Here is a 123546-nt window from a genome sequence, read left to right as displayed (position 1 = left end):
CAAAAGTAAAAAACCAATGTTCGGAAATTCTCTGCATTCAAATAATTTCGTATAAATGACCAGCTACTATTTCACAATTAGTTGGCCCCCTTATTGATATGAACATCATTTTGGCTACAAAGTCGAGAGTATAAATATGCGAGCCGTGTAAATATGGAGAAGCTTGCAACCCATTATATGCTGCCCACATATCACTCCTGAAAATACAACCAGAAATTATCAATTCAAGTATAATTGGAACCAATGTTGAAGTGTCGCGATTTTTTTTCAACAATACACTCTGAGCCTATTAGATTAGGATTATATAGGTAATATAAGACACAAATATCCCCTAATTAGAGAGGACGAGTGTAAATGCCGTAATTTCTTACTATGTAAAACTAAGACGAATTTGAATTTCTATTTAGAAACAAATACATTTACACTAATCATAAGTATAAAAAATTTAAATTTCAACTTTAATGTTTTTGAAATTTAAGATTTTTATTTTCTAGAGAAAAGCAAATATATTGTTGATATTGCGATGACGGGGGATATTGTTGATATTGCGAGGACGGGAGGGATGCGAGGACGGGGGATTTTTGTTATTTTTTTTATTTCATGATTAAATATGTGACGATGCTAGTGATGCAGAAGGGACGCAGAGAGTGATGCTGATATGGTGACGCTGGTGGCTGGACAGAGGTAGTGTGGGGACAGCGATGTGAGTGGGAGGGCGGGGATTTCGTATGATAATTATGTGTGTGTTCTTACTATTCTTAGGTGATATGTGTGATGTAACGCAGGTATGATAAAGCGCGGTAGGAACATCAGACTTTTCAATAATAACAAATGTATCATATAAAGTAAAGTAATCTTAATATTATCTTAATGCAAATAAAATACTTACAATAAATATTTCTCTAAAATCTCTTAAAACTTTTCCTCATATAATCTCTAAAAATTCTTAAAACTCTTTTTCTCATATAATCTTCTTTATAATTCTTAAAACTCTTTTAATAATATAATCTTTAATCATAAAATCTCATAAAACTCTTATCTCCTTCAAACCATCTCCTACTTCATCTTTCTTCTCCTCCTCCTTCTCCTCATCTCATGTCCTCTTTTTTTTTGAGCTTTTATATATATTTTTTTATTTACGGTCACTCATTCATCATTTATTTATATGGCAATTAGTCTCTGCGTACGACTCCGGGTATATTTGGTATGTCTCTGTGTACGACTTTTCTAAGTAGTTGTTTGTAACTTTTCTACCTCGTCACAATATTTATATTGAATAAACAATGAGATTTACATCATGTTATCTTTTTTCTGTTTTACTGTTTTTTACTTATGTTTGCGGCCAAACTCTTCTTTGTCGCTGCCCCTTAGAGCTGGTCTCGTCTATGCTGCAAAGAAAGTAATGGTTCCTGTCGATCATTTTAAAAATTGTTCACATGTTCTGAATTAAACTTTACACCCTTTTTAGAGTTGTTATTAACAACTTCCAGCTTATTGATAAATTTGGAAAATTTTTAAAATTGGTCAACAATTACCTCTAGAAGCCGAAGTGTTTAACCGAATTTTGTCCTCCATTTTGGTCAGGTTTTGTAAACTGAAGATGAAGGAGTAGTTCTCTCCAAGCAATCGAGAATGACCTGATTGTGTTTATTGTTTAATACGCAGAATTCTGAAAAAGTTTGACTTTTCTGAATTTTGAAACTGATAAGGAACTGGTTTAGAGAATAATGTTTTTACAATGCTCCTTTACTCTACATCAGAAAGATGAGGGTCTAGAACGGCTAGTGGAACCAAGATCTCATCTCGGTACCAAGAGTGCTTTTCATTGATATCAGTCTTCTCTTAAACGCATCTAAAACTCTCTTAGAACCAGAATCATTTTTCTCAATGACTACAACTATCGAGCACCTTTTTTTAAATTTCACGAAAAATTAAAATCGTCCGTTAATTTTATCTTTCATTTGAATTTTGTAACTCAATATAAATTTCACTGAGAAATGAAATAATTGATACTAGATTAGTACACAAAATTGAATTTTCAAGGTAAAAATAAGTTAGCCCAAAAACGACTTGTAGACATTGTCAGGATCTTAAAAGTTTCAAAATTAACTGCTTTCAAGATAAAACGTAATCTTGAAATATATGGACAACCTTTGAAAGACAGCGTAAAGTAAGAGTAAAGTAAGAACTCCTGAGCTGATTTGAAAAATCAGAAACAAGATTGCTTACAAACCAGAGAGATCAATTAGAAAAATGGCTAAGGAGCTCAAGGTTTCTAAAGAACATTGTTTGAAAGAACGCTTTCCAGGAATCGGTTCCTTTTGGAACGTGTTCTTCCAAACACTGCTAAAGACACTATCAGAAATATTGTCAATTTTGACCTGAAAGCTAAGTCAAGAGCCAGAACAAGAAATCAACTCCTGACAGAGAGAAAGAAGACCCTCAGACACGACAAACGAAAGAAAATTCTGTGTTTTTTGAAAAAATCCTGGTCAATTTTTTCTGATGAATTTTAATCAAAGAAATGACTGTTACATCTCAACCAAACCTTCTAGATATGTCTCAGAACATATCAGGAGTGTAAGGCAATCAAAACATCTAAGTCAGCTAATTGTGGTTTTTTTTATTACTTAGAACTGACTGGGTGATAAGAGAATAACAAATTACAACACTGGTTGCTGAGGAAAACTCAACTTCTGTAGTCATAAAAATTCCCTCAAAAATGTTCATTTATTTCAGTTAGCTGTTTATGTTTCAATCTTCTCCGTTGCGTTTTTACTCAATTACCTGGGTATATTCTTCGTCTTTTTCCCCCCGGGTCAAATTAAAACATGTCCTTTAGTCTCTTAAAAGTTTCTTACCTGTATGATATAAGTCCATATTAAGGCTAGTCTACTTTAGAATATCTTGGATATCTTTTTTTAAAGCTATTCAGAAAACCTTCTCTTTTTTCAATAAAATTTTGGGTACTGATATAATTCTTTTTAAATCTCAAAATAATGCTGGAATTTTCACAAAACTTTTTTTTAACATGCAAACAGTTTTAAACTTTTAAGAATAAAGGAACATGATCAAATTACCAATGGTTAAAAGTTGGTTATAAACCTTCGCAACCTTGGGAAATATTGCCTCGTCGGTAAGTAATCCTCTGTCATTTCTCTCCCTCTTAATTCAGTAGCATCAAACAATTACAGCAGATTCTGCTTAGATAAGGCTTCAAGTACCAATTGGCTAATTACCCTGCTTACTTTGCCAAATATAATAGCTCATCACATTTACTTTTAAATAAAAAATAAAAATTCAGAAACAGTATTTTATTCAGTTGTGCAGTTTACCGAATGTTTGGTTATTTAAAAAACTTTACATATGAAAAAATGAGGGGTATCCATAAGTAATCTATTATTCATAGTGTGGAATACTTGTTTCAGGCTAGCTCAGAGCGTGAGTGCATAATAGGAGGGAGAAAAGTTATAAACAACTAAAAGGCGTTACATACAGAGACTTATTCACCCTGCCATATAAGTAAACGATAACAAGATAAAACGTAATGAAGAAAAAATTAAAAAACCGCATTAAGAAAAGACGTACAAGCTGAGACTTACTTACCTGTTAAGTAAATTATTGATAAGTAGATATAGCAATAAAACAGATAAGAATGGAGAACTATAAAAGCTCCTCTTCTTATATAAATGAAGAGAAAAATTCAGAGATTTAAAGAAAGATTTTTTAAGAAGAATTTTTAGAGAAAGACTATTTAAAGAGTTTTTATTATTGAAGAACTTGAAACTGTTGATAAAACAGGAGAAGTAAAGAAATAAATAGAAATCAGAAGGAAACTTGATTGAAGAAAAGTAAGCAGAAATTTCGCCGTTTTTAATAAAAAAGCACTACAAGTAGAGTAAGAGACCATTTTTTGTATTTTGTAACTTAATGAATAAAAGAGTGCTAACAATTACACACTAATGGAACGTTTATTGAAATATGTTATATAATAAAATATACTGAGGACGGCAAACACAACTTTAACCTTTTAGAATAAACCTTACCCATTCCTAACCAAACTATCCACAAACCTTGCCCTTTCCCAATCAAGTAATCCCTAGACCATTAACCTCGATCCTGACCTTCCAAATACCCCTTCTACATAAATCTAGAGCCCAAACCTTTCCTTATCCCTCGCCATCATCATACTCCACTACAAATACATACATATAAATAAGATAATAAAATAAAAACACCGCCCTCACAATACAGACATGTTTTATTGCACAATTTAGTATCTGTGACCTATATGAGAAATAATTACTGGTGAATTATATTGCCAAAAATTAGATAGGTTGCACAACCCCTGATATATAGATACCAAATAGGCTATTAAGAAAACTTAACAAATTCATGTCCCAAATAAAATATTACGCATTTTTGCAAACTCTCAAGAAGCACTCAATATTAGTTTTTTATTACACCTTCGGTGTAGCTAGTTCCCATTTCAACGAAGCTTAAAAAAAAAATGAAACACTTTGAATTAACTTTGTATAGTTTTAGTCTTAGAAATTAAATAGCGTTATACATTTATTATTTTAGTTAAATGAGGGTTAAATAAAAAAGTTACCCAATAAGATTACGGCATGTAAGTGGTTGTACCTTTTAGTCCGAAGAAATTTTGGTAAACAAAGACAGGACGCTGCTTACTTACTACTCATCAATCTATTATAAAAAAAGACATTTAAAAAGAATGAAGCTGAGAGATTTCATGAAGATATCTACAATACTGTTTATCTCAAAATTGTTATTTTTAAACTCTGTTGAGTGCAAAAATGGTATAAACTATATAAATAAAGTTTCTAAAATTAACAACGCTATAAAGGTCATTTTAAAAATTATGGAAGTCTGATTAGGAGTCTTCAGTGTGAATTATGATTTTTATATTATTAGATCAAGTTTGATAACTTTTTTGGTGTAAAAAAAAAAAATGAATGAATGATTACTAATCAAAATATCCTATAGTTTATATACCAAATTTTAATCTATTATAACTAGTCAAAGTATAGAGTCAATTTTATCACAGTTATCATCAAATAAATTAACTCTGGTTGATCTCTTGTTGTTGTTCTTTTTCTCAGACTTTCAATATGTTACTTGTGGATCTGTTCTAAAGTTGTTCAATCAACGACAAGGTGTTCGACTTCATTCTCATGATGTTAAATATGGTGGTGGTGGTAGTAGTGGTCAACAGGTAAAAAATTTTTTTAAAGTGTTGTTTTAAATTTTTTGGTCTTATATAAATAAAATCTCTTAATTCTGAGGTTTGTAACCAATCAGCACATTTTTTTATTTTCAACATTCTTATGTGAGCAATTGGTCAAATTTTTAATAAAAAAAAAAAAAAAAATCTTTTGTTTTAGTCTGTTACAGGATCAAAGTCTTCTGATGATCACAATAGCTACTGGCAAGTTCGTGGAAAACATCAAGATAGCTGTAAGCAAGGGTAGGTTGTTCAAATTTTTATTCCAACTTTGATTAATGATTAGTTGATGAAAGTATTTTAATTCTATTATTTTTTGTTTGACAAAATATTCCTAAAAGTTTAAGTAGATCTTTTAATTTAAAATAGACATGTAGTCAAATGTGGAGACACAATACGATTGCAACATTTAGCAACTAAGCGAAATTTACACAGCCATTTGTTTCAAAGTCCAATATCTCATAATCAAGAAGTAAGTGCATTTGGAGAAGATGGGCAAGGAGATACTGGTAAGGTTTCAGCTCTTCAAGTGCTATGAATTTAAATTTTTAAAGTTTCTATTTTAATTTTTAAAGTTTCTATTTTAATTTTGTTGAACTTGCATGGATTTTTCAAGAAGATAAACATAATAAACAAATCAATTAGTATGAAGTTAACTGCAAATATTGAAGTCACTTTCTTCTAATTTTTCATTTTTTATGTTAGATGAGCAAAATATTTTTAATTGTCTGCTGATCAATTGAAGATTAACATTTTATAATATTTTTTGCATTTGCTGCATTTTTTATTTGCAAAACTTGTTCTTAGTCCTTTTTTTCTTAGCGTGTTTTTTTTATTAAAAATCATTCAAAAATTTCTGTACATCAAAATAGTTAATAATCATAAAAGCTTCTGATTAAATTTTATTTTAAATTAGTATTGCTATTTAGTTTATATTTTCTCCCTTCTTCATTAAAGCTGAAGATACAAAGACTTAGATGTTTTCAAAAAAATGAATATTTTTGCAATATAGTTTTGTAAAACTTTTTGTTTAGGAGATAATTGGGAAGTCAAATGTAGTGGAAAAAATTGGGGCAGAAATGATAAAGTTCGTTTTAAACATAGTGATACTGGAAGGTAAGTTTTCTATTTTCCATATAATTATAACTTCCCATTTAATTTTATGATATTTTTAACTATAACTGTTAGTAATAGTTTTGTTTACAATCTTTAAATTGTATAAAATAAATTCACAGATAAGATAATATGTCTTCATGTGGAAAAATCAAACTTGTTAAACTTTTTCAGTTAGATTTTCTTCTTTTTTATCATTATTTTAATAGCTTTCTGCATGCATCTGCTGATCAATATGGTCGTCCAATATCTGGACAGCATGAAATTTGTGCTTATCGATCTGAAGACCCAAGTAACCAATGGATTGCTCAAGTATTTTTTTTCTTGTTTTGGAAAAGTTTAGTTTATATTTAAAAAATTTTATTAAAGTAAAAGTTTAGGGTTAATAATTAGAAAAATGAAGAAGTTTAAAGAGCTTGTCATTGCTTTAGGAAGCATACCCAGAACTTAGTGAATTATAGTTGTTTTCTGTGTTTAGGTATCTCATATTCAACATTTAGATTTCAGTCTGTAACATTTTAATATAAAGGTGTTTTGTATGTGGTAATGCTATGGATTATTAAAAGACTATCGTTTGTAGCGTTTTCAATTAACTGTCTTTAACTTAAAGTTAAACCAAGCATTAAATTAGCTTAACTTTTGCTCACATTTTGGCATCAACTTAATTTATTTTCTGTATGCAGCAAATATTCAATCGTCTGTTACAAAAATTAGTTCTATGATCTGAAAATCCTATCCATAATGAATATAGATCACATCTGCAGTACAATGTCTCACATTTTCATTTCATTTACACTCATTTCTATTCAAAATAACATTTTATGTTTAATAATTTACTAAATTTAAGGATTTTCTATATCCTCATTCCTTACCATTAAGTTATTGGAGTTATAAATACACATATTGCACCAATAGAATTAACCAAATATGGTGAGTTAATCATTTTAAATGCCTTATTATGTCATTTTTCATATAAAAAGTTTATGTTATTACAAAAAAAACAGCATTGTTTTTGTATTTGGTCAGTAATAATTTTTTGTTACAATAAATTTCCAAGCTTTTTATATATAAAAAAAAGACTTTTTCATGGTTTTGTTAACAGTCCTTAGAAGATTTACTCTCAATGAATTTTAACCAAGTAAATGCAACTTATCTAAAGAGTTTACCCTAAATGTACTTTCTTTTATAATATATATAACATCCTGTCAACATATTATGCACTGCACAACTAACAACCTTTCAAAATAAAATTCAGTTATTTGGTAGTGTGCATTTGGATGTCATACAGTACTGCAGTAAAGTTTTGCCCCTCTCCTAAATAGTATTCTTCCGTCCATGCAATAGTTTACTATGGGCCCTATATAATAAAACGCCTAAGTTGATAAACCTTGACTACTTATCATAATTACAGTAAAAAGACCTTAGCTTGTAGGGCCTAAAAATGGAACTTCATATATATTCTTTAACAACCTATGGCATTGTTTTAGTTGATCTATAGGTCTCTGCAAATTTTAAACACTCAGAGCTTAACTTTTTTTTAGGAAGGGATTTACTTGAAGGAACGCTTGTAGATTATATATCAAAAAGGTTCTTTAGTACCATTCCTGCTTTGAGCACTATCTTCCATTCTGCTGTTGGTTGACTTTAATTTTGGACGTTTCAATTGAAGTTTTAGAAGATTGGAGTATACATGTGAAAAATAGATAAATTTTCAATTCCTATTTCTAAATTTAATTTATAATCTTTTTGCTGATAAACTTGTTTAGTAGAATAATATGAGGTTTGATATAAATTTTTTCTGCTGTTTATTGTGGGTTTTTTTTATCTTTGTGTATTTTTCTGACTTAGGATTTTATTGAAAGTATTTAGGTATATTTGTGAATTTGTTATTAATGCCTCAATAAATAAATAAAAAAAAAACACTTTTTGTTTTCTTTTTCTTAAGTAAGTGTTCAAATTTATTTATTTTTTTAATCAACTTACTTGATTGTCTGTAATAAATATTTATATTGGATATTCACATGATTATAAAAACTACATAACTATTGTTATTCAATTTTTTCAACATTTCATTACATAAAATATAGCTATAAAAAAGCTATAAAAAGGATAAATATAAAAAAGATTAACCTAAAGCTCTAAAGAATATTTTATATAGCAGGAAATAAAAAATAGACAAAGTGAATGTAAAATTATTTTAAATGAATTTTTTTAGTTAATAATGTTTTGCCCATGTAGGCATGTATGCATTTTCCATATTTGGATAGTTTTTTGATAGACAACGAATTTAGAAATTTTATATATGTAATTTGATGTTAAAAATCTTTTATTTGCAGCAATATTTAAAACTTAATGTGAAAGAAAATTGTAAATGACGGAGGAGGTGGAGCAGGCGAAGAGTGCTGCATTGCAAAAAGCATCAAAATATGTGGCAGGACTTTTAGTAGTAGGGTTTTTAACTTGATTTTTTGATTTTTTGAAAGTTTTGATGTTTTATATTAACTATAAAACAAAGAAAACTTGAAAGTTATTTCAAATTATGAGTATTTTAATTTTTAAGCAGATTTATAAACAAATTTATAAATGACTTATTTTCAAAAATATATACATATATAAGTTATATAGAATTTTTAAACTTTTGTGGTACAGAGTACTTTCTAGCATAAGTTGAGTCCAAACTGCACACGTTAGTCCAAACTGCACAGTGTTAATACAGTAACAATATACAGGCAACATTACAGTTTAGTTATTATTCAAAATGGAGTGTGCAAAGTTAACTCCAGGAGAAGGAAAATCAGTATTTGAGATTTAAAACCTGAACCTAACGAGAGAAGTCCAGGATATAAAAAATTGTTTCTTTCGGTTTTTTTGGTTTTCTTTGTTTCCCTTTTATTAACTTGAAACTTTTTAAAACTTTCTAAGCTTTTGAGATGAATTGTTTGATGAATTAAAACTATCTATTTTAACTATCTATTTTTAAAAAAATGTGTTTAATTAATGTAAACAGTTTTACAGCCATAATAAAAATAAATAAATAAATAAATAATAATAATAATAATAAAAAAACTGAGTTTAACTTTTATGTCTTATTTACTTTCATCAACCATTATCAGCTACCAATAAATTTGTAGTGCAGTTAAAAGAAAATTAATTGTACTGTGTGGTTCTTCAAAATGGTTATTCTTTTCTGTTCTTAAGTAGCACAAGTGTCTGTTAACACCTCAAACAATTCAAAACAATCTCCATAATAAAAAAAAACCCTTGCAGTTTTTTATTATTATGAGATTGTTACAAATACAGAAGCATATTTTATAGGTGTCGCAGGATATTCAGAAAATTCAGAATCATATTTCATAGCCATTGCAGGATATACTTCTTTTTATACAGACAAAAAAAACAACTTGAAAATCATTTTAAAATTGACTTTGTATATAGAAGCTTTGATTTTGTATGGTTTTTTTTTATCATTTTTGAATTCTACACCCTAAAAATGTTATATACAAAGTTTTTTTTATTATTGAACAAATGATACATAAGTTAAAGCTAATTGCAATATGCAGTTGCTTAAAAAATAAATCCATAAAAAAAAGTCAAGAAAGATATTGGAACAGAGTATCAATATCTCTGAAAAAACCTAAAGGTTTGAAACTAAAATTTTGAGTAATCTAAGTTGAACAATAATATTTTTTCAAACTTATGTAACAACTTTAATTACTTTAATTGGTATCAATTATTTTAGACACCGGATCAATTGGATAAAGTTGAACAAATCAGAAGGAAGATACTAAGAAACAAGGTGCAATTTTATGTTCTTGATGATCAAGATAAACTACAATTTGTCTTAGTATTTACTATTTTTCATCAAATATTTTTTAGCCTGGTGTTTCTTTATGAATGAAACTTAAATTTAAATAAGTGCTACTTAGAACTGTATTATCCATACCTATCTTTCTAGGCTGCAGTAGATTCTCGTCTTAAAACAGCAGTTCAATCACAGATAGATGGTATTCGATCAGGCTTAAATGAGTTGAAAAGGTGCGTATAATAAGAGTATAGTATTGCTGAAATCATTAAAAGAAGAATTGTTAATTTGTTTATAAATAAATATAAGCTCAAGTTTTATATAAAGTTTTCATGGTGGCCACAATCTTGGAATGTCCTGGATTTTTACAAGTGTCCTGGAATGTCCTGAAATGTCCTGGAAAATTAAATTTTTTTCAAAAATGTCCTGAAATCAAGTTAAAAAATTACTAATAACATTGAAGTAATATAAAATTTTTTTTGCAAAAAAATATAAATATATATATATATTTATGTATATATATATATATATATATATATATATATATATATATATATATATATATATATATATATATATATACAGCCAAATTAATTTAAACTCTAATAATATAATAATCTATTCTATAATTCAATCAATATGAATAAATTTAATGTAAAGATAATTGATAATATTCATGTAATATGATATAAAATGTCCTGGAAAATGCAACAAAATGTCCTGGAATGTCCTGGAAATGTCCTGAAATTTAACTTTTAAAATTTTGTGGCTACCATGAGTTGTACTCTGACTTGTCTTATATCTGTATACTTGAATAAATGATAAACATTCATCAATAAACAATTTTATAATGAAATTCTTCAGTCAAAATTTTGTTTAAATTTAAGTTTAATTTAAAATTGTTTTTAGTGCTCAAGAAGATATTGCATTTGTTAAGAAGTCGTAAGTCACTTTGAACCATCTTATATAATTTTATATAACTGTTTCATTTTGATAAAGTTAAATAAAAATTTAATAAAACAAAAAATGTAACAATGCATTTTACTGAATTCTATTTAATCGCTGGCTGACTAATCAACAATTGACAGTCAGGTTCAACCTTATTTTGATAATTCTTCAAATTTAGACTTGAAGAAGTATCAGGTATCTTCACGGAGTGCGAACCATTGCATGATAAGCTCATGAAAGTGAAAGTTGCTCATGAAAGACATGCCAAGGTTCCCCAGAGACTTATTACTTTTTTTTATTGGCACATATGATAAAAAAGCTACAAAAAAAAAAAAAGAAATAAATGATTGTTTTTTTTTTTTTTTTTTTTTTATATTATTATTATTATATACTAAGAAAGACTTTGAAAATGTATAACTTTTGTTTTATGATGAAGCATGATGAACGATTTTGTTTAAAATACTAATTAAAAGTTACAAATTGAAAATCTCAAAGATGATTGAAAATATTGTTCAAATTACAATAATGCGGTTTTCAAAAGCCTGATTTCAGTGTAAAAGTCCAACAGTTTGCAATTTAATCTAAAAGTAGCTCCAAATATTGTTGAATCTCCTTTATGATCTTTTTTTTTTTGCTCTAGGGACATTTCATATTAAATAATCAGAGACTTGTAATTTCATATTCCACAAATTCTAAAAATACAGGTCATCAAAATTAAGTAGTTCAAAAGTCATGAACTTATAAACTTTGAAGTAATTTATGGCTTTAATGCTTCTGCATAGCATTTTTCCCTCCCATTAAAGTTTACATGTATCAATATGATTTCTGAAATTAATTGGTAAAGTTTGCAAAGTGGCAGTTCTGGTGCAGATATAATTTTTTTTTATGGTTGTACGCAAAAAATCAGAGTAAAAAGAATATTAAACTATTTTTTGTTTATATAAAAAAAGGAAAGTAAGGTTTTGTTGTTTAAGTTATGGCTATTATTTTTATATGACCTTGTTAATCTTTTAAAAGTGGTAGCCTTTTGAAAGTAAATACACATTAAATCTTATTATACTAATTTTCCCATGTTCCTACTTCTATATTTGTTACCAAAATTTCCCAATGTTCTTACTTCAGTATTTATTACCAAAATTAAAAAATCCTCATTAGACGACTTCTTACTTTTTCATTAAGAAAAAACTTATTCTAACAACATGGGTTACAGTTTTGAAAAAAATCAAATCAAAATACTTTTGTTATAATTGAAAAATGTTATCATGTAACTAAATTATTTTCAGAGTATTATTACCATTTGTCTGTTTAACTTTGATTTATAATTTAAAGTTGTTAAAAGGCTTCTTAAAGTAATTATATCACCAGTAACCTTACTATGCAGTTACATATTTATATTTTATTCACTAAATAATTTGCACAAAATGATTTTATTGTTTTATTTAAATTAGTTTTAACATTTTTAATAATGTTGTTAGGAAAGTATTTAACAGAGAACTTAATTCAAGTTTTTTAGAAAGTGCTTATTTAAACTTGAGAAAATATTTAAATCTTCCAATAATGTTGGTGCTCACATAACATGTAAAATATGTTTTACTTTGACTTTCTTGTCATTAGTTAATTTTCACTAGACTGATGTCTAAAGCCTCTAAAGACAGACTTTAAGTATCTTGTATCAAAAACCAAAACTTGTTTTATAAACAATTTGAATTAAGTTTTTCTTATTTAAGTTTTTTTTTTCTCAGCTAGCTAAGACTAACAGCCATCTTGGTCTGATCTTCAATGTCCCTGAAACAATAAAGTTTACTGAAAATCTCATAAAGGAGGGAAAACTGTTACAAGCTCATAAAAAGTTTGTATAAAAAGCTACAATATTAAAAAAGTTTTTTTTTTTCTTATTTTCTTCACTTTAATTTTTTTTTTGCTTTTTTTTCTCATTATTTTCTTTAGCATAATGGAATTAGAGGCAACAAGAGATGAATTGTTGCTTGAGGTGTACAATATATATAAAGAAGAAGGCAGTAAAGAAAGCTACACGGAATCGGTAAAAAAAACTTAATCACAATAGTTAAGTTTTTAAAGGTTACATACTAAGGTTACTGACTATTTACTTTAGTTTACTTAAGTACTTGAATATATATGTCATGTATTACTTTCCAATAAAACTTTATGTATAATAACTGAGAACCATCTGATTTAGATTTTCACAAAAGTCACCAACCAAAACAAAACAAAACAAAACAAAATAAAAAACAAAAAAATTGTAATCATTAAAAGTGTTTAAGTATTTTCAGTTTTAAATTTATTTGCAGTATATTTACATTTTATTATTTACAAATTTTTAATCAAGTTTCTCAGAGTTCATACATTTAGTTAAGTCTTGAGCAGTTTTTACTGCTCTTTAAGTACATGCATAGCCGGGGTGAATTTTAATGGTTTAAGTACTGGTTTTTTAGTCTTAAACAATTCCGTCCTGCAGAATGAAGAGATGGTTAAAAGTTAGGAATTTCAATTTTAGGAAATTAACTTTTATATAATAAAGATATACTTTATAAAGCAGTTTTTAGTTGCCCTGCCCTTCAAAGTTTTGTAGTGTAAAGTAGGAAATATTTTTGTCAAATGAGAATGTAAGGTTTTGTGGATTTAAATGTGATATCAAACAGTTTGTGATCTTTTTCTGTTTTGTAAATTATTTCTCATTATTTGTGATACTTCTTAACTGATGTTGAACAGACTGCTTTGAAAAAGTTGGAAATTTGTCCCTCATGTCTGCCAGTTCCAAGCAAATTATTTTAAAACAATTAATCTTAAACTTTTCAAAATCATAAGTTTTATTGATGCATTTATGGCATACTAATTAAACTGCTCAGATTGTCTATACTGATATATTGTTTTTCAATTGCAATATTCAAATCAGTCCAGTTTCTATTTTCTTTGTTTATTCTCTGAGTTGACATCCTAAAAAATAGTAACTTTGTATTATCAATTTTAGTAGTTTTAACATTGTAGTTTACCTTCAAGGAATATTGTTCTCTATTTGAGGATAATTGTGAAATACTTAAATGATCTGAGAAATTTTAACTAAGTATGTTAGAAAAAAAATTTTCCTTTTAAGTTATCTATAAATTAACTTCAATAAAAGACAGTTATCATATAAAAGACAGTATCATATAAAAGACAACACCCTATTATATACTATACAAAACTCTGTTAAAGTTATTTTACCTTCTTTTATTTCAAAATAAAAGAATAAAAAGTGTTTTATAAGTTAAAATGATAACAGTAGTTTGTAACTATAAATTTATGTAAGAAAAAAAGAAATAAATGAAATAAAAAAGTGCTCTAGAGTTTTTTTTCTGGGATGGTTTTATCCTGATGAGATTGTTATCCTGATGAGATTGTTATCCTGATGAGATTGTTATCCTGATGAGAGATTATTATTCTGATGAGTTTGTTATCCTGATGAGTTTGTTATCCTGATGAGATTGTGCTAGATGCTTTAATGATAGTAAGAAAGATTGGCTAATTCTTATAAATACATTCTATGCCTCATGATTTAATGACTTAAAGTCCTGTTTCAGTTTGTAAATGACATTGTTAAATTGTTATCCTTTGTTTTTACATTATGAATGATTTGATAGAACTTGAAGAACTTAAATATGTGATTTGTGTGTGTTGCTTTTAGCCACTCTATGCTTATTTTAGTGAAGTTGAGAATTTATCGGTAAGTGCACATTTCTTTCATGCAACTCTTCCTTTCATTTTGATATGCTATGGTCTTCTACTTAATGATCCTCTTATATATTTTGACTTTTTCTAAATTAAAAACTATTCATAAACAGCTTGATTCTTTGATTTTTTGAAAATATCAAACCACACACTCATGTAAGTTCAGAACTAAGATGTTGAAACTAATAACCTCTTCATATTTATTTTTAAAAGGTTGCTATGAAGAAGCAAGTATCAATGATAATAAGCAGGACATTAGCTGCTGCCCGTCACACACCAACAGAGCTTGTAAATTCTCTGAGAATAGTTGAAAGAGAAGAAAGGTAGTTATTCATATTATTGCTATTACTTATTATGCTTTTTTGTGTTGGTAAAATTCTTCAAGTTACAGATAATTATTTCAAGGTCTGATAGTCGTTGTCTTAGTCAAGAAAAGTTAACAGGATTTATGCCTCCTGGGCGGCCCAAATGTTGGAAGGATCATTGCCGAGCAGTTATCAAGAAAAGTATTGACAACAGGTATCACAATTTGTTTTCTTTAAAAAAGCATTTTTAAAAGTTTTTTAACTCTATAAGTTTTCTATTATAAAAGTTTCTGAAAGCCTGATAAAGTTAAGTAGGGCTTGTAAAATGACAATCTTTTGAAAAAAGCAGATTAAATAAGAGTGACATTGAAAATTAATTAGACAAATATTTATAAAATGTGGTACTATTTGATTAATCTGCATCCTGACACACATTTTGATTGTATTATATATATATTTTTTTATAAAACCATTATCTAATATTTTAGGTTTGACAGCAATCAGTTAGAGTTAACTGATAAGACTGATAAAATGTGGCTGGTTCGTCATCTTGAGCGTATGCGTGCACTTATACTTGATGACCTTATTACAGTTAAGGTTTGCCTGATAATTTTTTACCTTATTGTATACAGATTTAAGGTTAATAAAGTAGTATTGTGTAAATATAAAACCATTTATGATTTAATTATTTTGCTTATATATCACTTTTTAATAGGCTGTTTGTTAATTGTTTAGAAAAACTATTTTGTTTTATGAGAGCTGTTTAAAGTTGTTTGTCAGTTTGCTTGTATAAACTTATATTGTAATAATGGTTACATTAGTACAGTTTATTAAAGAAATTTTTGTAACAGGTTGTATAAAAAGTTTGTAGTAAGCTATAATAACTAAACTTACAGAGAATTTAAAAATGATAAACACTTATTTTGAGTTTAAATTTTGTTAATAAAGTTATTTTAAAGCTTACTTAATTTAGTTCATTATGAAATATGATTAATTATAGCACCTTGTGCGCCCATGTTTTCCACCCAATCATCAGATCTTTAAGCTCTATATCTACAACTACCATGAGTCTATGTCAAGAATGGTAATTTTTAAAATTGTTTTTATTCCACGTTGCTGGATATCTTTTGCATTGTTTATGCTTTAGAAATAGTATTAGAATCAATATTATTAATTTCTTTATCTTACTGATGTTTTAATTACATTTTTTGATTTAACTTTTTATTATCTATGTTTTAAATATTATAAGGTATTTTTTAAAATTTTAAAAATGCTGTAAAAGTATTTTAAGTTCACAAAATCTCCATCCCTTTAATGGTTTTTCTTAGAAGTAAGTATAATATAATCACTCAGTCTATTAATTTTCACAAGGAATTTCTTTTTTTTTCTTCTTTTTTTGTAGTTAGAAGGTTTTGCATTAAATCAAAACCCTTCACGACCAAATGAATGTGTTACACTACTTCAGTGGATTGCTGAGTATTAGTGAGAACCCTATTTTTTTTTTTGGTTGTTTTTTTTTTAATCTTTTACATTTCTTTTGTGTGTGTGTGTGATAAAGTGTGACCAAAAGTATGGATACCTTGCAAGTTTATCAGTATGATACTTATTGAAAATATTATTGGAAGTTTTATTTCAATATTTGGTTAACATTTAAAGTTGGAATTTTAGTGGACCAGAACTACTTGGTCATGAGGAGTTGAAAGATTTTGTTAATGAGTTGAAATTGAATGAAAAAGAGGAAAATGAGCAGTACAAACTAGAAGATCTATTAAGTAAAGGTGTTATAGATGGCTTAACGGATTTGTAAGTTTTTTTTTTTTTGCATGTTTTTCATTCTTAATTTTCCACAGCGTTTGTTCTTCTTGTGGTCATCTAATTGATGATTAAATATTTCATTTTAGTTACATGCCAGATGTTACAAAAAGACATTCTTTTACAAAACTGTTAGGTGTTTTTAAAAAATATATGTTCCATGCATTTGGAATAAATATTTTGCTTTGTTTTGCAGATATGTGAAGACTACTGCATCCAACATAAAAAGCTGCTTAGAAAAAATGTGTCTTTCCGAAAGCCAGGTATACTTAGCAGTTTATTTTTTTAATTTTAAAGAATTTATAGTTTTTCTGAAATGGTAAATATATGTTAACATATTTTTTTTTTAAACAAGTTGCTTCATATAGTTATACAACTATTCGAAATATTATTGTCTTTTTACAAAGTTTGAATGTGTTCTAAAATTTATTCTAAATTTATTTTAAGTAATTATGGATATTTAAGTTAACATTCAGGGAGAAATATTTAGAACTATGATATAAAGAAACCTCTAAATATAATAGTTTTAATAATTACTAAAAAAACTTTAATAACTATTTCCTAGATTTCTTATGGTATCAAATCATCATCATTAGTATTTTCTGATTTAAAAGATTACATCATTGCTTTGGATAGGTTGCTGTCATTTTATTTTACTTAATAGATTTGTAGTAGTTTTACAAGTTGTTACTTCTCTTTCTTCTTTGTAAAACTTTTTTTATCAACTTTCAGTTGTCCTTACTGTTTATTACAAATGCTGAACATTTGTTTAATAAAGAATGTCCGAGTAAAAATATCTCTTGTTCATCCACATACTGAAAACTGTAAACACTGAAATAGAATATTTTTTAAAGATTCTCTACTCAACTTTTATTGCTGAGGTTAATTTAACTCAGAAAACTCAATTACATTTCCAAATAAAAGCATACTGAAACACTCCTACATGGATCTTATCATTTAGTTTCAGAATATTCAGGAATACTCAAGAGTGGATGTTTTTCCTAAAGAAAAACTCAGAGAAAAAGAATTCAATTATTACAGAGATTTGACAAAATAATGGAAACACTTTCAAAACCAAACAAATTCATTCTAAGGGCTAGGACTCCCTTTTTGAGGTAATTACAGATTAAATTAGGTGAGGTATTGATTCTTACAATCTTTGAATGTGTTCTAATGGAATTTTTTTCTATTCTTCTATCAAAATTATTTCTAGTTTTTTTAGTGGTTTTGGTGTTGGATATTGACTTCTTACATTAATTTCTAATGTGCACCACATGTGTTCAATTATATTAAGATCAGGCAATTATGGTGGCCAGATAAGTTGAGTTTCTTCCTCACAATGTTCATCATACCATTTTGAGATTTCTTTATTGGTGCGGATTGGGGATTGTCATCCTGGAATTTTGAATTGCCTTCCAAGAACAGTTCATCATTGGATGAATTTGATCCAATAAAATAGTGAAATAGTCATGACTATTTGTTCTGTCATGACTATTTGTTCTGCCATGAACTATTAGGCCAGCTGATTTCCACAATATTGCTCCTCTGCGTTTCACAGTAGGAACAAGGCAGTTGAGTTCACATTCTTCTTTAGACTGCCCCTAGACGTAAATTTGATCAGTGGTCAGAAATATTGTAAATGACAATTCATCTAAGAATATTATATTCTTCCACTGCTCTATAGACCAGTTCTGGTGGTTTTTACACCGCTCTAAATGTTTTCTAACATTTGTTGTTGAGAGGAAAGGTTTCCCCTGTATATCAATGCAAATACCAATATTACTTATAATTTACTTACAAAATTTAGTTTCACAAATATTTAGTTTCACAAATCAAAAAATTTGCTCAAATCAAAAACCTGCTCATTTTTTTTTTAATTTAAAAAGATATTGGTAAACTATTAAAAATAGTTAATCAATATTTTTTTAAATTAAAAAAAAAAAAAGAGCAAATTTCTTGATTTGTGAAGCTAAATCTGTGAAACTAAATCTGGGAAACTGAATCTGGGAAACTGAATCTGGGAAACTAAATCTGGGAAACTAAATCTGGGAAACTGAATCTGGGAAACTAAATCTGTGAAACTAAATCTGGGAAACTAAATCTGGGAAACTAAATCTGTGAAACTAAATCTGGGAAACTGAATCTGGGAAACTGAATCTGGGAAACTAAATCTGTGAAACTAAATCTGGGAAACTAAATCTGTGAAACTAAATCTGGGAAACTAAATCTGGGAAACTGAATCTGGGAAACTGAATCCAATTTTAAAAGAGGCCAATAATTTCAATTTCAGGAGTAGGGGGAGGGGGATGAGGGAGGATGAGGGAGGGGAAGAGGGTTATCCCAAGCAGTCCTCCTGAATAGTTTAATTTCTTATTCTTTACTACAAAGTCTAAATAAAATTTATTCTGTTTGTAATTGATATTGTTAAACTGAGTCTTAATTTTTTCTGAGAAAAACAACTGTTTGCTTTTGTTTAAAAGTGAATTTAAGCAAGATGTATAAATATGTAGACTTGTTTATTATAATAACTGATGTGTAGTAATTTTTTTTTTTTCATATTTAATTTTTTTATAAATTAGGACTGGAACCAAGACAAACTTCCAGAAACTGATGGTGACGGCTCATTTCAAACATCATTACCAATTATTCTTTTTCAAATGCTTGATCAAAATGTTAGTCCTTATTTTAGTTTTGTTTAATTTATGAGACTGTTTTTATTATAAAACTGTTTTGTTTCCCAATGTGTTTTTAAATTTTATTCCTTTGTTTTTTTTTTTTTTTTTTGAACCTTGTTCTTGCTAGCAGTTCATGAAATAATATGTTATAATTATGATAATTCTTTATGTTTTTCTAATTCATTAGTTTTTAAAATTCATCAAACAATATTTTGCTCATGCAATGATTGAACATTTCTTGCCCTTCAGTAGAAATTTCATTTTAATAAAGTTGAAATTTGGTCAACCACTCAAGAAAAGTTTAATACGAACTGTAATGTTATAAGACTTTGGAACTCTACTCTCAAATTTGAAAATAAAGAAAATTGCTTGCTGACATGTTAGTTCTTTTTTAAGCATCAGCATTTGGTTTTGCAAGGAATAAAGAATCAAGAATCATAGTAAAGTTCAAACATTTTTAAAGATTCTCTGAAGTTCATTTTAATGGAATTTTTTATGCATTGAAAACAGAAAAATTTTTATGATTCATACATAAAATTGTTTTTTTTTTTAAAATAAGTCTTACAGATTTAATTGAATAATACAATTGTGAAATATCTTTAAAAATTTAAACAAAATAATAGAAGATATGTGGCTTATCTTGAAATTTTTAATGAAATCTTATAACTTTGTATATCTAAATTTATAAATTATTTTAATTTTAGTTTATCTAAAATGACTGATATAAAAAACTCTACTTTTTTATTAATGGAAAAGCAAAATGGTGATGGTTAATCTCTTCACTGCCAGCTCAGAAAAAATTTTGTTCTTTGTCAGGCAAGATACTCCTCATTAATTGAATTACACACTAATAAAGAAACCTTTAGATTGCTATGTAATATCAATTTTAGTAATAATACAAATATTAAAATAGATTTGATTTGAAGAATGCAGAAGTAAATTTTAATGATGCAAATATGGTTTTATAAGTTATTCTCTTCAATTGCCAAATTTTAATATACATAAATATTTTTGAATCTCTTTAAATATTTTTATTTTTGAATTGTCATTCATGAAAGCCTCATTAAATGTTTCTTTTATATAATAAATTTTGCTTTTATTCTTTTTACATTCAGCTTCAAGTTGGTGCATTTATCAAGAGGAATGTTAAGCTTAAGGTAGAATTTGTTCTTACATCATCAGTTTTCCTAGTTAGGTTGATAAAATTCATTTGTTAAGATGTTTTAAATAACTTTGAAACTCATTTTATTATAAGTTAACTGAAAACTTTAGAACAAAACAGCTAAATGGTGCAACCTGAATACACCAGCTGTAATACTTGCTGCAGAAGCTAAATACCTTTGTTGAGAACTATAAACCAAAAGCTGTTTAAGTTTATTTTCCAAAATTTTAATTCGATTTGTTTAATGTTTTCAGAGATACTAAAAAATACTTGTGAAATCTAGCATGTTTAAACTTACTGGTGTTTGTTACAAATTTTATGTACCCATGTTTTTATCAAGTTCAAGAAAGTTGTCATGTTAAAAATTAGAACGTCAATAACCTAAGTTCTGATTCTTTTTGTTTTATTGTTAAATGACTGAGTATTTTTTATAGCCAAACTTTAAGTTTTGTTATAAAAAATGCTTACAATTTTTAACAGGTACACCATCATCTCAGATAGTGTTTTTCAAACTTAATAACAAATGATTGTGATAAATGTTAGCATTAGGACCAGTAGTTTTTTTTTATGTTAATTACATAAAAATCCAGTCAGACTTTGTAAAATGTCCTCGAAATGTTTAATTTTGTTTGCCCATCACTGATCATTTTTCAATCATTTGCTAATATTTAAATCTAGATAATTTATCTTAAGATAATTGATTTTGATCTTAAGATTCTTGATTTTGATTTTTAGATTCTTGATGTATGTGCATCTTCGCTCAAAGATTTTGCTGTAATTTACAAAAGTATGTAAATAAAAGAATTGTGCTAAAATGTTCATGTTTTGCAATCATTGATTACTTTTGTTAACTATCATCCTTAAAAGTTTATTAATCATTATCCTGTATTTGAATTTACATTAAGTTACCTTTTTAGACTTTTTATGTTACTGTGTTGTTATTTTTTATTGGTTTTTCCTGTGAACAGTCAATTTAAGTTAAATTTCCATCTAAGAGCTTATTTGACCATTTGTTTGCTTTTTACATAAGTTATTGAAGCTTGTATTGTTTTTTGTTCCAGAGGCTGTCCTTGAGTTCAAAAATAAATATTATGAAAACAGAACAGCAGTGAGATACTTTGAGCCTTACATGGTGTGTTTTTTTTTACTGCTAGTGAGCCAAGTGTATAAACAGTTTAAAATTTCTCTGAATTTAAAAGCCAAATGAAAGGTTTGCAGCAACAATGAGTTAACTCATTATTTCTTGAATTCTGGCTAATATGAAAAAACGTTTTCAAAATTGGGTTTTGAATAAATAATTTTTAAAGTTTGTCCGTTTATATAGTGCTATATAAGAAACATTTTTTAGCTCGTTGTTGTTCCAAAAAAAAAAAGGAAGTTACTTTAGTTTTATTAGAACATGGTGTTATCTCAAAAGGCTAATTTTGGGTTAGCTCCTTGTTGCAGCACACTTCTCAATTGTTGTGTTATAGCAGTCTTTTTTAATTTTATGAAGGTCTCGATTTGTAACAATTGCTTAATCATTGCTGAATTTTCTGAACAAATGAAGGTTAGTTTTTTTTTATCATTTGTTTGAAATAAATGAGATTTTAGAAGTGAGTCATAACTGCACAATTGTTTATTTTATAGAATCAGCAACGTGCAGAGCTGGGAGAGGAAACATTCAGTGATAGTCGCCTGGTTGCTTTTAACTCTACAATAAATGCTTATAGAACTCTATCATTTGAGATCTGCGATATTTTATTAGACAGTGTTTTTGTGGACTTATCTGTATATTTTCAAGATTTATTTACAAGAAAATGGTAACTAATTATTTGATTGATAAACTAAGTTACTAGCTGGAATAGTGATCTTAATAATATCAATGTTGTTAACTTAAAAGTTTGTCCTTTGATTTTAAAAATTTTAGTTTTGTTTCGTGGTTTTAGGCTTGGATCATCTGTGGTTATAGCCACGGTGATAGCTACAATAGAAGATTATTCCAACGACTATATTCATCTAAAACCATCGTGAGTTTTTTAATGTTTTTTTTTTTTAACTAATCACAGTGCATTGATGTAATAAAAAAGAAACTGATTCTGCGTTCTAGACATTTTCATGGAATTTTACTTACACTTTTCTTGATTGTTAGAGCATTTAGTTACATCATGAAGCAAGCAGAAGACAGAGTTGTTTTGGAGTATACGCGTGCTGTGTTATCGAGGTAAACTTCAAGAATCGTATAAGTTTTCAAATTTATGAGGAGCTTTTTGTTATCAACATCAAGAGGTGTCTAATCCAGAGCTTTTAAGTGTTAATAATTTTGAAAATTTTGTTTGAACTTAAAAGGTTCTTAGGGTTTAAAATTTGTTTCTTATTCGCAATCGATAAATCCTTTTCAATTTTCAGTAAATAAATATAGAGAAAAGCATTAAATGAAATGTTACTTTTGAAGAGTCTTGGTTCCTTACATTAGACGAATAACTTTTCGGAACTTGGACGAACGCAAAGATGGTGCCTCTCAAATCAAAGAAGAAGCCAAAAAAATATCGGAAGCTATAAGCCGGATATCAAAAGTTGAAATGTCTGAAGATTCCCCTTGTTCAATTTTGAACTTGATAGCTGAAGTCTTGCGTTTAAAAAGTACAGATATCGTGTCGCTAGAAGTTTCTGTAAGTTTTTCAGAACTTTATATTACCATTAGAGATATTGGTGTGCGTCATTTTCCTTTTTTTAAAAGTAGGTTTAATTTCAGCGCTCTTTTTTTTTATTTGTAGGGTCTTGCGACAAAATATTCAGATTTTAGAGCTGATCATGCTCTAGCTTTGCTCGCTGTTCGAGGAGATATGGGAAGAACAGAGTGTTTGCAGGTATTTTTGTAACAGTTTATTGTTTCTGTCCTTTTAGGACCAACGAAGTGATTATGTTTTTATTGAACTCTTAGTTTTTACTTAAATGTTTGGTCTTCAGCAGCAACTTTTAGGGTTATCGCTAAGATTAAACTTAATAGTAGGTATTTGAAATGAAAGATACAATTAATGATATTTATATATTTCATTTGAAATGTTGAATGTTTTCTAACTCTTTTTATTATTATCAGCTAATCAGTGATTTGAAGATCAGGGAAATAAACGAATCTCCAATATCAAAAGACAGTATATTTGGACGAGTTGTACCAGCAGGTTCTGTTCTAGAATCCCTAGAGTCCAAATTTAAAAAGACTTAAAAAATGTAAATATTTTTATTATAATGGAATTGTGAACTTTTTTTTTATACAAAAATTAATTTGTTTGATTTCCCGCGGGGATTAAAGGTTGATTTATTGAATATAATCCATGGAATTCCTGATATAAAAAAATTTCCAGCTGGCTTATATTATTTGTTGTACTGTTTTGAATGCTTCATAAAAGGGATACTAGAGATGACGAAAAATTGGCCGGTGAAGAAACGTCCTATAGCCAAATTTTAACACGTTCACCGCCATATCAGCCGCCGTTGGTCGACATTAAGGATTCTAATTCAGCCGCGTTGATTACTGGTGGCCGACACGACATGCTTGACTTCAGCTTGTCATTGTGCCCGTCGCGTATGCGCCATCTATAATATTTTACCATTGGCGTCACGTTGACCACCGAGACATCAAAAAACGCAAAAAATCACCTTAAAATTATCTCAAAACAAATCAAATAATTGTATTTCGACCCGTTATACTAAATTAAAACTGAAAGTGTGAAGACAATTTCGGGACATTTTACGAAAATCCTTGGAAAATATTTTTTTCGAAGCTAATGATATTCTTTGTTGAAATAGCGTGAATATTTATTCCGCAAATTTCTTTTTTTTCTCGGAAAAGGTTAAAAAAAAAAATAGGCGTTACCATTTGTTTTATTTCAAAACAAATTTCCTCTTTGATCACTCGAACTCATAATATTAAACTATGCTGAAACGGGGAATGGAATGAAACAAAAAAAAAAAAAGAAAAGTTAGATTTTTTGAATATTTCGAAGACAGCCAACAATCTAACTGTAAGACAAACCGAAACCCGGTCCGACTAAGAAGGGTATGTAACCTCAGGCCTAACATATGACAATTAAAAATCCGGACAAACTTTGAAAATGAATATCTCTTGAACAGAGTTATCAATTTTATTAATTTAAAAATCATGATAAGAAGAAACTTATACTTTACAAGATAAAATAAGTTATTCTTTTATCAGCCCATTTCGGCAAATACAGTCAACTGTTGTGAAAAAACTTGCCCCATGCCTATGTACGCAATTTTGGTCGATATTTTTCATACTAAACTCGATTCGATTTCTTAGTTGGCGGAGATTTTCAGCTTACCAATTATCTTCATTCACCAATCTTTAAATTTCAGTCCAAAAATCATCGACCTGACGCAAGACGTTGTATATGAATGAGATGATGATGTAATGGATTAGGGAAGGTCTGAGCTCTAGGTTTATGTGGAAGGGGTATTTGGAAGGTTGGGATCGAGGTTGATGGTCTGGGGATTACTTGTTTAGGAAAGGGCGAGGTTTGGGGATAGTTTGGTTAGGAATGGGCAAAGTTTAGTTGTTAAAGGGTTAAGGTTACGTTTGGCGTCCTTACTATTCTGTCATATAATAAAACTCAACAGTTGTTCTATTACTGTGTAATGGTTATCACTCTTTTATTCATTAAATTGTAAAATACAAATAATGCCCTCTAACTCTACTTGTAGTTTTCAATACTGTTTTTATCAATAACTCCTCTTTAGCTCTTCTAGCTTTAAACAAATATCTTTCTTCTTTCTTTTCTTTATTAAAAATGGTGAAACTTCTCTTCAATCAGTTTTTCTTATGCCTTCTATTTATTTCTATACTTCTTCTGTTTTAACAACAATTTCAAATTCTTTAACCGTCTTTTTTTTAAAAAAAATCTTTCATAAAAATCTTTCTTTAAAACTCTGACTTCTTCTCTTCATTTATGTAAGATTACCTTTTCCTCCTTCTTTTTCGCTTATTGAATAAGATGTCCTTCTCACTCTTATTCAATAAGATGTCCTTCTCACTCTTATTCATTCCGAAGTCCTTTTGCTCCTTCTTTTCATGAGAAGTCCTTCTCTCTCTCTCGTTTTGTTTATTAAGAAGTCCTTTGTAACTCTATTTTTTAGCTTTTATTGTTCTTCATTATTATTTGTTTCGTTGCTACATCTATTTATCATTAATTTACTTGACAGGTAAATAAGTGTACAACTTTTCTTAATCGCTAATTTTTAATTTTTTTTTCATTAAGTTTTATCGCGCTATCATTTATTTATATGACAGGGTAAATAAGTCTCTGTATATACATTTTTTCGCTGCTTTTAACTTTTCTGCCTCCTCACAGTATTCAATAATTTCGCTTTTTAGGTAATCTTGCACTGTTTGAATAGTGTGCGCAAGCTAGATCCAGGCCAGTTCACAATTTCGTCGTTTTTTGTGAACCTCGTTAATGAACTTCTTTAACTTAACCAGATATTTGGAAATGTACATCCCCTTGTCGACTGCTTGGCCCGAAGGAGCAATGTAATACTTTGAGAGTCCTAAGACAAGGCTATCCAAACTACTAACTGTTGCTCATACTTGCTTTTTCTTTTGAGCTTGACCTCATTAGGCAATGCGTCGGTATCAGAAGTATTATATCCTGCGTTGGCAGAAAAATCGGTGTTGCTTAAAGGAAAATATGACTCGTTGTTAATGATCACAACTTTTTTCCAAAAAAGTGCAACCAACCTTTGGCGCTCAGGATGCACAGCCGCTTTTTGAGCCAATGTTCTTTTTAGCGCTTTAGTTTTTTTACTATAATGAATGCTCATCTTTTTGTTGATAACTTTGGATATATACTGCTGCTAAACACTGAATCTCTTGGCTAGACTACGCTGTAAAACACCATTCATCTTACCAATCAATTTTTCACGCGTTTTATCAGTTTCTTAGGCATTTTTCCGATCACTTCCAGCCTTCCATTCTGGTCCTATATTGTTCCCCTATTCGTTGCAGTATATTGCATTTGATCTATTTTTGGACGTTTTCCATACAAAAATGATTAACAATAAACGTTTTGTCCTTTTTTGGATGCAAATCCAAAAAAGCAAAAGTTTGTTTTCGGAATGCCTCTTTATTATTCAAGCTTTTAGACATGTTTGTTTAAGTTCTGAAAAAATTAAAACTTTGGGATATTGTAGAGGGTCACATTTGCAACATAATAGCTAGGAATATAAAATTATAAAACATTGTTAGACATATTGAAGCTACAAAGTTCGTCCGTATTTTTAGTTGTCACATGTTATTACCAAATGTGGACCTGCTAAGGTTTAGATTCTGTGATTAATGAACTTTTTAAAAAATTCCTTAGGGTTAGCTGTAAGATTCTTACGGATTTCACCAAATGAATAAAGTGTAGAATTTACAAAATTGATCAAGTCTGACCGGCATCTTGTTGCATTGATTTTTTTTCCTTGTTCCATTTTTGAAACTTTTATCTTGTATTTTAATTCAATTCCTTTACTTATTTAAATATTTTTAGATACTTAAAATAAATGTTTTGAAAACAGAAAAAATTCAAATTTTTTTTTCATTCTTTGTAAACACAACTTTCTTTATTGATTGACAGCGCTACTTATTTTAGATTTAGGTTTGAATGATTTATTTTTTTTAAATTTTAAATTATAACAAACTATTTGTACCACATAACAATAATAGGCACCAAAAATTAATCCCGTTTCAATAAAATCAGAAAATTTGCAATATCTCTATAGAAAAATTCTTTAAAAATCATTTGCAATAAAAATGCCGACAAGTCTTCAGCAAAAAATTTAACCTGATTGTCTGGAATTGAAATTTATGGAAGAAGTCTTGCTAGTTCAAAAGTCTTGCTAGTTCAAAGGCTCGCAAGTTCAAAATGCTTTTCAAGATGAGTGGTTTAAAATAGTCATCTCGATAAACAATTGGGGGTGGGGGTGGGGGTGGGGGTGGAGGTGTGAATGGGTGGGTAGGGGTGGGGGTAAGAGTGGTATAATAACAAACATATTACGGATGATTAAAACGTTAGTGATTTTGCTATCTTTCGTTTTCTTAGTTAAATTATTTTTTAATTTTGCAGCTAGATACACAAAAAGATCTGTACCAAAAAACTCTTTTATCGTCCTTTATTTACTGGTGCATGTTAATAGGTGCGCAATAATTTTTACAAACGATAAGTAATTTTAGATTCTGCACTTCGTTGTCAAACGTTTCCCTCGCATAATTTTTTTTTCCAGCAGTTTAATTAATTCAGTAGAAGATTCTTTAAATGCTCTTTATTCAATAATCACAAATAATTACTTATTTCACTTTATAACATTACAAAAACAACCTAAAATTAAATTCTTTAATTATTAGAAACAGTTTACAAAGGTTGACTTGGTCCAACTTCAACCGAAACGTCAAACACGTTGGCGTGGTCAATCGTACCTTTAATCACACCAGACGTCTTATTTAGACAACTGCGAGCGTCCATAAACCAAAAGTAGTGACCTTGAACTCTATCTGGAAAGTTAGCACCAAGCATTCCCTCAACGATTATTGGAACCTCGAAGAATACCTTTTCCTTTTTCATAATACCAACCATGCTGACAACAACCTTCGAATGCGGAGGAACAACAACTTGAACAGATGACGTTGAAGTCTTTTCCACACTGCTGGTTCCTGATTTTCCTGTTGATACCGTTACTGAAAATTCTCCTCCCATTTTGAAAACTCCTTCAACTCCGAACTCACTTGACATTTTTACTCCTGTTTCTGTGCTTGTTGACCAGCTTGTAGAATCGCTCCATTTGCCTTCAACACTTACAGTTAAAGTAATTGGCGAGTCCCCTCGGTTTACTGCAGTATTGTTTCCAAGAACGGCATCCTTGGGAGGAGACAAATCTTGCGACGTAATTTGTGTATCACCAGTCCTTTTGTAGCAAGGATGACCATACTGTTCAGTGATTGCTGGGCTAACTCCGTTAAAATAAGTTTGATTGTTTAGAGCGATGCCATCAGGTGTTTTCCCATACACTTTTGAAAAAGCATTTCGAACAGTTTCTGGGCTACTGTCCAGCCAAGTTAGATCACTAAAGGTTAGAAGTTCTTGAACCATTTCGGAAGCTTTCTTCTCCTAACTTTGTGCAATTTCTTTGTAAATGAAAAACCTTTTTTTTTTTGAAACTCTTATACAACAGTAGTTTTATTGATAAGTTATTAATGGATGCAACAGGATATGCGTCAGAGGAGTTAAATAAAAGAATTATATTGAACAGCCAGAAAAACAGGAGATGCATAATTACAGAGTTAGCATGATAATGCAAACTTTCGTTACCGCATTGTAAACTTAAAAAAAAAAAAAAATTTGTAATTCCTTCTTTTAGAGACGCAAATGTTATGTCACTCCACACCAGAGAGAGAGAGAGAGAGAGAGAGAGTTAGGTAACTTTTGAAATACTATAAAGTTTTCTTTTTGTTTTGAGTGCTAATCTTCTTATAAGTGGTTTGCTTACTTTTAGAACATGGAAGGTATAAAATAATTTCGTTCTAAATTTAAAAATGTTTCATTTGAAAATTAGACCCTATGTAATTTATGATGTTACTTTTTATTTAACGATCAACCAATTTTATTAAGATTTAAATAAGATGAACAAAAAAAGTTTACGCAATGAAATAAAGAAAACTTTGTCTTTCCATTGTCGATCTATTTGTCACAAACAATAGAACGAGTTTCTCTAATACCATTAAAGTTTGTGATCTGCGCAGCTAAGTACAAACGTCAGATTCATGAGTAAATTTCCTTTCTTACGCATGTCTTTTATCTTTTCTGGATTTTTTTTTTTTGAGAGTTCTATTAGTAATTTTCCTTTCTTACGTATGTCTTATTCTTTTCTGAATTGTTATTTTGTTAATTTTATAAGTAATTTTCCATTCTTACGCATGTCTATATCTTTTCTGGATTGTTTCTCTGATATTTTTATAAGTTATTTTCCTATCTTACGCATGTCTTTATCTTTTCTGGATTATTTTTTTAAGAGTTCTATAAGTAATTTTCCTTTCTTACGCATGTCTTTTGATAGTTTTAGAATATTGAATTAACAGGATTGCGTCATTTTGTTGCCATTTTTTAACGTTCTGAGCAATAATGAAAACGTTAGATAGTTTACAAAACTAAAGTCATTCTTTTTGAAAACGATCCAATCTAATTATAAATATCTAAATATTGGATATCTAAATACTTCTAATTGTTTTGTGTCAATGCTTCTAGTTTTGTTATTTAAAATTTGTCATCTAAGCATCAAACAAAACTTATAATCTAAACTTTGCATCAAAATAAAAAAACTCCTGGTCCACCATGTAAAAACCTAAGAAACACCTTCAGTTTGCCATTATAACCATTTAGGGTTTGGACCATCTTTCAACTCTGAGGCCATTTGATAACCATTCAGCAGTGGAGCATCTTTAAAATATGAGGTTTTTGTACCAGTTAATATGTTAAGCTCTGCTGAAAATATATTTAGTTTGTTCGCTACAGAAAAAAATAAAATAGATATACAGTAAATATCTATGCATTTCTCTATATATACATAGATGTATGCTATCAATAAAAAAATGCATTTAACTGTATATGAGGAAGCCAGCCGCTAATGGTGGTGGCCTTCAAAACATTGCTGGATTTTCAAAGATTGCAAGAGTATTTTCAAGTTTCTCGTTAACTCGTTAACGTTTCCGAATGGCAAATCAGCTCTTTTATTAAATTTAAAATTTAAAACTTTAAAGTTTATTTTTTTTTACATATCTACCACCTCATTCAGTTTACAAAATTATCAAAGGTCTTGTTTACCACAGCATAGTCGGCACGCCTTTTGTCGATCCCAATCTTTGGATTATCTTTAACTTTTTCAAAAAAAGCCTTTTAAAATACTCCTTTTTCAAAACAACCCTTTTTTCTACTCTTTAATTGCTCTTGCTTTTCTAATCGGCCTGTCATCAGAAAAACAAGAGCAAGTAAATTATCCGCCTTCTTAAATTCAATATGACCTTAAACAAGAGTTTCTTACTATTAAAGTTCAGTGTATCATACTAAAATAACTTTTATTATCTCATTATGTGGATTTTATGGCTGAAAAAACTAGAAAGCAGTTTTAAAACTCAGGTTGAAATTTACTTATTATCCGAACCCCTTCAAGTTTAAGTTGATGCGGCGTTAAGAGATTTTATTTCTTTATCAACTTTATTGTGGAAAATTCAACTAAAGTTTTAGGTGCAACTGAAACAGCAGAGGTACCATTGAAAAAAGGATCGCAATTTTCCAAACCGAATACACTTCAAATGTTTCTAGTTCTAATTCCTCAACTAGGTAGATCTTCTTTTCACAAAAAGTAAATGGACTACTAACAAAAATACAACGCTGTTTGTATGGCTAAAAATATTTTACGTAGGTTTTGATAGATTACTCCAAAGTTTATTTTTATCGAACACGTCAGCGGTAACTCATTCTTTCAAGTTTTATAACACTTTGAGTTTAATGCCTTTAAAATGTGGAAATGAAAGAAAAGGAAGATGAAAAATTGTTCTGATGAAAAGTTGTAGGCTTATCTAGAAGTATAAAGTAGAATCACACCAAACCATTAGAACTCTCTGCCATGAAACTCATAATCATAAAACTAAACATTTTATGTCATATTTTTTTCTTTATCTTCAACTCAATTTCTTGTAAAAGAAACTATATTTTCCAAGATGCTTGCATTTCTCAAAGTGCACTTGTTGTTTTGACGAAGCCATTGTAGAAGAAGTATCAATATTCCAATATATGTTACAATTTTACATGCAGATTTGCATCATCATTGATACTTTCAATGTAAGTTGATGATGGCATATTTTCTATAATAACAAGATAACAAATAAAACCCACAGCCTATTTTCTGAAAATATTTTGGGTTCTGTCGACTCATTCACTGAACAAATCTAATCATGTTTTTTGATAACCTCTGTTTCATGTAATAATGAATGAGAAAAAGTCTTTTTGTAGGAAGCTTTCTCGACGGTGTAAGTGAAGTAAGTAAGGAAGGCTTTTAAAAACATTTATTTGCATTAAATTTACCCAAATTTTATGTATAATATTTAAAAAAAGACGTTTTGTATGATAATAATGCTTATCTTTTTTTCTTAACTACTTTAGTTATAAAATTATAATAATAACATAAAATTATAATATTAACCTAAAATTATAACATAAAATTTAAAAAAAAACTCTAACGTTACTTTTAGAAAATAATAAAAACGATTTACTGACAACTTATCGATATTGTAAGCAATATTCCCTTATTATAGCACTATGAGGTAGATGAAAGTTAATTAACAACCAGACTGAAATGCAAAATGCATATTTTTTTTTTTAAAAAAAGTTAATTTTCTTGTTAATTCTTGTTAATTGTAGCTTATTCTAGTTTAACTCTTCAGAACATGTTTAAATATCTTTACAACTTCCAGATTTGGGAAACGGCCTCTGAATCTTGATTTTTGAGTTTTTTATGCTGCAGATTGGCCACCTTTTGCCATCGCCAACTTTCATGAGGACACTAGAATTACTACGATAGTAAGAGCTCTTGATGATGTAGCAAAAGGCCTTAGTAGTAAAGGGAGAGCAGGCACTTCAAATTGAAATTAATCGTAGTAGGGAAGTATCTTACCGACTCTGGGTGGTTGGATTTCAACTTGGTCATTATCAGAAACTAAATTTGAACAAAGATTTTCAACCCTATTGAATTTTTGTTAGATGTAAAACAGTTCATCCACATTTTCTTGTATCAAAAGGAAAGATTTTGTATCTGACAATATTCCCCAGAGTTTATTGTCATATAAATAAATGATAAAGTGAAAAAAAGAAAAGTTAAAAACAACTGAGAAAAGACGTAAACACAAAGACCCGTCATGTAAACAATAACAATAACGATAACCGGGAAAAGAGATTAGTCAAAAACAACGACCGGGAAAAGACACGGATAATTATTCATCTTGCCATATAAAAAAATGGCGAATAAATATTACAACCGAAAACAACCAAAAACTGAAAAAATCTCAAAAAAAGAAAAAAAAAGGTTTAACGTACAGAAGGAGAGAAGACGGCGGAGAAGACGGAGTTTAACAGAGAGGTAAAATAGAGAAGAGCTTAAAAAGAATTAAAAATATAAATTTTAATAGCGCTTTTACCATAACACACTTATAGAATGTTTATTGAGATATACTGTATAATAGGAAATACTGAGGACGCTAAGCACAACCTTAACACATCAGCGATTAAAACTTGCCAAGTCTAAACCAAATAAACCCCAGACCTTGCCCCATCATAACCAAACAATCTCCAGACCCTCAAACTCAATCTCAACCTCCACATACACTCCTTTCATATAACCCTCGTATCCATACCTCCTTAACCTTACCACCCCTCATACTACTAACACACTCTATCAAATGAATTCGCGCACTACACTAAAGAAAATTAAGAAAGAGACGTCAATATTCTTAGAGTCTTCTGTCAAAGAAAAAGAAATAAATCGTAAAAGACTACTAGGTTGTGACACGAAAACGGGTGACAGTTAATAGAGTCATAAATTTTGCCTAGTAGAGCTTCTTTAGTACGATTTTTACGGGCTTTATTAGTACAGAATTAACGTCAAGCTATGAAACCTCCCTCCCCCCCCTTTTCTTATAAGAAAAGGGTGGGGGGAGGGAGGTTTCATAGAAATCAAAGAAATCCGAAAAATAAGTTGCATAACAAAACGTGTTACGTATAGAGCAAAACCCTAATAAAAGTCAAATAAACTGTTTTGCAAACATTTGCACGCGAACTTATTATTCAGCAACAAGATTAATATTCAGCAACTATTGTTGTCGGCTTGAAAACACACCCTCTAATCTTATCATGTCTTCTTCGATCCAAACCTAAAAAACAGCATTCGAATTGGATTCGGAAAAAATTTTCCTTTTTATTTGAATTTCTTTTTAAAATGTCCTAAAAGAAAAAAGAAAGAACCAATTAATCATGTACTTTTATAAAAAAAACAAAACGGTGCTAGTGACGTTCTGTAATTAACCAAATGCTCCAGTCGTGACCTACCGATTTTTGTATTTCATATAAAAAAAAATATTAAAGTTTATTTTGAGTAGCAAGAATCGATAAAAATGAAAATAGCTTTTCATTGACCTAAAAATACATAACAAAGACAATGATTTTTTCACATTTCACTCCTCTCGCTGTTTGCTTTTTCAATTATAATTAGAAACTTTTCTCGGTTTTTATCATCATTCCTTATTTTTACAACCATCCTCACATCATCTTTTAAAATCAAGTCAAGTTTATTGCAGTCGGTATCAATTTAAAAACACGCAAAGCAGGTAACTTAACTACACAGAGAAACCGTTGATAAATTGGACATAAACTTTACTTAGCCGAAACGGCAAACAAAACAGACCTTAACTTTATGACTGTAAAAAGAATGTTTAAAAAAAATCAATATCAAATGCTGTAAAACTGTATTTCCTGAAATCAGCTTCTCATATTTTGAACTTACATGCTTAAAATGAGTTTAAACTTTCTAGCAACTTTGTTTAAAATAACTTATTGGGCCTAAAATGAAGTCCAAACTTTTCTGGCAGTAAACAAGAAATAAAGGGAAGTAACGAAAACTTCCTTTTCTCGCCAGTTTTTGCTTGCTTAAAAAAGGAACATTTTTGCAAAACGCTCTTGTGCCTAGCTAGTAGTGCTCTTGTTTCGAGTAGAAGTGCTCTAGAGATAAACTGTGACTGTTTTTTTTTTACGCGTTTGCATTAAAAACAAACATTTGTATCAAGAATAGACTGAAAGAAATGGCACTAGATCTCACGCAAGATAAAAGGAAAACACAATTCGCAGTATTTTCTCACCCAAATAATTACTTACAACTGATATTTACCTATAAATCACATGCCATCTTCTAATTGAATGTTCCACTTAGAAAACATCCCTGTCTCGCTCTCTAAAAAAGATAAACAAACTGTAAAACAAAGAAAAGTCTGTGATACTCTAACTTTTTAGTCAGAGATATTTTTCCTCCTTCTGTAAAATTTCGGCTAAAGTTTGAAAGAGATGATATTTCATTCCGAACAATTGTTTCAACGATAACAAAAAAAACTTCGTATTTTCCCCGCAATTTTAATATTATAATGCAGACTTTTCTCGTCCGGCTTAATAACTATCCAAAATCAGAAACAGAAGACTGAAGTAAACTGCACTATTGAAATGACCCAAAGCAAGTCCACTGCGCAGTTAGTTTCAAGTAACACAGTCGGCATTTATTCAGCGCAAAGTTTCAGATGTGTAAAGCGAACTGCTGAAGGTTTTACTATTCCTTTCACTACTAGTTATATAAGATGTAGATTATTTTTGCCTTAAGAAGTACCGATTTACCCCAAAACCAAATTAGACCGTAGGAATCTAATGTGCAGTCCTTATAAGATGTTAAAAAAAGAAAACACAGAAGTATATTCGTCATCAGGTTTAACATATAGTTAAATGAAAAACTGGCCTAGAAGTTTATTTTTTCGAAAAAACTTTGTCTGTATGCGTTCAAGTTAAAAAGTTAAGTTTTGAAGTGTTTATTTAGAAAACATAATCTTCTAGACCGTGATCAGAATTCCAGTTAAGTTTACCTTTTCGCGCAAACGCTGCAATTGCAAAACTCACATTCATCTGACAGTATTTTTAGCTTTTATTGTTTGAACTCGGTTGACGCATATCCGGCTGCATCTGTTAACAGTTTGTCAATCAAATCATTTTTACACTTGAGCAATAAAAAAGTATAAAAGGCATGTTGCTATTAAAAAAACAGTTTGCATAAAGTTTGAAAAACGAACTTCTCAGCGATGGGTAAAGAACTTCTAACCTTTAGTGATCTAAGATGGCTGGACAGTAGTCCAGACACTGTTCGAAGTGCTTTTACAAGAGAGTATGGGACAACACCTGATGGCATTGCTCTAAACAGTGAAGGTTACTTTGGTTACCACAGTCCGCCAATCACTGAACAGTATGGTCGTCCATGCTACAAACAGACTGGCGAAACAAAAATTACGTTGCAAGAATTAGGTCCTTCTACGGATGCTGTTCTCGGAAACTCTACTGCCGTAAACAGAGGTGACTCGTCAATCGATTTGACCGTAAGCGTTGAAGGCAAATGGAGCGATTCTACAAGCTGGTCAACAAGCACAGAAACAGGAGTAAAAATGTCAAGTGAGTTTGAAGTTGAAGGAGTTTTCAAAATGGGAGGAGAATTTTCAGTAACGGCTAAAGCAGAAAGTTCGGGATCCAGCAGTGTGGAAAAGACTTCAAAATCAGAAGTTAAAGTGACAGTTCCTCCGCACTCGAAGGTCGTTGTTAGCATGGTTGGTATTATGAAAAAGGAAAAGGTATTCTTTGAAGTTCCAGTCACCGTTGATGGAAGTTTCGGTGCTAACTTCCCTTCAACAGTTCAAGGTCACTACTTTTGGTTTATGGACGCTCGCAGTTGTCTAAATAAAACGTCTGGTGTCATCAAAGGTACGATTGACCACGCCAACGTGTTTGACGTTTCGGTTGAAGTCGGACCAAGTGAGCCTTTGTAAACCGTATTTTGTAATTTTAGAAAATGCTTTAAAGCTGATTTTGTAACTTTATTAAGAGAAAACAGATAATAACAAACGCATAAAGAAAGGTTTAGTTTTGTTTTCAGTAAGATGAGAAACAGAATGTTTAAGAGTTTTTAAAGCTTTGTAGAAAATCCTTATATGGTCCCTGAACATACAAGTTATGAAGATAGACAATTTTCTTTTTTCTTTTTTCTTTGTTATTTCCCATAATAATGTCTGAAAAAGTTGAAAGCGACTCGTACTTACTGTTTTTTTTTCAGTTTTAATCCAGCTCAGGTCAACAGTGAAATGCAAAATTTTATGATCAGCTTTTATTCAGAGAAGCCAAATTTTATTTAAAATGAACTTTTAAAATAATTTTCGCCTGCAAAAGTAGGGTTCTGACGCTTTTGTTTAATTCAAATACAACAACCCCATAACAGTTTGAACTCCTTGGTTGATCAGATATGAAAAAAAACTATTTCAATAAGTTGTAACTTATTTGTGATTGGGATTTTTGTTTTTAAGCAATTAAATAGGGTTTCTGTTTCTTAAAAGCTGCTACAATTACTTAGCGACTGGAATAGCAAGTTGATTTACTTAATAATCGCCTATTGTTTGAGCATGAACAACAAAACCTTAATCGGCGTTTCGCGAATTAACAGACTTTTTTAACGTAGTTCCTCCCCTCCCTCCCTCCCTTGCGCAATAAAAGTTTTTGGCTGCGCTGAGTTCATAATGTCAGTAAATGATTCGTATCAGCCACCTTTTTTCACATTTGAACATACGAAACGTAATTATTAAGAACTTTTACCTTTGCATAATAATAACGTAAAATATCAATCAAATTTATGTTGACATGGCTTAGCAGTAGTGAGAAACGGCACCTTGAAAATCGGTCATTATTTTGTCGCCTTCTTCTCTCGTTTTTCACCCTAAAGTCTTGTTGCATTATGTTTGACGCACAATCTGTCCTAATATTTGTTGTTTTCTATGCGTCGAATTTGCAATTAAAAAAGGAGGCATTAAGAATTTTTTTTGCACTAGAGAAACTATTCAAGGTAACGAATTCTCTCATAAACAAAACAAGATCTGTGATGAACTCTAAGTGATGTCAGCAAGTTACCGAGAAAACCTAAATAATGTTTCGTATCTTTAAAATCGCATAGAGTGCTAAAACACGGGATTTCTTTGTTTACTTTCGTTTGTAAATGAATGTTTTTTTACAGAACCTTTGAAGAAAGTTCTCGAAAATGTCTCACCATATCAAAGATGGTTGCGCTAATCTCTAGTAAGCGTTTGTTTTGTTATAACTTGATTCGACCTGAGTTCTCTTTCAGGAACAAACAATTTACGTCCATTCGACACTTTTTCCGTGAAATCCAATTTTTAACAAGCTGTTAAAAGAATTATTTTACCAACGTTGTTTCGGTTTTAATCAATTTTGAATAGTTGCAATTAACTATTAACTAACGCCATTTAAATCCTTATTCAAGTAAAGTCGAATGATAATTAACAAAGTACATTCCGTAAAAGCAATTAATTGTAAATCGTGTTGAATTACTATTTTAATAATGATTAATAACGATTTCTATTTAATAACATGTAATCGCAAATATTACTCTGTTAATCATTGTAGCGCGCGATGCATAAACTATCCGAAAAATTTCCTTTCTTAACTTGTTAAATAATCATATGGTTTAATGCTTGTGTATAAAAAGTTATGAAATACTTGTTGTATTTCAAACAAATTTATACATAGTGAGGAGAAATGCAGCAGAACGAGGAGTATTTTAAAACCTTTCAAAAATTTTTTTTAAACACCACAAAAAAAAATTAAAATTGCAAATCTTTTCGAAAGAGAGGAAACAGCTTGAAAAACAATCGATGTTAACTTAAAATCCTTAAAAACAGGTCAGTCTTTTTTAGACAAAGAACGCTCTGGTCGTCCGACTTCTTGGTCTAGAGAAAAGAAACCCATATATTCATTCGTCAGTAAAAAAAATAAGAAAACTCGGTACAGAAAACGCGAAAAGAATCCCAGATTCACTATTGAACAAATAATAAAAGCAAAAAACAGAAGAAGACATTTTAACCAGCTCTTTAATACAAAATCCCTTCTGGTTATTGATTATAAAAAATACATTCGCTTTGCTGGTGCTACCATTCCTGGAAAACCTAGATACTGCTCAAGCATCATCAAGGAACATGTCCAGTAAGTGTTCTTTTTAAAGAAAATAAGAAATTCCCAAAAAAATTGTCCACAAAGTCAGCCGTTGTTTCTGACCATGTTATGTCCTAGCAATTGTTTTGTATTTCAAAAGTTGTAACAATCAATACATCCAATCCTTATTAATGAATTTACATTACAAAGGACTTCTTCCATATATTCAAAAGTATCATGATGACTTTAACTATTTGATTTGGACAAATTAAGCAAGCTCTCCTTACATTAAAGATTCTTCAGATTGGATTGACAAAGGTGTCAATTGTTTTAAAAATGAATTCAACTTATCAAATGTGCCCCAAGCATGACCAATTGAAAAAACTTATGGATATTTCGTTCCTAAGGTATACAAGAAAGGTAGGCAAGCTTCAACGGAGTAAGCCTTGATTAATCGCGTCAAGTTAAAACTAAAAGAAACAGATTTGAATTGTTATCAATAACAGGTGATGGAGTTTTTACATAAAAGAAATAACGCACAATATAGTAAAGAAAGTACGAATTCTAAGTAATACTTGCTATATTTACACAATTTTGCAACTTTACCTAACGTTTATAAGAATGATCAGCGAAAACCTTTTAAAATTTAAAGTATTTTATCAAATTTAATTTCCTGATGTGGATGCGCTTTACAGAAAAAATGTTAAAATTGAACTTAAAAAAAAGTGACTGGATTTTGCTGCATTTACAAAAAAATTTTGGTATAATATAAATATTGTTGTTTTGAAAAGAAAAGTGACGAATCGCAATTAATTTCTTCGTCTACAAGTTTTTTACATGTTTATGAATTAAAATGTAAACTTTTTTAAACGATTATGAACGCAAAAAATATGTATAGGAAAAAAAAAACAAAAAGAGCTCTTGCTTTTCACAAAGAAAGCTTGGTAAGAAAGGGAAGTTTGGTTTAGTCACTCTTTTACAGTTCAAATAGATAAAAGTTACCTTAAATCTATCAAAACTTTGAATGGATAACCAAAGAGTTATCAATAGATTTTGTTAAAACAAGAAGTGCTCTAGCTCTATATCTAATAGATTCTTGTCGCTTGATAATTCCACTTTGTTCAAGATATTTTTGTTAAAGATAAAAATTGGCGTAGATATATATATATATATATATATATATATATATATATATATATATATATATATATATATATATATATGTATATATATATATATATATATATATATATATATATATATATATATATATATATATATACACTGGTGGCCAAAAGTCTTGGAACAACATAATTTATGTTTCACTAAATATTTTAAATAAAATAAATAAAAAAATAAATAAGTTCTATTATTTTTTTAAACAACATTCTCTTTAAAAATATACCTCAAACCTTCAAAATTTATTCTTTAGATCAAAAATAATTTTTTTTGGTCGTTAAATGTTTTGTTCCAAGACTTTTGGCCACCACTGTATATATATATATATATATATATATATATATATATATATATATATATATATGTATATATATATATATATATATATATATATATATATATATATATATATATATATATATATATTAGACGCAAAATTTATTTTAAAAGTTCTATCTGTCATCGGCGATTAAAAATGTCAGCATTTTAGCGCTGTAACAAGTTGTTGACAAAAGCTTTATCAAAACCGAAGAAAATCAACTTTATGAGCCGTTTTTAACTTTATCAGACTATATTAATGAAAATAACTATGAAAAAATAAAACCGCCTATCTTCATAATTTGTTTGTTTCATGGACTCTATATAGATTTTCTGCCCAGTTTTAAAAATCCTTAAACATTCTGTTTCTCTTCTTATTGAAAACAAGACTAAACCTTTCTTTATGCGTTTGTTATTATCTATTTTCTCTTAATAAAGTTACAAAATTAGCTTTAAAGCATTTTCTAAAATTACAAAATACGGTTTACAAAGGCTCACTTGGTCCGACTTCAACCGAAACGTCAAACACGTTGGCGTGGTCAATCGTACCTTTGATGACACCAGACGTCTTATTTAGACAACTGCGAGCGTCCATAAACCAAAAGTAGTGACCTTGAACTGTTGAAGGAAAGTTAGCACCGAAACTTCCATCAACGGTGACTGGAACCTCGAAGAATACCTTTTCCTTTTTCATAATACCAACCATGCTAACAACAACCTTCGATCGCGGAGGAACAGTTACTTGAACAGATGAAGTTGAAGTCTTTTCCACACTGCTGGATCCAGACTTTCCTACTGATACCGTAAGTGAAAACTCTCCTCCCATTTTGAAAGCTCCTTCAACTCCAAACTCACTTGACATTTTTACTCCTGTTTCTGTGCTTGTTGACCAGCTTGTAGAATCGCTCCATTTGCCTTCAACGCTTACGGTCAAAGTAATCGGCGAGTCACCTCGATTTCTGGCAATAGAGTTTCCGAGAACAGCATCCGTAGGAGGAGCTAAGTCTTGCAACGTAATTTTTGTTTCGCCAGTCTGTTTGTAGCATGGACGACCATACTGTTCAGTGATTGGCGGACTGTGGTAACCAAAGTAACCTTCACTGTTTAGAGCAATGCCATCAGGTGTTGTCCCATACTGTCTCGTAAAAGCACTTCGAACAGTGTCTGGACTACTGTCCAGCCATGTTAGATCACTAAAGGTTAGAAGCTCTTTACCCATCGCTGAAAAGTTTGTTCTTCAAACTTTGTGCAATGTGTTTCTAAATAGCAACATGCCTTTTATACTTTTTTTATGCTGAAATATAAGAGCAATTTGATTGACAAACTGTTATTAGATGCAGCCGGATATGCGTCAACCGAGTTCAAACAAATAAAAGTTAAAAATACCACCCAGACGAATGTGTAATTTGCACTTGCAGCGTTTTCGTGAAAAGGTAATCTTAGCTGTTAGTCTTATCATGGTCTATAAGTTCATGATTTTTCTAAACAAACACTCTAAAACAAACCTTTTTAACTTGAACGCATACGGACATAATTTGTCAGAAAAAAGAAAGTTATAGGCCAGTATTTCATTTAACTATAAATTATAAATATAAGTTTGATGATGAATATACTTTTGTATATATTATTAAATATAAGTTTGATGATGAATATACTTCTGTGTTTTCTTTCTTTAACTTCTTTTAAGGATTGCACATGAAGACTGGTACGGTCTAATCTGGTTTTGGGGAATATCGGTACTTCTTAAGGCAAAAATAAACTACATCTTATATAACTTGTAGTGAACAGTATAGTAAACCCTGGAGCAATTTGCCTTACACAACTGACATTTTTCGCAAACTTCAGACCTTTGTTTCTGATTATGATTATTACCATGCCAGAAAAGACGAATATTCTGCGTTATAATTTTAAAATAGGGGGGAAAAGTAAGAAGTTTTTCTGTTATTGTTGAAACTATTGGTAGAGATGAAACATCTTCTCTTTTAAGCTTTTGATTAGCTTTTACAGTAGAAAAAATTACCCCAGACTAAAAAATAGAGTTTTAGAAGCGAAAACTTTTGTTATTCGTAGTGTGTTTGCCTTGTTTAGAGAGCGAAACAGGGATGTTTTCTAAGTAGAACATTCAACTAGAAGATGGCATGTGATCTTTAGGTAAACATCAGTTGTAAATAACTATTTGGACGAGAAAATAATGCGAATTGTATTTTCCTTTTATCTTGCGTGAGATCTTGTGCCATTTCTTTCAGTCTAATCTTGATACAAATGTTTGTTTTTAATGCAAACACGTAAAAAAAAAAAGAAACAGTTGGAGCTTATCTCTAGTGTACTTTTAGCCAAGTACAAGTGAGTTCGCAAAAATTAACCTCCTTCATACAAGCAAATACAGATTAGACTGGGAGGTTTTTGTTGCTACTCTGAAGTTCTATTTTTTTGCCTGAAAAAGGCGGGAACTAATTTTTTGTGCTTTAAGATATCTGAGTGTTGAATAAGTTTACTACAAATTTGAGAATAATTTTCTGCATCTTTGTTCAAAAAATGCTAAGCTGAATTCGGGAAATGCTGTTTTAAGCATATGATATTATTATTTCTTTAATCTTCTTTTTATATTCATATAATTAAGGTCTACTTTTTTTGTCGTATCGGCTAACTAAAGTCTCCGTCAAATATGTCAACGTTTTCCTGGGGTAATAAATTGACCTGTTCTGACTTGTAAATCAATACAGACCTCAAAAAGTTTGACTAGGTTTTAAACGACTGTGCAACGGTTGATTTAAAATACAAAAAATGATGAATAAATAAAAAAGTTCCTAATTACGATAATAATAAAGTAAACAGCGTGAGGAAACGTAAAAAAAATCAGCCTGAAACGCTATTTTTATATCGATTTGTTCTTGCTTCTCAAGATATACTTTGATATTATTATACTTTGATCTTTAAAAGAATACTTTTAAAAAAACCTAAAAAAAGAAAAAAAAAGGAAAAAACAGAAAACTTATTTGAATTTCGCTCAATTATTTCCGAGCCCAAATCTAATATTGAGGTTTGAATCCAACATGGTATGATATATTTTAGAGGGCGTGTATGCATACCGTCAATAATAACGGTTGTTCAATAATAAATACTCATGCAAATGTTTGCAAAACACTTTATTTAAGGCTTTATACTATTGTCGCGGTTTTTACTTAACACGTAAAATGTTTTGTTATGTAACTTATTTTTCAAACTACTTACATGTTAAAAGAAAAGGAAGTTTTAAAGGTTGACGGTATATCACTTCTGCCCTTATCCAATCAGAAATTAATCGCCATTTTCTATCAGGCGAGGTTAGATGCTCTTTTAGTTAAAAAAAATACAAGCCTTAGTGTTCACGTACCTTTGTTTGATTGGATATCTTGTTTTCAGTAAAGAACGTTACGGTTGCCATATACTCAAATAACATTCCTAATTTAGATCTCCACAATAACTATTTCTTTGTTTCCAATATAAGTGGAGTTTTTGTAGTAAATTTATTTTAGTTTCACATTAACTCAGTTGTAAAATAAAATCTTGAAACAAGAATTGGAACATCTAAAGGTTTATTGCTGGGAAAGGATTTTAAATCTATGGTTGATTTGTTTGCATGTAAACTGTGTTCCAGGTTTTTAATCGTGTAAATGTAACCCAGTTTTTGGTTATTGTTTGGGAGGCCTCTTACATTATCTTTCGGCTGTTCTCAGCGTATTTGTTTAATGTAGGGACATGACGTTTTTTTGCTAAAGCTAACTAAATTCGTTAAGCAAAGTAAAAAGTTAAAAAATAATAAAACGGAAACAACATAATTATTAGCTATATAAAATGGTTCTGGAGAAATTACTTTTAGCTAGTATAATACCTGTTTTTTCTATTTCTGTTTCCTGTTCATTGAAATGACAGGTAACTTTTTTGATGGTAACATTTTGTAATTGTTTGAATTACTTTGTCAGGCAAAGGATAGGTGAATTAACACACTTCAACTTTTTAACTCAAGGTGAATTGATTCTTCACTTAGTTCGATGTAGAACTCAAAACCAACAATCCGTTTTTAAGAAATAGAACAGCTTGATCTTACAACATGTGACGTCAAAGACGTTCTAAAGTATAGATTACCGCTCAAGAACTTTACACTGCTTTGTCTGTAGAAGATTTGTAGTTGTTTATTAAACAACTTAAATAGGAGTAGTATTTTCCTTGGGGAAATATTGATCTGGAGAAATCCAAATGCAAAACTTAAAGTGCTTAAAACATTGTTCTTTAAAAAGTAAAACTTAACATCATCAACAACCATCAATGTTACATTTTGAAAAAATAATTTACTTTTCATCTTTTCTTTATTTTAGAAAATGAATTTTAGAGTAGCATAATAGACTTAATGTTTTCCATATCTTCAGAAATATTTGATGCATCTATGGCCATATAGATGCATCAAATACTTCTGACAATCGCCACATACGGAGACATTTTATGTAAAAGTCTTGAAAAATTCATGGCATTTCAAATTTTACTTGAAACACGATGATTCATGGCTAATCATGGATTGTTCACAAAAAAACCTTGACCCATGATCGATAAATTTTTTGGTTGTTTGAATGTTCAAAATAAATTAGGTCACAGGTTAAAAAAGAATCCATTTTTAAAACTAAATGAATCTCTTTTTGACGAAAGATATCTTTCATTAGCTAAGTTTCTTGAACATTTTCCTTTAAGAAAAGACTCAATAGAAATAAGGGCAGAGCATTGTAATGCCAATTCAAAATGAAAAATATTTGTATCTTGGCAAGCTTACAAGTGACTTAAAATAACTCCACATTCATTTAAAGAAGCAGGAGAGCTTCTGTTAGAAAATTGAGTGAAATATGTATTCTCAGAAAATCTTTGTCAGGATGGCTTCGAAAATTCTTTTGGCAGACAACAAGCAATTGGTAGGCGGCGTGACAATTCATCTGTACAAGATGTAGGATATAATAATAATATCATAAAATCCTAGTTTTAAAAATGACCGATTACTGTTAATTCTCATTCCCATTGCAAGTTCAGTGAGATTAGTAGTTCTCCATTGTTAAAACGTATGTGATTTGTGAAGGGAAATAGTGTTTTTGAAAATTTTGTTTACAACTTTATTATTAAATGTTTTTGTGAGAATTTGTTTGTTAAATAAACAATCTAACATTATGGGAAACCTGTCCAAACAGACTTTAAAATCCACACTTGGTATTTAAGTCTCGAAGACCAAAACAACTGATTAACGTCATTTATTAGTACACAATTTTTTTTAACAAATGTCTTGTTTATTAACTGGATTTGAGCAATAATCAAGCAACTTCAGTTCTGTAAAGAGATGAAAATATAGAAAATTTGTATTAGAGATGAAAATATAGAAAAATTTTTGTACGCTATTTATGCTATGGTAGTACTGTCTTGTTTGAGCAACCTTGACTTTTCAAAAAGTATAACTTCCTTTGTTATTTCCCCTTTTTAATCGAAAATTATTTTCATAAACTTTAGTAGCAAAAGGTATATTATAGCATAATTACAAAGTTTATAAAAAATCATTCTGGTTTTTTTTTCCTGATACCCTTAATTATAAAAACTTGCGCTCAAAACGGCACCAAAAATCTGATTAGATTTAATAGTATTTTATTGTTGTTTTGCATACAAAACTGTTTTTGGATAAATGGTCATAGGAAAATGATAATCGTTTTTGGAGTCCAAATATAAACTTAGCGAATTGCAAGTAATTTTAATTATCCCTACCAAACGCAGTATAAAACCTTTAATGAGTGACTTAAAGTTCCATCTTATTGTATAAATACAGCCCTAGATTTTCAAAAGTAAGTCTATATGGGCCTCAAAGGAATTGTAATTAGATAAGAATATTGTTTAGGTGCGCGTTACCTAACCTACAAATAAGTTTGTCGAACAACCTTGTGAGTTTGTTGATGAATTAACCAATGAGAAAGAGCATCCTTTTTTCCACTAAACTAACGGGGACGAAATTTGAAAAACTTGATATAACATTAGCCATCTCAAGAAAATATTTTAACAAAATTTATTATTGAAACCGTAATCTAATCAGGGATTGTAGCGGGCAGATCGGGTTAGGGGCAGAATTTTTTAACAATATTTTTGTATTTTAAACTTTATTTTAAAAGTTTGGAAATTAGTTTGGAGGAAGGGGGCAAGGGCCTTCGATTAAAACCTCCCCTCCCCTCTGTCAACGCAACTCCTGGTAATTAAACTTCTCTTGACACTTAGGCTGACCTGTTATTTAAAAGAGAAACGATATTTGGAGCAAACTGTCTGGGGAGAAGGAATATTTTTTCTTATAGTGTCATCACCCAGAAAACATTTTGCGAATAAGTAAAATTGCTACTTTGAGAAATCGTATTCTTTACTGTTTTTTTAAATTAAAAAGAAAGCTCTAATACACTATAATACAACTATATTTTTTCATACTCTTTTTTTTGAAGGATGTACCTTAGTTAGCCAAACAAACGACTAATAAAATGCATAAAATACGTGGAATAAATCAAAAATTTAACAAAGCGATTGTTTTTGTTTTTATAAGTAGAGCAAAGTTCTTTATCTCCAAAAAATTAAATCTTTAATTTTAAAAAATAATAATTTATAAGTCATTGTTTCCTTTACGAAGGATTTTTAATTTTATTTTTCCAATTTTTACTTTTCTATTAAGTCTCTTTTTTTTATATATTTTATAATTATGCTAAAATATCAGTTTTGCTATTTAAGTTTATAAAAATGCTTTCCAGTTACTATGAAAATGTATGCACACGTGTAAATTATTTTAAGATTTGCTCTTAAAACTTAGAGCTAATCTCTTTATCCAACGTTGGATCGATTTCACAACATAACCTTTAAAAACATGTTTTTACGACACAGCTCTCCATTTTAAGTTTCAGCAAATCAGTGGAAACAATTTTCGTCGAATATTGGCCGGTTTTTACACGAAAAATATTTTCACACTTCATGATAAACTGTTGCATTGTTTTATTTGTTTTCCACAATTCTCAACTGTCACGTGCATCATTTACGGTCTAAGTATCATCAGAATTTGGGTTTACATGCGAGTAAATTAGTTATACACTGTTTATTAAACTGACTGTAGTAACTTTTGCTAAAGCGATATTTACTATAATGTTTATGAATAATATACTCATTTAGGTACTGCAAACATTTCACTTCTCTTGCAGAAAAAACGTTGACAGAATTAGATTTTAAAGAATATTCAGAAGGGATATTTTTTTTAGAGAGGTGAAAAAGAAAATGATTTGCAACTCCAATCATATGAATATTTACTCAAGTTACATCTCTACCTAATTTTTCAGGTAAAACATTTTTAGACAACAATCCATAAAAATTGGAATAAATTTTCCAAATATCATCATTAAGCATATAATTTGTAGTTCTTATATCTTTTTAAAGTCATGATAGTACCTAATCGCAATGAGAATCAGAATTTGGCTAAAAAAAGGAGAGCTAGAAAATTAATTTGGTGATGACAAATCAAAATGGCTGCTTTATCATCGACGGTAAAACTTACGTCAAAACTGAGTTAAAACAGATCCAAGATCGCCAATTTTAAGATTCAAACAAGCAATTTAGTGCTTACCACAAGTTTAAGTTTCAGAAGTGGGACAAGTTTTGCTACTTTTTTAAAGTCCCTAACGGTCCTACCACCTTATGGCCAGACCTTGCCTCATGTCATTACGCTAAACACACGATTAATTGGATGAATGTGGAAGATTTAGTTTTCGTCCCGAAAGAGCTTAACCCTCCAAACTGCCCTCAATGGTGACCGATCGAGAATTTCTGTGCGAATATCAAAGGATACATGTCTAAGAAGTCAGGAAATTAAAACTGCCGACGCTTTGTTGAAATTATGGGAGAAAGAGAGTGAACAAGTTTCAGATTTTCCTGTGCGCAAGGTGATGAGCTGTATCAAGAAAAAGACTCAGGCATACCTCCGAACTATGAACTTATTTATACCAAGGTCATTCATGATTTTTAAAACATATTTACAGCACTGGCTTGATCATTTCCCCACGGCCAGCCATGGCTTTATGTTAAATGATGCAATGACCCTTCATTTAAGGCGAGCAATGACCAGCCAAATTATAATTTTTAAGCTTCCATTTGTAATAAAGGCTTCCAAAATGATGACTACAATATCATGGTGCTTGACGCAAACTTAAAACATTTTAAATATCAATACAAACAGTTGGAGTTTTAGAATCAGCATTTTTACGATCTTTTTCACGTTCATTTTTGATATCATTCATTGATGTTATGTGCTTATTTTAACTATCTGTTTGCTGATTGCTCGAATTTACACCGTTGCTATACTGATAGTATGTCTCTTATTTCCTTCAAAGATTTTTGAAATTCTATATAAAATTAGTGATTGAAGATATAACAACACAAATGTTCTTTAGCTGTTGTATAGCCATTTTTATTACAATTTTTATATTTTATTAAAATATATAAAAACTTTATCAAAAGATAATGAAATTTTATGTATTTTATAAAGATCAAAGGTTTACCTATATTGAGTGATCCTTCTATATATTCTTTAGTTATCTTTTTCCTGCAATAATTGTAATAATCCTACAATAATGCCTCGGTTCTTGGGAAAAGTTCTAAATGGTTTTGTACTATTTGTTTAGCATCTTGTTGTAAGATTTTTTTAATTACATTTCCCCTATTCTGATTGCACCAGCGTTAAACAGTAGTCCTTTCCGGCAATCTATAGTTGCAAAAGTATTATACCACAATATAAGCGACTGAAAATTCGTATACAGGTAAAATATTGTTGTATATGTAAAATACAAGAATGACCTTGGTTAGCTATGGTAGTAAAGATAGTAATTTCATGGCAATTGTCGTAAGTAGGGTGCATTTTTACTGTCTTTAGGTAATAGGATTAAAACTTGGAATTCCTCAAGTGCCGTGGTTTCAATATTCTACAGTTATTTTCTTAGAAATGAAATCTGTCTACATCAGGCAAAACACTTATATTTCTTAAAATGTCTTTTTTTGTCAAGAACTGTAATTTTAGTATTTATTCTATATTTTGTTAGATTTTAAAATTAAAAAATGATGATTTTTATTTTGCTATGTTAAAATATCGCTTCATAGAAATTTTAGGCACTGTAAACTTTGTATATTTTTAAATCTATATTTAAAAACAATGTTAAAAATAACATTTTATAACATTTGTTTTATTTTTCTGTGGAATAATTTTAAATCAAACCGATTTTAGTTTTGTTTTTCTGAATTACCAGTATGTAAAAAAATCGCCTAAACCAGAATCCTGAAAATATATTATAACAATGTATTTGCAAAGTGGGTTTTAAATTTAATGTTTAAAAAAAAGAAAATACTGTAACCAGTTTTTTTCAATATTTTATTACATTCTTATAACATGTGAAAGCAATATCCACAAGTTTATTTGCCCACAAGTCTCTTAGCAAGGCTAAAACTGATTGCTTCTCTTAGCAAGGCTGAAACTGATTGTGGAAAACTGTCACTAGATTTTGGCTTTTCTCTCCTTCAAGAAGAGATTAAAGGGTCAAAGCTTATAAGAAGTAGATGTAACATGTCTTCCATATTTTCTTTTCTGGAAAATTTTCTTGCATGGAACTCTCTGTAGTTTCGAATGTCTTTATTTCTTTGCTCCTTTATTTCTGACAGTGTATTGATAGGAAGGATGGCTTCTTTTATAATTAGGCTTCCATGCATCAAACTTTTGTGTACACTTTGCGGCATGTAGTACCTAGAGTATTCTTGAATGTGCTAATCAGCAGTTTTCATGGTAAAATTTTCAAAAGCTGGTATATTTATTGCAAACCCAGAGCTAATGGTACGGAGAATTGTACCTAATCTTTCCATTAGAGGTTAATTTACTCCTGTAGCTTGCGGGGCTAGATCTGGGTTGTAAATAAAAGTACGAGCCAATAGATTCTTTGTAAATTTATTATTAACAATGAGAGCTAACGTAGGCTCTGCTATCATTTATATGGGAGCCTTACTTTCAGTGAAAATACATTTTTTTAATTATGTAGCTCCTCTTGGTGAACTGGTAGGTGATAAAACCATATGAATAACTTTTACAGTATCCCTTTTACCCTCATGCCTTAAATTAACTGGTGTAGCTAAAGAAAGCTCATCAGATGTCCTACCTTCAACGAGATCTTTCAAATATTTTAACTGTTTTTCAAAACTCACTTTAGGCCCTTCTTTAGTGTCACTACTATTAAAGTTATTTGCTTCTTCAACAAATTTCATCACTGTTTTAAAATATCTTTCTTTCCGCCATATTTCAAAAATGTCTCGTTTTCTCACAAGACACGCCATCGAACCTACGAAAATTAAAAAAAATATAGAAAGAGCACGTTCGAGCACACAAGAGTAACTTTTTCTGAGAGATAAATAAATAAAGTAACAATAAAAAAATAGTTTAGCAACAATCCCAAACAATCCCAAAAGTTCTACTATACTAAAGTCTTTACAAATTCTTATTTTAGTGCTAATCTATCATCATCTTTTCAAAAAAATATTTTTTTTTTATTAACAAGGATACAACTATTGTTTTATAATATTGTAAATATATACCTGTTCGCTCGACTTCCATTTCAAAAAAATAACAAAATAACAGTTTTAGGTACACTTAAATTCACTTTGAAAGATGGGCGCTGTTAAATTGCCTAAAACTACTGAGCGTATTCTCGGTAAAGAAGTACAACTTTCGGGTTCAAATGCTCACTTCGAGGTGGGAGTTGAGTTCTAAGAACGATTTATTTTGTTTACCTGGTCATCTAGGTATTCAAAGAGTGTCATTACAACCGATGATTTGAAGATGAATTTTATACCTTTCGCAACCATAGATTATGAAAAAGGACCACCGTGCGTTGGTATAATTAAGTATTTGTTTAATTTGTGAAAGTGAAAAATTCTCTATAATTAAAAGATGTTTTTTTTTCCTTAGTTTCACCAGCAGCTGCACGACGTCGTTTTTCTCAGGATTATCGGATGTTTTTGAATGGAAATTCTTTTTAACGTCATCATCACAGGTCCAGAAGTTATCATATAGTACTAGAAGAACAGAAAGACTTTTCTGGTACTTGTTTTCCTTTCAAATTTTACAAGCATTTATTAGCTTTACGTTTCTCAGCTAACTCACCATGGGGTGAACTGCGAGAAGGCGTAATTCCAAGTTGCTCAAAAGATATAAATGTTAACTTAAAATTTCTATTACTTTTCTTGTTTGATAACTCAAGATGCATATACAATAAATGAGTTTGTAAATTTAATCAAAAGGAACCTAGCAACAGCCAGATTCTGTTTTTTCAAATTTATATTGAACTAAATGTTCCACAAACCATCACAAAAAATTATCCAATACATTATAATCTTTAAGTTAACTCAAGAAACCGCCTTATTATTACTTTAGAACACTCCGTAATCAATATTTTCTGTTGCAATTTTTAATACAACTCTGTGCGATAAAATAACTCCGTACAGCTCTGTTATTTAGTTAATCTGATTTGTTGATCGGAGATGAAACAATATTTTCAAATTTACTTATTGAGGAGGTGTCGTAAAGCATGCAACACTCTGTTAAAAGTTTCATATACTTTCATTATAATTAAAATAGAAAAACGTAATGCTAAATTATTCAAAAACATTAAAACAACAATTTTTTTCAAAAATTCGGGATTAAGCAGCATAATTCTAATGTCGTGTTATGTTGAGGAATGAAGTGTGATAAATGGTTTATTGGAGGTTTAAAGATTTATGGGTTTTAGTGTGAAATAGAAAGAATAGGGTGGTTGGGGAATAGGCTGAGGGTCTGGGAAATATTTGATAAGAAAAGGCAACGGTTAATTTTTTAATTTTAGGATGGTGTTTTCTGCTCAGTGTATTCTATTATACAATAACTCAATATAAAGTTTCATTAATGTTTAGTTGTAGTTTTTTTTTAGATTTATTTTATTCGTTAGGTTAGTTAAATTGTAAATCTTTTTTTACTTTCCATGCAGTGTCTAACACAATGTTTTAATCAATTACTATATTACTCTTCTTTTTATTCGAGTATCTTTATTTCTTTTTCTTTATTAGAAACGAACAAACATCCGCTTACTTTTCTTTAATCAATTTATATCCTCACTTTCATTTCATGAAAAATTTCCTCTTCTTTTCTTTTTCGTTCACCTCACATCAAAACATTTTATTTATCCAAAAAACCTTTAACCACAAAAGCTCTCTTTGTCTAAAAACTGATTTCCTAAAAACTCTTGTTTTTGGTTGTTTTATTTACTCATCATTTATTTACAAGACAGGCCTCCGTGAGTAGGTCTTGTAAGTCTCATAAGTCTCCTTGAGTACTTCTTTTCCCAATGATTGTTTTTAATTTTTCTTTATTACGCTTTATCTTTTTATCATTTATTTGCATGACAGGTTTAATAAATCTCCATATGTGCGTCTTTTCCTGATCTTATTTTTAAAGGTAATTCACCCTCATCACAAAATGCCAAAGTATTTACATAAAATTTCTCACAATACTTCATAACTAGATATGTACATGCATATCGTAAACGTCTACATTATATGGCACAATAAAGTATATTGTTTATTCATATGTATATCAAATGTGTTTGTTTCTTCTATACACTATCATTTAATTAGGCACATATTGTCATATTACAAGTAAAATGAAATTAAACTCAATTGTGGAAGCACTACAATCAATTCTGGATTTATTGGAACCCGCGGGCCAATGATTGGGAGCCATCGGGTAACCTTGAAGACTCATAACCATGAAGATCCATTGGTAACCACGAAGACTTATTTGATAAATAAAAAGCAATTGGTGTGCAATATTACTCAAGAATAAAAAATCATAGGATATTTGGTTATACCATCGGGTCTCATAGAAATCCTTGGGATTTGAGTTGAATTTTATGAGCTACCCATTAAACTTTCATGGAATATTTCCAAAACGGTATCCACCAAATAGTATAAACTTCTTAACATCTTAACTTTATAAGAACTCATACCATCAAAACTAAAACTGTTACAGTAATTTTAAATTGAGGTAATTAAAAATGAAAAGTAATAAAATGTTCTTTCACTAGTGGTCCCAAAAACAACCCTAAAAACAATAAAAAATTCTGTTTACATGAAAAATTAATGAATTAAGGAAACTAGCATAATTACTCTATTCTATTATTAGTAAAAGTATTAATTAACTTACTGTAAAGAAGATAAAATAAAAACCTTGCTTTTATTCGTCTTTTTTAAGCCTAGAGGCTTAAAAAAGACGAATAAAAGCAAGGTTTTTATTTTATCTTCTTTACAATTTCAAACTGCTGCTTTATGATAAAAATTCCATCTTATGTTGCTTCAACTAGTAAACAAAACACTTGCAAATGTAATAAAGAAAATGAAAATGCAACGCTAGCAGTGTGACTATAATTAATAATATGCTTGATTTTGTTTAAAAGAGTTAGTAGATTTGCTCCCAAATTACTTGATTGTCTGTAATAAATATTTATATTGGATATTCACATGATTATAAAAACTATATAACTATTGTTATTCAATTTTTTCAACATTTCATTACATAAAATATAGCTATAAAAAAGCTATAAAAAGGATAAATATAAAAAAGATTAACCTAAAGCTCTAAAGAATATTTTATATAGCAGGAGAAAAAAAATAGATAAAGTGAATGTAAAGTTATTTTAAATGAATTTTTTTAGTTAATAATGTTTTGCCCATGTAGGCATGTATGCATTTTCCATATTTGGATAGTTTTTTGATAGACAATGAATTTAGAAATTTTATATATGTAATTTGATGTTAAAAATCTTTTATTTGCAGCAATATTTAAAACTTAATGTGAAAGAAAATTGTAAATGACGGAGGAGGTGGAGCAGGCGAAGAGTGCTGCATTGCAAAAAGCATCAAAATATGTGGCAGGACTTTTAGTAGTAGGGTTTTTAACTTGATTTTTTGATTTTTTGAAAGTTTTGATGTTTTATATTAACTATAAAACAAAGAAAACTTGAAAGTTATTTCAAATTATGAGTATTTTAATTTTCAAGCAGATTTATAAACAAATTTATAAATAACTTATTTTCAAAAATATATATATACATATATAAGTTATATAGAATTTTTAAACTTTTGTGGTACAGAGTACTTTCTAGCATAAGTTGAGTCCAAACTGCACACGACACTACAGTGTTAATACAGTAACAATATACAGGCAACATTACAGTTTAGTTATTATTCAAAATGGAGTGTGCAAAGTTAACTCCAAGAGAAGGAAAATCAGTATTTGAGATTTAAAACCTGAACCTAACAAGAGAAGTCCAGGATATGAAAAAATGTTTCTTTTGGTTTTTTTGGTTTTCTTTGTTTCCCTTTTACTAACTTGAAACTTTTTAAAACTTTATCAGCTTTTGAGATGAATTGTTTAATGAATTAAAACTATCTATTTTAACTATCTATTTTTAAAAAAATGTGTTTAATTAATGTAAACAGTTTTACAGCCATAAAAAAAAAATAATAATAATAATAAAAAAAAAACTGGGTTTAACTTTTATGTCTTATTTACTTTCATCAAACATTATCAGCTACCAATAAATTTGTAGTGCAGTAAATAGAAAATTAATTGTACTGTGTGATTCTTCAAAATGGTTATTCTTTTCTGTTCTTAAGTAGCACAAGTGTCTGTTAACACCTCAAACAATTCATAACAATCTCCATAATAAAAAAAAACCCTTGCAGTTTTTTTATTATTATGGAGATTGTTACAAATACAGAAGCATATTTTATAGGTGGTGCAGGATATTCAGAAAAATCAGAATCATATTTTGTAGCGATTGCAGGATACACTTCTTTTTATACAGACAAAAAACTTGAAAATAATTTTAAAATTGACTTTGTATATAGAAGCTTTAATTTTGTATGGTTTTTTTTTTATCATTTCTGATTTCTACACACTAAAAATGTTATATACAAAGTTTTTTTCATTATTGAACAAATGATACATAAGTTAAAGTTAATTGCAATATGCAGTTGCTTAAAAAACAAATCCATAAAAAAAAGTCAATAAAAATATTGGAACAGAGTATCAAAATCTCTGAAAAAACCTAAGGGTTTGAAACTAAAATTTTGAGTAATCTAAGTTGAACAATAATATTCTTTCAAACTTATGTAACAACTTTAATTACTTTAATTGGTATCAATTATTTTAGACACCAGATCAATTGGATAAAGTTGAACAAATCAGAAGGAAGATACTAAGAAACAAGGTGCAATTTTATGTTCTTGATGATCAAGATAAACTACAATTTGTCTTAGTATTTACTACTTTTCATCAAATATTTTTTAGCCTGGTGTTTCTTTATGAATGAAACTTAAATTTAAATAAGTGCTACTTAGAACTGTATTATCCATACCTATCTTTCTAGGCTGCAGTAGATTCTCGTCTTAAAACAGCAGTTCAATCACAGATAGATGGTATTCGATCAGGCTTAAATGAGTTGAAAAGGTGCGTGTAATAAGAGTATAGTATTGCTGAAATCATTAAAAGAAGAATTGTTAATTTGTTTATAAATAAATATAAGCTCAAGTTTTATATAAAGTTTTCATGGTGGCCACAATCCTGGAATGTCCTGGATTTATACAAGTGTCCTGGAATGTCCTGAAATGTCCTGGAAAATTAAATTTTTTTCTAAAATGTCCTGAAATCAAGTTAAAAAATTACTAATAATATTGAAGTAATATAAAATTTTTTTGCAAAAAAATATATATATATATATATTTATCTATTACATTTTCTTCCCTCATTTATCATTTTCTCTGCCACGGGAACCAAAAATTGCTTCCAAGGAATTTTATTCTTTGTGGCCCCGTTATGTTTTATCCAAGCATTTACAAGCGACATCATAAGTAAGCGATAAAACACTTTCTTCCACCATTTATTCGATTTACGATCCAGTTCGTATAGTCCTATCATTTGGTCCGCTAAATCCACCCCTTCCATAATTTCGCGATGAAACGCAATCATCTCTTTGTAAGAAACATTACATTTTAAGCCGTCTTTCAAAGTTTTCGTCACTTCTGTAACATCAGCTTTATCAAAATTACTCAACTTAAGGACTTCTTTTGTGTCTTGCCATTTTACAAATAGCAGTCCATCTTTACTGGACTGGATTACATATTCGCCTCTTTTCAGCTTTTTATTAATTTTAGGTAAATATTTTCTATTTTTGTTGCACGTTCCTAAAGCGTCATCAACAAATAAAAATATATTTAGCTGCATTTAAAGCAAATTTTACTAGATCAGTTATGTAATTTAGTGGTACATATATGTACCGAGAGTCTCTTAAAGTATATGATTATGATAAAATTTTTATTCATATTTTAGTCAACTAAAAGTCGTTTTAGTCGATTTTAAAAATGTATATGTCGATTTTCTCGACTTTGAAAAATACAATTATCGATTTAGTCGACAGTCGAATAATTTCAAAGTTATGACAACACTAAAAATAGGTGACAGTTAATGGAGTCATAAATTTTGTCTAGTAGAGCTTGTCTAGTACGAACTTTACGAGCTCTATTAGTACAGAATTTACGTCAAGCTATGAATCCTCCCCCCCCCCCCCCCTTCTTATAAAATCAAAGAAATCCGAAAAATAAGTTTCATAACAAAAAGTATTACGTATAAAGCAAAACCCTAATAAAAGTCTAAAACCTCAAATAAACTGTTTTACAAACGTTTGCAAGAATATTTATCATTCAGCAACTATTATTGACCGCTTGAAAACACACACTCTAATCTTATCATGCTTTGTTCAATCCAAACCTAAAAAACAGCATTCGAATGGGATTCGGAAAAAACGTAGCGAAATTAAGTTAATTTCCTTTTTATTTTAGTTTCATTTTAAAATGTCCTAAAAGAAAAAAGAAAGTACCAGTTAAACATGTACTTTTATAAAAAAAACAAAACGGTTCGAGTGACGTTCTGTAATTAACCAAATGTTCCACTCGTGACCTACCGATTTTTGTATTTCATATATAAAAGAATGTTAAATTTTATTTTGCGTAGGAAGAATCGATAAAAATGAAAATAGCTTTTCATTGACCAACAGATACATAACAAAGACAATGATTTTTTCTTATTTCATTCCTCTCGCTGTTTGCTTTTTCAATTATAATTAAAAGCTTTTCTCGGTTTTTATGATCATTCCTTGTTTTTACATCCATCCTCACATCATCTTTTAAAATCAAGTCAAGTTAATTGCAGTCGGTATCAATTTAAAAACGCGCGAAGCAGGTAATTTTACTACACAGAGAAACCGTTGATAAATTGGACATAAACTTTACTTAGCCGAAACGGCAAACATTTAAAAGAAAAAAAAGATTTAAAAAAAAAAAAATTAATATCATATGCTGTAAAATTGTATTTCCAGAATTCAGCTTCGCATATTTTGAACTTACTTGCTTAAAATGAGTTTCAACTTTCTAGCAACTTTGTTTAAGATAACTTATTACGCCTAAAATGAAGCCCAAATTTTTCTTGCAGTATTTAAAAAATACAGGGAAGTAAGAAAAACCTCCTTTTCTCGCCAGTTTTTGCTTGCTTGAAAAAGGAACATTTTTGCAAAACGCTCTTGTGCATAGCTAGAAGTGCACTTGTTTCGAGTAGAAGTGCTCTAGAGATAAACTGTGACTGTTTTTTATTTACGCGTTTGCATTAAAAACAAACATTTGTATCAAGATTAGACTGAAAGGAATGGCACTAGATCTCACGCAAGATAAAAGGAAAATAATTATTTACAATTGATGTTTACCTATGGATCACATTTAATCTTCTAGTAAAATGTTCCACTTAGAAAACATCCCTGTTTCGCTCTCTAAAAAAGATAAAAAAGCTGTAAAACAACGAAGAGTCTCTGATACTCTAACTTTTTAGTCAGAGATATTTTTCCTCCTTCTGTAAAAACTCGACTAAAGTTTGAAAGAGATGATATTTCATTCCGAACAATTGTTTCAACGATAACATAAAAAACTTCTCATTTTCCCTGCAATTTTAATATTATAACGCAGACTTTTCTCCTTTGGCTTAATAATAATTCACAATCAGAAACAGTAGACTGAAGCAAACTGGAATATTGAAATTTATGTATATTTCAGGGGAACAACAGCAGCAAAAACATAAATATATATAGCAACAATTTAATATGTGTACATTGAATACAATACAAATAAGTCTTTTTAATGGTTAATTTTAAGCTTCTTAAGACAATAGGCACGTAAAAAACATAAAGCATTGAGTGTTTCATCATTTAACCCTGACCTTAGTTTAGTGACAAATAGACCTCTTGCAGAAAATGACCTTTCAGCCTCCACACTTATTACTTGGATTGACTTCAAAGCCGTGTACAACAATCAAATCTGTTTGTTCTTTTTTTTATTAGCTCAAATACTGCCATTTCTTTGAGCATTAGTTTGGAAGTTGATTCTATTTTTTGTTTCTTTGGTGAAACTCCTTTGACTGTCTCTCTAATGGAGAACTCGAGCTCTTCTGACAAGGAAGTAAATTGCTGTACTTGTTCCTGACTACTTTCATTATCTGACAAGTTTTCCTCATCTATAAACTCACTTCTCTTTTGCTCAAACAAACGATAAAATAAACTTGATGCAGTAGTAGCAATTGCATTTCTCTTTGGGATGGAATTTTCGAAAATGTCATGAGTTGCATAAATTAATGACATCAGGATTATTCAGATATTTAACTAAATTTACTAATATAGCATTCCTCCTCTCAGTGACTCTTTTAGTAAATGAGTCAACTAGTTCTTAACTAAAGGTGTTTTTCTGGCTTTTTAGATGCTTGAAAATGAACTTCAGAATGCCATCAGATGAGAGGTAGTTCGAATCTCTTCTGCAAAGTGCTTCAGCACCAACCTTGATTGGTTCTAAAGCATCTACTAGATTTTGTAAGGTGATAAATTCAGACTCAGAAATCATAATATCGCTTGATAACTCAATCAGTGACATTTAAATACATTTCTTAAGGGTAACAAATCTTGAAATCATATCTAGTAAGTTGTTCCAACGTGTCTTAGAGTCTAAGATTAGCTGCAGCTCCTTTCCAAACTCAGACTGGACATGCTTTTGCAGAATCATGTCATTTTTAACTGGAGACTTTTGAAACAATCTGACACATTTTCTGACCTTGTTGATGAGTTCTGTGACATCCTCCCTGATCATCGGAAGAGCCGATGCACCTGCTTCTGATGAAAATTTTAAACCTCCTTCCTCATCGCTGTCATCATCTTCTTGGTCCTCTTCTAGAATAGTGACTTGCTCAGGTGTCCCATTGTTTTCTTTCCTAGATTGTCTATATAGAACATCACAGACAGCCAAGTAAATTCCATGTGCGAGGCAGAGCTGATGGTCTGGTAAAATTGAGCTACCAAATTTTTTCATTACAGAAGCTCCGTCTGTGGTTACTGCAACAATATCACAGGAAAAACTTAGCCCAAATTCTTTCAGTTTCTCGTCAAAAATTACACAAAATTTCTCTGCTGGCATAGACTCATGTACCCTGATCATTCCAAGGTTCCAATAATCACCTTCCATATGAACATTTATGTTCATATATCTTCTGTTTCTGGATGAAGTATACTCATCAAGGGTTAAGCTAAATTTGTGACTAACAAGCTTCTTTTCAACAAATTACTGCTGATACGTTTTCTTGATATCTTCATAATGTTTTATCAGCGGAACCCTAATCGATTTAGCATCCTTGGGCAATTTGTATCCTTGTGTCTCTAGAGCTGTTCTCAAGCGTTGACTAGTTGAGAAAACACGAAAGGGCAGCCCATCACATGAAGTAAGCTCAGCCAAAGCAACATCAACAGATTCCTTTGTCTTAAAAAACGAATCAATAGCTTTGAAGACTTCGAATTTCCTCTCAGGAGTAACAACTGCATCAAATGTGATATTGTGCTTTAGTGGTTCCTCATGGAGCTTGTGGTTCCTCCTTTGCACTTAATTTCTTGGTCGCAGAGCTTGCACTGGGCCAATTCAAGTTCTTTTGAGTGCAAAAAGTGCTTCCAAACTGGTGTGTTATCCTTGTGGGCTTCAGAAAACGACATTTTCGTTTTTGTGAAAATTTGTTTCACTTTTTTACTTCACAAATTGCAGTAACTTACTGTTAAAGTTCAAGTGGAAGAAAATTGAAAGTTTTCATTTATTTTCTTGAGCAACTTCACATACAGAAAAGTGATTTAGAATTGCCAAATAACCAAGTAAATATTGTACAAAAGATATACAGTATAATCTCACTAATTCGAATCTCTTTAGTTCGAAAATCTCCATAATTCGATTAAATGTAAAGTCACCGTGAAATGCGCAAAAGAAAAGTCAACTTTCTATAATTCGAAAATCTCTCTAATTTGAATTTTTATTTTTCCCCATAAAGTTCAAATTCGAGAGGTTGTACTGTATATACAAAAACCGGTTTTGAAAATGACATTTTCGGTTTTCGATTTCCAAAAATTTTACGGTCTCCGGAAACCGGAAACCAGTTTTCCTTTCCCTAATATCCATCATCAGGTTTAACATATAGTTAAATGAAAAACTGGCCTAAAAGTTTATTTTTTCGGTAAAACTATGTCCGTATGCAATCAAATTAAAAGTTAAGTTTTCAAGTGTTTATTAAGAAAACATAAAATCTTCTAGACCGTGATCAGAATTCCAGTTAAGTTTACCTTTTCGCGCAAACGCTGCAATTGCAAAACTCACATTCTTCTGGTGGTATTTAAACTTTTACTGTTTGAACTCGGTTGACGCATATCTGGCTGTATCTTTTAACAGTTTATCAATCAAATTGCTCTTATATTTCAGCATAAAAAAGTATAGAAGGCACGTCGCTATTGAAAAAACACGTTGCACAAAGTTTGAAGAACAAACTTCTCAACGATGGGTAAAGAACTTTTAACCTTTAGTGATCTAACATGGCTGGACAGTAGTCCAGACACTGTTTGAACTGCTTTTACGAGACAATATGGGACAACACCTAATGGCATTGCTCTAAACAGTGAAGGTTACTTTGGTTACCACAGTCCGCCAATCACTGAACAGTATGGTCGTCCATGCTACAAACAGACTGGCGAAACAAAAATTACGTCGCAAAACTTAGCTCCTCCTACGGATGCTGTTCTCGGAAACTCTACTGCCGTAAACAGAGGTGACTCATCAATCGATTTGACCGTAAGCGTTGAAGACAAATGGAACGATTCTACAAGCTGGGCAACAAGCACAGAAACAGGAGTAAAAATGTCAAGTGAGTTTGAAGTTGAAGGAGTTTTCAAAATGGGAGGAGAATTTTCAGTAACGGCTAAAGCAGAAGGTTCAGGATCCAGCAGTGTGGAAAAGACTTCAAAATCAGAAGTTAAAGTGACAGTTCCTCCGCACTCGAAGGTTGTTGTTAGCATGGTTGGTATTATGAAAAAGGAAAAGGTATTCTTCGAGGTTCCAGTAACCGTTGATGGAAGTTTCGGTGCTAATTTCCCTTCAACAGTTTAAGGTCACTACTTTTGGTTTATGGACGCTCGCAGTTATCTAAATAAGACGTCTGGTGTCATTAAAGGTATGATTGACCACGCCAATGTGTTTGACGATTTGGTTGAAGTCGGACCTTTGTAAACCGTATTTTGTAATTTTAGAAAATGCTTTAAAGCTGATTTTCTAACCTTGTTAGGAGAAAAGAGAAAATAACAAATGCATAAAGAAAGGTTTAATGTTGTTTTCAGTAAGAAGAGAAGCAGAATGTTTAAGAGTTTTTAAAACTGTGAAGAAAATCCTTTTAGAGTCCGTGAAATAAACCAATTATGAAAATAGACAGTTTTATTTTTTCATTTTTCATTGTTATTTCCCATTAAATTTCTGAAAAAGTTAAATGCGATTTGTACTAACTGTTTTTTTTTCAGTTTTAATCAAGCTCAGGTCAACAGTCAAATGCTAACTTTTACTATCACCGTTTTTTCAGAGAAGCCGCATTTTATTTAATATGAACTTTTAAAATAAATTTCGCGTGCAAAAGTAAGGTTCTGACGCTTTTGTTTAATTCAAATACAACAACCCATAACAGTTTGAACTCATTGGTTGATCAGATATGATAAAAAGCTCTTTGCAAATAAAAAAAGTCTTTCAAAACGTTTTAAATTTTTTGTTTTTAATCAATTAAATAGGGTTTCTGTTTCTTAAATGCTGCTATAACTAGTTAGCTACTGGAATAGCAAGTTGATTTACTAAATAATCGCCTATTGTTTGAGCATGAACATTGAAACCTAAACTGGCGTTTTACGAATTAACTGACTTTGTTAACAAAATTCCTCCCCCACCTCCCACTTCCCACCCCACCTCCTTGCGCAATATAAGTTATTGGCAGCGCTGAGTCCAAAAATGTTAGTAAATGAGTTGTATAAGCCGCTTTTTTTTCACATTTGAACGCACGAAACGTAATTTGTAAGCACTAGTGAAGCTATTCAAGGTATCGAATTCTCATAAACAAAACAAGATCTGTGATGAACTTCTAAGTAATGTCAGTAAGTTACCGAGAAAACCTAATTAATGTTTTATATCTTGAAAATCTAAATAATGTTTTGTATCTTTAAAATCGCATAGAGTGCTAAAACACGGGATTTCTTTGTTTACTTTCGTTTGTAAATGAATGTTTTTTTACAGAACCTTTGAAGAAAGTTCTCGAAAATGTCTCACCATATCAAAGATGGTTGCGCTAATCTCTAGTAAGCGTTTGTTTTGTTATAATTTGATCCGACCTGAGTTCTCTTTCAGGAACAAACAATTTACGTCCATTCGACACTTTTTCCGTGAAATCCAAATATAAACAAGCTGTTAAAAGGATTCTTTTACCAACGGTGTTTCGGTTTTAATCAACTTTGAATTACTGCAATTAACTGTTAACTAACGCCATTTAATCCTTATTCAAGTAACGTCGAATGATAATTACTAAAGTATATTCCGTAAAAGCAATTAATTGAAATTCTTGTTGAAATGCTACTTTAATAATGAATTTTATTTAATCATTTATTCAATCACAAAAATTACTCTGTTAATAATTGTAGTGCATGATGCATAAATTATCTGAAAAGTTTTAAATTTCCTTTTCTAACTTATTAAAAAATCATATGGTTTAATGCGTGTGTATAATAAAAAATTATGAAATATTTGTTTTATTTAAAACAAATTTATACAAAATGAGCAGAACGGAGAGTATTTTCAAAAACCTATGAAACTTTTTATTAAAACACCACAAAAAATATTGAAATCGCAAATCTTTTCGAAAGAGAGAAAACAGCTTGAAATACAATCTATGATAACTTAAAATTCGTGAAACAGGTTAGTCTTTTTTAGGTAAAAAACGCACTGATCATCCGACTTCTTGGACCAGAGAAAAGAAAGCCATAAATTCAGTCGTCAGTAAAAAAAATGAATACTCAATACAGACAACGCGAAAAGAATCCAAGATTCACAATTGAACAACTATTAAAAGAAAAAAAATTGAAGAAAACTTGTTAACCAGCTTTTTAATACAAAATCGCTTCTTGTCATTGATTATAAAAATTACATTTGCTATGCTGGTGCTACCATTCCTGGAAAATCTAGATACTGCTCAAGCATCAAAGGAACATGTCTAGTAAGTGTTCTTTTAAATGAAAACAAGAAATTTCAAAAAAAGTTATTAACAAATTCATCCGTTTATGAACGTGGTTTGTCCTAGCAATTGTTTTGTATATTAATGTTTGTAACAATCAATACTTCAATCTTTATTAATGAATGTATATTAAAAAGGATGCATATTAATCATGATGATTTAACTATTTATTTTGGCCAATTTTAGCAAGCTCTGCTTACATTGAAGAATTTCCAGATTGGATGAAGAAAGGTGTCAATTGTATTAAAAAAGAATTCAACCCATCAAATGTGCCCCAAGCATGAACAATTGAAAAACTTTGGGGACATTTCGTACCTAAGGTTTACGGGGAAGGTAGGCAAGCTTCAACAGAGCAAGCCTTGATTAATCGCGTCAAGTTAAAACTCAAAGAAACTGGTTTGAATTTAGATCAATAACAGGTGATGGAGTTTTTACATAAAAGAAGTAACGCACAATATAGTAAAGAAAGTACAAAGTCTAAATAATACTTGCTATATTTACACAATTTTGCAACTTCACCTAATGTTTATTAGAATGTTCAGCGAAAACCTTTTAAAATTTAAACTAATTTATCAAATCTAATTTCCTGATGCGGATGCGCTTCACAGAAAAAATGTTAAAATTGAACCTAAAAAAAAGTGACTGGATTTTGCTGCATTTACAAAAAAAGTTTGGTATAATATAAATATTGTTGTTTTAAAAAGAAAAAGACGAATCGCATTTAGTTTCTTCCTGAACAAGTTTTTTACATGTATATGAATTAAAATGTAAACTTTTTAAAACAATTATGAACGTAAAAAATAAGTAAAGGAAAAAAACACAAAAGGCATAATATATATATAACATATATAAAATAGCATTATATATATATATATATATATATATATATATATATATATATATATATATATATATATATATATATAGCACGCAAAATTTATTTTAAAAGTTCTATTTCTCATCGGCAATTAAGCGCTGTAACAAGCTGTTGACATAAGCTTGATTAAAACTGAAGAAAATCAACTTTACCAGCCGTTTTCCACTTTATCAGACTATATTACTGAAAAAAACAATGAAAAAAGATAATACAAGACCAACTATCTTTATAACTTCTTTGTTTCAAGGAGTCTTTTTATATCTCTATACGGATTTTCTGCACAGTTTTAAAATCCTTAAACATTCTGCTTCTCTTCTTACTGAAAACAACATTAAACCTTTCTTTATGCGTTTGTCATTATCTATTTTCTCCTAATAAAATTACAAAATCAGCTGAAAGGCATTTTCTAAAATTACAAAAAAACGGTTTACAATGGCTCACTTGGTCCGACTTCAACCGAAACGTCAAACACGTTGGCGTGGTCAATCGTACCTTTAATGACACCAGACGTCTTATTTAGACAACTGCGAGCGTCCATAAACCAAAAGTAGTGACCTTGAACTGTTGGAAAGAAGTAAGCACCGAAACTTCCATCAACGGTTACTGGAACCTCGAAGAATACCTTTTCCTTTTTCATAATACCAACCATGCTAACAACGACCTTCGAGTGCGGAGGAACTGTTACTTGAACAGATGAAGTTGAAGTCTTTTCCACACTGCTGGATCCCGAACTTTCTGCTTTAGCCGCTACTGAAAATTTTCCTCCCATTTTGAAAACTCCTTCAACTTCAAACTCACTTGACATTTTTAATCCCGTCTCCGTGCTTGTTGACCAGCTTGTAGAATCGCTCCATTTGCCTTCAACGCTTACGGTCAAATCGATTGACGAGTCACCTTGATTTACGGCAATAGAGTTTCCGAGAACAGCATCCGTAGAAGGACCTAATTCTTGCAACGTAATTTTTGTTTCGCCAGTTTGTTTGTAGCATGGGCGGTCATACTGTTCAGTGATTGGGGGACTGCTGTAACGAAAGTAACCTTCACTGTTTAGAGCAATGCCACCCGGTGTTTTGCCAAATTGTCTCGCAAAAGCACTTCGAACAGTGTCTGGACTACTGTCCAGCCATGTTAGATCACTAAAGGTTAAAAGTTCTTTACCCATCGCTGAAAAGTTTTTACTTCAAACTTTGTGCAACGTGTTTATATTATTGTTGAAACAAATGGTTGTTGATAAAACATCATCTCTTTTAAACTTTTGTTGAGTTTTTACAGTAGCAAATAAAAATAACCTAGACTAAAAGTTAGAGTTTCAGAAGCGATACTTTTTGTTATTTGTAGTTTGTTTGCCTTGTTTAGAGAGCGAAACAGGGATGTTTTCTAAGTGGAATATTCAACTAGAAGCTGGCATGTGATCTTTAGGTAAACATCAGCGGTAAATAATTATTTGGGCGAGAAAATACTGCAAATTGTATATTCCTTTTATCTTGCGTGATATCTAGTGCCATTCTCTTCAGCCTAATCTTGATACAAATGTTTGTTTTCAATGCAAACACGTTAAAAAAAAAACTTCTTGCCCTGTACAAGGGAGTTTCCCAAAAGTCAACCTCCTTCATACAGGCAAAAAAATATTAGACAGGGAGATTTTTGTTGCTACTCTGAATTTCTAATTTGTTTCCTGGAAAAGGCGGAACCTAATTTTTTGCGTTTAAGATATCTGAGTGCTTATTAAGTTTTCTATAAAGTTGAAACTCATTTTCTGCATCTGTTTTCAAAAAATGCTAAGCTGAATTCGGGAAATGCTGTTTTAAGCATATGATATTATTATTTTTTTAATCTTCTTTTTATATTCTTACAATTAAGGACTGCTTTGTTTGTTGTATCGGTTAACTAATTTCTCAGTCCAATATATCAGCGGTTTCCTGGGGTAACAGAATGACCTGTTTTGATTTATAAATCAATGCAGACCTCAAAAAGTTTGACTAGGTTTTAAACGACTATGCAACGATTGATTTAAGATACAAAAAATGATGAAAAAATAAAAAAGTTCCTAAATACGATAATAATAAAGCAAACAGCGAGAGAAAACGTAAAAAAATCAGCTTGAAAATTTTTTTATCGATTTGTTGTTGCTTCTCAAGATATACTTTGATATTATTTTTTTTTGATCTTTAAAAGAATACTTTTAAAGAAACCTAAAAAAAGAAAAAAAAAGGAAAAAATAGAAAACTTATTTGAATTTCGCTCCATTATTTCCGAACCCAAATCTAATATTTAGGTTTGAATCCAACATGGTATGATATATTTTAGAGGGCGTGTATGCATACCGTCAAAAATAACGGTTGTTCAATAATAAATACTAATACAAATGTTTGCAAAACACTTTATTTAAGGCTTTATACTTTTATAGAGGTTTTTACTTTGTAAGTAAAGTGTTTTGTCATTTAACTTATTTTTCGGATTACTTACATGTTTTGAAAAAGGATGGTTTCAAATCTTGACAGTATATCACTTTTGCCCTATCCAATCAGAAATCGCCATTTTCTATCAGGCGAGATTAGATGATCGTTTAGTTAAAAAAAAAATACGAGCCTTAGTGTTCACGCACCTCTGCTTGATTGGATATCTCGTTTTCATTAAAGAACGTTACTGGTGCAATAAACTCAACTAACATTCCTAAATTAGTTCTCCACAATAACTATTTCGTTATCTCCAACATCAGTGGAGTTTTTGTGGTACATTTATTTTAGTTTCACATTAACTCAGTTGTAAAAAAAAATCTTGAACAAGAAATTGAACATCTAAAGGTTTGTTGCTGCGAACGTAATTTAAACCTATGGTTGATTTGGTTGCATGTAAACTGTGTTCTAGGATTTTAATGGTGTAAATGTAACCATGTTTTTGGAAATAGTTTGGTAGGCCTTTTACTATATCTTACGGCTGTTCTCAACGTATCTGTTTAATGTAGAGATATGGCGATTTTTTGCTAAAGCTTGCAAAATTCGAGTTGTAAAGCCAAATGTTAAAAAAGAAAAGCTTGGTCTTACAACATGTGTGACGTCAAAGACTTTCTTAAGCATTGATTCACCCTCAAGAACATGATACTGTTTTGTCTGTAGAAGATTTTAGCTGTTTATTGCACAACTTAAATAGGAGTAGTATTTTCTTTGGGGATCTAATGACCTGGAATAATTCCAATACAAAAATTAAGAGCTTAAAACATATAACTCATTAAAAAGCAAAAGTTAATATTATTACAATCATCAATGTTTTATCTTGAAGAAATACTTTAGTTTCCTTCTTTTCTTTGTTTTAGGAAACCAATTTTAGAGAAGGAAATTGAATTGACATTTTCCATATTGTCAGAAATATTTTATGTAGCCTTGATTTATAAATTTTCCATACGGCCAAATACTAATTGAAATACCATGTGTTGTTTTTACAATTTCGTTATGGAAACCTCTTTTTTTTATTGAATTGATTATTGAAATTTGACATTGTTTTAATTAGCAAATAATCACTATGCAAACCATGACGCATGATTTTTATGGAGCAACGTACAATCTAGTGATTGTGAGTTTTCTTGATTTATGAAACGCCATTATGGAATGAGATCAATAAATGAAAATCAATGAAAATGTTGTCAAATACCACAAACCTTTGAAAAACAATGGCAATAATCCACAAAACTGCATCATCTCAAGTATCAAAAAGAATCATCGATACAATAAAGTTACCATATGCGTTAAGTTGGCTCTCAAACTACAGTCAGCAGCCAATCAAAGATAAAGTGATACATAAAACATGATATCAGATAAATGCGTTTACACACAGTCACTACTATAAAAAATGTTTAAAAACCAACACCACATTCGCAAATGTCAACATGCAGCCAAAAACAATTATTATATCTAAAACTCAATTAAGCCTAATAGTTTTGTGAAGATCCAGGCATTTTGTTTTAACTATAGCATTTATAAAAGAAATACATAATTTGCTGAAAACATATGCAAGTATAATGCTATTGTGAACATGTTTTTGTCTTATAAAAAGGTGGAGGATAAAACTTTTGTTTCTGTGCTTTACAAATAATTCAAGTTTTTATTCAATCTTATAATGTATTTTTTTTCCCCTCTTGTTAATCTTCTTACTCTTGTTACTCTTCCCCTCTTGTTATATTTACTTAAAAAGTCCAGCAATTAATTGCGGCTAGTTTTAAAAAAAATGATCATGAGTAACAATTAAAATTACTCAGATTATGTAGCTTAACATCGCAAAACACAAGACGACGCATATTAAACGGGTTTAAATCAGTTTACATTAGGTTGGCTTTACTAACAGTGAAATCATTGAGCGCAAACATCGCATATGCGCAAGGTTTTAGAGAACTAGAGTAAACGCGAATCAACGTAGATAAGAGCTATAATTTTTAAATGAGTTAAAATCGAGTTTAAATATTTTTCTCTCACAGACTCAAACAAGCTAATTTTATATACACTTTATTAAAACTAGTAAAAACGAATTTTGCAAAACAATACATCAAAATATTAAAACATTATAAAGCATGTAACCTACCATTCCAATTTCAATACAAAAAAATAATAATTTAGATATTAAAAAGAGAGTTATACAACAAATAAAAAAATAAATAAATAAAACACTGCAAGAAAAAATAAATTTTTGTTTCAACTCCAAAACCAATGAAACTTTTTAGATTAAATAATCAAATCATATTAGATAAGAAATTAATGCTATAGCATTGTTCTTAACAACCTCGGTACTTCTATAAGGATTTTATTCCACATTTAGAATTTGAACAAAACTCTGAAACAGGCTTAACATTTTAGAAAAGTTGAATTTCAAAAAAAGTAGACTCATGGAAGGCATGGGAGCTTTAAATATTCAAAACCCTATTGATGAAAACAATAAATTTTAAAATGTGAAACGGAAAAAAGTCCGTCTATTTATAAGAAGTCTTTTCCGTTTCATAACTGTTTGTTTTCATCAAAAGGGTTTTGATTACTTTTATTTGCTGGGAGTCTTCTTTTGCAATTATTGTACTTTGGTATTTATTGTAAAAAGTTATTTCCAAGTTTAAAAATAAAGGAGACGGCTACAGAATGTCACCAAATAAGAGAGAAATGATTTTAAAAAAATGCATTAACCTCCAACATTCTTGAACTGTTTCCCTAACTTAAGTCCCTTCATTTCTCCATTCCTATCCCCATACTCTATCACATGAAAAAAAAAGTGAGGGATAAAAAGTTCAAGTACTCGGAGTATCCCAGGCCCGTTGCTTGTCAGCCTTATTTCTACCACACAGAAATAAGGCTGTCAAGCAATGAAAACGCATTGGAATCAACTTCTAAGCAGCTTAGTGCTGCTTTTTTACTCTCCCCTGGGGCCCTAACCTTAACCCTTAACCCTTACCCTAACCCTAACTTTTGTAAAGAATTTACTATCGCAGTGTTGCTGAAATTTTTTGCATCACTTTTTATTTTTAGGTTGTGTGAAACGCTATTAATCGCGCTGCCCAGGACAAACCATTTCATTCGCCCTTCCTTGTTGGTTGCCCTGTTTCTAGCAGTAATGCTGAAAACAAGCAGCTTTTTTATGATACTAAATGTTTTACAATAAAAAATACGCGTCTAGCTTTAAAGTTCCTCGTTTGTAAAAAATAATAATTTAAATACAAAAAATGAAAGAAAAATATTTCTACATAAACTTCTATTTAAAGTAGAAACTGAAATATCAATACAATTCATTCATAACTCCAAATAATAAACGTTAACTTTATTGCAGCCATCATTTATCTCATTGTCGTATTGTGGATTGACTAATGAAAGAGTTCTTGTCATTTTATCGCTACTTTTTTGAGATGAGTTTATATTTTCAGTAACCTCATAAAGGTGTTCATCAATTACATTTTCATAAATTCCTTCTTTTGCTAATTTTGTATTAATAAAACCTTGATAGGAGTTGTTAGAGTTTACAATTCTAATTTACTGATAATTTTTTAAGAACTTGGTTCATTTCTTGCTCTCTCTTCTTTTCCTATTTATAAATTCATATCGAGTAAATGGTAAGCATTGATGAAAGAAAATAAACAAAATGGTTTGAAAAAATAACAACAACAACAACAAAAAACATAAACTAAACAGCTAAAATGTATTATAAGTGAAACATACTCTTTCTTACGGTTTGTTCTTTGAAAGCTTAAATCTTTTTCCTAGAAAACATGTTTAGTCAAATGAGTCTTGAAAGAAATCAAAACTCGCGAAACTGAAAACAGATGTAAACTAATAACGAATTGAAAAAGTGTTCAATGCAGTTTTTATTTTAAGACTTGAGAATTGGGTAAAACGCTTTCTATAAGGAGCTTGAATGGTGTGAAATGGTTTCATGCCAGCGGTAATAATTTACAAGCATTTCATTTACGCAGCTTTATACTTTCGTTTTTTTCTTCTACTTCATATTTAAAGCTTAATGAGCTTCATTTAAGATATTTTATTTTTATTAAAATGTTTAGTTTTTATGTTCCTTAGCATCAAAAAACATAATTTTGTAATACTATTCGTTTAAATAAAGACTGGACGTTTGGAATTATCCTTCAAAATTATTTTAAACAATTCTTATTAAGTTCTGGATAGTTTTTAGAAAGTTTTTTTGTTTTCTTTCTTTCCACTAAATATTTATTATCCCTTCAACTAAGATAAGTTTCTGCTCTTTAAACTTGATTCTCTTACAGACTTTTCGCGTAAAGAGCAGTATCCTCAGCAAAACTGCAAATGCAGTTAGTCAATATCTCTAGCTCGACCAAAAGACAGTTCAGAGGCAATTGCTAGGATACTTACAAGCTCATCAGATGTCCTACCTTCAACGAGATCTTTCAAATTTTTTAATTGTTTTTCAAAATTCACATTAGGCCCTTCTTTAGTGTCACTACTATTAAGTTAATTGCTCCTTCAACAAATTTCACTGTTTTAAAACATCTTTCTTTCCGCCATATTTCAAAAATGTCTCGTTTTCTCACAAGACACGCCATCGAACCTACGAAAATTAAAAAAATATAGAAAGAGCACGTTTGAGCACACAAGAGTAACTTTTTCTGAGAGATAAATAAATAAAGTAACAATAAAAAAACAGTTTAGCAACAATCCCAAACAATCCCAAAAGTTCTACTCTATTAAAATCTTTACAAATTCTTATTTTAGTGCTAATCTATCATCATTTTTACAATAAAATAATTTTTTTTATCAACAAAGATACAACTCGATGGCTCCGCGCAAAATCGGACTATCTGCAATCTCCGCCCAAAACAAAATTGATCTATCCGCAATCTCAGCCTAAAACAAAATTGGGCTATCTGCATTTTCCGCCAGCTTTATTTTTGAACTATCTGCATTCTCCTGGCGTTCAAAGTTTTTATTGCATGAAATTATGCGCCTTGTCAAAATGTGATTTCACTACTAATGGCAGATCTGATAATAAAAGTTGTTAATAAGAAGACAGTAATTGCATTATTTTCCATCTATTCCTGAGATGTATATCTGTTTAAGTTTTAACACATAGATTGGTATGTTAATGCAAATGAAAAATTTACAATATTTTTAGAAAATCATTTTAGCAGCTAGAATAAGAACAGTCTGCATCTACTTTAATCTCAAGTCTGAACTTAGTAAGCGTATACACATCATGAATTGATCAAAGTGTAGCAGATCGCAAAACCAATTTTATGTATTCAAATTTAATTTGAAATTAAAATGCTGCTGGATTAAGAAAACGTTTTACAGTTTTACGAGGCTTATTCGAAACATTGTTTGGTGTTTTTCAAGTTTGTCTATTTTCAACAGAAAAAAAAAAGTAGTGTTACTGTGTTATCTATATTATATAGGTTTACTATATAGCATATAGCAGTCAGTCATGTTTTGGTTAAATGAGAAAATAACAAGTTGGTTTGTTTAGCTTCAAAAGTTAATTAATTCAAGACTATAATTTAAATTCAAGTAATTAATATTGTCTATTACAAATGTGATGAGTTATATTGGATATACTGTAAAAATAATAAAAACCTGAAATTCAGTCCAATGAGCATGTTAAGGATATGTTTATTTAAAACAGTAGTTATTTGTTATTTTGTAATTATTCTTTTATAGAAAAAATACAGCTATTTTTGATAGTATCATAGTTATTACTATCATAGTAAAAAAATTACAACACTTATATATCATTACAAACACTTATATTTCATTACATCCCAAAGTCTTGGATATGTAAAAATTATCAAATATAATTGGACCAAAATTTTTTGATCATCACTGCAGTTGAGGTGACATCTGGTTAAACCAATGTTTAATGTTTTAGAGCTCAAATCCAACTGAACCTTAGGTTCAGTTGGATTTTGATCCTAATTATTGATAAACCAAATTTAAGAAAAGTTGGAACCATAATGTTTAATACTCACGCATGAGTTTTTAACTAGTTTGCGTTCAGGTAAGTAGCATCTCCAAAAAAGAATGGTTTTAAGTAGATAACAGAGAAAACTCCACATAGTTTGATTGGTCAATGAACAAAAATAGATTAATAACATTAATTTTGTTAATTACGATCTAGTTTACTATATATATATATAATATATATATATATATATATATATATATATATATATATATATATATATATATATATATATATATATATATATATATATATATATATATATATATATATATATTAGCAAAAATACTTATCTAATTTTTTCTTTGACAGCTTGTTTTACCATTAGTAGGTTCATCAGGAAGTCTGATGAACCTAGTGATGGTGAAAGATAAATTTATAAATATATAAGGTTAATATATAACATGTTAACTAATGATTAATTTGTTAACCTTCCTGATTACTTATTGATAGTGAAAGAAATTGTGGAAAAAAAAATTAGATAAGTGTTTTTACTAATTTATTACTGCTCTGCTCTTTAAGAACATTGAGCACTCTATTTATAGAATACACTACCATAGTTTATATATATATATATATATATATATATATATATATATATATATATATATATATATATATATATATATATATATATATATATATATATATATATATATATATATATATATATATATATATATATATATACAGCCTGTCTGCTAATATTTTAAATTGGATTTCCCTTGCTTTTTCCTGATATTTACCTATATATTGTTTAGAAAAATGCTCTTCAACTGCAAAAATATAAACAATAATACAACCCACATTAAATATATCAATAGAAGTTCATAAAACTATCTGCCAAATAAACTTTTAGATAACGTGTACTATATACAACTTATTTAAGTTATATAAGTTTGATAAAAACTCATCTTTCCTGATTTTTCTAAAATTTAACCTAATTTCCCTGATAATCCCCTGATTGTTTTGAAGATATCTGAATTCCCTGGCATTTCCCTGATTTGGCAGACATCCTGTACATATTTATATGCAGATCTTGCGTATAAAGACCGCTTAGCAACATTGCAACATAACATAACAAGAATTTAATTTGATCTAAAGTTATTATTCACAACAACAAGGCTAAATAAAATTGACAATGTATTATGAATTTAGCAATTAGTATGTAACATAACAATTTTTTGTTACATATGCTATGCTATCATTAACAACAACATAAGTTATTTTTAACAAATTTATCTTAACTTAAACTACTTGATTACTCACAAACTTAATCAAGTTATGATCAAGGTTTTGTGTTTAAATAATCGCTATTAATAAATGTTTAAATAATCGCTATTATTTAAAAATTTGTAGACTTTTATAAAAAACTTCAAATATTTAAAGAAACACCACCAAAAATTTATGCACCCTAAAAACGCAGATAGTCCAAAAATGTATCTGGCAAAAATGCAGATAATGCAAAAATGCAATTTTGTTTTACGAGGAGATTGCAGATAAACCAATTTTGTTTAATACGGAGAAAGCAGATAAGCCAAATTTGTTTTCCGCGGAGATTGCAGATAGTCCAATTTTGCGCGGAGCCATCGAACTATCGTTTTATAATATTGTAAATATATACCTGTTCGCTCGACTTCCATTTCAAAAAAATAACAAAATAACAGTTTTAGGTACACTTAAATTCACTTTGAAAGATGGGCGCTGTTAAATTGCCTAAAACTACTGAGCGTATTCTCGGTAAAAAAGTACAACTTTCGGGTTCAATTGCTCACTTCGAGGTGGGAGTTGAGTTCTAAGAACGATTTATTTTGTTTACCTGGTCATCTAAGTATTTAATGTTTACCTGGTCATCTAAGTATTTAATGAGTGTCATTACAACCGATGATTTGAAGATGAGTTTTATATCTTTTGCAACCATAGATTATGAAAAAGGACCACCGTGCGTTGGTATAATTAAGTATTTGTTTAATTTGTGAAAGTGAAAAGTTCTCTATAATTAAAAGATGTTTTTTTTTTCTTAGTTTCACCAGCAGCTGCACGACGTCGTTTTTCTCAGGATTATCGGATGTTTTTGAATGGAAATTCTTTTTAACGTCATCATCAAAGGTCCAGAAATTATCATATAGTACAAGAAGAACAGTAAGACTTTTCTGGTACTTGTTTTCCTTTCAAATTTTACAAGCATTTATTAGCTTTACGTTTCTCAGCTAACTCACCATGGGGTGAACTGCGAGAAGGCGTAATTCCAAGTTGCTCAAAAGATATAAATGTTAACTTAAAATTTCTATTACTTTTCTTGTTTGATAACTCAAGATGCATATACAATAAATGAGTTTGTAAATTTAATCAAAAGGAACCTAGCAACAGCCAGATTCTGTTTTTTCAAATTTATATTGAACTAAATGTTCCACAAACCATCACGAAAAATTATCCAATGCATTATAATCTTTAAGATAAGTCAAGAAACTACCTTCTTATTAACTTAGAACACTTCGTAATCAATATTTTCTGTTGCAATTTTTAATACAACTCTGTGCGATAAAATTACTCCGTACAGCTCTGTAATTTAGTTAATCTGGTTTGTTGATCGGAGATGAAACAATATATATTTAAATTTACTAATTGAGGAGATGTAGTAAGGCATGCAACTTTTTGTTTAAAGTTTGATATATATTCATTATAATTAAAATAGAAAAACGTAATGCTAAATTATTCAAAAACATTAAAACAACAATTTTTTTCAAAAATTCGGGATTAAGCAGCATAATTCTAATGTCGTGTTATGTTGAGGAAAGAAGTGTGATAGATGGTTTATTGGAGGTTTAAAGATTTATGGGTTTTAGTGTGAAATGGAAAGAATAAGGTGGTTGGGGATTAGGCTGAGGGTCTGGGAAATATTTGATAAGAAAAGGCAACAGTTAGTTTTTTAATTTTAGGATGGTGTTTTCTGCTCAGTGTATTCTATTATACAATAACTGAATATAAAGTTTTATTAATGTTTAGTTGTAGTTTTTTTTTAGATTTATTTTATTCGTTAGGTTAGTTAAATTGTAAATCTTTTTTTACTTTCCATGCAGTGTCTAACACAATGTTTTAATTAATTACTCTATTACTCTTCTTTTTATTCGAGTATCTTTATTTCTTTTTCTTTATTAAAAACGAACAAACATCCGCTTACTTTTCTTAAATCAATTTATATCCTCACTTTCTTTTCATCAAAATTTCCTCTTCTTTTCTTTTTCGTTCACCTCACATCAAAACATTTTATTTATCCAAAAAACCTTTAACCACAAAAGCTCTCTGTCTATAAACTGATTTCCTAAAAACTTTATGTTCCTAGCTTTTTTTTTTGAGCTTTGAGTATATGGCAGCATAAAGCGTATAGAAACAGTATCGTTCTTTAGTCAAAACAAGATGTCCAATCAAAAAATAGTGGGTTTAAGTTAAGACAATTGTATTTTTTCTTTGTATAAGAGCGCTTTTAAACTCGCTTGAGAAAATATGGCAATTAAGATCTGATCAGATCAGGGGAAAGGTCTTTTACCGTTTATTTTTTGAAAGTTCCATTTTTTAAAAATTTAAGTAATCCGAGGAGTAAGCTATACAACAATTACTGTTACGTATAAAGTAAAAACGCAACGAAAGTATAAAGCCATCAATAAAGGGTCTTAACTTACTTATTGTTGACTATTTATTATAGACGGCTTGAATACAGCGCCTCTAAAATCATATATAAAAACAGAACTTGGATTGGATATGGAAATAATGGAGCAAAATTCAGTTGTTGTCTTTTTTTTTTTGAGCTTCTGTTCGGAAATGTCTCAAAAGAAACATTTAAAATACAGCTTAGCAGTTACTTTTACAAACAAGTAGCTGCTATAATTAATCAAGTGCTCCTGTCGTGATGAAGCAGTTTATGTTACATATATAAAAGAGCAAACATTATTTTGAGAAGCAAGATTAGATTTAAACTTAGATTTTCACAGATCAACAGATATATAGCAAAAACAATCACTTTCTCAGTTTTTTGTTCTTCTCGCTGTTTGGTTTATCATTTGCTTTTTAAATCCATCGTCAAACCGTCGTTTAAAACTAATTCAAGTTTATTGTAATCAGTAATAATTTAGAAAACAACTCGAAGCAGGACATTTGATTGCACAGAAAAACCTTTGTCTAATTGGACTAAGGCTTTTGTTAGCCGAAACGGCACCTTTACTATATATATGTAAAAAAAGGAATAAAAAAAACTACAAAAAAACAAAACAATGTGATAGCGATGCGTCCAACAATCTTAGCAAATGTTTGGCTAATATTGCAAATTTGGAAATTATCATACATTTACTAAAATATAAATAAAATTCAACTCATTCTTATCGTAGCTTGAATTTAAATGGATACAGTTTTTATTAAAAAACGCGTACCAATTTAACATGAAAGGACGTAAGACTTTATAAACGTATTTCAATAGCTTTAAAATTAAATTTTATTATGCATTTTCAATACAGAATAAATTTTGTCGGACTAAATGGGATAGCAGCTTAACCAAAGCTATTACTTTACTTAAATAATTGAACAGTACATACCCATGGATCAATTGAGTGTACTTTTAGTTCATCACAAAAATCTAACAATATAAAATCACCATTTATTTATCTTAAAATAACAATTAGCCTATTGTTGCTGAGGTAAACTAAATAAATATCTCTACAGAGAAATTTTTTATTAGCTTGCCACTCAACTGGTGCAACTGATAAAAATATTTGAAAGAAACAAACTTAAAGAAAAATATAATTAGGGAGTTCCATAAAAACGCTCTAATTTGTCATTTTGTTATTATTGTTTAATTGCATTATGTAGTAGTAATAACAATGACAAACCAATGCTTTTAGTCTGTCGTATAATAAAATAATTATAAAATAAAACGTCAAAAACATAAGTGAAAATCAATTTTCACTTGTTGCCCTCAAGTTACAATATATAAACATTAGTTTTTCACCACTTTCTGGTGATAATCTGTTTCTACTTGGTTCATAAATGTTGCCAACTGTACTAAAAAAGTTTTCACTTTCACCAGAAGAAAGTGGTGCTGAAAGAAACCTTTGGGCTATTTTCTTTAAATTTTTTTAAAGAGTTTCCACAATTTCCCCACCATAAAGGAAGTCTTTCTTTTTTCATGACATGAGGGAGTTTTAAATACTTTTCAATCTCTATGTTGTTTATTTACATTTCATCTTTTAAACTTTTTGTTGTCTTTAGTATATGAAATATTAGAATCACTTTCATTTATAGTTGTCAGTTCGGAAACTAACCGAAAACTTTAAACTTTGGATAAGCCGGTTTCACAAATCATTTATTTGTGTCACTACGGGTTCTTCACTATCAGAATCAGAAGATTTAAGTCCTAAATTATATTGTGGTATTTCTTGTATCTGCTCATATAGACAATTTTTTATTTCATTATCATCTTCCTTTTGATAAATTAATTTATATTAAGAGTCACAAAAAGTGGAAAGACATAAATACTTATCATGTAAAAATGTACTCTGTCTTTTGTCTATCAAGTCTTTTACTGCTGCTATCGGTGAATGGTGAAAATGTGTTGCCAAATGTCTGCAAAAAGTTAAAACTTCTTTCACAGATTGTTGTGACAAAATTGAGTCATGTATGCATAACTGTATTGTATGTATAAAACATGGCATTGACTTAAAACCACTGTTTCTAATACCAGTTACCATTTTGGCAGCATAATATTGTAAAACTGTGTGTGACTTTCTGGAAAATACATAACTCTGAGTCCTGCTCTGTGTCGGAAAAATTCATTACTCAGCCTGTGTGCTGTCATACTTATGAAGGTAACATTTGAACTATTTGTCGTTCAAATATTAATTGTAAGGGAGATATGGCAGCAGATACATTACTCTTGATTGAATTAAACAGACTATCATATATTTGTGGAACAATATTTTCACCTACATAACTCCTACTGGGTATTTGGTAATTAAGGCACATCTCATCAATTAATTTTCTAAAACCAAGATCTACAATTGTATATGGTTGAATATCTCCCACCTCTGGAAAGTATTGCTTTGCATAGTAGGCAGATACAAAAACGAATGTCTTTCTTAGAAACTTCAAAATATTTCCACAAAGTAATTTTAGAAGACTTTTTTTCAGAAGACATTTTTTATAGCTCTACAAGATTAAAATCTTAAAGTATGACCAATATTTTACATATTATTTTGTTTTATCCTATACGTTTTTTGTTATACTTTTATTTATATTAACTAACTTTTATAATTGTATCTTAAAACTCAGAAAAAAAAAAAAAATATTTTTTTTAAACAAAAAAAAAATCGTTAACATTTATATTTACACTAAAAATAAAATTGTTAACATTTATTTTCTTTACAACACAAACGATAATCTAACAAAAATAAACTTTATAATTTTCCAAATAAAATTTATAAGCCCTTATTAATTTTTTGACAAACATGTTAAATGTTTAATTATAATTTTTTTGAAACTGTTTTATTTAAAAATAGCAATAGTTTTGTTGCCGAACCATTTGATAAAACATTTTTTTTCTTTTTAATTAGTGTTTTATTCCACATTTTCTATAATTTAACTGTGATTTGAAGGATAAATAAATAAAAATTTTAAAATTGTAATTGATAAAAGATGTTTACAACACCAAGAAAATGATCTAAAGTATTAACTTTACTTCAATATTCTAATAAATCTCAACGGGACATAGCCACATATTCAGTAAATCAATCTACAGTTAACCAGGATAAGAAGCATTATATTACAACAAGCGGATTATCACTATTAAGACAAGAAAAATGTGGTCGAAAACGAAAGACAGCAGAGAGAGATGACCTTATCAATAATGGAGAGTATTAAAAATCGAAAATAGACAAGTGACCAACTTATGAATGATTTAGCTACTCGTGACATCCATGTCTGCTCGAATACAGTGCTAAGGAGCTTAATAGCTGTAAAAAGGTTTGTTAGAAAACCTCTTAAAAAATCATTATTTACAGATGTTATGAAGAAGAAGCGTCTCTTGTGGGCAAAGGAATACAAAAAGTGGACTTCACAATCAAGACTGGTAAAACAAATCTTATTTGTTAAAAATACAGCTCTTTTGTTTTATTTACGTAATCATACTATTTTTAAAAATTGAAGCTATTAAATTAAAGAAACTTGGTGATAGTTAACTTGTTTATTTATTGATTGCAGATTTTATATTTTTAGATGAATCATATTTTGAAGTGCAAGGCCAGCGTTCACATTTTGTTCGTCGTTCTGGTGGTGGACCAATATAACCAAGACATATTGAACATTATGCCAAGCATCCAGAAAAGAAGATGTTTTAGGGTTGTTTCTCTGCTTTTGGACTAGGAATACTCTACCCAGTTACTGGCATGATGAACTTCGGCACTGAGATTCTGCAATCACATTTAGTTCCAGAGATGTTAAAAGTGTTCCCAAATGGAAAAGGAATGTTACAGCAGGATTTAGCCACATGCCATACGTCCAAAAAAAGTCAAGAAATTCATCCCAAAAAATAATGTTAATAAGCTTCAAAATACAGAAATCCAAAGCACTTGGAAAAAGTTATTAGATTACATGCCAAACCATGTGCAGAAAGTCATGACAGCACTAGGAGGGCACGCAAAAAATTAGTATTAGAGTTTTTTTTTTTTTATCAGAGTAATAAAACTTAAGTTATCCTGGATTTTTATTGTTTTTGATATTTATGCAATTAATTTGCACAAGACTGTACTTTAATTGATAAAATTTAATAAATATATACAGTCATGAAAGTAGTTTTTAAAAAAATTAGCTTTTTTAGGTAACTGTAGCTTCTGAAACAGTGTTTGGCTTTGAAATAATATATGGTTTTACCTGAGCAAGAGCAAAAATTAGAGCGATAATGCGTCTTTTTAATAGAAAGAAGGACCTATATTCATTTTAGCATTCATTTTAGTAATTCTTAGTGCCTTTAACAGAATAAAGTACGGTAAAATGAGTTAAATTTTTGTTTGTTAAATTTTATAACCTTGATACCGTATCGCATAGCATTTACAAAACCTGGTACCAAAACATGTTGTGTGAAGCAGGGCTTACGGACCACGCCGAATTTTCTAAAAAATTCATTATTATTGACATTCAACATGGTGACAAAATTTGTTTCTTTTTATACCATCTCTATGGAGCACTCTTACACATTTTAAATTTTGCTCCGCCCTTCTCCTTTCAGTAAATATTTTCAAAAATTAAGGTCTATTGTTGCAAACGTTGCTTTTATTTTGATAGATTTTTTTATGCCCACCCTTATGTGTGTACCTAATGACAAAAAAATTCTTGAGGCCGACCTTTTTAATAAAAGTTGAAAGTTACGAAATGTTCAGTTGAGCATAGTGTTTTCACAGTTGCTGCATCTTTATACCATAACTGATTTGATCTACGAGACTTTAGAAGTTATCAATATATTTTAAAAAATTAAGCATATTTGTACACCAATCAGGATAGTTTTAGATTCAATCTCTTCACCTCTTATTTGATATTGATAGTATAAAAGAGATACATTAAACCACTTTTGGTACAAGTAGCATTATCAGCATAAGCATAATCATTACTATTAGCTTTTGTTAATCTTCGTTTTAGTATCTATATTAAATAAAACGACAAGGAGCAAACTTATATGTAACTATGGATATATTTCATATAGCAAATAATTAAAGAGATACAAACAAAGATCTGTTAAACAGAAAATCTGCCAGGTTAATATAATTTTAAATCTTTTCTTAGCACAGCTCGGAGATTTGAAGCCTTTTATGAACTGTATACAACATAGATGATTATTTAATCAAATTAAAGCTTTGTTAATAAAGGTTGTGATAACATTTCATAGCGATTTATTTTTATCAATAAAAACTTTTCAAACTCTTCCTACGAAAGTCTCAAAATTGTCTCATAATGAAGTAACGATTGGAAATTATTTAATTTGGGATTGCATTATTTGCCGGTATATAGGCATAATTTAAAAAGCCGTTTCAATTTACAACTTTGCTTGTGATTAATAGTTAAAAAGTTAATTACATGCTATTCAGATAAAATACAATATTATTTTTGCTATCAGGTGATAAAAGTTTGTTACATAAAATTTTAAAACGAACTATTTGAAAAATCATTCAAAATTCTAGCATATATAAGTAATATAAAGGAAAATCAATATCAAAGTTATTTAGATATTTGTACCAATTTAACTACAAATTTCAATAGAGTAAATCTCTTTGTTTAAGAAATTTCTAGTTCATGCATTTAAACTGATACACCTGAAATGAAAGTTATTTTACATTCAAAATCTAATAATGAACAATGTCAAAAACCTTTTCAATACAAATAAAATCCATGGCAAAACATTAATTTTAATCAACATTTGACAGAAGTTTAAATAATGAAAGTTTTGATGAAATTAATTTTGGAATAAATATACTTGACAATGAATCAGAAAATAGTGAAATTGTTTCAGGAAATTTCTTACTTGTCAAGCTAAGTGAAAAGAAATACTCTGAGACATTATGTGGCAGAAGTTGTTGGTTTAGTTTACAAAGTTAAGTATCTTAAGAAATCAGGGGACAATAAATTTATATGAGAAGATGACAATATTTATGATGTAGAACTTGAAGATATCATAATGAAAGTTCCACTACCAAGTGCTGGTCATGGATCATCTAGACATCAGTATCTTATGTTTGATGTTGATCTGACATCTTTTACTGTACAGTAATGTTATTTAATATAATGTATTTTAATTTCGTATTTTTCATTGTCTGCATTAAAAGATTTCCTCTAAAAAGCATTATGGTCACATCTAAAAGAATCTGACAACAAAAAATAGTTTTGGTTGGGTTTTAAGAGGTTTCTAAGTTAAAAGCCTATTTAGGGGATATTAATCTACGTAGGGCCAGATTTTTTGTATGATCATATCAATTACTTCCTATTGATACCGACATAATTACTTAAAATATAAAACTCCGCCATGTAAGAGGGTTTTAAAATCGGTAACCTTAGGTACAACGAGTTCATTTCTAATTGTACCTAGGCCACCAGCTAGTAAAGCAAGTTATAGAAATATATTTTTACTCTTAAACTATCTAAAAGATAGTAACAACTTTATTAAAAACATTTTGTACAACTCAATCACATTTGAAGTTTTCAATCTTAACCCTAACCGTCCCATGTAAATAGCATCCAACTGAAAAAATGTGAGTAAATCAAAATAGTACTAGTAGTTGATATCATTTTTTTTTTTATTTACTACAAAAAAACAAATGAAACAAAATCATTAGGATTAATACCAAAGATGTTACTTTAAAACCTGGCCCTAAGTACAAGGACAATGAATGGCCCTTTGTACAAGACAAGATACAAAACTAGATCTATCAAAAAATCCAAACCAAGCGAGACTTATGTAATGCTGCAATTAGTAGTTATTGTTAAAAACAAAACTTTTTACTTGAATAACAAAAATACGTTTAACTTGTAATATGACAAGAAAAAAATTTTTACTTAAAACCATTAAAAAATGTTTTCTGGTTATAACTTGCTGCGGCAACGTCTTTAATTGCTTACAAAATGGTTATATAAGCTTTTATTTACATGCGGTCGGCCAGAAAACTCTTTATAACAAATAGCAAAGCTGTAATATTTCATTATTACTTGTTAGAAGTCCAAATTATTCATGATTACTTATTAAAAACATTATGGTCAAAGGAACAACATACCTCGGTCAAAGGTACAACGTACGTATTGTACCAGTGACCAATTGAGTACTTTTTTAAAAACGCTCTTTTTGGTTGAATGAGAAAAAAGTCAAAAGTATAATTTTTGCGCAAAATATAAGAGAATAACATAAACTTTGAATGGTATAAATTGATTTAATGGTCAAGAAAAAAAACTCCCGGAAACATAAAGTGGTCAGAGGTACAACAGGTTCCCTTATACGTATCAATACACAGAATTTAAACCTATGAAATCTATCTCGCCATAATCAATCTAAAGGACAGTTTACTCCTACAGAGGATACATTTAATGCTGCAGAGGATACATCTGAGGTTTTAACAATAAGTTGTAGACTGAATCAGTTCAAGTTGTGATCAAAATGCCATTTTACATGATTGCAGATTACTTTTCGATAATAAAGTTAGGAAGTTAAATTACATATTAACCGCATTACATTCAAAGTTGAAACTTAGAATATTTTGGGTGCAAAGGAAATAAGTATAAAAATATTTGGCAAAAATAATGTAACAGAAATGGAAAGTATATAAATTTTGCAAAGGAAAAGTATAGACACATGCATAAATTTAGCAGGTTGTAAATAAAAAAGATAATAACATTAAAGTAGATGTTCAGATTTGAAATGATTTTTGCTGTTTATTTGAGGAAAATATAGTTACTTGAGCGTATACAAACATCGTTTTAAGATCTAAACTAGTTTTTAATTAGGCGGTTCCACTTCTGTTATAGAAGGAAATTGAAAATAGTGAGTCAGATTATGGTGTTAAAACTACATCTCTGATGTTTGCAGTATAATTTCCTTCTTCAGATTCTCTTGTGAAAAAATACAAGACATCAGTTTTAGGCAGTAGGGATTTTGATAGTTCCAAGTTCAAGATAGATAGGTTTTGACATAATTAAATACAATAAACAATACAGTGTTAGATTACTCTTTAATGAAGTTCACCTTCCTATTTATGATTTATGTATAAATCGATTTAAAGGGATACAGAAGAAAAAAAGTAAAGATGAGGGGCTTCTTTGATCAAGCAACAAAATTTTAGACGATTAATTTTTACAAAGAGTGATTGAGCCAGTAGTCAAAGAGGCTAAAGCTCTAAGCCATATACACTTGTTATACACCGATCCACTTACAATAAAATTATAAGCAAGATAACAATTGTTTTTAACGCAATTAGTTAACCTGATGGTCCATCATTAAACAGATACTACTTTATATAGACTTTTTTGATTGTTACTCGGGATTACAGCATCTTTATTCCTCCTTTCAGCAGCACTGGTCACACATGCACAGCAACAAACAGTAAAATTTTTTGATGAATGCATGAACTCATTTCACGTAGACAATCTTAACACAAGAGCTGATTGTATAAACAAAGTTCATCAGTTTTATCAGAAATTCAAATGCAACTTCTCTAAGATTAACGTTTCAATTTCCAAAAGTTATAATCCAATTATCAAGAACTAGAGAATTTAGAAAGCAAACAAAACTTTTAGCCTCATAGCACTACGAAAGTGTTAAGTTAAGGAAAAAGAAAGTGACGTCGCAACATTCAACTATTGAAACTTTTAAAATAATATCAAGAGTACCCCATAAAGCGAGAGGCTTAATTCAAAGCTATCATCTTCAATCCACTCGTTGTAATAAATCTGGTCAAAGTACGGTGAAAAATCTTTATCAAGAAATAGATATGATCTAAATAAGATGGAAAACTTAGCTCAAGTCTAATATTTCATAGCGTTGCATGCCATTGTAGATAATTTCCCTTTCTCACAAAATATCTCATATGTTGATGTATTTGTCATTATTATTTTGAGGTTCTGGACATTTTGCAAAGGCTTAGCAACGCTAATCTTAATGTTTATCTCTCTGTAATATACTCTCTTCTATAATATAATTACTACAGAAATGCTTAACGTTTAACGTCGTTTCGTCATTAGTTACTTGGCTTTGAATTAGTTACTAGGCTTTGAAAGAGCGCGTGCTTCAAATGCACGCGGCCATTGGAGAAAGATCTTTTGAGCGAGTTAAAACTATTTTCCTTTTGGAATTTAATTATTAGTTTAGATATATTACATAAAGAATCATATTAAGATAATCATCGTTAAGATCATATTATAATTGAAGTAAGTATATGAAATAGTTATATATACATTTTTATTAGATAAAGTAGAAAGGATTTAAATTTTTATTAGATAAAGTAGAAAGGGTTTAAATTTTTATTAGATAAAGTAGAAAGGACTTTAATTTTCATTAGATAAAGTAGAAAGGATTTTAATTTTTTAAATCGTTTATATTTTGTTTGTTTTAGTTTTTTTTTTAGCAGTTTTATTTTTATTATTTTAGTTATCAGAAGGAAAATAGGGGTATGGATGTTATTTAAAGTTATACTAATGCTGTTTCCATAAAATTGTTATTTTTACTTTGAAATTTCTGTGATGCTATTAACTATTTTTGTTCTTTTTTAGAAAATTTAGAAAAAAAAAATTAAAATTTTGTACCAACACTGACAACGCATGTCACATGTTATTGTATGTAAAGGTTAAATGTTGTTATGAAGATTACAGTTCTTATGAGAAAAAAAAAAGGTAAAGAGAATTGTTTGTAAATATATATTTTGTATCTTTTTAAATTTTCTTGCGTCATTTTTAGAATTTTTGTTTGCACACTTTTATTGTTTGCATATATGCTTTTTTGATATGTATGTGTGTGTGGTAATAAGTCCTTTATAGTTGTTTTATCAATGTGTTTTTATAATAATGTAAAGCGTTTTTTTGCTGTTTGTGTATGTGTTAATATGTGTACATAATTGTTTTAAAAATGTGTTTAAATATGTATATAAGGTATTTATTTATTTTAGTATATATTTAACCTTATATACATATTTAAACACATTTATTGTGCTTACAGTTTGTACATATGTTTATATTAAGTTCTTTCCGTGTTTTTAAAGTGCTGTGACTTGGTAAACATCTACCTGAAAATCAATTATTGTATTTTAGAGAAGGAGCAGAACAAATGGCTTAAGATCGTGCAGCTCAACGTGATACACACCTAACGGCATAATTTAAGTTAAATACTGAAAATGAAAGAGCACATTGCAATTCTTATGTAGACATTCCTTATCACTTTATATTTGATGATAAACTTCCATTGTAAATGAAAGTTTAGACAAAGGGGTGGTAATAAGGTGATAATAAGAATGTATAACGTTAATCCAACTGGAGAATTGTTTTTTCTTAGACTGTTACTTTTGCAAGCAAAAGGAGCAACATCTTGGGAGGATGTGCATACTGTTAATGGTACGGTCTGTTGCAAGATGACACTGAAAGGCAGAATACTCTTTCTGAGGCGGTTTTAACACGTATGCCAAAGAAAATTAGACAGTTGTTTTCAATTATTTTGACCTTTTGTGAACCTGACAATCCTTTACATCTCTGGAATACATACAATTTTTTTATGATGGAAGGTTTTATTCACCACTCAGTCCCACTTCTAATAGCTGAACAAGCTACTCTTCATCAAATTGAAAAGATTATTAATCAAATGTGTTATATAAAACCATATTTGTTTATAGTTGTATATATGTTTAAATTATGTTGTTTCCATGTTTTCAAAGTGGTGTGATTTGGCATTATGTTGAGCAAGATTGATAACCTTGCCAGCCAAGCGATGTACTTATAGCAGAGTTGTGACTTGGCAGCATTTAGTGCCAGGCGGAGTTACTGCTTTGGAGCTAGGTTGTGTTGTCTAGCCTTTTTTAATTATTCTCAAAAAAATATATAATAATGTCTGTTAATGTTTAGCGTAATGTGTATGAGAGTATGCAACCTTGATCTTTAAATCTAGGGTGTTTTCATGTCCTAAATTTGAAGTAATTGAATAACTAATATTGAACATAAAAACAAATATACTTTTATGTATTTATATGTTTACTAAAAAGATAAATATAGTTAACTTTAAATTGGTTTTCTAATTTTGCCTTTCATATTTTAATTTGGTTTGTTATCTTCACTGGATATTAGGATCAAGGATGTAAATATTCTATTGTTATGTGCTATTGTTGTGATGTTTTGTGTTGGTATTCATTTTTTAACAATAGACACCTTCATGTTGGTGACTATTGTAAAAAATGAATAATAGGTTGTTTCATTATTGGTACTTACTGCTTTTATTTATTTACTGAAAACCAAGACAACATTAAGCTAAAAACGCAATTTATATCTTAAATTGGTTTATATATATATATATATATATATATATATATATATATATATATATATATATATATATATATATATATATATATATATAGTATTGTTAATCCTTTTGTACTTCGAAACAGATTTTATTGTTACATTTTCAATAACGCAGTGGCTACGGTACCGGCTGCTGGATCTTTAGCTCTGGCAGCTAGAGTACCGGCTGGTCTGGGTTCTAGCTAATGACGATGACGTAACTTTTTGTTGGTTTACTTAACATCCGCAATTAGAAACTGGTAGTTCTACGAAACCGCCTGGTATTATTTATTTTGATGAAAATGGATATTGGAAATCTGTTTAATTGTTTAAATAATCCTTAATAAATATAATAAAAATTTTAATTTATACTTTTATACGTTTTTTACTTATTAAAACTGATATATTATATTCAGGGGCGTCGCCTTGGAGGGGTAAGAGGGGGGGGGGGGAGTCTCCCCCTCCCAGAATCTAAAAAAGAGGAAAGTTGGGAATTTCCTTGCCGAGAGTTGGGACAGTTGGGAAATCGGTGATAAAATCAAAAAATATTTTCTAGTTAAATAAAATTAAAATGCTTGCAAAAATCCATCAAAGATCTAATTCTTTTTTGACTTGGACAAATAAACTTTACGTTTATTAAACGACTAATGGCTGTTTTCCACAAGACGAAATAAATTGTGGAGTCATAAAGAAGAGCCCTTTTGATTTCCACGTTGTTTTTTTTTTCGCGCTACTTTTTTTTTGTTATCAACAATAAATATGGCAGCTGAAAGTTTATGCTGTATGTTTGACTAAAAGCAGTTATTCTTTTTTTTTTCATACTCTCTACATTGAAACGTGAATATTTATTTCCATGAATTGATTTCAACATTTGTCTTATTTAATGTTTATAAAAGTTATCACACTTATTAAGATTGATAACTTTTATAAACATTAAATCAGTTAAAAGTTACGGTAAATTATAGTATCTGCATTTGTTTTCCAGCACTAACTATGAAAAGCAAAAGATATAAATTACAATGTTGCGTATGCAAAGCAGTATTTAATAACGACTATAAAACCAGTCATGAAAGATCCGTTCATGGTGGTAGAAAGGTTCATATACAAACAGTGGGAGCCCCAGAGAATCCTTTTCTAGCCTCCTTAGCTTCAAAAAAAACGAAAAATGGTACCTCAGAATGCTGGTGATGATGTCGAAGTGGATGATGAGACAAAGTAGTGAACATACAAAGTTAGACTTGATAATAATTGAAAAATCAACTTCAACATGTAGTATATCCATAGAAGAAGAATCAACATCTTCTGATAAAAAATTTGAAGAGGATGCAAGTTCAAAAATTCAAGATAATGATGCAAAAGGGAAAAACTCGGGTTATGTTGTAGTCCAGGAACAAGCAGAGAAACTTACAAAACTAAATTCTAAATCAGATCATTTAAACCAGTTTCCTGACCGAGATGAAAAGGATGACATGAATATTATTAACTTGGATACTTCTGAAGTAAGCAGTGAAACAACAAGTTGGACTTTGCTCATGGGGAATTTGGGTGTTTTTATAGATAATCTTAAAGATTGTAATGACATTTATAAAAAATATTTTAAAGAAGAATTAGTAAATGAAAAATTCGCTGCGATTGAAATTGTAAATGCAACAAGTTCTGTGGTGAAAATGTCAAAAAATTTTTTGAAAATGGGAAATGCTTTTATAAGAAAACTCGATATCTAAGCTCAAGGTATTATAATTGACAAATCAGATTCATCAGCATTGATAAGCCATGACCCAGGATTACGTCCACATACAATTACGGATAATCGTATTTAATCCAGTTAGGACCACACCAACCAAAACTTGCTAGTTTCCTAAGTGATGGTAAAAATAGATTTAAACCCCAGTGGTACAAAGAGTTTGAACATTTAGAATACAGTACCCAGAAGGATGCCACATTTTGTTTTGTCTGCCGGCTTTTCCCTAAGGTATTTGGAAAGAAGGGAAAAACTGAAGATGCTTGGATAAATATTGGGGTAAGATCTTGGTTCAAGATGAAAAGCTATGGGAAAGACAAACTTGGAAAGCTTCAGGCACACTTTACCTCTCAAGCACATAAAGTTGCATTAAGTGAATATTGTCACTTTCTTATGAGAAAAGGTCATATAGATCACCTTATTGATAAATCCAATAGACTTGCTCTTATAGAAGAGCAAAAAATAGAGGTACAGAATAGAAAAACTGTTGAAATTCTTATTGATACATGCAAGACTTTAGGAAGTCAAGGGCTAGCGTTTAGGGAATCCGACAGTGCTAATTAAGGTAACTTTGTTGCAGTAGTGAATCTTATCTCTCGCCACAATCCCACACTAAAAGCTTGGATTGAAGATAGAGCCCTTCGTCCATATAGAGTTACATACACAAGTCCATCGTCTCAAAATGAAATGATTAGTTTAATTGCAACTGAATTAAAGGGAAAGATCATAGAAGAAATTAATAGCTCCAATTTTTTTTCCGTAATGGCCGACACTACTCCCGATATGTCACATAAGGACATAATGAGTATAGTTGTGAGAACAGCCAGTGAAAACGGTGAGATTCGGGAAAGGCTTTTGAAATCCGTTGAATGCACTGATAAGACTGGAAAAAGGATGGCTGAGCTATTTTATCTTCTTTACATAAAGAAGGCATTGACACATCAAAGATGGCTTTTCAGTCGTATGATTACGCGAGTTCAATGTCTGGACAATTTAAAGGAGTACAAAAGTATATAACAGAAGAAGTTGGCCATAATGTACCCTACATACCTTGTCAAGACCACAGAACAAACACTGCTCTTGAACATGCATGCAATGTTAATACTTTAACACGAGAATTGTTTTATGTCCTCGAACAGTTGCATGTTTTCTTCACATCAAGCACAAAAAGATTTAGTCATTTAAAAGAAAAACTGGAAGACATTGACAGTGCACTACAGCTTGTAAACCTGTCTAGAACTAGATGGACCGCACGAGCAAAATCTGTTAAGGCTTTAAATCAGTGTTTAGAGAAGGTTATTGATCTTCTTCAGAGCATCTAAAATAATAAGATTTTTGATACTAACACAAGAACTAAGGCAATGGGACTTCTGAAAAAAGTAACAACTTTTGATTTCATTGTTACTCTTTTCTTCATGAAGAATGTCATTGAGAAGATAAAAATATTAACAGAAATCTTAGAAAGTTCAAACTTCAATGTTATCGACAGTATAAATGTAATTGAAAGTACTGCCAAGAACATACAAAATATCAGTAACGATACAGATGCTATGAATAATTTGATTGAAAATGCAGTAATATTTTCTAGGAAATTACACATTGATGCAGAAAATGATTACAAACGACACCATAGATTAATAGCAATGGAGATGAAAGCTTTTTACCGGAAAGAATTCAAAGAGGTCATAGACTCACTAGCCATGGGTTTAACAGAAAATTCGGCAGCATTAAAGGAAATATTTGCCCCTATCACCAAAATTTTTAACTTTCCTTTAAATAAGGATAATTTGAGTATTGAAAACTTAACAAAAGCAAACAAACTTTTTCCTCCTGGATACAAGGATCATATTCCAGACGTTCATGTGCTGAAAAGCCAGATGGAAATTTTGATAGATATCTGTTTAAAAGAAGGTCATGAAGATTTTAAGTCATCAAGAACACCAGCTAAGACGCTGCAAGACATTTTGTACCATGTTGTGAAGTTAAAGGATATACTGAAACAAGCCCATAAACTATGCATTTTTGTAATCACAGCTGCTTATGGTGTAGCATCAAATGAGCGTTCATTCAGTCAACTCAAGATTGTAAAATCACATCTGAGAACAACAATGAGTGACGAGAGATTGGATAGCCTCATGCTACTAAAGTGCGAAAAAGAACTTTGTAAAGGAGTTAACCCCGAACATCTTGTTAAACAATGGGTTCAATTGAAGAAACGTCATATTAAAATCAAACAGTAGACAAAAAATGATAGTGATGATAAAATATTGTGCGTATAAGTTTTGAAATAAAATAATATTTTCCATATTCCTTTGTACTAATTCATTTCCGTAAAATTTTAAACTGCTATATATGCTCCCAAAATGGTTTGTAAAGTTTATTGGATTTGTAAATTGTAACATTTTTTTAGACTGATACAGTTTCACTATGAATGGGTAAAACCTTTAGACGTTTTTTGAATTGAATATTTTGTATAAATGTAAAGGAAGCTATGTTTTGTTAAAAGAAGTTAATAAATACTGATAATTGGCAATTCATGAGAGTGAGTGCAATGTAGTATAACAATCAGTAGATTTTGTAAATAGGACAGAAATTGATTTTTTGAATTCTTGAATTATAAAAAACAGTTGTGAAAACTATGTTAAGCAGTTGGGAAAAATAAGGTCTCTCCCCCCCCCCCCCTGGAATTTTCTCACGCAACGCCACTGATTATATTTTAGTTATTTGTTAAACTTTACTTGGAATTTTTACTTGTTAAGGTGGTTCACCTATAAAAAAAAGGCACAAAATTCAAAAAAAATCGTTTTTTCTATGTTGGATGATTTTTGTACAAAATTTATTCAGCTTTCTTATTGTGAAAAAAAAAATTTAAAATATATTTTAGTTTTTTTGTTATTAAACAAAATCTTGTACTATGTATTTTTAAAACGCATAGCAACGCACATAGCAACATACTGGCAACCAAAAAATTATTTATATCATCCTATCCTTAACTCATTTACATTATATTTTTTGAAATATGAATGTTATGTATACTTTGCTTTGTTTGTTATGCAAATTATGAACACTTTTAGTCATGCTTTCAAATAACAAAAGCACATTTTTTAAGATTAAAAATAAGGCTTTCAGCTGTTCTTTGAGTTGCTTTGAGTTTCATATCAGCTTAATATATATTTGTTATACAAACGTTTCATGCTAGGAATATGGAGATCGTGAAACTTTCTAACAAACAGAACTTTGTGCGTTTAAAAAAGAAAAGGTTTCATGGAAATCAATTCACAAAAGCAAAAAAGCAGAATGTTGTGTCTGTTCAACACGAGGTAGCCTCTTCAAGTGGAAGAAAATTAGTTGGAAAAAAATATCAATGCAATGACACAAACAAAAGTATTAATAGCAATGAAAATTATTTATGTATTGTAAACTTTTGGAATTTAAAGAATCTAGTATCACTTCTAAAATGCCCTGAGTGTAACAGTACAATAACGTTAACAGATAACCTAACATCTCGAAAGGGTTTTTGTCATTTATTCAAAATTAGTGGTACTTGTTGTGATTGGAATGAGTCTTCATACACATCAGTGAAGTGTTCAACGACAGATAAGTCTCAAGGAAAAACTGTGTTTGAAGCAAACCTAGGTGCTGTTGTTGCTTTTCGTGAGATAGGAAAAGGTTTCAGTGGAATGGAGAAATTTACAAAATGCATGAATATGTTTAGTATGACAAACAATTCATTTAATTACTTACAAAAAAAAGTTGCAAAGCAATATAAAAATGTAGCCATTGTATCCATGAAAAATGCAACTTGTAAGGAAATAGACTTTAATAATGAACCAATAAGAAGATGTATTAAAATTGATGGTGCTTGGCAAAAAAGAGGATATGTTTCATTAAATGTTTTCATGGTCTGGAATCATTGCAGACAAATGTGTTGATGTAGAAGTACTTTCTAAGTTTTGTTGGGGATGTAAAATGTGGGAGAGTTGTAAAGGTTCTTTGAAATATAAAACTTGGAAACTACCTCATAGTTGTTCAATCAATCATTTAAAATCTTCTTGTTCTATGGAAATTGCTGGTGCGATAAACATTTTCAAATCTCATCAACCTGTTAAAGAGTGTAGGAAAACTTTAAGAACAATAAAAAAAGGGTATCTTGATATTGAAAACCAAAAGGAACAACTGGGATATGAAGCTGGGGATTTTTGATGCGTTTGTTCAACTTGTAATTGTCTAAAACTATAAAAATAATTTTAAAACTTGATTTACTTAATTTTTAGTTTTTACAATTTTTCAGTAGTTCAAAACATTGTAATTTTATTTAAACACCTACTTTTGACTTGAAATTTTCACAGTTTGTTCATTATAGTTAAGAGATTCATCTATGCCATGGATTTATAATCCTGATAATGGGAAATATTATTTTTATGCAATGTAACACGCAATAATGTTGATATTTAGTGCAATATTTAAAAAAAATAATAATATCACAGGAGCATGTATTTTTAAAAACCATGGCACAAATGAGAGATAAGGTAGTTTAGAACCAGTATGTAAATTTTTGGCACTATCTGATGTAAACATTTTTAGTTGTCCTGTGATGAAATTTTCATTTTTTTACACAAAAGTGTACAAAAAAGTATGGATAATCAAGGCAAATTACTTTCAACTTTTTTTTTTCAATTCTTCAATATTTATTTTATTATATAAAAAAAAAAAAATCATGGTAGAGCTTATTTTTATCAAAAAAAATTTTTTATAGGTGAACCACCTTAAGTTTTACTTATTAAACGTTACTTGTTATACTTTTCTTGTTGTACTTTACTTGTTAAACTTTACTTGTTAAACTTTACTATTTTTATAATTTAATAATTTTTGGCAACTTTAGCGGTTTTCAAAGCTATAATATATGTGTTAATTTATGGCTCGGTAACAATAACTTATTTTCATCGGAAGTTGGTCAATTTGCTATCATGATTATATGTATTACATTTTATATATATATATGTATTTACTTATGCGTTCTTTTTTCTATTTTTTACTTAAATTTAAATAGCTGGGAAAAAAAAATTTTTTGAAATTGTGCAGGCTAACTTTAAAAATGACCATCCAGCCAGCGCTTTTTCAGGCGCTGGCATTAAAGTTCAAATGAAAAAGACTGCCCACCCCTCTTTGTATGAAGCACCAAAGAGTACGTGTTTATTGTCAAATCAAATTCACTCCTATTTCTATAAAATCACATCAATCTTTCTGTTAATTTGCAAATAATAAATTTTTGTACATATAATCTTGTAATATAATAATTAGAAATATCAAACAAACAAAATCAACAAAAACAGCAACTTAGCAATTATATTGAAAATTATACTGCTGGTTTTAACGTTTAATAAGTAAAATTTAACAAGTATAATATTCCAAGTAAAGTTTAACAAATAACTAAAATATAATATATCAGTTTTAATAAGTTAAGAACGTATAAAAATATAAATTAAAATTTTTTTAAAATATTTATTAAGGATTGTTAAAACAATTTCCAATATCCATTTTCATCAAAATAAATAATACCAGGCGGTTTCGTAGAACTACCAGTCCACTGATCTCAAAATATAACTGGATAGCGTTTACGAAAATATTTTGTGAAGCCAGTTTTGGCCTCCCAAGATGGCGGCGGAATTAAGGAATGGTGATATGAAAATTAAGAAACTGATGATAATCAAGTTTCATATCTTAAGCTCAAATATTGATAAATATATAATTTCCTAAAAAAAATCTAGTTTTTTTGTTTAACATAAGATTTTTTTCATAAAAATAGCGGAATATTACATATTTACATAAATTTCAAATATAAATATTTTTTTATTTAACAAAACATATTCTTACAATAAGTTGCTCTATATTAACTTTCTGTTTTTCGTTTTTTAGAATAAATATGATAAAATAAAAATTCTCAGTAAAACTTAGTACAAATTTTAATTTTAATTTGCTTAAATTTAGTTTGTTTAATAAAAGTAAAGAAAAAGTATTTGTTTGCTTGTGCAGAAATCTCAAGTTTCAAATTGTTAGCATTCGTTATATAATTTATGTACCTTTTAGTTCTTAACTGCCCAATGCTGTGTGCTAGAAGGTTAATAACACAACAGCATGGTAGGCAGCTGGTTTTATTTTTAAGATAAAATGTTTTTTAGTCATTAGTTCATCAGATAGGCACTAAAAAGTTATAAATGCTGCATGAACTATTAGCTGAGCACTGTGATTACACACAACTCAGAGGTTCCTTCTAGAGTTATTATATATATATATATATATATATATATATATATATATATATATATATATATATATATATATATATATATATATATATATATATATCATATCATATCATAAAAGTATTTTTAATTGGTTTTTCAAAAGGATAAGTTTTGTTAATTGCTTCCTAAGCTTTTTTCCAGTTATTTTGGCAGTTTGTTTTTTACCCAGGTGATAAAGATATATTTTTGCATAGTTTTCTGAAATAAGTTTAATCAGTGCAAATAAATGGTTATCAGTTATAGCTGAGTCAAACATATGAGAAGTTTGTTCATTAAATATTTTTGAGTAATTAACTGATCTCAAAACAGCACTAGAAATGGCATTTTGAATTCCTATTTCATTTGGAAGGTTGCCATTTATTGAGGCAAGCAACCTTTGGAAACATCTTTCAGTTTCTTCGCATATGATAGCAACACTTTTAGTTGGTTTAATTAAACCTCCTCTGTCTTTGAATTTTAAAAAACTGGTTTGTTCGAAATGATTAGAAAGTACTAATGCATTCCAACATTTAATGCAGATGGTTTATTGTAAATTTACATATCATAAATTTTTTGATAAGATACATAATGTTGATAATGTTTGATAACATACAAAATATATGTTATCAAATCATTCCCTTAATGATTTGTTGTGAATAACAAGTTAAAAACAATTGACTCAATTATTGAGAGCTGAAATATTACAAAGAATAATATTTAAGTAAAATAACATATATTAAAAAATAATATTTTGTACTTAATATTTTTATTAAATACTATATCCATTAATTACATATATGTATTAAATAATCCTAGAAGGAACCCCTGAGTTGTGTGTACTCACAGCACTCAGCTAATAGTTCATACAGCATGTACATATCTGGTATCTTGCTACAAAAATTGAAAATATAAAGTTTGTCAAAATTGTAAGTAGACACCACTGCTGCTTACCATACAGTCATGTTATTAACCTTCTAGCACACTGCATTGGGTAACTAAGAACTAAAAGGTACATAGATTATGCATAAATATTATTTAATCGTAAATTGCACTTAAAGAGTATATCGAATATTTTGTACCTTAGTATCAAAATAATTACTTTAATTGTCTGATTTTTTTAGAAATCATTTCATTTCTTTCAAGTCATTAAAACTTTTTTTCATAGTCTAGTTTTTCTTTCAAAACTCTATTTATTTTCTTTAATATTTCTGTAAAAAGCCTTATAAAATGTACATCGTTCACCGCTAAGAGCTCCGATCGCCGCCATCTTGGGAGGCCAATTTTGGCTTCAATTTTTTTTGAAAAAGGCAATTGAATACGCTATCCAGTTATATTTTGAGATCAGTGTACCAGTCTCTAATTGCGGATGTTAAGTAAACCAACTAAAAGTTACGTCATCGTCATTAGCTAGAACCCAGACCAGCCGGTACTCTAGCTGCCAGAGCTAAAGATCCAGCAGCCGGTACCGTAGCCACTGCGTTTCGATAAATGTTTATATTAACTGCCATGTCAAAATGGGTTACTATAAATAGGTAAATCGATTTTCAGTTTTTATGTGGTGTTTTACTTTTGTTTTTTTTTTTTGTTGTTGTAATTATAGTATCATAATTCCATTTTTTTTTCTTTAGGATTTACGATTGACGCATTTATACGATTTATAAAAAAAACCTGATTACCTTTTATTGTAAATTTTGGTCAGTTAAAATGATATAAATGTATGCAATTAGTTCAATTTTTTTTTTAATTTTCTCTATTTTAAGCCTAATAATTCGCTATATGTAATTTAGGGAATCTTTTTTAATGGGTGGTGAATATTGTAGTTTAGCGCATTTTTCAAATATCGAGTTACTTAAATTTTATAAGGCTTTTAACTAATTAATTAGCTTAGTTTGCATTTGCAACACTTTTGAGGAAAGAAAAAATTCTTATATATGTTAAATTCTTCTAAATATTAAAAAGAAAAAATTGTTATACACGTAAATCATTGTTTTACATTTCATTATTCTGGTAAAAGGTCTTCATCAAAAACTTGACTACTCTTAATAAAAATAACAATTCTCCTGACCACCATTAAGGCAAAAACGGGGAAGGGAGGTCCTTTATTAGTGTCAAAATATTTAAGAGAATTAAATTTCGAGTAACAAATGGAATTTTTAGTAAATGGTAGTAAATTACCGTTTGCTAAAAGCTATTGAAACAGAGGACATATATATAAAAGTGGTCAGATTAGTGCCGTATATAGTAATGGTCAGTTATTTTTAATAAATTTATTTGGTTGTGTGCATTTAATGTTTTAAAGACAATTTCCTGTTTTAAAGAAAAATGCATCAAGGGGATACCAAAAAATTAATAAATCATGTATAACTTACGTTCGCTTAATATTAATTTTATCAGTTAAAGTTCATGTTATAAAAAATATAACAAGAATATTGCTTTACTTTTTCGTCTATTTAAAGCATGATAAAGTGTTATTATTTTGTATTAGTAACTAAAAACATATTGTGTTGAACTTAGTATCGAGGAAAATGGTTCTGCCTTACACTGATATGATCTATGTTAGTTGTAAATTACTCAATGTTAAAAACTTTTTATTTTAATTTTACAGATGGTTCAATTTTTTCAATTTGAATGCGTTTTTCTTAAAGGGTATCAGTTAAGGTTTCGCAACTTTAAATAGTGGAAAACAGCCACAATAAATTAAGTGACAGACCGACCATAACCCGTGTTACGCGTTGCTTTTTGCTAGTTTTGATAAGTAACACCAATATTTAATTATAAAACAAAAACCATAAGTTGCCTAAGACAAGAAAAATATACGTCTTGATTAAGAGCTGCATTATTACTTATAAACAGTCTATTTTTTAAAAAGAACCTTCCCTAATTTTTAACTTTTAAAAAGCTATTTGCTGGACTGGCTCTAATATTATATTGCATAGGGTTAATAAGACTAAAAAAACCCCCTTTGACATTTCCTACTGAAAAATGATAACTCAGAAAGAAACCAAGCAAATATTGCTGTTTAGTGGTACAATCCTGGGATGTAGCTATCCTAATAATTAACCGAAGTTTATATTGCAAATCAATCAATAATTATTTAGAAGAAAATTTAACTAATGTAATTACAAATGATATATTTGGAAAATTCGGATAGCATATACATAACAAACATGATTAAATGCTTTCAAACGTCTTCCTTTAAGGATATTTTAACGCCATTTCTCGACATTTTTCGATCCAGTATTTAGTGTTTATTGTTACCTCATGTCTCTCCCCCAAAACCTCTTTTTCCGCCTTTTCTAGATCTCTCCAAATTTCTTCTGCATTATCATATTGTTTTTTTTCAAACAAGCACATTGCAATCCAAAATGTGGTTTTTAACGTATCCTCATGCAATTCACCTAACACTTCTTTTCGTAATTTTTCAACATCTTTCCATAATTTTTGAGCGCAATCAAACTGCTTTCTTTCAAAAAAACAACTTGCGATCCAAAACTTTGTCATTAATGAATCCTTATGCTTTGACCCTAAATGTTCTACTTGCTTACTTTCAACATCACACCAGATTTTTTCAGCTTTTTGTATTTGTTTTTTTCCGAACTGGCACCTTCCAATCCAATACTTAGTAAATAGTGTATCTTCATGAGTTTTCCCTAACACATCTTTTCGCATATTTTTAACGTACCTTAACGCTTTTTCTGCGTTATCGAACTGCTCTTTTTTAAATAAACACATGGCAATTTGGTATTTGGCATGAATAGTGTCTGGATGCCTCTCTCCTAAAACTGTTTTTCGTTTATTTTCTGCATCTTTCCATCCTATTTCTTCATAATCAAGAGCTTTTTTTTCAAATGAAGATTTCGCAATCTCAAATCCTATTGGTGTGGTGTTTGTTTGTTTTTCTCCATGCTCATCATTTAGTATTTTATCTATGCATTTGTATTTTTTTCTTTCACTCATACACCTTGCAATCCAATATTTAGTATTTATTGTGTCCTCACTATTATCTCCTAAAAGTGCTCTTTGCTTACTTTCAATCTCGTTTAACAATTTTTCTGCAATATCGAACTGGCTTTTCTCAAAAAAGCAACGTGCAATCCAATATTTTGTATTCATAGTATCAGCATGATACTCGCCTAAAACTTTTCTTCGCAAACCTTCAACATCGTTTAACAATTTTGCTGCGTCATCATATTGTTTTTTATCAAATAGACACCTTCCAAGCCAGTGTTTAGTTTTTATCACGTTAGGATGATTCTCTCCTAAAACTATTGTTTGCATTGTATTTATATCTTTCCACGCCTTTTCTGCATCGTTGCATAGATTTTTTTCGTATAAACATCTTCCAATCCAGAATTTTGTCATTATTGTACTTTGATGATTTTCGCCCAAAACCTCTTTTCGCTTACTCTCTAAATCTTTCAAAATTTGTTCTGAGTTATCAAACTGTTTTTCTTTAAATAAACACCTTGCAATCCAGTATTTAGTCATAATTGTCTCCTTATGTTTCTCTCCCAAATGCTCTTTCTGCATCTTTTCTATCTCTCTGAACGAATTTTCTGCATTACTGTATTGCTCTTTTTTATAAACGCACCTAGCAATCCAAGATTTGGTTCGAACTGTATTATGGTGCAATTCTCCTAAAATTTCTTTTTGCATTTTTTCTACTATTTTCCACAATTCTTCTGCTTCATCGAACTGATTTTTTTTATATAAACATCTTGCAATCCAAAACTTACTTTTTGTAATATCAAAATGATTCTCTCCTAAAGTTTCTTTTTGATTACGTTCTATTTCCCTCAATATTTTTTGTGTGCTGTCATACTGCTTTTCTTTAAACAACCTTTTGGCAAACTGATAATCAGCGTTTAAAGAATTTTCCTGCTTTTCTTCCAAATTTTCTGAAATGGCACGATGAATAGTTTTTGGATATTTGGTTGGGATAATCTCACTATAACGCTTACTAATTTTCAATCTACTTTCGAGGAACTCTTTTTTACCAGAGAAACCTAAACGAAACATCGGAAATAATGAATTTAAACATGGCATTACAAATTACTTTTCATAAATACAGAAAATTGCTAATTGGTTGAAACACCAAACTCATTTTATATTGGTAATGAAATTAAGAATGGTTTTCTTTTAAGTTCTCCATTGTAATAGAACAGATTTAGCTATTTTGAAAGTTACCAAAAATGTATTAGTTTTCAATATAATTGAAAATGGAGAGCCTCATAGAAATATTTTTTAAGTAAAAAATTTATATATACAGTTAACCAAAAAAAAAGGTTTAACGATTACAAATAACTCTTTTATTTAAATATTGCATCTAAAAAATTTCTTTTTGAGCTCTGTAAAGCATAAAGATTCTAAAAAAGAAATGAAAAGGGAAATGGCATAAGTTGCTCTCACTTTATAGTGCTAGATGGAATTCACAGAGAATCATGCATTGGTAGCATTTTTCTCTTATTCAGAACTGGAGAAATAAGTTTAAAAGTACTGGTTTTATAGCAATTACATGGTGAAAGAAAATTTTTTTAAAACAGCATTACACATGCAATCAGCTGTATGCTGCTGTCTCAAGACTGAACTTTCCTAAGGCTTCCGGATGTTTTTCCACCAACTAAATGCAGGAACAAATAGTACTTAAGATTCTTTACTCCAATATTATTGCGGAGCGATCTGCAGTGATTACAGAAGAGCTATTTAGCACTCTTAAAACTGACAAATATCTTGAGAGAAAGTTTATAACTTGTAATTCAGGAATTTAAACCCTATTTCATCAGTTACCGTCCGCTACAAGATCAGCTTTTGTAATAAGTGACTTGTAATTAGTCATATACTCTTATGATGGTTCAATATTGTAAAACACCTTATATATGTAGGAGTTTTATGGATATCTTTTGGAGATATAAACTGTTTACGTATTTGACGAAGTTGTTAGATAAGAGAATGATACTGGCGATTGTTGTTGAATCGCTGTAAGCAGCGTCTTTGAAATTTCGAACTGTTAAAGTAAAGAATGATTTGAGGTTGTTAAAAGTAAGTGCCGGTTTAAATCAAAATAATGCAACTAAAGTAAATATCACCACTGCAACCAACTCCTAAAACTTTGTTAGAACTAACCCAAATGACTAGCTTCAAAAATGGCAGTAGTTCAATGCGATGGGAAGCCAATAGGTCTATAGAAGGCAGTGGATACAAATGAGTGAAAAACCAGTAATTTTTGATTTGCGCAAATAAAATCTTTAGCTAAATGCAGATGCTAATAAATGAACAGTAAAGTGTATAATAATTTACCTCATATTACGGTAATATTTATATAAAGTAAAATGTCTAAAGCAGGGAGCATTTCAGAAAGTATTTTTTAAAATATGGTTTAAAAAGTGAAGATGTTAAAATGGTTAACATTACTGTAGTTGAGAGGCAAGTAGCTGTGCTCAGTCCATACTCCTATATTACGACGAAGGAAGAGTAAAAACAGATGCCAACTTTTTAGCTTTATGAGCTCCTATCCAAGTTGGAAGAGGCTCAACGAAACTGATAATGGACAAATTTATGTATACAAAAGTATGGTAAGGTCGAATGTTATATTACGTGATGTTAACGTAGCTAAGGCATGGAAGCTTAATAAACACAATTTGTTTAAAAACTCCGTTAATGTCCTTTACTTGACTTCTGATGTTTTGATGGAGAAGTTAAAGCTGAAATTAAATGCGTCAAGTGATTTTTAATATGGCAAAAAGTGAACATTTACTGAATATTGATGAACAATTACAGTTTGAAAATTTACATTGAGTTTATACTGTTAAAATTATTAAGCCAACTCATAAACAAAAATATATAGTTGGTGGATGTAGGTTTTTGAACTTGACAACTCTGCAAACTATGTTTGAATCACATTGATGAACAAAAAATTGATTAAAAAAACATACAAGTCGGCCAGATACTTTGGTTAGAAAAATTCACACTTCAGAAAAACTTAATACTTTACTTGGAAGCGGTTCTCGACTGCAACAAAGGAGATTATACGGAAGCTAATTTGAGAAGGCGAAACATGTCAATTTATGAATCAAGCATTAATTGTGTGGATGAAAAAAAGTTAGAAGCCGTTAAAACTTGGAATCGCTCAGACTTAATTATTACTCGTTGTATTTATGATCATTACTAGATCTTGATTAAATATTGTCCTTTAAAATTCATACCGTGGTTTCACCGCCGTACTTACAGGAAAGTGTCCGTGGCAAAATGGCTTTTTTTGGAAAAGTTTTCATGACCACAACTCTTAAAAGTGTCTTAACAATTTTATCAAACGTGCGGTGTAAGTGTTTTCTAATCCCGCAAATTAAAAATCCGGTATCTTTTTTAGCATAAGCCAAGAAACCTGTAAATTGGAAAATACAACTAAAAAACTAAGAAGCTAATACAACTATGGCAATGAGAGAAGCATGTAAGTAAACTGAAAAATATTAAGTCAAGGTGGATTGAGTTGTAATTGGTAGATGGATGTAGGAGGTGGGTAATTTGTTCTGAGGGGTAAAACTTTTTGTTGAGAGATAAAAGCGTCCTTTTCCGTTGCCTTCTCAGTGTTTTTATGTGTAATTAATTTTGATATGTGTAATTAACTTTACTATGTAACTTTAAAAAGTTTTTAAACATAGAAGTTTACTGACTACTTATCTGAATCTCTTTCCAAACATCTTCTCTGCCTAACATCAATAATGACTTTTTGATGATGGTCATAAAGTCGGAAGTGTTCTGCTTCACCAATTCATCTAGAAATTCTTCCATTTTTAGTTGATCCGTGTGAGTCTTCCGATCAATTGAGTTTATTGCAGTTGCAGTTGCACCTGTGATTTGAGCAAATGCTTTCCACTCTGAAGCAATTGAATTAACTAAAACATTTTTTTTTTCCAGATCCATTAAGGCTTCACCTAAATTGAATAAAATTGGCTGTACGTACCTTTTTGTCAATTTCTTACCTCTATTACTTTTTTATGTATGTATGTATGTATGTATGTATGTATGTATGTATGTATGTATGTATGTATGTATGTATGTATGTATGTATGTATGTATGTATGTATGTATGTATGTATGTATGTATGTATGTATGTATGTATGTATGTATGTATGTATGTATGTATGTATGTATGTATGTATGTATGTATGTATGTATGTATGTATGTATGTATGTATGTATGTATGTATGTATGTATGTATGTATGTATGTATGTATGCATGTATGTATGTATGCATGTATGTATGTATGTATGTATGTATGTATGTATGTATGTATGTATGTATGTATGTATGTATGTATGTATGTATGTATGTATGTATGTATGTATGTATGTATGTATGTATGTATGTATGTATGTATGTATGTATGTATGTATGTATGTATGTATGTATGTATGTATGTATGTATGTATGTATGTATGTATGTATGTATGTATGTATGTATGTATGTATGTATGTATGTATGTATGTATGTATGTATGTATGTATGTATGTATGTATGTATGTATGTATGTATGTATGTATGTATGTGTATGTATGTATATATGTATGTATGTATGCTCAAAGATGACTACGGGTTTTAATCTACTTTTATTTTTAACAAAGCAACGCACAACTTTATATTTTTAAAATGGTATATAAGTTATATTCTCGAGCGGTACAAGTATGGCTGCATTCATAGGTGTCGAGTTCACGGGGGCTACAGGGGTTCCCCCCCTCCTAGGAAATTTATACTAATAATATATTATCACGGATTATCATGAGGGCGAGAGTATCTATTCGTCCCCGAGATAATCCGTGATAATATATTATTAGTATAAATTTCCTGGGGGGTGGGGGGGGGGGGGTACTGCCCGTGTTGCCCCCGTAAACTCGGCGCCTATAGCTGTATTTTGCATTCTATTTGAACATTCATGACCCCCTTAGAACTTTAGAGTCATTTCTGGAATGCTCTGGATGTTTTTTAGAAATCTCTGGAACTTTCTAGCATTTTCTGGAGTCTTCTAAAAGTTTATGGTAATTAGCAAATTTTACAGTATGTAAGCTGTCTGATAAAGCAACGCTTACAATATCCATTGCTGTTTTTCAGAAATAACTCTAAGTGTTATTTTCATTTATAATGTCATTTAAGAATAGTCCTTCCATTTATAATGTCATTTAAGAATTCCATTTATAATCTCATTTAAGAATAGTCACTTCTCTAAGAAGTTAGTTGATTTGGACAAAATATTTGGTACGACTTCTGCAGTCACATAAGAAAAGAAAAACTGTTCCACTTTAAATTTTTCGAAATTAACAGCAGGATAATCTCAAAATCCAAGTTGTTGGTCACTATCTGTTCTGGGAGCAATCTGTTATATTTAAACACGAACGCATAAAGCAAACTGAGAAAAAAGTAAAAAGGTTATGGAAAAAAAACTAACTTTCTCAAGTTTATCAATTCATATTACATACTAAAAACAAGGAGTCATTAAATAGCGTTTTTGACATCAGAAAAAAAAGATTGTGGATTATTGAGAATTTAGTGAAGACTAAAGTTTGTAAAATCTTTTGAAAGAGAAAGTCTAGTTTATAATTGAAAAGGCTGTGAGTTCAAAAACTATTCATCAATCAAAAGAATAAAAATGTCCTTGAATCTTACTGTAACAAGAGCAGCAGCAACAGCAACAACGTTAACTTCTGAATAAGAGACTGAGACAGAATACCAACAGTCTGAAAATTCTGAAGAACACTCCATAAGTTCAAGTAAAATGTCTAAAGTGCCATCACAAACAGCAGCTATCAACACAGAATGAGAAAAGCAACTATTGTTCTCTAGAACTGAAAACACAATATCTTTATCTAGTTAGATAAGCTGCTGGAACTGCTTTATAAGGAAAACGAAACTTTTCGACCCATCTTGAAATTCATTATGTAGTTTAATGCAAAATCATATAGGGCCATAGACAATAGCTATGCAACTAAATAGTTCCGTTATGATTTTGAAGCAACTGTCTGTGATGTATACCAAAGCATGATAAGGTCAGCTTTTGTGAACTATATAGCACTATATTACATTACATTACTTGATTGGTTGCATTCAAAAATGGCTCACACCAAGTCTGGTTTGTCAATTACACATGAATGTAATTCATTCATGTGTAATTGACAAAGCAGACTTTGCAGTGGTCTTTCAAGAAGCCATATCATGAAGAATTAAAACAAACTTGCCAATGTTGCGATTTCTACTTGTGTTCTAATTAACCGATGAAATCCATTTCCTTTAATGCTAATTTTTAGAATCCTGACACCCGCACTGATTTATGTCAGAAATCAGTCTGGGTGTAAGGTATACATCAAGCAAGTTTTATAAAAATTGATCTTTATTTTTAAATGATGCAAATAATTTTTTTTCAAAGGAGCTTTTTTCAAAGTCAAGTTTAAGCCCACTAGATCCACATTGCAGCAGATATCAATTCATGGAATTTTTATTATGATATATATCTGCTATTTGATAAGAAATGTCTTTTGCTAAACATGTGGTTTAAAGCACTACATATCTGTATAATGCTACTTTACGAACTAACTACATTAAAAGCTGCGACTTCAAAAAGAAACTATAAATTGATTTAAACGCGCACTGCAGAAGTTTCTTTTAAAAAATATTGAACCTCGCAAAATCGGGAATAAAAAAATGTAGTTATTTGTCTTTTACTTCATAGAAAGCTCTAAACATTCGCAAAACTCTGCATACCAATTAATAAAATGCAATTAACTTGAAGTAACGAAAAATTATTGTAATTAAGCATCATTTAAAGTTAGCAACACTTTAAGTACACTTCATTTACACATTGTTAATAGAGAAACAAAAATGGCATTCTTTTTCTATTTTCTTAAAAAAATCAACCACTATATACATATATATATATATATATATATATATATATATATATATATATATATATATATATATATATATATATATATATCTGTGTGTGTGTGTGTGCGTGTGTGTGCGTGTGTGTGTATGTGTAGTCATGCCGCTCAAATAGACTTTGCTACAGGTCTAGTTAAATTTAGTTTAAAAATAAATTTAACACCCGATGCGTTAAATGAAAGGTTTTTTTTTAAATGGAGTTTGTTTTTCATAAACAGTAGTAATTGATTTTTTTTCAAAACAGTTGTAATTAACAAAAATGGAAAATAAACAAGAACTTTGGCCCCCTTGTTTGTGGGGCAAATTTGAATTTGTAAATTATAAAAGAAAACAATGAAAAAAAGTAATGCAATTAACCAAAATAAAATGCGGAAGCTGTATAGAAACCATATAACTTACCGTTTTAATTTCCCAAGAGTCTAAGGAGAACTTGTTAGTTTAAAGAAATATCTTTTTGTTTACTGTAATATCAGTTTAGTTGAAATCAAGACAACCACAAAACTAAGAATAAAATCTGGTTTACTTTGTATGGTAATCACACTAATCACACGAAAGTGAAAGTAGATTATATTGTCAGAAAAAGATAATCGGTGTTACAATTGTTTTATGTTGTTGTAGTAATCTTATATTAGTTTATAATTAGCTGAAGGTACTTTGAAATCTTATATATATATATATATATATCTAAATAATCATATTTTTCGCAGCGTTGTACGGATTTGAAAAAAATTGCATTTTTTCGGCCCGCTCAATTATAAAACCTTCTCTCCTTTTTTTCTTATTACTAAAATGTCGAGTTTGAAGCGCACTACTAACACAAAGTCCTCACACAGCTGCTATCTAATACCATATAATGGAGTTGATGACTGATATTTTGTTGTTGTAGCTTTTAGACCCCTGAACGTTATCATCTTCAATAATTCTATGACCAATTTTAAAATCTACTGTTTACGCTTTAGTGCATTTGTGAGATGTTGGGAAAGAAGGAATAAGTTACCTGAAAAAGTTTTACCATTTTACTATGAAATTCTGTGAACAAAAAAGTTTTTTAAAACAAACAATGTTAGCTAAGCTCGATATATGTTTGTTTCCATTTTAAAGGGTGATTTTTTTGCTGGTATCTTTTTGGCAACACTGGTTTTGACAGATTACGCGCGCATTGTGTCTTGTGTCATTGTTAAACTTGCTCAGTTTGGTCTATAACTTAACCATGAAACGACTTACGAACAAACAACGCAAGTTATTGACTTTTACTCTCGAAACTCATGCTTGGTTAAGAGAGTGCATTGTGCACTTTTTCCAATTTATGGGCAGTTTTGTCGGCCTTCTGAATGAGCTATTCGGAAGCTTGTGACTAAATTTCGAACCCAGTTTACTTTATTGGACAATAAACCACCAATACGCATACTAAGAGCGAAGACCGAAGAAAATATTGCGGCTGTATCCGCCAGTGTTTGTGATGACCGTGAAATTTCGATTCGCCGCCTTTCGCAGCAATCGAGCCTCTGATACTTCACTACGCGGAAAACTTTGCGAAAGGATTTGAGTGTAAAAATTTCTAAGATACAACTGGTGCAAGAATTGAAGCCACTCGACCTCCCACATCGTTTAACATTTTGTGAATGGGCGCTGGCAAAGTTGGAGGAAGATCCACACTTTTATCGAAAAATTGTGCTCAGCAACAAAACTCATTTCTGGTTGAATGGATACGTTAACAGGCAAAATTGCCGCATCTAGAGTGAAGACCAGCCAGAAGAATTGCAAAAGCTACCAATGCATCCTGAATAAGTAACTGTTTGGTGTGGATAATGGGCCGATGACATTATCGGGTCGTACTTCTTCAAAGACGACAGTGGCCGGAACGTTACTGTGAATGGCGAGCGCTACCGTGCGATAATTGCAAACTTTTTTTTGTCCAAAATGGAAGAGCTGAATTTGGCTGACATGTGGTTTTAACAAAACGCTGCCACATGCCACACAGTACACGAAACAATCACCCAATTGCACGGTTGGTACCCAAAAACCCAAACCCAAAAACCCACCCAAAAACCCACCCAAAAACCCACCCAAAAAACCAAGAGCAAAAACCCACCAAAAAACCAACTTGTTGGGTTTTTGGCCGCAAGTTTTTTATTTATAACTTTTTCGTTCATAAATTAGTTTGCATTTAACACAATAGGTTAGAAACTGCTCAACAATTATCCTAATGATAATGAAAAAAGGAGTTTAGTATTATAAATTTCATAAATAAGACATTTTTATTTCCCCTTGGAACAGCAATATTTAAATTTAAAAATTTAAAACAAAATCATCAAAGAATTTCGTCATGAGCAATTGTGCATCTTGATCTTAATTGTCTGTAAATTCGTACAAGCGTTTCAGCTTTTTCAATTCCTAAGCGATTTCTAATTTTGCTCCAAATCATGAAAAAGGATGAGAAAAATCTTTCTTTGGATCCAGAACTAGATGGGCAAGTGTGCAACTGCCGTAAAAACCTTGCAAAATTTACAGGTATTTTTGAAGACATAGACTCCTATAACTCTCCACCAATTTGTTGCTGATGTTTTGCTTTTTACACTATCATTTAATAAATATGTAGGAAAACAAATAGCATATTTTAGTTTAAATCCACAGTAACCAGGCATAAATTCAGGATAGATTTCATTCAACCATTCCTCAGCTTCTTCTTCTTGACTTCTATTCAATGTTCTTCCTAAGTAAATATTGAATATATTATCATATAAGTATAATATATCATTATATAAGTAAGGGTATAAGATTAGTAAATTTAAACAAAAATTTTATTTTCAGGGAACTCTATTATTTGTTTAAATTTGATCACATTCAATTTTTTAATTTTTTTACAATTTTATAATATATGATATACCTTCATATTTTGGATCTGTTAAATTAGCCAAAAAATGACATGGAATGATTGCTTTCTTAAACCTCTCTAAAAGATCATCTTTGTACAGAGCCAATTTTTTATCATGTATGAGGCTTTTTCAAATCTCAACTGCTTCAGACAACATTGAATCATCTGGCTACAACTACAGCAAACAAAATAACTTAGATTATAATTATGTAAATAAAGTTAATGGTGCCAGAAATATGTAGTTTTGATATATTTACTATATTCAAGTTTAATACATCTAGCAAATAACTAAATAAACTAGATTATAAACCTTATCTAATGCAGCACCAATAATTTTTAGTTGTGCTTGTAACTTAATTGCTTCTCTCTGTATTGACAGATTTTCAATTAATCCATAATGGATACTATGAGCAATTATGGGATCATTACTGGCTGTACTCCAACCATCTTGAATTAGGGTAACAGCGCAATCATCAGCAAGATCACTTTTCATTGAATTGATTACTTCTTTATTTACCTTTACTAAGAGTTCTGAAGATATCTGTTTTCTATTTGGTGGCTTGTATCCATGTCTTATTTTTTCAATTAGTTTGGTAAATTCAAGATTATCTACTACAATGAATGGTATATTTGCTGAAAAGAAAAACCTTGCGACTTGCAAATCTAGTTCATCCTTCTGATTACTTGTTGTTGTAGCAACAAATTTAGAAATGGATGTTTGTCGTTGCAAGTTCACTGGATTTAAATGAAAAATTGAAGAATAAGAAGCATCACTAATAAAGCTGAAACAAACTCGTTCTTCATCTTCCGACTGGTTAGAGTTATTTGATGCTTTCTTTGCAATAACTACATTTTACTCTATTTGGTTGATCACCTAATATGGTCACTTCATTCCATTCATTAGCCTTATTTCTTTCTCCTGAATGATACTTTGGCATGTTGAAGGATATGTAATCTATTTATACGTTATATTTAATTAAAATTTTAAAATAATATCTCTATTCAAAATTATATTAATATTTGAAAAAAATGTAATGTAGGGGAGAGTTGCCTTAATTGGAACACTTTAGGAAAAAATATTTATTAACCAAAGATGGCTTAACTATGAAAACATTTATGAATTAAATAATATAGATATACAACCCTACTATGCTTTTATTAATGATTCGACTCTATTGATCGCACCCTTATTGGATATAAACTTTGATTTTTCGAGGCACCATTTTGTTCCAATAAAGGCAACTGGTCTCCTTGAATGGAACAAATATATTCTTTAATTAGAACAGTTCTAATATTTGAATAAATTACAGCTATAAAACTTATGGCTCAAAGGAAAAATTAATTGATTAGCTTTAATAAAAGATATTTAAAAGATATAATAACAAATAAAAATTACAACAAATATTTAATCCTTTTTTTGCAATTCATAAGTCTTTTTTTCTTGCAGCTTCTGCACTTGGGATGGTAGTGGTGATATGTGGTGTGCTGTGGTGGCGATGGTGATTTTATTTGATGTGCTCAATTTCATTTGGTCCATGGTGATTGAGTCAAGTGCTACTTTGCTTTCCTGTGGTTTTTGCAATAGTTTGGCAGTTATTGGATTTAGTGTGAGCTTTTTTTTTGTAGATTTTTTAATTTGTTTGGAAGCTATTTGATTTAGTGTGTGCTTTTGATTTCTTGGTGTAATTTCTAGAGCACGTCTATATGGGGAGCTTGTAAGATCAGCCGCCTGAGTTGTTCGTGATCTTCTTTTTTTGTTTTTTACTTCAAGTGAAACCACTGGCAAAAGAGACAAAGCTGAAACTGAAACATGACATTTTAATTTTTTTTCACTTGATTTATCTGTAGATAGTTTTGTCATCCCATCTATACTTTCAGGTGACTGAAGATTGTTTGAAGGACCAACATCAGTAAATGAAGAGGCTGTAAAATCAGAATCAGTGAATACATTTATGTCCAAAGGCCACAACCCACTAGCCTGAAATCCTTTCATAGCAATTCTCAATGATGCTGCCTGACTATATGCGTCACCAAATAATTCTGCAACTTGCCAAGTTGTTACTGTTTGTGATATATGTGACCGCATCCGTTTTCGCATAGCTTCATCATAGTATGTACCAAGTGGTCCGAAGAACGCAACGTCTAATGGTTGCAGTCTGTGTGTAGTATGGGGAGGTAGTGATACCATACGCACTCCAGCATTTCGTGCTAGATATATCGCTGCCAAATTTTTTGAATGTGTAACATGACCATCAAGTATCAACAAAACTTTTGATTGTTTTGAAGGTTTAACAACTTTAATGAAATGATTGAGCCAATCTAAAAAACCTTCATTTGACATCCATCCTTTCTCTTGAGTACTAAATACAGTTCCTAGAGGTGCACCATTTGTTATTTCTGGCTTCATTCTTTCGCGTTTATATATTAACATTGGTGGAACATAAAATCCTGCTGCAGATACACAAACTACAGCTGTTACTGAATTTCCTCGTTCACTACTAGTCATAATTCCAACTCGTTTTTTGCCCCTTGCACTAATAATTTTTATCTGACCATCTTGTACTGTTGATAAACTAGTTTCATCCATATTATAAAGTCTGTCTGGAGTTAACTTTTCTTCCATGTATAACTTTGAAAGTAAATTAAAGAAAGATTGCACTCGCTCTTTATTAAAACCTTGTGCACGTGCAATTGATGTTGATTCAGGCCCACAAAGCGACAGTTGTGGGTGCCTTTGCATAAATGCATAATACCACTTTTTTCCTGCCATTCGTGTTTGTTTGTTAAAATTATGTGTGATGTTGTTAGCTTCCGCAATATCAAATGCTAGACGACGAAGATCATCAATCCTTAATCCAAAGTACATCGATTCTAATAATAAACAGTGATCAGCTAGTTCTGTTTCAATTTCATTAGGTAAAGTGGTAAGTCGACCATGAAATTTCACATTTGCAACAGCAACTTTGTTTTTTTCATTTATATGCCTTGACAAAGTTGCTTTTGGAATACAAAATTCATAAGCGGCTTCATTTAAGCTGATTTCTCCTTGTTTTATTGCTTCAACAGCCTTTTTCAAGTTTTCTACTTTCCATTTTCCATATTTTCGTGGTGTTTGCATCTAAAATAAAAGCAAATTACTATGAAGATACATAAGGAGAGTTTTATAATCTTATTACAGGCTTATTTTTTCATATATTTATTTGTTATTGATATATGATTAAGTTAATTATATACTCATTATATAATCATTATTTTTCATCATTTTTGTTTAGTTAATCATTAACTATATAAATCAAAATCTATATAAACTATATAAAGTTTGCAACTTTATATATTAACTTCTATATACAGTAAAAAACTTATGCTGGGTATATACTTTATGTTGTCTTACAAGTTTATCCGTTAAATAGAAATGTATAACTTTTGTAAAACTTTTACATTTTATTTTTTACTAAAAGATAAAAGAAAAATCATTTCATACTTTAAAGCAAGACTAAATTCCAATTCCAAAAAAGCAACAAATGTCTAACAATAATACTATGTCTATAAAAGAAATTCGCTTTAAAAAATATTATACAGTCGGACAAATGAAATTTTCTGATAATTCGGACGTCAAGTAGCGTGTTATGAGATGACATCGTTTCAATTAGGGCAACTTTTGAAGTTCCATTCTGGGCAACATAGGACCATGGTGTTGTAGCAAAATATTTACATACAAGTAACAACTTACGATATAAGCTCTTAATATCACATAGACTTGAAACCTTTAAATTTAAAATTTTAAAAAAATTATCATCAAACTCAATATCGTTAAGCTTCTGTAATAGTTTAAATGCAACGATAAAATTAGATCGCAAAAATTTTTTTCTTTAAAAAAAAGTAACTTTATTCACATACGTGCAGTTTTTAAGTTTAAATACTAGAAGTTTCAAAAAATAAAGAAAATTATTTTCTTTACAAGAAAAAATATTCATGAAAGTAGAATAAGTTCCAGTTTCTAAATAAAGCTAAGTGTTCCAATTAAGGAGCTGTTCCAATTTCGGCAACTCTCCCCTAATTACTAACTTAGCTATTGAATAAGTCAACATATCTGTAAAAATGAAAATAGCTTTTAGATAACTATAAGTTTATCTAACTTTGTCAATAAAGGTTTGTATCAAATTAGAGATTTGGTTTTAGCAAAAACCCAAAAACCCAAAAACCAAAAACCCAAAAACCCAACAAAAACCCAGTTGGGTAGGGTTTTTGTTCAAAAACCCGGGTTTTTGCCAACCCTGCCAAATTGAGAGACGAATTCGGTGAACAGTTCATCTCACGTTGGGGCCCGTCAGTTGTAATCCCAGATCGTATGATTTAACGCATTTAGACTATATCTTGTGGGGCCATGTTAACGCTAATGTCTAAAGCGATAAACCAGCAACGATTGACGCCCTGGAAGCCAATATTGAAGCATTTATTTGTGAGATATCGGCCAATATTTCGGAGAGAGTGTGCCAAAATTGGATCTTACGCATTGGCCATCTAAAGAAGAGCCGCGGCCAACATTTACATAAAATAATCTTTAAACATTAATTCATATCGACCGTTCTATCGATTCAAATTAAGATTTTATTAATTTTTTTAATTTTTTGTGTTTTTTTTTTGAAAATCAAACCCTATACCTCTTAAAAAATCACCCCTTACAATAAAACAAAAGTCATCTCAATTTTATAAAGCTAGGAATCTTTTGAAAAATAAGATGACTTTTGAAAAAAGTCTAACAAATTTAAGTTTACTTTTTTAACCATTAAAAGAGTTTTAAAACAGACAATAAATACAAAATCTTCTAATAGCGTCCATCTAATAAACTGATCTCAAAATATAACTGCATAACATATACGGGAAATGTTTAGAAGTCAGTTTTTGCCTCTAAGATGGTGGCAAAGTTAACGAACGGCAATATGAAAATTAAAAAGTTAATGATAATCAAGTTTTATATCTTATGCTCAAATATTGTTAAATATATGTTTCAAATAAAAGTCTATTCCTTTATTTATCATAAGATTTTTTTCATAAAGAAAACGGAATATTACATATATACATTTTTCTATATTTTTCAATATCAAATATAAATAATTTTTAATTTAAGAAAACATATTCTAACAATGACTTGTTGTATATCAACTTTCTGTTTTTCATATTTAGAATAATCATGATAAAATAAAACACTAATTCTCAGTGCAACTTAGTACGTGTTTTAGTTTTAGTTTGTTCTAATTTAGTTTGTTTAATAGTGGTGAAGAAAAAGTATTTTTTTGCTTGTGCAGAAATCTCGAATTTTAAATAATTAGCATTTGCCATATAATTTATGCACATTTTAGTTCTTAACTACCCAATGCTGTGCGCTAGAAGGTAAATAACACAACCGCATGGTAGGTAGTTGAGTTTCTTTTTAAAATGAAGTATTTTTTATCAATTAGTTTTTCAGATAGGTGCAATAAAGTTATAATATAGCATATCATATAATAAAAATATTTTTTTAATATACATCATATCATATAATAAAAATAGTTTCTATTATATATCATATCATATCATAAAAATATTTTTTATTATACACCATATATTATATTTATTATATATATACCATATTTTATTATATACCTTATGATATTATATACCATATTTTATTATATACCAAAAAATATTTTTCAATAGCTATTGAATAGAATAAGTTTTGTTAAGGTGGTCCACCCCAATTAGTGGCGTACCTAGGGTAAATAGCGCCTGGGGCAAACACCGATCTCGCGCCCCTCTTCCCCCACATAAAGTGCTTAATTACAATTTTTTAATAAATGATGACACAAACTTTATTTTATATAATATATTTATTTTATATGATATATTATTTCTTAATTTATTTTATATAATTCTCGCTTATTGTATCGCAACCAAGCCTCTTTTGCGCCCCTTTCAGGCTGGCGCCCATGGCACGTGCCCTGCCTGCCCTACCCTAGATACGCCACTGACCCCAATGCAAATTAATTTCTTTAATATTGACTTTATATTTTTCAAATTAGTCTATGTTGTTTTTTAGTAAAAAAGAGAATTAAAAAAAAGAAGAAAGTCTTACAATTTGCCTGAGTTATTCAACATTTTCCCTGTTTTGGTGTGTTTTTAAAAAAAGAGATTTCTCAGGAAGTATATGACCCTTTTTAATGCACTTTGGTATTTCAGATACTAACATGTTGACTCAGGTATCCTAGCAGTTTTATCTATTTATTAGATAAAACTGCTAGGATACCTGATAAAACAAGGAACCATTATGGCAATCCCTGTAACTTGTGAATATTTCACAAGTTACAGGCATTGCCATAATGGTTCCTTGTTTTATCGTGAAGGTCTCACTATTTGATGTCAAAAACACAAACTTAAAAAAAAGCAAAAAAAAAATATTCTGCTACCAGTCCTTTTCAAATATATTTTAAACAGACTGGGAAAATATCAAAGAAAAAGAATAAACCTGTCAGGAGATATCTTTTTCTAACTTTATTTGATTCGCTAAAAAGCTAATGTAGAGAAAATCACAAAACAAAAATAAAATTTTTATTTAAAAAGCTCCAGATTTATAAAATGATAAAGGTTCTTCTTCTGCTTCTTTATCTAAGAACCCTTTTTTAATTCCTCTTAATTTTTGCTTTTTAACTTTGCATTTTTTGGTGGATTTAAATTTCCTTTTGATATATATAATGCATCATGTAATTTAGAAGCATCAATCATAAACCTCCCAGTGTTAACACCTTAAATTTTAAACACTTCTAAAACTCCTTGAAAACCATAATTAAACGAAATAATAGCTGAATTTAAAGATAGTTCTACAGACCTTTTACTAACATATGTATCTTTTGGGCATCTTTTCCAAATAACACTATTCAAACTTTCATTATTATTCTGTGTTTGACCATGAAGACGCTTTTTTAGTAAACCTTTATTAGATAGATATTTTAATATAGGAATTAAAAGTCTGTGAATAGCAAACGGAAGGGTCAATTTCTTTTGATATTTAAATAAGTAAGTTTATCAGACTTCCACAAGCACCAGCTTATTTTTGTTCTTGGACAAAATTGTTGGTGGATGTTTTCATCCTCAACGTCAGGTTCATGAAAAAGCACTGCTCATACGGGTTTCTGCATGTAGTAGAGATTGTCAACATTTTGTCGTATGGTTATGCCATAATAGTTTTGAAACAAATTTATTGCTTTGTCTGTGAGGTTACCTTTGCCACTGAGACTAATTTGACCAAGTTTAATATCAATAAGTGTTTTGCCTTTTAGACTTTGGCATAAGTTACGAAGACGAGTTCCCATTCGTTTTTGAACGTGACCAACACATTCTAGTTTCTCAATACTTATATTGCCATAAGGTTTTGAGAAAACAACATCAGTAAATGAAGAGGTATCACCATCCCCAATATATAAAGTGTACCTTGAATTATTATTCATTATCGATCGAGAAAAATATATCACCGTCCCACATGATTCCCTTGCTCCAGATGATTTTTCATGATAAGCATCACATACATGATTTAAACTCTAATGAAGATATCCAGGATTAAGGTTTTTCGTTTTCCAGAACAAACAACCTCTGCATTTTTTTTAAAGAACAATTGCATCTAAGCGCTATCCATTCCCTTTTGAAATTATGGCGATTGATTTACACGCTTTTGCCAGGTACCATCAATAGATACCTGACAATTTATAGGTTCATTATGATAAACAAAAACACAGAGATTCATTATGGTCTCGAATGAAGCTCTAGTAGTACTTTGAATAGCGACAGTCTCATATGCTTTGTATAATTTGTTAGCCAAATAGTTAAAGGTTTTTGGCTTCATAGGAGGTGGCATATTCATCAATGCTGCTAAAGTACCCAAAGATTCATTACCTTAGACAAGTTCTCTAAAAACTACGATTGAATTAAAACTTACAGCTGCAACAAGGTTTCTGGGGAGGTTAAGATTTTTTTATAACTTTGAGGAGATGTATTGTATTTGAGATAAATTCACATGTATCACATAATAACTGTAACTCGTATGAGAACCCATTTTTGTTTTGTAAATTGTTTTTCATTAACAACTTTCCATCATTTAAACAACACTCTTTACATATACAATTATAAAACATTGTTTTTAAAACTTTAAAGTTTATTATAATATTGTAATTATCCTCGTTAAGCTCATTTTCTACATCGTTAAAGTCAACATTTTGTTGCAACTTTTTTTCACTTGCACTTCCTTTTTTGTTTTGGTTAAAACTATGAATGCTTTGATTCCTAACATGTTGGTTGCCTCAAAATACTATTTTTTAAAATATATTTAGTAGATCTTGGCATTTTTGCTTAAAACTTACAACTTTGACTACTATTTAAAATACAATTTTAAATGTCTATACTGCTGTTGTCACTTTCTATATCACTTTACAGTAAATGCACATCGCGATAGGCTTTTAAAATGTAGCCGAAGTTATCAAAAACTCATGTAAGACTAAACAGTTTTATTTTTGTTATATATTTATTGATTCTTGAGATGCTAATTTTAAAATACTCTTTGAAAAATGGTTGCTATAGGCGTTGTTAGGTAAATAAAATATATCTGTTCTATTTAAGAGATCAACTAGACCTTCTAATATTCAACTAAAAAAAGTGCTCAAATTATGTTCTACAATGACTGAAATTTAAAAAAATCACTTAAAAAAAAAAATCAAAAAAATGTAAAAAGTACGTTTTGAATTGGGGTGGACCACCTTAATTGCTTCCTAAGCTTTTTTCCAGTTAGTTTGTCAGTTTGTTCTTTACCCAGGTGATAAAGTCTCATTTTTGCATAGTTTTCTGAAACAAGTTTAATCAGTGAAAATAAATGGTTATTAATGATTGCAAATTCAAACATGAGAAGTTTGTTCATTAAATATTTCTATATTCAAAATTTTATTAACAGATTATGATTTTTTTCAAATTAATAGTTTCTTTAATTGTCTAATTATTTTTAAATCATTTCATTTCTGTAAACTTTTTAAAAATTTATTTCATAGTCCAGTTTTTTTTTCAAAACTGTTTAATTATTTTCTTTAATATTTCTGTAAAGCTTTATAAAATTTCGGTCACCTCAAAGAGCTTTGATCGCCGCTATCTTGGGAGGCCAATTTTGGCTTCAATTTTGTTTATAAAAAGACAAGAGAATACGCTATTCAACTAAATTTCGAGATCGGTGATTTGATTCCATCCAGCCGGCAAAAAACGTAATCAAAACGTTGCTTATTAGTTACGCGCTAATGTTGCAATTTAACGTTTTAAAAACGTTGATACATCGTTATTAAACAAACTGCTTTAATTACAGCTGTTTAACTGAATTATATATGATTTAACTATCATATTTGATTTCCATATCACTTATAATTCAATTCTATACCATATATGAATCCTTAAAAGCATATCTCCATGGAATTAATGCACTATGTTTTTTTACCTTTTTTACTTTTCTATATTATAAATTGTATTAAGAGTTTATAAATATATAATGAAATTGTAAAGGTAAGTTTTTTGCCATAAGTTTAAATAAATGTCAACAAGTCTATATACGAGATTATGAAAATCAACTATATTCTTTTGGTTTTTTAACCAAACAATACTAACTGCAAAATGACTTATTAACTAAAAAACAGTTGTTTTTTTAAAAAAAACCGGTTATATAAAATTGTTGACAACTGTTTTGTAACCATTTTTTTAAACTATAATAAGACGCTATTTTTTGAATGCTGTTTCACTTGTCGCAAATAGCCCCTGTTGGCGGTATATGTATGTCATCCTTTTACATTAGATGTCTCAACAAAATGATCTAAAGATTTATTGTAGAATAAGCAAAGAAGAGACCTTTAACCTCTAACTTTTTTATTATACAACTAATTTATGTGCAAGTATTTTTATCCCAATCTTTTTATTTCAAATTCTTAACCAGGTAATTCAAAAGCATGAAGACAAGTTTAACAATTTTTTTGAAGGTATTGTACCAAATGAATAATTGGAGAAAAAAAAAGTTTTTTGACATTAGTGCATGATACAGTATTTATGAACAAAATAATTTATCATGGAAAGAATAAGTTTGACAGTTTTTAAGCTGTTTCAAACAGGAAAAACTCCTTGAGAGATTTTTAAGACTTTAAAGCCTTGAATTTACCGATCTGGTGTCTATAATATCTTAAAACGCCCCAGAGAAACTGGACCTGCTCTTCTAAAGAAGGAACCAACCCGAATCGAAAAACCAGAACACACAGCATTTTCAAGAACACTAGAGAAAAAATCAGCATTTAAAGTTTTTCACTGCAACTGCAAGTTTGACAACCAGAAGGTGTCAAAACCGTTTAACTTTAATTGTGTTCCGAATGTAAAAGTGAAATGGTGTCAAATTCAGACATGATAAACGTTATTTCGCGGAAACTAAAGAAATAATGCTGATTGTAAAATAAAAACAAGGTCATCTCGTACTCGAAAAAGCAGCTCTATCGCATTCAAACCGCCTTGTTTTTGAATCGAAACACCATAAACATCTTTTCAAAAAAAATGAGGTTAAATAACCGTTTGTTTTTTTTACATTTACATTTACTTTAAGCATCAAAGTTTGATTTTGTTTTTGATGTTTTTGGTTTTCTTTTGGGTCCGCTATTTAAACAAAAAAAGGTGCTGACAGGAGCAATATTTTTAAACCAGTCAAAAAATTCAATAGTTATAGAGTCTGTGTATTAACTCATTTTATAAGACATTGTTACAATGCATTTATTGCTATACAGAAAGCTAACCGTGCTGAACGGAATTTAGATTTCTGGTTCCCAAATAAAAGTAAAAACTTTTAAAATTATTTTATCAAATTTTTTTCAATTTCATTATTTTAAGTGGTAATGGGGTAAAAAACATCCTTCTGGTTAGCAGTGCATAGCTAGATTATGGAGTCTTTTGATTATGCTTAAGAGAGCTATATTTTTACATTTAATCTAAGCAAATGTCAGGCTAGCAAATATGTTAAAATTTATCCGGATTTTCCTTTACCGTCTACACCAGTGCCATATTGTGAAAGAAATGTTTCAAGTGTTCAAAGAATAAATCATGAAGAATTGTTTCTTTTTCTAAATACGGATTTTTTATTTTAGTGATGCAAATGTTTGAATAAAAATTCGTGCATTCCTTCTTACTGATTTTATTTCTTAGACAGTTTTACGAAGAGTTTGAAAACTTTCACAAGAGATAACTTTCCTCCTCTTCAACTCATTTTCTGATTCGTTACAAAAAGTTCAAAAAAATTGCTTTCGTGTTTAAAGTTTACCTGACCAGTTGAAGGAATTTGAAAATTCTGATCGGAATCGTATTTTTTTTTTTTTTTTATTGTAAACTACAATTTTTAGAGAAAATATAACGAATGCTCGAGGTGAAATAAGAGATAAGTTGGGACTCAACTTTGTCACTTACAGTTTAAGTTTGATTTAGGGAGAAAAGGTTTAACTTTGAATAAACAAATCAAAAACAACTTTACAAACTTATAAATATATGTTTTGCTTCTATCCGTATGTAATGAACCTCTAATAAACCATCAAAGTTTTTACGAAAGTGATCATTTTCGTTTTTCTATAAAATGGTTTAGAACTGTGTGCATGAAATTCTTTTCTTCACATATTAAAAGTTTTAATTAAAAAAAAAAAAATGTTTTGAAAAATATTTCTGTTCTGGAAAAATTTTATTGGAATTTGATTTTTACACTAAAATATGACAAAATTAGATGTGAAAGGGAAAGAAGAAATGTTTAAGGAGGATCGGAGCATTTCTCAAGAGTTCAAAAAGCATTTCTTGTTGACAAATGTTTGCTTTATGTTTAAATATAAATCAACTGTTAAATATAATCTAGTTTCATTCGAGAGCGGTGCTGTATGCCAAACATTTTTTTTATAAAGTATAGAAGATAAGTTTTAAAAATGCGTTTTATAAATACGTTTTATAAATTAATGTCTAAACTTTAACACGTTTTTTGATTTGCATGAAGTTTTTTGTAAAAGAGACTAAGACAGACACCTCCGTTACATACCAAGAGCGCTTTGTAAAGTTGAGCTTCCTGAAATTTTTTTTAAATGTCAGTTATTGCTAAATTTAAATAAAAAAACATTGATTTTATTAAAAACGTTTTTTTGGACAATTTTTTAATTTTTAAGAAAAGCGTTTAAGATGTTTAACTTCTCTTTTTTTCAAAATGCAAGTTGTAGTGTTTACATTGTTCTTCCACTGAGGTCCTCTTGTTTCGTTATTTTAAACCCTTTCACCGCCGGCATCTCAAAGAGGAGACAGCAGTTTGGTTGGATTTTTTCATTAATAAAACCGGATTAAAGGGTTAAGAATGTAATTTGCTGCATAGCTAGTATTTTGTATTAAAAGTGTGCAAATAAAAAATATATAGTGAATTAAAGTTGCGTATATTTTTTATAAAAATTTATCATACTAAAAAATATATCTCTATATATTGGTTTCAATAAAATCCGCTCGCTGGCGGTGAAAGGGTTAAAAACAAATTTTTGTTAAAATTAAGTGTTTAAAAGTTGTTTAAAATCGCTTGTTGATATCACTCACCGAGAATGATCTTTTGAATCGAACTTTTTTTAGTAACATCCACAATCTGATGGTTTTTCATCTATTATTCCAACGCTTTCCTCTTAACGCAGGTTTTGAATAGAAATGAGTAAAGTCTCATTTAAAACTAAGTTTAGATTATGAGGATTGCAGTATACGTACTCTATGAGAGGACAATTAGTTTGGATTTTTGTTTGTCGATTATCTAAAATATTACGTTTTTAAAAAACAGAGAAACACGATATGCTGATGCTATACCTTAAACTTATAAATAGGCATTAAGCAACGATATTGCTATAAGTTGTAAAAATATATCTTACAAAAAAAATAAAATGTTACATCTAATAAAGCCCCTGCGTTGCTGCGCCACTGACTTGATATAACTGTATTTAGCTCGTATAAGCATCATTCATTAGGAAATCGAGAAAAAGTAGTGGGGTATTTTGGCTTGTAAATCAACTCGCATGCCTCTTCGTGGTGATGAAATATTTGATGCCATCGTTACAGACCTTAAATAAAAGTTATTATTCGAACTTATTTTTAAGTAATTTTGTTCATTAGCTAAAATTTATCTCTGTATCTTTTAAGCTTTAATTAAATCTCTCTATCCTTTTGGCTTTTCACATAAAACCTCTAGGTTTACTCTTCCCGTATCATTTCTATTTTTTTTTTTTTTTACTATCCGTCTTTCATCGGGTGATGCATAAGTTATCAGACAAACATTGATTCCATTTTTCTAGCAAATTAAACAAACATGTGGTAAGTTTTAAGCGATAAATGTTTTGTAGATTTTT

At 29.8% G+C, this 123546-nt stretch overlaps 6 protein-coding genes, 1 long non-coding RNA gene and 8 pseudogenes across 13 annotated transcripts; 7 read left to right on the top strand and 8 right to left on the bottom strand.

Moving 5' to 3' along the window:
* The first annotated feature begins 4640 nt into the window (after window positions 1-4640).
* On the top strand, window positions 4641-8278 carry LOC145184123 (stromal cell-derived factor 2-like protein 1). The gene is made up of 7 exons (XM_090092978.1): window positions 4641-4820; window positions 5124-5236; window positions 5406-5488; window positions 5615-5754; window positions 6280-6361; window positions 6568-6670; window positions 7900-8278. The coding sequence occupies exons 1-7, from the start codon at window positions 4736-4738 to the stop codon at window positions 7927-7929; spliced, it is 636 nt and encodes a 211-aa protein (XP_089949104.1). The 5' UTR covers window positions 4641-4735; the 3' UTR covers window positions 7930-8278.
* Window positions 8279-8673: 395 nt separating this feature from the next.
* Window positions 8674-24598, top strand: LOC145183996 (exocyst complex component 3-like). 4 transcript variants are annotated; one of them, XM_090092967.1, is made up of 27 exons: window positions 8674-8804; window positions 10098-10154; window positions 10314-10393; window positions 11070-11102; window positions 11287-11377; window positions 12851-12957; window positions 13056-13149; window positions 14791-14829; window positions 15048-15157; window positions 15240-15353; window positions 15628-15736; window positions 16140-16223; window positions 16542-16621; window positions 16808-16942; window positions 17148-17214; window positions 19531-19623; window positions 20742-20783; window positions 21524-21575; window positions 21850-21920; window positions 22284-22337; window positions 22418-22590; window positions 22717-22797; window positions 22920-22991; window positions 23244-23439; window positions 23545-23637; window positions 23868-23998; window positions 24178-24598. In XM_090092967.1, the coding sequence occupies exons 1-26, from the start codon at window positions 8730-8732 to the stop codon at window positions 23991-23993; spliced, it is 2328 nt and encodes a 775-aa protein (XP_089949093.1). In that variant the 5' UTR covers window positions 8674-8729; the 3' UTR covers window positions 23994-23998; window positions 24178-24598. The 4 variants fall into 4 exon arrangements, with proteins under 4 accessions (XP_089949093.1, XP_089949092.1, XP_089949094.1 ...); XM_090092966.1 differs by lacking the exon at window positions 24178-24598 and having other exon boundaries at window positions 23868-24048; XM_090092968.1 differs by lacking the exon at window positions 24178-24598 and having other exon boundaries at window positions 8693-8804; window positions 10314-10474; window positions 11048-11102; window positions 23868-24048.
* A 3474-nt stretch (window positions 24599-28072) lies between these two features.
* Window positions 28073-29020, bottom strand: LOC149886435 (hydralysin-2 pseudogene; annotated as a pseudogene). Its single transcript, XR_016454092.1, has one exon. The product of XR_016454092.1 is annotated as a hydralysin-2 pseudogene (transcript).
* A 6599-nt stretch (window positions 29021-35619) lies between these two features.
* On the top strand, window positions 35620-36522 carry LOC145184392 (hydralysin-1 pseudogene; annotated as a pseudogene). Its single transcript, XR_016454091.1, has one exon. The product of XR_016454091.1 is annotated as a hydralysin-1 pseudogene (transcript).
* Window positions 36523-40494: 3972 nt separating this feature from the next.
* On the bottom strand, window positions 40495-41383 carry LOC145183997 (hydralysin-2). The gene has a single exon (XM_080059530.2). The coding sequence runs from the start codon at window positions 41315-41317 to the stop codon at window positions 40583-40585; it is 735 nt and encodes a 244-aa protein (XP_079915656.2). The 5' UTR covers window positions 41318-41383; the 3' UTR covers window positions 40495-40582.
* Window positions 41384-53985: 12602 nt separating this feature from the next.
* Window positions 53986-55808, top strand: LOC149886434 (exocyst complex component 3-like). Its single transcript, XM_090092980.1, has 3 exons — window positions 53986-54125; window positions 55398-55454; window positions 55614-55808. Exons 1-3 carry the CDS (start codon window positions 54051-54053, stop codon window positions 55701-55703), a joined length of 222 nt encoding a protein of 73 aa, XP_089949106.1. The 5' UTR covers window positions 53986-54050; the 3' UTR covers window positions 55704-55808.
* A 3400-nt stretch (window positions 55809-59208) lies between these two features.
* LOC149886433 (uncharacterized) lies at window positions 59209-60311 on the bottom strand (annotated as a pseudogene).
* An 810-nt stretch (window positions 60312-61121) lies between these two features.
* Window positions 61122-61838, top strand: LOC149886432 (hydralysin-1 pseudogene; annotated as a pseudogene).
* A 2988-nt stretch (window positions 61839-64826) lies between these two features.
* On the bottom strand, window positions 64827-66225 carry LOC149886431 (hydralysin-1 pseudogene; annotated as a pseudogene).
* Window positions 66226-86025: 19800 nt separating this feature from the next.
* Window positions 86026-87184, top strand: LOC149886430 (uncharacterized). 2 transcript variants are annotated; one of them, XR_016454098.1, is made up of 4 exons: window positions 86026-86168; window positions 86389-86408; window positions 86511-86630; window positions 87045-87184. It is a non-coding gene; the product is annotated as an uncharacterized LOC149886430 (long non-coding RNA). The 2 variants fall into 2 exon arrangements; XR_016454097.1 differs by having other exon boundaries at window positions 86389-86630.
* A 4198-nt stretch (window positions 87185-91382) lies between these two features.
* Window positions 91383-92261, top strand: LOC145190672 (uncharacterized). Its single transcript, XM_080067553.2, has one exon. It carries the CDS (start codon window positions 91383-91385, stop codon window positions 92259-92261), a length of 879 nt encoding a protein of 292 aa, XP_079923679.2.
* A 7160-nt stretch (window positions 92262-99421) lies between these two features.
* Window positions 99422-107764, bottom strand: LOC149886429 (uncharacterized). Its single transcript, XM_090092970.1, has 3 exons — window positions 107641-107764; window positions 103976-104236; window positions 99422-101311 (listed from the first exon to the last, which is right to left on the bottom strand). Exons 2-3 carry the CDS (start codon window positions 104223-104225, stop codon window positions 99501-99503), a joined length of 2061 nt encoding a protein of 686 aa, XP_089949096.1. The 5' UTR covers window positions 104226-104236; window positions 107641-107764; the 3' UTR covers window positions 99422-99500.
* Window positions 107765-109552: 1788 nt separating this feature from the next.
* LOC145184615 (uncharacterized) lies at window positions 109553-111054 on the bottom strand (annotated as a pseudogene).
* A 487-nt stretch (window positions 111055-111541) lies between these two features.
* LOC145190870 (uncharacterized) lies at window positions 111542-113309 on the bottom strand (annotated as a pseudogene).
* A 3587-nt stretch (window positions 113310-116896) lies between these two features.
* Window positions 116897-117462, bottom strand: LOC149886428 (uncharacterized; annotated as a pseudogene).
* Between the last annotated feature and the right edge of the window lie 6084 nt (window positions 117463-123546).

Source organism: Hydra viridissima, unplaced genomic scaffold (genome assembly GCF_058129835.1).
Source record: "Hydra viridissima isolate aposymbiotic clone 2 unplaced genomic scaffold, HvirCarnegie_v1 scaffold_7, whole genome shotgun sequence".
In the NCBI taxonomy this organism is placed as follows: Eukaryota; Metazoa; Cnidaria; class Hydrozoa; order Anthoathecata; family Hydridae; genus Hydra; species Hydra viridissima.
Note: the sequence above shows the minus strand (reverse complement) of the source record. Positions and strands in the feature narration are given on the sequence as shown.

Coding starts and splice junctions, on each gene's coding strand:
- LOC149886434 (XM_090092980.1), top strand. CDS start 54,051: ATGACGGAGGAGGTGGAGCAGGCGAAGAGTGCTGCATTGCAAAAAGCA. Junction 54,126..55,397: donor ATGTGGCAGGACTTTTAGTA/GTAGGGTTTTTA, acceptor CAATTATTTTAG/ACACCAGATCAATTGGATAA. Junction 55,455..55,613: donor GGAAGATACTAAGAAACAAG/GTGCAATTTTAT, acceptor CTATCTTTCTAG/GCTGCAGTAGATTCTCGTCT.
- LOC145184123 (XM_090092978.1), top strand. CDS start 4,736: ATGAAGCTGAGAGATTTCATGAAGATATCTACAATACTGTTTATCTCA. Junction 4,821..5,123: donor CTCTGTTGAGTGCAAAAATG/GTATAAACTATA, acceptor TCTTTTTCTCAG/ACTTTCAATATGTTACTTGT. Junction 5,237..5,405: donor GTGGTAGTAGTGGTCAACAG/GTAAAAAATTTT, acceptor CTTTTGTTTTAG/TCTGTTACAGGATCAAAGTC.
- LOC145190672 (XM_080067553.2), top strand. CDS start 91,383: ATGGGACTTCTGAAAAAAGTAACAACTTTTGATTTCATTGTTACTCTT.
- LOC145183996 (XM_090092967.1), top strand. CDS start 8,730: ATGACGGAGGAGGTGGAGCAGGCGAAGAGTGCTGCATTGCAAAAAGCA. Junction 22,338..22,417: donor AATTTTCTGAACAAATGAAG/GTTAGTTTTTTT, acceptor TTTATTTTATAG/AATCAGCAACGTGCAGAGCT. Junction 22,591..22,716: donor GATTTATTTACAAGAAAATG/GTAACTAATTAT, acceptor TCGTGGTTTTAG/GCTTGGATCATCTGTGGTTA.
- LOC145183997 (XM_080059530.2), bottom strand. CDS start 41,317: ATGGGTAAAGAGCTTCTAACCTTTAGTGATCTAACATGGCTGGACAGT.
- LOC149886429 (XM_090092970.1), bottom strand. CDS start 104,225: ATGGATCTGGAAAAAAAAAATGTTTTAGTTAATTCAATTGCTTCAGAG. Junction 101,312..103,975: donor GAAAGAGATTCAGATAAGTA/GTCAGTAAACTT, acceptor TGTTTCGTTTAG/GTTTCTCTGGTAAAAAAGAG.